Below are 144,179 nucleotides of genomic sequence, written 5' to 3'. Positions count from 1 at the left end.
ACATCGAGCCGTCTCAAGGCAGATTAACCAAAGCACATTAATGAACGCCTTGAGAATAAACGGCAGACGACGTTTAAAGCATCTGATCACATGCATCCAGTCTTCTCCACTGAACCAAGCCTCAGCAATCTGCGTGCACCGATTCATCCTCAAACTGGTAGAGAAATAAACAATAGATGCGTGTGCGGGGAAAAAGACAGCGCGCGCAATACAGCGGATAAATCAATACGGATTCTGAAGCACATGCTCAAAGGCAGTCGCGCGTGCTTTTTGATGGGGGCACTTAGACCTGGATGACAAAAGGTTCTCGCAGGGTGTGGGACTCAGTGTATGTAGTTACATAGCTTCCAAAACGTTTTGTAATTAGAAATAGAGATTTGCAAATGTAAGTACAATTGCACAAGTAAAAGCTAAATTTTTATTGAAATGTAAATGTAGAAAGCACATGGAACATGGTACAGATTAAATAATTACATACACAAATCCAGTTTTACAAAAAAAATTTGTGACAAATTTAGATTTAACATTTGCAATTTGACTTAATTTTGCATATCTCAATGTATAATTACAAAACCTTTTGGCTTCTACCTAATTCCATAGCAATCTAACTTCACATCATTGTGCCACAAACTGCTGTGGTCTGCCAGAGGCCTTGTGAAGAATACAAATATCCCTCCTACCCTCGTAACGAAGGAGAACAACATGAAAAATAAACCAAAACTCTGATTCAAAAGGAGCCGAGCCCCTTGTTCTTCTCCCCGTAGCATTTTAAAATGAAAACAGCCAGATCAAAGCCCACGTTATGCCGCCGTGCTAAAAGCAGTCGCATCTCTGTATCGGTTTCAAACGAAACGGCTGATCTGTTTTTTTCAGAGGGAGAAGGTGACGGAGTAGTGTGCCTTCCAATGACACTCCAGTAACACTGGAGCAGAGGAGGCCGCTGTCATCAGAGGCCAGCGTCTCAACAGGCTTGAGAGAACATTCAAACAAGCGGACACAAGGAATGTAACCTGAGAGCCTTTCAGGTCTCAAATCATCTTGTTTTTTTCTGGATTATCCTACATAGAACCACAAAACAAGCACACTGGATAAATACAATCCAGCAGAAGTACGTGGTGCAGCACAGTATGTAGAAATGGGTCAGTTAGGCCCCATTTTCTGGGCAAAGCAAATCGTGTCAATCTAATGACCCCCAAAACCGCTTTGAATAAGTCTAAACTCAAAATAACAGTCTTGCACACTACAGGAACAGGAGGAATACAGGCCTCCGTAACAAAGCAATGATACAGACAGGGGGCAAGGAGGGAAAACTCTGCCCACGAAACCCAGTGAGGCCTCCGTCTGCCAAAGCCCTGGCACAATTAAAAGCAAGTCAATGGACAGAAAGCTGTAACTCATACAGACGGGCAGCAGATGAAGGCCAGCACCTGGCATGCATCTATCAAAAGAGCAAGAGAGAGAGAGAGAGAGAAAGGGAGGGGGGGAAGGGAGAGGGAGGCAGGGATGCAATGACAAGACCACACCACACCGATATTTCTTCCACTGCTCACGTTCCCTGAGGTTCGTGACTGTTCACTCAGGGAATGAGAATACGGGCGGCTCACGAGGAAGATCAGCGAGCGTCCAATGGCGTTTTCCCTGCTGACGCACAGACCGCCTGAAGAGCTGGGGACGCACTGGGTGGGTAATACCTGCCGCGGCCAATCGTGATTCATAATCCTGCTACATCCCTGTGGATTATAATCTGCTCTACTCTCACCTGGTACAGAGTGAGGGAAATGGAAGCATAACACAGGAACATGTACAAACAGAAATGTGCAAGAGCTGTAAGAGCTGAAATGGCACTGGACACTTTACTGTGCACCCCAGTGGTTCCTGTGTGATATGTGAACTCCATTAGGTATAATAGCTTTTGATGACTTCTGAGAAGTAAAGGAATGAGTGATTTAATAAAATGGATCTCAGCTTCATGGAGGATCAGTACAAATGTACAGAGCAACACCAGTCATTATAACCCTGTGGCACAAATCACATTTCTCATTATTCAACATGAAATAATATTGTTATTCATATAATTATACTCTGAATATGGGCATATTAATATTAACAATGCTGAGTCTCTTAAATGTAAGTGAAGAGAGAGGATTCTTGAGGGGACAACTGATAGCAGGTACTGAAACACTGAGGAGGAAGGTCTGCCTCCATTAACCATAAACTTCAGCAGGCCTGGCCAGACCTATTCCATTTTATGAACCATACAAATGAGGCAAGCAAACAATGAACACATACTTGTGCTGAGCATGATATGCATCAGTGAGGGTCATCAAAGTCAAAAGCAGGGCTGGGGACAAATCCATTCAATTCAGTCAATTCACACAATTATCAATTCATGAATCAAAGGACTTATGAATTTCAGTTCACATTGTAAACTAATGGAATTGAAAATGGAATTAACATAACAAAACACAACGCAATGCAACATAACGTAACGTAACATAACATAACATAACATAACATAACATAACATAACATAATAACGAGAACAGGCCATTCAGTACCTAGTGCTCTGATTACCTACAGACTAGATAGTAGCTAATACTGTATCAACCCTGGCATCAAGAATAGTCCCCAAACCTACTTAAAAAATTTGCCAATGTTAGCTAATGTTCATGAGCATATTCACTTCTTGTGCGCCACTAACACTGCACTAATATTAACTTATTTTTCAGTCTGAGTAAAGGTTAGGGAAAGGATGTGCACAGCTAACTAAAATGGTTGCCAAAGGAGTAGACACAAACAGAACAAGTAAGCTGACAATAGTTCGGCTGTTATAATTAATTTAAATAAATGTAATATTTGTTTGTAACTTTACAAATCAATCCGTGAGCAATCCAAAGCGAATGTCACTCTCCATGTTGTCGCTGCTTAGTCTTCTGAAATCTGAAGTCATCACTGAACAAAACAGAACCTCCTTCATTGAGAGCATTCAGCAGTAACTGTAAGACGTTCTAGTCTTCTTCAGGCAGTCAGCTTCAGACCTGCTTCAATCCCAGCCCTCCCCCACTCTTCTGTACAGTATTTTATGGCGGGTATTTTATTGGCGGATGGTTGCTGCTCCTGTGGCGCAGGGCAGCTCGTTACGGGTTGCTCCCTCTGCTGCAGGTCATGCGTGAGCGCCGGGGGGGGGTCGTTGGATGCAGCCCATTCACTCTTCCCTCTCAGGGAGCCTTCCTGCGGGTGAGTCTGACACACTGCTTATTATAGCTGGCCATGGTAAGCCTGAACCAGCGCTCTCATTTAACCAGGAACCTGACGCTGGCGGCCAAGGGGCCTCAGGAGTGCAAACGAGGCACAAAGAAAACATGAGACCGGAGACGAGCACCGCAACCTCGCACACCCCCCCCACCCCACCCACAGCACATAAACAACTAAGACAGATGAGCGTATTGATAACTGTAAGCATTTGGAGTGCCTCCATATATTTGAATCTATTACTCAATGCAAATTTTTCAATATATGCCTATTTGTTTTCACTGTGTAAGGGACACCCTGGGGGAGCAGCTAAATGTGGTCTCGGTGTAAGCATAAAGCCCCCCCCCCCCCCCAAAAAAAAAAAAAAAAAAACCTGCTGCTCATGCACTTTCACCCACTGGTCAGAGGTTTCTGTTGCTAAGGGCCGACTCACTGGAGCGTGACCGTGCAGACAATCAGAGGAGAGGACAAAAGGGGTTTCGCACGTAACACGGCGATGGGGGGGCCGTGCGACGGGCAGACACAAAGGCAGCGCTCCCTGGGTTTCGAGGCGAACGGTTGGGCATCCGTCACATAGCGTCAGAGGCTAGCGACATCGGGCGTTCTGTGACTGGAAAAAAAGGAGACAAATTGGAGCGGCGGACAAAGCAGCCGCCTCAGTGCCCCTGGCTCCCAGAGCCGCTAAGCTGATTGCCAACGGCCTCTTTATCCGGCCGAACACTTTCCCTCCTTCCCGCCGTCCCTCCGCTCCACTCACACGTATGATAATGGGGTGGTTTGTGGGGAGGAAGGCAGGAACAGTGCTGACTGAAGCTAACAGTTTTTTGGCAACAGAGAAATAGCACTGGCTGTGTTTACGGGAACACGTTATTCTATTTGGATAATTAATAATCGCATATGCACAAATGATGCTAAATTGCTGTGTATTACATTATGACACTCCTCCCGAATACTGACAGAAAATATTATTCTTATTTGGTATTGTGTGAAACGGGTTTGAAAGCTAAAGGGGAAAATAAAAAATTAATTACATTCAAAATATATTCATTTCGGCCATTCTGTTTTTTCAACTTGTGCTCAGCATTATATGAACACACACAAGCTGCTCAGTATGTATGGTAAAGGCTCAAGGACACAGACGCTCGGCAGTGAAATTACACGTGATTCTGAACAGCACAGAAAAACCATGGAAACACAAAAGGGATGTAGGCTAGGCAACACTGTGGAGCACATAACACAAAAAGTAAAGCTGTGCACATTATTCCCCAACCTTGATATCTACTGAGTCATTTCTAAAGCTCAGGGCCAGTGCCTCGCACACGTCGACATCTACTCCGGCACTGATCCATATTACAGGATGATAGAAAAGCTTGAGGTGGAAATTATGCAAGTGGAACTGCATATCAAGTTGTCTTGCACTCAGTGAGTGAGCTGTGCGAATTTGATATCCCATCTAGATCTTGCCTAGGATGTGGTCTTTTCAATCCCCACCGAACTGGCATTCTTTCTTTGTATTGCACTTAAAAGTTTCAAATTTATAAAAGTTTCCAGTTTGAATGACATTTGTATTGCTGTAAAACTGAAGCGTCTACAACGGGCAGTAATGAGATGCATGGGTGGTGGTGACCATAAATCAGTTCAAGAACTGTCAATAAATGTACTCTGCACTATTTAGCATTTAGTTCAATTACATGAACCTGGATTTACCTGGAGGCTTTTTTTCCCCAAACTAATAAATATGCACTGTCTGGGTTTCTATGTAGCTCAGTCAATAAAGGTGTTCAAAGTCAGACCAGGTTCTGTAGCCTCAATATCTCTATTTTATTGTCCTGTGTAAGAGCTCACTTCTCTGTTTTAACAGTAAAACAATTTGTAAAGAAGCTGTTCAAATTATTTCAAATAATATCACTACACCATTTGTGAAGTCTACATCAAACCCTTTATTTTCTCCTTCCCAAAAGAAAAATATATGTCACATCAGGCACAAAGTGGTCACAGCAGCTCATGACATTATTTGGAACCTGAAAGAATTCAGCAGCTATGTTCTCCCTGCCATCAGTCCTAATCCCTGGGTCCCAATTAGATGCTGAAATGATTACTGTGCTCTGGCAAGCCACGGCAGTGCGATCGGCTTCTGGGTGCGTGATCAATAGCGATCGTGAGCCAGCGAGAGGCGCCGCCGCTCTCCATTACTCACAAATGCCCATGCCCACCAAAACGCATTGTTCTCCAGACAGACTCAAGCTAATGCACGTGACCTTTACCAACAAATGTTCCACCACAATGCTCAGTCAAATCTAATCAAAAAATTAAATACACGCAGATGAAAGCAATTCAAAAAATGTCTAACAGAGAAGTTGCCGTGGATGATCAGCCCAAGAATCGGAGGGAACGGATAAGCCATGTCCCTCAGTTCACACCCTGCTGTGCGTTATTGCTTCTGTTTCTCCCACTCTTACACTACCCTCATTAGCCTACCCACCCAGGCTCCTGCGCTGAACTGCCGCAGGGCATAAGCAATGTTTAGACCGTGGGTAATGACTGGGACCTCCCCCTGTTGGCTGGGGTCACAACTATGATCGACCTGCATGTCCTTGTCCAACCAAAATCTTTTCATATTTACAAGATTTTCCCAATTATACCCGCCTATGAGCAATGCTACAAATCATTCCCATCTATGCTTTGCAATTATTATTCCATTGTACTTCACTGCAGCTGAAGAATGTGCACTCTTGTTCATGAAACAAACACTTTTTGAAATCCAACAGACTGATAGCTGAATTCTTACGGCGTGGATGGAATGGGCCTGACCTTTCTTTAGCACTGTTCTGAGACGCGCTCTGCTGCCATTAGGAGAAAGGCAGTGTTAAAGTGCAACATGGAGCCCACGGCCTGCTCCCTCATGTGACCCCTCGCGCAGCGGCACACTCTACTGCCTCCCTGCTTATGCACAGGCATCTTTAATGGCTTTATGCGTCCATCAGAGCCACTGAAAGGAGAGAGAGGCATGTGGAATGCTACAGGGGCAGCTGTGCAGACTAATGGATTGGGAACTGGGCTTGCCTTAAGAGGCTGCAGGTCTGATGTAGCTACAGTAAATATCCAGCTCAATAACCACATTCTATGTACACAATGCAATATATACGTTGCACTGGATAAGAGTGTCTGCAACATGCCATAATATAATCTTAACTAACTTCCATGCCAGTGCAAGTCACCTGTATGTGGGCACAAAGGCTGCACATCAGAGTGTGAGGTATCATCAGTAGTGTAGTGTGTGGGATTACTCCATAGTGAAAAAAAACACATTACCACATCCACGATCACACAAAATGCAGCCGGTACGGGCCGGTAATTAACCTGTGGGCCGCTGCTAATTGTCTAAAAGTACAGGGACCCTGAATGTTGGGGCGACGGGATAACAAACGTCTGTCAGAAAACAGAGCAGGGTTGGGATTTAATCAGCGCCTCGACCCGTGACCCCGTTAAGCTGCTCCGCGGCTAGCAGGCGAGAACAAGAGGACAGTGTTAGGGTCGCTAATTGTGCGCTTGTCGAGCAGCTGCTCCGGGTTTTTTGAAGCGACGGGACAGGGCCAGAAAGAGCAGTCGCACTTGGGCCTCGATGTTCCTGCTGGAAACGGTGCCGTTAGTCACGCGTGCTGAAACAAGGCGAATAATGAGATGGGCGGGGGTGGGAGTCGGGGGGGGGGCTCTCCCTTCACATTGACCGTCCCACGCTTACAATACTGTGTTCTACCCACAGCCTCCTAGCAAGCACTAATTAAATCTGAATAAACTGGGATATACTGTAAATATGTGGACATATTCCATATTTTGGAAAAAATAATTCACAGCTATTTAAAATATATATATATATATATTGCAATACCTGAAATCAGCACTAATTTAACTGTGAATATTGTTCATATGACTGTTGTCAAATATTATTCTGATCTTAATATATCTATTTTATGTCAGTATATTGCAGTACTTTCCATCACTGCAAGGGAACACAGGCTCCCGCACCATAAATGTGTAATGGCTGCTCAAAATGCCTTCCACACGGGGAGATTTTATTGGGTTAAAAAGGAATAATAAATAAAGCTGTATTCCATTACATGCAGCAGTGTCCTCCACCCTGCCGTGTGACTTCAACCCTGATACACGATTGGCCGGTTCTGTATTTGCCCTAGCAGGTGACCCCTCCATCCATTTTATTGGTGGTCGCAACATTCTTGTGGCACTACATACAACACATTATCCTCTCTGCAGCATTGAAGATTGTAACCTGATCTTCAAGTCTCCAGTCCAAATTACAGCTTCATCATTTCATGCCATTTCCAAACATCAAAGTCCACTACACAACGCATATTCTTGTTTTTTGTCCAAGTTGATATTCCCTTTTTAATTGCTTGTTTCATTATTGTATTTTTGGTTTTGTGTTTTTCTGAGATCTCTGAGATGTAATACGTTTTAAATATGCAGCCCCATTTGTCAGGTTTCCCTTGGCAGAGATTCTTTATCAAAATGGGACTTCCTTGGTAGAATAAAAGCAAAATAAATAGAAAAATAAGGGCCGGTATCCACAAAAGACAGTGGACACTGGACAATCCTTGAATGTTCATGCATATTTTGGAGCGCAATAAGCTTATTTATTTAGGGACACTTCCGCCTGGCACAGGAATTACGGGTTTGAGGTACGGCAGGCCCTCCAAATCTGAGAGGGTTAGTGTGACTACTGGGGGGGTTAAGCGATGAGAGCGTCAAATAAGTTGATGATTAAAAAAACAAGATAACAAATTCCAGGAGAGGTTGGGGTTGATGAAAGAAGCAAGAAGACAAACGTGATGCTCTGCCAGCCGAGCGTGGCTGGAAAACAAGAGAATGAGAGAGTGAGAGACGCGTTAAGCTTGTTTGCACCCCGGCGCAGGCGTCATGTGACTGCTGATTGACACGAGCACTCAGACATGGCTGGCGACCTTATTTCAGCACTCCGCTGTTAGCGCCGATGACACAGAAGTACAGCTGTGAACGCTGTGGCCACTCAGGCAACCTGAGAGCGCCAGCATGGGTGCTCATTTGGGCCTGAATGCCGAGCCTTTACAAACAACAGAGAAAAACAAAAACAAATTAATCTCTGTTCATTTGAAAACATTATCTGATCTTGTGGCTTCTACATCGACACAGAGTTTGTTACCCGTCTCAGCGATGCCAAGCATAAATAGTAAATAATTAAATGAATAATACTTTCAGGGACTGTCGAGAGGTGCACCCTGAAAATGCACTGGTTCTGAGTGAAGAGACGCGCTATTGTACTCTTGACTGTGCCAGTGTTGACTGGGGCTGGTAGCTCCATAGCATGCTGCCTATCCTCAGCAGGAGAAGCTCAGTCTTATCGCCTCCTCTGGTTGAATGGGGACCTGCAGTCTCCCTGCGCCCGCTGCATGAACTGCACTCATCCGCAGAAATGAGAGGCAAGAAGAGATGGCGAGGGTCTAAATCACAAGCTGCTGCTGAAAATGCGACACTAATATAGCGTCATACGGTGGTGTTGCTTCCACTGCCCTCGTCCAGGAGAGATTCATCACCATGATAGAGCAACATGAACGCAGCCATTTAACGCCTCCTCCCTGCCCGGCGGCTAATTATAGAGCCGCCTTCATTAACAGGTTCCTGTGAATAGGAGTCACCACGGCAACCAACGGGCTCGCTCCGTGCAGGCCTCTTCTGAACCTGGACTATCAGCCACCTTTAAATTCCACAATCAGGAACTAATTACATGCCCTCCCCCTGCCACACTCTTTCCACAGAGACCTTAGACCTCTGCCCTTTCGCAAAAATATGCCGGCAGTCCAGAAGACGACTGTGCCGAGATGTTTTCTGTCTCTTCAGAGATGGGGAGGGGTTTCACCGCCAATCCATTTTACAATTCAGGCATTTAGCAGACACTTTCAGCCAAAGCAATTTACGGGAGGTGCATTAAACATGAATAGGAAACCACCATTAGAGCGAGAGATAAGTAAAGCTATAATCTAATCAGTGCATCATACCGATGCATAGCACCAGACCTGCAAAATAGATCTCTGCTCGTTGACTCTATTGTATTTAACAACCCTGCATTTTCGCAAAATCTAGCACCATTAAGACTTTGTGTGTGCGTGTGTGTGTGTGTGTGTCTGTGCGCGCGTGTGAACGTGTGTACAAACACATCTGTGTGTGCGTGCGTGTATGTGTGTGTATGTGTGTGCGTGCGTGTGGTGTGTGTGTGTGTGTGTGTGTGTGGTGTGGCGTGAGCGTGTGTGTGTGTGTGTGCGTGTATGTGTGTGTGTGTGTGTCTGTGTGCGTGTAGAGCAGGCATGTATTCTCAGCTCACTGTTAAAATGATTAGGTCCTTTAAAGAAAGGGTCAGGCAGAGATACCGCGTGGCATCTGAAGACTGTAGCGTCCAGCTGTCAAAGCAGATTCCTAGCTGAGAAATCTGCCCTTACAGAAATGGACTATACTCAAACTAAACGCAATACACTGAAATTACATACAGTTTGTCAAGATATTCTAAATACTTAACAATATATGGGGAAATATACAAATGCTGCTTTCACATATTTCTAGAAACTTTAAAAAATGCATCACAACAATATATATTACAGTATATTCAGTTTCTGTATGAGTGAGGTATATTTCCATTAGATTTTAAATCCCTCTGTTAAAAGACCAGCTCATGCTGGGTGAACAGTACCTTCAGCTCAATCCTTATTGACCCAGTGGAAGAAGAAGGAGAAGCAGTGGCAGATTTTGGTTTGAGCCTTAGACTCATGACATATTATATTTATTTTGGAGATGCTCTTATCCAAGCTGATAATATAACTGCATCCACCCAAGTTATATGAGTAAAAGTGTCAGACCTGGCTATCAACATTCCAAGATCAGTGCATGTACCCACTGTACAACACAACTACAGCACTAAATGTATGCTAACTATGCCAACACAGAACCCTAGTGCATACAGATAATATCCATAAAAGTCATAAAACCATATACATTGCCATAAAGAACAAATTGATTGCCTAACGTAACAGCGCCTGGGGAAGGGGATAGGAGGGGAGCCAAGATGCAGTCTGACTCAGAAGATGTGGGCCTTCAGTCTGCCACAGAAGATGGCCAGTGATTCTACTGTCCTGGCCAAACGTGAAAGTTAAATACATCTTCAGGACTCGTGTTCAGCTCATGTGATGCATACAGACAAACTGAAACCAGAGCCTTCTTGGCAGGTTTTAATACTGACACTGAGCTCCAGTGTGCCTCCTGCCACCCTCACACTGGAACCCCGAAGACAGGGTTCTTATTAAATTGTGAGAAAATATATTTCTTCTCTCTTTCGCTACTAGCGCCCTGAGCCAGTGCTGAAGACACTAACGGTCGTAGCATCCATTAAAATAAATCAGTACTCTTCTCTGTGTCTGTGGTCTCTCCAGCCAAGGGAAGTGAACCTCCAACAAGACTCCGTCAAGCGTTATTTCGGAGTACGGGGGCCGGTGGCTGAGACTCAAATGATTTGCTCCTGATGGGAAAGACTGACAGACCTATCTGTCAGCTTGTGCGACCCTCAATCTTCAAAACAAAGTGTAATGTCCGGAAGAGTGGCAATGACTGTCAACGCTAATAAGAAAGTATTGGAAACGCACGGATGGGGTGTCATATGCGGATATAATTTGCCGAAAGATTTGCTGAGTTTTCTGTGCCGAATGAAGGCAGACAGCTCTAATGCAGCCTAATGAAGAGTGAGCCAGGAGATGAACAGATTTCCAGCAAATACATTTTTCAGACAGAAACTGCCCTCTGAGTAACTTCTCTCCATTAACTGAAATTAGGCTGATTAAGAAAAACACATGAAGAGATACAATGGCAACGATAACTGCTGTTTCAAATGACCAAAACTATTGACTCTCATGGTCAGAAAAAAACAGTTAGAGGTTTTGACTGTACTTTACATTCATTTCTGTACATTCATGTAGGTTTGGCTCAGCCTCTATGAATTTCCTGCTCTTCTGTTTATTTTAATCACCTATCGTGTGTATGACATCCAGTGGTTTATCCTCTCAACCCTGTTAATCTGCACTTTACCCAAATGAGAGATCTGCACCCCCTAGCAGAGGCCTCTGTCTCTCTGGTACTCTTCCCTCTGAGGTGGTTAGGACAGGGTTGGAGGAAAACAGTTCCCCTGTGGGAGAACGACTGGGCTGTATGATAGGAGTATTAACTGAGTAATTCTCTGAGATGGATGCTCCACAATGTGTGCACACAGAGGCACACATTAACACTCACAGAAACATACACATGTAATCACACTTGTACCCACGCATGCTCATATCCACTCACTCACACGTGTACGCACACAATCTCTCTCTCTCTCTCTCTCTCCCTCTCTCTCTCTCTCACATACACACACACACACACACACACACACACATGCATACACTCAGTTCAACACCTCAAGCAGGCTGAGTCAAACCAAGGGGAGGTCTACATGTTGCATCACCAACACAGACACCAGTGCCTTTTATGCAAAGGGCAAATATCACATTGTATTTTATTTTAAATTTATTTTCAGAAGATAAAAGGAATTGATAGCATTGATATTTCACCGCATACATGTTTCTGTTTGTAGGCTTCCCACGTAAGCTTCAAAAGAGAGAAAGGGCCGATGCTCAGAGTGTACGCGTTACTCCGCGTCTAGCAACAGCACTTCATGTGGCGGCCCCGCTGGTCCTACTCCCAGAACAACCCTCACCGCACTGTTCACCAGTGCAGCCTGTAACTATCAGTGCGACAAATGAGAATTAAAGAGGGAGGTGTTGGAGCACGCTCCCTGGTAGAGCCCAGCGCCTGATGCTGTGCGTGTTTATTACGCGCTAGCACCGGGCAGCCCATTAGAGTCGGGCCTGAGATTTCAGTGCGACCAGCAGGCTCCAGTAAAAGGTGGAGAGTTATATATAATGACTGTTAGCAAACAGCCAAGGGCCTAGGCTATATTATATATACACATCACTTCTGGCGCCAGTCATTAGAACCTTTTGAAAGAAAAGAACATTGTTGATATGGATGATTCTTTCATTCAGGAACAAGCAAAGGGAATTTTGGCAGAGATTCATTAACATTAATCGTTCAAATAGAGGCTATGATCAAATAAACTAAAAATTATTAAACAAAAAAAAAAAAAAAAATCTGCGACAGGCCAAGAAAGCCATGTTGCTGTGTTCCTGGAAAACAACTCATAGTGTCTCAGTATCAGGCAGAGGCTGGATGAACTGCATCATGGGAAACACAGAAGCACCCGAATCCTCCACACTGAATCATCACACCTGTGATTTATTATTAAACGCATGATGAAATGATAAGAAACTGGCATTCTGGTAAGGCTTTCAAAGAAAATGCTCACATCCAATCCAATCCAGCTAGAGTCAGAATGAGGCTGCCTTCACCCTGCATTCAGGTAAAACATTCTGTTAATTTTGCCACTTTTTCACCAGTGCACTGAATGGAGAAGCACTGCTGTATAAGAACTGTAGATTTTGGACAACAACCCTGAATAGGTGTGGCATGTCTCCACTGGACACACTGACATCCTTACTGACTGAGAGTGTTTTTAGCCAAACACCTCCCCTCTTCCTGTCTCCAGCAGTGACTGCTCTGCATCATCAATGTGTGATCACCATCACAGTGACACACTTGTCAAACAATCTTGGATTAGTCATTTCACAGGACAACAATTACCACGCAAAAGAACATAAAAATATATGATGATGAGAACGGGCCTTTCAGCCCATAGGTTAGTCATTTACCCACAATGACATGTATTTAAAGTTCAGAAAAGAGACTGTAATGAGATCCTATTACATCCACAAATGTAGCTGTTAGTAATGTTATTCTCAAATTAAGCACTGGTGATGTTAATCTCTGAAGCCTAAAATGATGGTGTAAGCCAGTAGAGATGCTGTATAGTCATATGGGCATATTTGAGCCCAGTAGGCCATCATGAACATCACAAACACACAGCTTCTTTGTTGCTAGCAATATCTTGAGGCTTTGTTAAGCAGAAAGATGCTGGGCTTTGAGCTTAGACACTGCGTCGTACAGCATGCTTAGTAACAATCTTTGTTGAACTTCGCCTAACATCTTTGCTTCAATGGAACCTAAGGGTGAACATCACTCCCTGTGTCCTAAGGAAATCATGGCTTGTATTCATTCAGTGCATTGAACTAGGACCTGGTTTACCCTGTCCATATCCTCACATAATTCATTGTGAGCTGAAAGGCAAAAGGCAATCCTACATCAGCACACTTACTATTTATGAATATGGGTTTTAGGTTATCAACTGCTTCAGAGGAGCACTATTCAATAGGGAAGAACAACATCTGAAAACTAGGGAGAAAAGAATAGGCCGGGCTTGGCTTCATTTAAGCTGCACACACACAATTCCCTTTCTCATCTGTAAATAATGTAATTTGTGGAGGTAAAAAGGGAGTGACCGCACCCTCACTTAAAAGTGGCTTGATATGTTTTAAAAGTTCAACCTATATATAAATCATCATCAACACCATTATCAGCTAATTATTTTGCTCATTATTCGCATGGTCATATATCATAATGGAGTATCTGTCCACTGAGGACATGAATAATCCAGACTGCATTGAGGTGAGCCGAGATGAAAAGCAAGCAGATGCAAGCCTGCCTTTAGCTGGTTTAGCATATTCATTATTTGTCTGCTATTCTGCACATCAGCTAACGTCACAAAAAATCGTAACGCAGCCTTGGGGCTGCCAGTTTGTAGTTAAAGCTAACTTTAGCCTGCTGCACTGACAGTTTTCTGATGTCACCAAGACGTATTCAAACCTAGTGCACAGAACACTGCCTATTTCTGACTGCCATGCCTGCCAGCAAATTTCAGTCTAAAAGATCCATTTTGGTGATGGTGACACTTTAAAATCAGATGTTTCAAGGAAGCTGATTTATCCCAGGCTTTTAGCCCATGTAAATTTAAATGATTTCTTTGATTTAAAAAATCCTCTTATTAAAGACAAATAAAGGTCAGTTATTAATGATGACGATGACTTATGACTATTCCAGATGGAATAAAGAATGGTTTCATTTTCTATGCTCTTTGACTCAGCTGTCAAATTTCTTTACAGTGTAGATCAGATATCTCTTGATATCTCCAAAGGATCTGCACTCAGCCACCATATGAAATGTAACTTGAAAAGGCTCATAGGTTTACGTTTGTTACAAAACAAACAAAGAAATGACATTTCTTGTACTTCACTGGAAATACAGCAACAGAAAACATCACTTTGTGTCTTGTGAAAATACAGAAATTTCTTTTTAAAATCATTTATCTCTGGATTCCCGCACTGATGGAAACTCAAAGTTCACACCAACCATTTTTTTTCCCACAAACATCATTCCTGTACGTCATTTCAATTTTGATTTGAAGGTTAATTCAATGGTGCAAAGCACAAAGCAAACAATTGCCCTTCAAATCACACAACACCTGCTGCTACCCTTTCATGTAGTCCTGCTTATATGCAGTAAATCTATTACAGTGAAACTCTGATTCTGCAAATCGATCTGAAGCTATGGGCACCATGAGTGCCAGTTAATTTCACAAGAAAAATAGCAAGTGTTAAGTCAACTCTGACAGAGTACATTTTATAAAGACAGAGTACGTTTTTATCCCTTGTGGACTCACATAAACAATGATAGTTTTAAATCAACACTGACCATTTTACAGAGCACATACTGTATCTCCAGTCTCTTCTGTTGGCATCAGATTCCCTGAACACCCTTATCAATTATCTGATCTGACTGTGATCCCTTTATAATTTTATATTATATAACATTGTTCTACTCAAAATACCCAACAAACACTGCCGTATTACAAGTATCTCAGCTAAAGGCTTAAATTAAATTTACAGCTAAAAAAAAGAAAGATTTTACATCTTCAGCCAGGAATACAAACACTCAGAAAAGAATGCATGCAGTGTCCTCTTTGCTAAGACTGATTTTGGTAACTGGTGAATTTTCCGTTTTAGTAAAAGATGGGTCTCCATAAATCTAAAATAATGATCAAGATGGATTCAAAAATCAGGCTTCCTAAACGGGTCATTTATTTGTCTTTTTAGTGTTGTCAGCAAAACCATCAGGCTCAGTGGACAGACTACACTGACTCTGAGTGGCATCCCTAGATGTGGAGGAAAAGACGGTAACTACAGATACTGTGTGCCAACCACATGTTAAACTCTGTGTCCTTTAACACTAAAAATAGACCGAAACACCTCAAAATAACGCAACAGTAAAGACAGCAGTGAACTCCCCAGGTGGCAAAAAGCTATTTGAAAAATTTACTAATTGACTACATCAGTGACTATGCATCCATACCCTGAGCTGGCTACAGGAGGATGGGCGTAAGTTGATTTTGCAAAGGGAGCAGAAGGAATGTTGATGAATACATAAATGCCTCCAATATTGAACAGTCTGTCTTCAATCTATAAGAAAATTTCAGTGTTGGGAAAGCAACAGTTATGTGAGAGGAGCTCTTGTACAGGTTGGGGGGGGGTGGGGGGGGGGGAGTGACACAAAGGAACGTTCAGCCCCACCCACCTGCTGTAGTGAACCCTCTCGTCCTCATCCCCGTGGCCCCCGCTGTCCCATACATGACTGTCATCCTATAAAACACCAAGTCCGTCGACATCACCCAGCAGCGTGAGACAGCTTCTCCATCCTTTTACAGAGGAGATCAAAGTCCTCATCGCCCACAGATCAATGGCTCATGAGCTACAACACACAGACCTGACTTCCTCCCATGTGCAGTCAACCAGAAATCAGGTTTCCCCATGCAGGGGAGCAAGTTGGGGGTGGAACAGACTGCTACATGGCACATAAATACAACGATCCCACATTTTTCAGAACAACAAGAACTATGTACCTCGAATAGAGAAAACCAATGCCTATGCTGGCTGAATTAGAGGCATTTGCTAACAAACAAGTAGGAAAAAATTTATTTGGAGGCTGTTTAAATCGGATGTAATGTATGTAATATGTAATATAACGTAATATACTGCTGCCAACTAGCTGCCCACTGTCAGCCCGTCCTCAAAATGGCAGTCGGTCTGCCAGCATTTTGAGAATGAGTACTACAGCAGTCCGCTAGTGGACAGTTAAGGCAAAGTATTCAAGATGCGGATCAGCTGCTTAAATACAATCAGTTGATAAATGGTTCCAGCTGCTTTCCATTTCACTGCTGTTGTGCTGTTTAGAAAATGCTGGTGGACTGACAGCTGACACTGACAGAGGTCCGATAGGTGCTTGCTCGCTGGTGGAGGGTTCACAGAAAATTGCTGACGAGGTTGGTGACACAGCATGTGTCTCAGCCCAGTAATCCCAAACATTCCAGAACATTCCATGGACCCAGGCGCAGTTTGAACGCTGAGTCTTAACATAAGCCCACCACTGTGACTCCTGGTTGTGGAGCTACATACACACTTCACACACCGCTCTGCCATCTGTAAAACACTGCACTCTCCCCTGAGAGGGCTGAAGAACCTACTGGTGCTGAAAATGGACTGTGTCAAACAAGACACAAAACTAAACATCTAGCACTGTGAAGGAGTGGGCCCTGGAGAGGCTGCTAAAGGTCTCACCAGGACAAAGGAACTGAGCATACAAGTTACTCCAGTAGTGTATTATCACTGGTATACAAGTTACTGCAGTAGTGTATTATCACTGGCATACAAGTTACTGCAGTAGTGTATTATCACTGGCATACAAATTACTCCAGTAGTGGATTATCACTGGCTTACAAGTTACTCTAATACATACATGTTACTCAAAAGTTCTGCAGTAGCAGACATCCAAGCCCTGTATCACAAGCTGTGACTCCTGTAGTGTATTATAGTGGTAGTACACATTAGACAGTGGTTTTACAAGCTCAGAGTTGACCATGTATTAATCACTGCATACATTCTCCATGTAGGACACTGAACGAAGTACTGGTAGTGAATATCGACTGGTATACAAGTACCAAATATATCATGGCATGAAGGATGGCCCAGTAGGATTACCTGGCATAAAGTTACCAGGCAAGTGTATACTGGCATACAAGTTACTCCAGTAGTGTATTATCACTGGTATACAAGTTACTGCAGTAGTGTATTATCACTGGTATACAAGTTACTCCAGTAGTGTATTATCACTGGCATACAAGTTACTCCAGTAGTGTATTATCACTGGCATACAAGTTACTCTAATACATACATGTTACTCAAAAAAGTTCATGTCAGATGAGCAACAGAGCAGTCCCAAAGCCCTGTATGCAACAAAGCTGGGGGACAAATACACTGTAGAATGAATGATTGAGGAGTGAGGGATGGTAGTATGCAAGCATTTTAGACAGTGGTTTTACAAAAGCTCAGAGTGTGAAGGAAATCGCAGCAACATTTCTTCTTCTAACTTTGACTGAAATTAATGTGATATGATTTGATTCACTAAACAAACAAATAATGGATTTTCACATGAAGAAAAATCTTGATCAGAGACGGAAAAAAATCAGACACCCACCAGAGAGGGCTGCTTTTGCCAAAACCAGGCATATAAATAGTGCACCCTGGAAGAGGTAGCTGAACAGAAGTAAGAAGTAGAGGACCTCATCTACTGCATACCATATTGACCATATGTGTTTGTTTTTTCACATGGGGCGGGGGGGGGGGGGATTTGTCTATCACAGTGTTTTAAAATACAACTATTACTTTTTATCCTATAATGGTATCTTCAATGTGCGTTTTGGAAATTAACAGAGAGTGCATATTGAGATGGAGACAGAGAAACAGAGCTAGAGTTTTGGCATACAGGGAAGTCTACTAGTTCTTTTTAAAGTTCAGAATCGATAGATGTCAGCCCTGTTCTCTGCCTTGATCAAACTGAAATACCACATCCCGATATAAGGGCAAATGCCACCGAATGCAAGAGGGCATTGGGGAATGAAGAAGAACCCTCCTTTCAGCTTTCCTTCCTGCTGGCATCCTGACTGAAACATGCAAGCGGGTTATGCTGAGAAAATCTCAGAGCCTTGCCCGTTTGCTGTGGATACGCGCCGTTCAAGGTCGGATTGGTTACAGTCTTAGGTTCCACTGACCATCAAATCTGTCCCTGGTGGGGCTTAGTTACAGGAGAAAGTCTTAACTGTGCTCGTCACGTAGTCACAGGATTTCCAGGAGCTGGGAGGATCCCCACCCCCGATTATCACACAACCAGACGATTTTACCTGCAGCGTGAGAACAGTTCTGAGCCCTCAAAGCGTCGACTGAACTGCAGTACAAAGGGAGACATGACATGTGATTCCCAGTTATGCTCGAATGTCCCTCCAAACAATTTTCGCTGGTTAAATTGCGTGTGTCCTCTTATTAGGGAATCTGCTTTTTTTTCCCCAAAGATTTGTTTGTATGTAGGAGCTTTATACCCCATACTCTTAGGGCTCCACAGATAGACTGTATATGCATTTCATTTTTCTGCAATGACTCAAGTAATTCAACTGAATAATTTTTGTCCCAATATTGTATGGTGATAAGTGAATGGCTGGACCAGCTCAATCTATGGTGCAACCTGCTCTGGATAAAAGCAAATAAAAATGAAAAATGCTTACAATGCAGTTGAGTCTGAATAACATCTATTGGGCAACTTTACTCCTGTCGAAATAAGAATCTAGGGAACTAGCAGCAGCTGTGCCCTGATCAAGGGCACCAATAAGAGCATGCCTGATCCTCATTTGGAGAGGAGTAGGATTACAAACACAGACGGGCACAGAGGGGCAACTCTACCAAATTGACAGGTAGTGCCCAGAGTTGTGCAAGAGTAGTCAGTTCTGAAATCATGAGTAGGAATGGGGTCACACTGTTTTATAATGTTACTTTTTAATCCAGCAAAAAAAAAGAAAATGGTGAAGTGTACTGATATTGAATCAAATTAAACAGTTATGAATGCCTTGTCACAATACCTCAATATTTTTTCAATACTGCAAAAACCCAGCATTTTTTGAAAAGACCGTTTAAAATAGCAAACATCACAGGGATACTATTGATGAACAACAATAATTTGCTAAATGATAATAAAAATAATGTTCAAAATGGAAGCCCAAAGGCCTAAGGGGTGGTCAAGGCTGAGCCTCAGAAGCAAACACTCACACACAAATCTCTCGTGTGTAGGACACTGGGCCAAAGGTTTTCAGCCTATATCTGCCTGTTTGAATAAAAGGGAGGATAAGCAGTGAACAAACAATAGCACTGTAATAACAATAACCTAAATTAATATCATATTGACAATATAATGGAAATGTTACATTTCATGTTTCAATTAATGCTATTTAGAGGATTCACAGATTCTTAGTTTTATTTTTTAACCTGCCACCAAATTTAGAGAATGAGTTCATCAAGATAACTGTACCAACATACCATCTCAAGAGTTATAGAATGTAAACCCTTTTCAGATGTGCTCCTGGCTTGGTGATCATCATGTTGCCTCTAATAGATTCTAGGTCTGAAGTTTTTCAAGCTTCACAATTTAAGGTTCTGTCTTTGGATCTCAAATTGTGAATAAAACAGTGAGTACATTCTTATCCGTGGGCTGCACAAGTTTTATCATTCAATAAATCCTCAAGTGTCCATTTTACGCTTCATTAATATTTGTTGTAGATTATATGATTTTACACTAGCTACTTCCATAATTTACTTTTCTACCATTATTTTGTCTGTCTTGAGTAAGTGGTTAATTACATTTGGTAGATATATGTTCTCAGGTCATAATGGAATAGCTTCTTGAAAGTGACACCCCTGGTTAATTACCTTAGACTTTGAATCTACAGTCATAAGCAAGGCTGTGAAATAGATTCCCTTTTTCCTGCGTTTACAGAATTAAGTGGATGCAAATCGGTGAAACATGCCATGCCCAGCATTTAAGAAGAACATGGTCATCCAGGTGATCCAGGGGTTCTTCTGTCTCTCAATAGTTTTGTCTGTGGTTACCCCCATTATTCTTATGATTTTCTGTCTGGTATTCTTCTAAAATACTCTAGCAGGGTGTGAACCTTCAGATATGTAGTGGCCATTTGAAGCTGTAATGTGTCATTGTGTGCCTTTGGGATTAAGACATTTTGATGAACAGCCTACCAATTTAGCCTTATTCAGTTTTAATGTGAGAATTACTCTGTCACATAATAATTTAAATCCCACTTAATCTTCTGTAGTTTTAAAGCTATTAAGAGAAAACACTTGGGGCCAGATTTACTAAGCCTTTTGCGCCTATTTTCAGGTGCATACATGATGCATTCTGACCCAGAAACATGGGTCTTGTGTATCAAACAGGCACACCGGAAGTGCAGTGTGCATGTCATATCCTTGAGTCATCATAAGGTGCATAAGCATTTCAGGAAGAATCATGCCAATAATGGGTGGATATACTATAAGTGTATAACTATGTATTCCATTGAACCTACTAAAAATTACACAATTAACAAGGGTTGATTTTTGCATAAAATTTCTCTGCCTTTACAGAGCAGATGTAAATCAAGGCACATGCAAGACTGAGACGCAAGTATAGGCCTGAGAGAATCTTTGCGAGTAGAATCACACTATTTCAACTCCCTGCGCAAGAAATCATCAAACGGTACAGATTAAGCAGTACAGTCATGCAATAATGGTGTTTGTCATAGAAAATGTTGGCTACAGACACGGAGCAGTCACACAGCAAAGTTAAAAATCACAGAAAACTGAAAAAAGGCAGAAATGACAGTGCTTAAATGAATTCATTAAATTAAACATCAGATCCCATGCGCATCAGTGGTAAATTAATTGAAATAACATGTGCAACTGTAGTGACAGCAACAAGGGCTTGAAGTTTAAAATCAAATCAGTGGGCAGTTGCTAGCAAAAATACAAGTAATTACATTTATGATTTTTAATAATAAAAATACATTTATAATTTGTGATGGACAAGGCATACTTTTTGCCTTTGACAAGACATTGTTAGAAACAGAGCATGTTCAAATGACATTAGTAAAATAATAAAAAACAGGGTTCCTGTGTGTTTGTTTTTATTTATTTAAAGTTATATTTGATACATGTTGTAGTCTGCATAGTGGGCTTTGAGTCTTTGATGGAGCACCTGCTGTCACTGATGGAGCACAATAGCTAAAGGAGAAGGAGTGAACAGCATCAAGCCTGCTGACAGGAGCAGGCTGCATTATAGTTACCATCCAAAACTGCAGAAAAATCACAGAAAACTCTAAAACTGGGAACTGTCAAAAAATAAATAAATAATGGAACCAGTGATTACTGCGCCAAAAACACCCAGGCAAAGATATAATTAAATAATGAATTGTGAGAAATACAAGATGACATAGAATTACCTACTCAATATTCCCATTCCATCCCAGCAATAGCCAAACTCCTCTAAACTTCTTGCAACATTACAATCTTGAATCTGGATCGATTCAATCGACAATTGCCTCCACGGCTGGAATATCACAGGCTGCATTTTGTTCTGAGCTGTCCGTAGGGATACACTCTTACGATGCACCAGAAAATACGTCAATTTCCTCACATCCAAAGAAGATATCCAAGGCACCCGACAGTGCAGTCTTTGAACTGCGCCTTTTAAGCTCTGCTTCCTGGGCGAAATGCGATTAACAGGTAGTTCCACTTGCCAAATGCATAATTATCTATAGCATTAGTAAATAAGACATTTATTTCATGCAGACTGCGTAGGCTGCATTTTGGGCAGTGAGTTTTATGTACGTGCATCTGGGTTTTTTCCTCCGGGAAAGTTTGCCAGGAGTGTTGGATTTTAAGTGTTTTTCAATTCTGGCAACATTGTTTTTGGGTTGACTTAATTTCCAAAATTTCAATCACATTTTAAAACTTCACTGTAAATTAATGCCCAACTGATCATTGAAGATTTGTATAGATTTGTACATTAGCACTGTCAGACACATTCCCTTTTTATCTGCTCAGTCAGCTCTTTATACCTTCTCAAGCCTCCTGAATAAAGACCTATAGAGCAAAACATACTAATGATTACACTACAACACTGTAAAAAAACTACTTGGTTTACAATTATCATCTGAAATGGGACTGTGTGCTCCCACTTCCAACCCTAAAATATGCTCGTATCTGTCTGAAATTGGAATCTTATTTCACTGCAGACAAACTCTGAATACAATGGAAGGCTATTCTCTTCCTTTTAAAGGCAAATACAGAAGAGTCAATCTCAAAATAGAAATGTTTAATAAAAATGACTGTCAGACTGACTTTTCAACATTGCAAGTATCTTCAGAGCTTAGGATAAGGAGTTTCCTTATTGATCATGGTCCGGGTTTTGTGTACTTAATTCTTCCTGGTTTGAATAGTTGGGCTGAGACACACAGGTGTTCTGTCCTTGTTTTCCTCTCAGGACAGCTGATTTATACTCTGGGAGCATTCTGAGATGCCCCAGGCAACACCTGCTACCCGCCCACACAGCCCATATCTTCCCCCCATCCCCCAGCTACAGTAGCCTACACAGCTTCCGCAGGGCCAAGCAGCCTCAGCCATCCCTTGTACGTGATGGATACAAAGTATTTATATTTTCTGAGGAAAACCATTAATCATTTCCTACTCTCCCTGTCTACAGAAAGGGTAATAAAAGAATTCATTCTCAGCATTGTCAGACTCCACCAGTTGGCACATAAATTCGGGGCATCTGTGGCATCACCCCTGTGGTGGGGTTAGACCTCACGACCCTACTGACAGAAGGGTGTGGAATATAGGTCACAGGCAGAGATTATAGGTGGAATTGTACAGTCCAGAGGAATGGCTGCCTAGCTGCATTACTGGGGCCCCACAGACAGAGACCCACACAAGCTTGAGACTCAGGCACGTCCCTGCCTATCGCACATCAGAGAAAACTTGGCCATAGTGCTCCATGGCCCCATCCTTGGTACAGTTAAAAAGCCAAGAGGGTCAATTTGGCTGACCCAGTTCCCACAAGAGAAACCACTACAGTCTGTTACCACTTTAAAAAAAAAACTAAATATGTAAAAAAGTAAGAGTGAACATTATTTCTAACACTTCTTGACACACTTTACATCTTTATCTCACATTTTACACATTATCTTAATAATGCAGTTTCATTCAAATTACAACATACAGTTTACTGACATTTTCTCTGGATTTGTAAAATTCACCAGCACAGGACCTTTCCAGTGGTACTTTTCATGATAAGCTGGTTCTCAGAACTCTTGTGGCATATTATCATACATACCAGAACATAAAATTAACTTCAGGGAATGAACAACAAGCTCTTTTGTAGCCCTCCAACCACAGACAGTTGTCTCATTTGAAATTCTTGCCACTTTTTAAGCACAATAACATTAAAGACATTTTGAGTAAACCTGGCTATCTTACTGCGCGAATACTAAAGCATCCATAACCAACCTATATGCATTATGAAGAAAAGCATTTTACAGCCAAACATTTAATGGGATGATAATACAATAAGACTACTGGGATTGCAGAGAGCAACCCTTCAATGTCCAATAAAACACCAGTGGAGTACCAGACCTGGAAACCCTCTGTCAATAGAATACAATTGTTTATCCTTACAAATTCATCGTTACAAGGTTGCATTGTATGTTTATATGTGTACTGATCAAACTGTAATACAGCCAGCCTGAGAAAAATCATCAGCAATCAATTAACTCAAACAGAGTTTGTATGTGTCCAATAGGGGCCACATATCCTGTATTAGAGTTACAAGTGCTCTATTAATGATTCTACTTGAAACATTTTGACACTGTGTGAGTTGGCATGTATGAATACAGCCCTAATTTGAGCCTGTTGCATTGATGACGGGATTTGTAAAGGTGAAGGCGTGGGAGGAGACAGTCAGAGACAGCACCGTGGAACTGTGATTGGAGGAGACAGCAGGATGACACTGAGCCCTGGATCCTACTCTGTCTCCGTCCCTGAAATCCCTCAGAGGAGCGAGGATCTATTTTTAATGAGAATATGAAAATACTGTCTCTGTGAATGTGAGAACCATCTGTTTCCAGAAGGTTTATCACACGTCAAAAGGGGATTAAGGCGGGTCTTTAAGGTGTTGTATTACCATTCCTAACAGACTAGACTAGTGTGATTCTGAAACTTGGATAATTTAAGAACTTCAAACCTCTCAAACAGAGCGTGCCAAACTAGTGGCTGAATATATGATACCGTTTTTAAAAAATTTAGATTGTATAGTAACACAATCATAACCTGCTTGTACTTGAGAATGGATTTACTAGGTCAGGCTTATCAGAACTAAATATAACCACAAAGGCTATATTTAACACACTTAATAGTAGGTTAATAACATTTTTGCACCGAGACAAAAAAAAAAAAAAGATCCACTGTTCATCAAAGCTATTTAAATACTAAGCTATAATGACACTCTTAAATGCACCATGTTGTGATTTGAATCACATCAGCAGTTGCCAAAATATGGACAGATCTAGGTATGAACTACTATTTATTTACATGACCTTCTAATGGGTTTGCAAGTTATGCCAAATTATATTCGTCATATGCAATTACAGAAGCATTATCAGCTTAATGTAGTTTCTTACATCCACATTCCATTACATCATGTTCGATCACAAATGTGTTATTATGCATCAGATCCATATTATAAAACTTTTCTTGTTATCTGAAAACGTGTGTTTAGCTGTATTTAGACATAGTTATTTCTTAATATTAGACAACGCGTGTACTGCCAATATTTCAGGTAACGTGCTGATAAAATGCTGACAGCGGTAATTTGAAGATCATTTTATTTTGCATCAGATTACCCAAATCAAATAGAAAAATCTTATATCTAAATATTAGTCTACTATGAAAGACGATTAACATGGTTGCCAGTTATTTGCTGTACGCGCACGTTTTTAACAGTACTATATCTTTATTATAGTGTGGGGTGATTGCCTGTAGCCTATGCAATCACATATTACAAGGTATCACGCTGGATAACTGTAATGCATTCACACCGTTTGTATAGTTTAAATAGCAAAACGTCTGATCTGTAGGCAACATACGCTTTACTTCGTTCTCACAGCGAATTCTTTAAACCGTAGACACAGAAGCGTCCATGGGGCGGTGCCAATGGCGCACCGATTAAATAGTTTGCAGTTAACTGTTTTTCATTGCGTTAGTTTTCAACGTGCAAGTTAGATTACTGCCCGCGATCTCTTGACTGAAATTACACCTGCTCATCGGAAAACCGTTGTTGTTAAATGCGCGGATGCTCCACTTGTATATGGACACTGCCTTGTTTCATTATGCGCATACGAAGGTCACTGAAGGCTTTCGAAAGAACAGAATCACCAACCACGGTAAAACTTAAGTTTAACGAATAACAATTTTTTCCGTAGCAGTGGAATTAATAACGAAATATTACTAAACACATTGGTCACAGTATATCGAATTGATAGGTAAAATGGTCACAACACAGTTGCGAAATAATATTAGGCTAGTGTATCCTTTTTATGGAATAAAACAAACCGCACAAGAAGCCTTTCAAATAAACATAAAATAACACAAATGCACGTAGGCTTCTATAGCGAGCGGCCGCAATGTATCTCGGTCGCTTGCAGTGTAGCCAGTGTACATGTACTTGTTTTCCAGCAGCAACAGCACATAAAATGCAGACATTTATTAGAAATAATATCATCATGTCGTTTCTAAAGTACATTATCACATCTCAACGACATTAATCGCGAGAAAATGTTTTCAAAAGAGGATATGCTCACCCAGAACACAAAGGAATAGATGATGAGGAGGGTTTTGAGGCAGGTTATCACTGGTTTAGTCTCCATTCTCCTGGATGCCATACTATAGTAAAGCGAAGCGCAGAATTTTTACAAGAGTCGCGTTGCTGTGATTCTCCACTGGGCTTCGCTCAGCTGATCCACCGCAGTCTCTCACAGCGCAGCCGCCTTGTACCTCTATCCAATGAGCGCAGGAACTGCACTATAGCCCTCCTTCTCGGTGACGCCCTCTGCTGGAATCCCCAGCTATATAAAAACTGTTTTTCTGTCGTTCGGCGTGTGCATTTCCAAGTCAAATTTTTTAAAAACGAAAAACCATACAAACCAGTTTATAAAACATAACAATGATTCCTGTAACGTATCTGACTAGGTACACCATATTTTATTAAAGCTATTGATTAAGGAGAAACACTTCTGGGAATCTGCATGTGAATTAATTAATACTCAATAGATTAACAAGACATTTTAGCTGCAGTAAACTGCCAGTAGTAGTCTTACACAGATTTCAAAAGAAGACAAACAAACAGAATTTCATTAGCACACCTGACACATTAGTGTGGTTTTAACACTATGGATTGTTATCTTGAACAGGTGCCAGGTCTCTTGGGTCTCCTGGTATGAGCAAATGGCTCTGGAAACAGCTGAACCAGAGGGTCAGTTAAGAGGTCAAGCATGACGGTAGTTGTTCTAAGATCTAACATCCCACTGCAGAGCTCTTGTCAGAAAATCAAGGCGACACAGGGCTGCCTCCTACCCAGAATTCTTTAGTGGAAAAAGCCTCATCATAATGGAGCAGCGTAACAATGTTATTTTGAACATGCATAAAGTCAAGCACGTTATCTTGATATTGTTTAGAAAACACTGTTTTTTGATGTATGACACCCAGCGAAATTAAATCCAAATTCAATGCACACCCTTTTGAAAATTAAATATACTGACAATATATTGGAATAACATATATTGTCAAGACACTGCAACAACTCACATACATGGGGAGAAATACAAATACTTTCTGCTTTCAGATACAGTGTATGCTCTAAAAAAGCACTGCTGTGAAAACTTTCTATCATTATATATATATTTGCAATTCAGTGCAGTATGTTCAATTTATATAAGGACAATACTGTACGGGCATGAGTTTTTTAAACGAGTATGACTGACTGAGCTTTCATGAAATGCCTGACTTCTTCTTGCTTTCTGGTGTGAAAAATGCGCACGGCGTCGTTTTAAATTTTGCATGTTGGTATGCCATTAGTCTCTTCACATTTGCATTGTGAATTGTGATCGGAAAGATCGGCACACTTTGTAAAAATCCAGAAACGTGTCCAGACTGATTAAGGCTTGCATTGAATTAATTTCAATTTAGTTTGTATTGATAAATTTACCTGGCCACTGTCAGAAAAATACTTTACAAAGAAAAAATAAAAAATCACAGATAGGAAAGTCCAAGTCCAGTTCCTTAACTCCCAAAAAACCAGTGAGTTTTGAAAAAAAACATTCAAACACTTATCATTCCTTCAGACTCCCTAAAGCTATGCTGACCTGGCTTTAGTCAATGGTGAATATGGGGAGAGAACTGACCTTCAGATTCTGTCCCGCTTTTAAAGCAGAGGCACCGGGCTGTGGGCCAGGACCTGTGTCACATTCTCAAATTACTGCAAAGCCTGTGTCATACTCAACCGTCAACAGTTAGCGTACAACAGAAAGATAGCCTCAACTGCCCCTTAATTATTTTTAACTGCTCATCTGCACAGCAGCCTACTCATACTATAGCATGCTTGTGCATTGTGATGTTTGGTGTGATGGTGTGGCTATAATTAACACTGATGCATGGGATAGCTTTGTTGCGGGAATAGTAAGAACAGAGGACATTACATTTATTTGGCAGACACTTTTATCCAAAGCGCCGTTCAATAAGTGCATACTGAAGGTCATTTGAACAACTACAAAACACAGGTCCGATAATGTACAATACTCATTTTGTAACAGTTATTCATAGCTAAGAATGCATTAAGTCCTATCCACACAGTAAACATCTCCCCCCCTCACCTAACCTATGCTAAGTCAAACTAGGAGGCATGACAAGCTACAACATTAAGATAATTACATTACAAGCATTTAGCAGATGCTCTTATCCAGGGCAACTTGCACAACTTTTTTTTACATAGCATTTACATTGCATCCATTTATACAGCTAGAAATATCCTGAAGCAATACTGGTGAAGTACCTTGCACCTAACCAGGAATTAAACCTGTGACCTTTAGATTACAAGACCGGTTCCTTACCCATTATACTACACTGCCACACTAAGATGCTGATACAAAGTACAATATAAGTGCTGGATGGAGGTACATGTAACATGAATGTGGCACAGGAGGTAAATGTGTCACATGAAAGTGCTATAGGAACAAAGGATTTAAGTGATAAAAATGATCCCAGATTGGGATTGCCCTGCAGAGTGGTAATAGTAAGTTAGTCCAGGTATAGTCTGAAGAGAGGAGTCTCAATGAGTGGTTCGTAGTGGAACAGAGAGTTCATTCCACCACTGGGGAGCTAGGGTGGAGAAGCTCCATGGTGGGAACATGTCAGCTTGTGAGACTCGCTACATCATTATGCCATTCTGAAAGACCCACAAACCAGTAAATTTATTCTGTTTAAGCTGTTATTTAACAAGAATGTCTCGTGAAGTCTTTGGTAAAAGACACCCAAATTAATGACAAAATGCACTCTTCCTGGTTCTGGTTTGCTGAAATGTAACAGGGTCCTGTGTTAGAATTACTAAATGTCAGGATCACCACAATATAAGGCTACTGCAGCAGAATGATATATTATATATTACTGCATGATACAATTAGGCAATTAACATTCTATCATGCTCTGTGGCATGTATAAATATGCTGAGCAGGCCCAGTCGATTTTGGATCAAGATGGCAAGAGGAAAAGATCTAAGTGACTTTGAAAGAGGGTTCATTAATGAGGCATGGATGGCAGGAGCTTCAGTCACAAAGACGGCTCAACTGGCTAGTGTTTCAATAGGAATGGCACCAAAAGTGACATCTGCATTTAGATCTATGGGAAATAGATCAGTAAATAAGGTCGGTAATTGTGGTTGAAAACACACATTTAATGACCATGATGCTCACGCATTAGGGTAATATATAAGGAAAAACAGCAGAGCAACTCTTTCACAGGCGACTGAGAATGTCAATGCAGAGCCTGATCAGACTGTATCAGCAAGAACAGATCGTCGACAACTACATAGAGAGGCATACTAAAGTAGGGTTGCAGTGCATAAACTCCTCATTACAAAGACAAATGCACCTTTAGAGTTCAGTAGTCCAAAAGCCATAGGCACTGGTCTACAGAGATGTGGTAAAAAGTGATATGGTCAGATGAGTCATTCTTCGGCATATTTTTGACAAGTGGGCGAGTGCATGTGTGGTGTACACCAAGAGTACAGTTCAGACCTGAATGCTTGACCCCTACAGTGATGGGTCTGATGGCTCTGTAATGCTGTGGGGGACATTTTCCTGGTGCAATTTGGGTCCACTCGGGAAGGGTCACTCTAAACCAATACAATGTTATTCTGAGTGATCACCTTTATCCTATGATGAAACATTTCTATCCTGATGGGCGTGGTCTCTTCCAGCATGACAATGCCCCCATCCACAGGGCACGGATGGTCACTGAATGATTTGATGTGTATGAAAATGATGTGAATCATATGCTATGGCCTTTGCAGTCACTAGATCTCAGCCCAATTGAACAGCTATTGGAGATTTTGGACCAACGTGTTGGACAGCGCTATCCACTACCATCATCAAAACACCAAATGAGGGAATATCTTTTGGAAGAATTCTGTTATATTCCTCGAGTAGAGTACCAAAGACTTGTAGAATCTATGCCAAGGCACATAGTAGCTGTTCTGTCAGCTCGTGATGGTCCAACATCTTACTAAGACAGTTTATTTTGGTTTTTCCTTTCATTTGTCACCCTTCTGTACAGTAGGGCTGTCAAAAAATATTCTAAGTTCGAAAACTATTCGAAAATCTTTTTTTTTTAAAGTTCGAACCTAAATTTGAGCATTCGAATATTAGTTTTGGATCCCGCGTTTTTGATTCCGCGTTTTGTAATTAACATAAATATACAGGCTTTAATTTAATGCGGCGAATCATGTTCATGCACGCAAAGTTAATTTCCTGTGCTAACGTTATTGGTCAGCTAACCATTTTAGGCCAAATAATGTTCCCATGGCAGGCTGTTTTATTTCTGTTCTGAAGATTTTGATAAAATTGGATGATGAAAGAAGTTAAACAAACTAAACCGAGCAAGTAATTTATGTTGTTTTAGGCTACAGGTATTAGCTGTTTGAATAGTTTTTGTGTTAAGAAATAAACAGGGATTTCCTATAAACAATCAAAAATTGCAAATTACATCCACGAGAAAGTGCTTTATTAATTTGCGCATTAGGCTATAGAAACTGCAGGGGCCTCATTTATAAAATGAACTTGCGTGCATACGTCAAGTGAAGACGTAGCCAGCCGTTTCCACGGTCAAATCGAGTCATGTTTAAATTTTATAAATCACTACTTTGACATGATTTTCTACGTACGCGCCACACAGTTGATCTAAAATCCGTTTTATAAATGAGGCCCCAGATGTAGTAACCTAGTATGAAAGTTCACCGATGTCCTCTATTCTACTGCCCGCTTGTGGAAAATAACGCGCAGGCCAGTTTAAAGGGAGCGTCACGTGTATATTGCGCCCTTCAATAAGCAGCTTATTTTTTGTTAATTATAGGCAAATGATATTCGAATATATCCGAACGCTAACTAATTACAAAAGCTAATATTCAAACTCAATTTCATGGCACTTTTGACAGCCTTACTGTACAGTATATAGGCCTATATTATATATAGCTTTTTGAAATAATTAAAGACACAAGGCACTTTCACCTCAAGCATCCCCAATGGGTCATAGCTCATCCATAGACTTTGTGTTGAGCTCAGTTACTGCAGACAGTGAGGCCTTAACAGTGTTCAAATGTACCAAGAGCCGTTCACCACGATAACTGTCGCCTGTAGACACATCCCACTGAGCTGATGTATAAGGACAGCCTGGTTCCACACTGATTCACTCAGAACACAGAGCCCACTAGTAATGTTTCACTTGCCATCTATAGCTATGACAGGTCCAGGAACAGATGACACAGACACACAATCATGGCCAAGAACCAGCAAACAAACATTTCACACCAGACCAGACAAATATATGCATGGTTGAAACTGTTTTTAATCGTTAAAGAATTTTTGGCACTCTTCAGGCATTCTTCTCTAGGGTCGGTTCTATGCATGGACGATACAGAAGTTCGAATCGGGCACCTAATGAAGGGGAAAAGGGAACAAAATCTCCTTCGGAGGTTGTCGGTATATGTATGTTGCATTCATCAAATTATACATATGACAAATAGCCTAGATAACTGAGAATAGTTTCCCATAACCCCCACCACCCAACACACACACAGCCTCCTTCATCCCTTGATTTCTGGCAATATACCTGGAACTACAGCAACTGTGAGTGGTTATTGTCAGTAAGCCTGTTGGAGGAAAGGGAAAATAATCTGCAGAATCAAATATTTCAGAGCAATACAATGACCCATTTCATACTTTTTCATATTTACATAACAGAGCCTTTTGTGTAATAATGTGGCTTATATGCATCATATTAAATGATATATTTTTACTTTGGCAATGCCTTTAGACAAAAGGGATCTTTTGTATTTGGTAGTGCCATGGTTTAAATAGACTTAACTGCTCGATATGATTAAGTGACATGAATAAATGCATAAGTATTTGGTCATTGTTTATTTCTGTGTGGTGTTCATTTATATTCATGCAGCTCAAGGTAAGCTACACTTATAAATTTTAATGTTGGACAGTAAAACAGAGAATGGGACTTGTAACTGGGAGGTTGCATGTTTGATTCTGAGGTGGGGTACTGTTGTTGTACCCTTGAGCAAAGTACTAAACCTGAATTGCTTCAGTAGCTATTCAACTGCATAAATGGATTGTAAGTGAAACTGTGTTAGCTGTAAGCTGTGTAAATCTCTTTGGATAAGTGTCTGCTAAATGCCTTACTGTAATTTAAATTTCTTCAACCTCTTTAAGGGCACTGATTTCAGGTGTGTACCCCTTGCCAGTACAAACAAGGGAACACAATACAAAAAGCAGTACAGTACATTATCTCATACTACATACGTACTAATGAACAATCCAAACCCAGTATACAGACCTCATTGATATATTTCTGGCATAAAAACCCACAGTTTGTCAAGCTCAACCATGACTGGGGGTTATCCAGATATTTTGTTGAATGGCTGAGCAGCAACTGAGCAGGAAGCCTGTCCTTGTGGCTTAATAGCCCAGTGTTTTGAATGGAAATGTTTCATAGCTGAAAGCCAGGCAGTTATTCCACACCGGTTGATATGTCACATTTTACATTCAGCCAGGGAATAGCTTCTGAAAATTCAAAAGATATAAAAACAGACTGTAATTTATTTTGTATGCAATTTTGGCAGAATTTCACCCCAGAAAAGTACCACTTTTCACGTCATGATTCAAAATTCTAAGGTCAGTTAAGGAGGTGGCCATCGTGAAAGAATGAACACATCTCATCTCAGTCAGTTCACTTGTATTCTCAAAACAAAAAGTACAAAGGAGATGCTCCTTTGTATAGGGGATAATATCAATAAAAGAGAGTGCAGAACTGGAAATCAAGCATGCCACACAACCCGTACTGATTTATCTCCAAGCACTGAAAAGGCAGTTTTGCCTGGTTTGCAGTACTCTTAAAGAAAGCCTTATAACTTTAAGGCAACACGCAGCAGAGACATTGATGATGGCAGTATTTGACGGGCACATATCTACCATCAAGATGCGAGAAAGTATTCATGGTACACAAACAAAACACCTTATAATTTACATTCTGTACTGTTTATTTCACTAAATTCTCATCAGCTCGTGGCAGAATTATGGTACACAGTGTTACTACCACTGGAAAAAAATTGTGCACGTATCTAAAAGCCATCAAATTCTACAAGGCTTTCCAAGGAAAGACTACTTTTTACCTTGAAAATTCGCTTTTGTTGACTTCTCCCATAACTTGTTCATAGTGACAAAACATTTTATTTGAGTTTTTGAGATTTTGCCAAAATCAATTCAAAGCCTGTATTCTACCAGACAAAAGGATATTATTTTCAAAAGGGTAAGGACTTTTAATCTGATTATTTAAATGGCCTAGGCTGCAACCAAACTAGATCCCCCACTGAGCTGGCTGATATGATAACAAGCCCTACAAAACCGTCATTTTAAAGCCAAGAGTCCTGTCTAATTTGTCCTGTTGCTCAATTGGCTTGTAAGGACACCAATTGCTGATCAGATGACCAATAGTAACTTCTTGTCCCAAGAAGTTACCTCATATTGGTTTCTTTACTTCTCTACCATGTTCTCAGTGGAGAGATGTATGGCATTGAGTTCAAAATGGTGTCACAGCTGGAAAACAGTGACAGCTTGAATACGAATGCAGCCATTTTGGATTACACAAAAATGTATATGGACAACAGAATCATCAAGATGCAAGTATCAGACATAGCGGAAATGAATGCAACGTGCTGTCCTTTATGATGTTTTGTGTATGATATGGTTCGGATGTAATAAGCAATCAGGGCACAGGGAGGCTCCTTTTGTTTCACTGCCCTTTCTTGCCCTGAAAGCTGGCAAGGTAAAAAGTGTATTTGTTGGCTGGAGTGTAATGAATGCTCTGAGTGCATACTTACAGCATGTTTCTAAGATATATTCTAATTTAATACATTGTGGATTTTGGATTAATCCAAAAATCTATGGGCAGTACTGCCCATACGTCTCTTGGGGGCCAGGAAAATATTAAACAGATTCTTTCTGGGGTGGTTTTAAAAATATTATTTCAGATTTTGCATACATTTTCATGGGCACCAACAGTTTTTATGTACAATGAAGAATATTTTACATAAATACACTTCAAGTAACTGAAGCAGCATGTACAGTTACATTATGACTCCAGAGGTTGAACATATGTTTATTGTTTGATTATTCTCCAAAAAATATATTTAATATTATTTCTGGTGGTAACTATTTCTTATTGCACATGCAATCTGAGACTGCTGGACTCACACAAAGAAGTACTGACAGAATATACACTGATATTGTGTAAGAAATGGTATAAGAAAGGTAAGATGGCTTCTGAATGGTGTACATGCATAGAGGTCTGCTTCACCAGCTCCGGCTGAGTTCTGTTGTTACACATACTCAAGATAGCTAAAGGTCCCCTAATTTAGACAGAATCCCTCAAACACACCCACAGCTGTCAGAAACAGATGGTGTGAAAGGAAAAAAAAACAGGTAGGTTGTCCTGGTATGGTAGTGCTCAAACAGTACCACATGAGTTATACATTCTATACAGTACAGTCTGTATTTGGACAGTGACACAATTTAATTATTTTTGCTCTGTACTCCTGCATATTGGATTTGAAATGAAACAACGAATAAATTGCAGACTGTCATCTTTATTTTGAGAGTATTTACATCCATATTGGATGATCCAATTAGGAATTGCACCATCTTCTATACGCAACCCCCCCCCCCCCCCCCTTTTTAAGGGAACAAATGTGATTGCACAAATTAGCATAATCTTGAAAAAGTAATCATAGACACCACCAAACACTGTGTATATTCCCTGGTCATGCTCTGCCAGGCTTGTACTGCAACCATCTCCAGCTCCTGCTTGTTTCAGGGCTTTTTTGTCTTCAGCAAATAAAACGCATATTCAGTTGGATTCAGGTTGGGTAATTAATTTGGCCAGGAGTAATTTATAATAATCACGACACTTCTAGGGGTATATTATTTCATCTGAAATGTATCAATGATATGTTATATACCTACAAAAAAAAAAAAAAAAAACTAAGAAACACTGTTTCCTCTGGGATTCCTGTACCACATATTGGGAACCCCTGTGGTTAAAGAGTTCATGTCAAAAGTGATTGTTCTCTTTCAGATGGCCGTAAACTGTGTACAAGGGCAGTAAATTCAATTCACTAAATAATTATTGGTCTTACATGGTCCATGCTTCATAATTAGACCAATAACTATTAGCACGTCACACAATATTAGCTCCAGTATAAGTTTACAGTGTGATAACGGTAAGTTAGCTACGACGACACTGAGATGTGGCAAATCAGTAATTTATATCCTAAGGTTACAGATAATTCAAATGATATCAGCTGCTAAATTTGCGTATGTGGCACTGCATTTGGCTTTGTAAATTGAAAGCGCAAGAAAAAGGTCTCTTCCATCAGACCAAAAAGATTTGAAGAAATACATACAAAAATATGTTCTCTCACATAACTAAACAAAAATCGTATCCTCTTCACCGAGATGTGGAACAGTCCTCTACGCTAGTGCTTGTGCTTCTGCCAACTGTGACCTTTGGTTGCTACAAGAAAATTATGTTTACTTCCGGGTCGTCTCCGATAGCAACAAAACTGAGCCAAAGCCACCGATCTGTACAAGAACAAGACGGGGTGCATTCGAAATATGGCAGGAGAGGCGGAGGACGAAATACCTGGTAAGTGAACTCCCTAGCTTGATCGTAAGCTACTGTAGTCTAGTTAGCTAACATTACAGCAGGAGCTTAGATCATCTTTCGTCTTACGTTATACAGCTGAAAATCAGTATTGTTTGCCTGTCTGGGGAAATTTGTTCACAGGACCGTTACATGTTCATTAATCTATCTAGTGAGGTAAGTTTGCTAGCTTGCTAATTAGCTAGCTAGTCTAAGTTATTTAATAGGACCGAACTTCTGCTGTTTCGTGTTTTGTTTTGGTTCAAAAGTTTATTGTAAGCTGGTTAGCTAGCTAGCTAGTTGCTTCATCTCTCATAACGAATAAAGGAGTTGGTTTGCAATAAATCTAAAATCTCTAGACTTGTTGCTACTGAGCTAATGTAATGTCAGCCATAATATAAGGGTAGCTATAAATTGTGTTTGGACTTCCGACGTAGTTGGCTGGACTACCGAGATGACAATAATTAGTCGCCAATTAACTTATTAGCTAAATAAGCTGACAGTTGTCGTAAAAGTTCTTCTTACCGTGAAGAATTCCTGACTTGCTTACATGCAGGACAGATATGACTGCAAGCGAAATCTATTGCTGTTACCGTCAACACAAGCAAGTGCACGTTCGCAAAAACCTCTTTTAGATTGCTAGACTTGTTAAACTAGCTAGAGTTAGTAAAGCATCTAGCCATGTAGCGTGTTAACTAACATTTTTTATGGTAGATTTGTTTGTGAGTGTAATTAGCCTACCTACTAGATACCGACATACTTAATATACAGTATTGTTTTTCTAAAATTCTCTTTCAACAGAATCTGGAGCCGTCTTCACCTTTGGTAAAAGCAAGTTTGCCGATAATGTACCCAGCAAATTCTGGCTGAAAAATGACACACCCCAGCGGATCTCATGTGGGGATGAACATACAGCGTTGATAACAGGTGACAAGCAGAGCAGTGTTCTTCTAAAAATGATTGTCCTGACTGTAACTTGCAGTCTAGTATCTATCCAAATGGAGTGATCATGTGCGTTTTTGTACATCATTAGCTATTGAAATGGATTAGCATACACAGTGTACATTACGTTTGGCCGCTACAATCACATGAGTATATACCTCAATTAGCCTTTATTTAGTGGCCAAACTGGTTGTATAGCTAATCGGTTAGAACACCTTTCTAATCAGTTATAACAGTTGTTATCTTGTTGTCTTCATGTATTGTAAATTCACACACTCCTACGGATAGTTTCTGTAAAATTAAGTGGGCCATGGTCTGTTATATTGAGCTGATAATAATCATTGACGTTTGTTTTACTGTATTCACTGTTTGGAGATGATCAGTCACAGAACACAAATAAAGATGTCTTTGGAAGCACCAGTCCTTTAGTCTTTGCAAAGAACATGCAAGATTACTCAATGGTAAAACAAAGGCAACTTATTCTACATCTCTAAAACGGGTGTATGTGCCATTTTTAGAATTGTGCCTGCACAAGTTCTTGTTTCAACTTTGAATCTCCATGGGATTAATGGTTGAAGTGAGTGTCCCCTATGCAGCAGCTCATGACGTTATTTTCACATTTTCAGACGTGTTGTTTTTTTGGCCCCCACAGACAATGGCAAGCTGTATATGTTTGGCAGTAATAACTGGGGCCAGCTTGGCCTGGGAACAAAGACCACAGTGAACAAGCCCACTTGTGTGAAAGGTGAGTCATGCTGAATTTTGTTGCTCCCTTTGTCTGTGTTTTAAGATTTTTGCTAAGTGCAGCAAGTGTATTCTGTTGTTCTGCTGGCATCCACAGCTGCTGCTGATGATGGGTGTCTCTTGCAAGCAACAGAAAGTATCTTTAAATTTAGATAGATCTTATTTGTAAAAAGTGCAAAAGTCCCCTTCAAGAGACCAGGTTAATGCCACAGCCATCTGATATACATTTGCTGCTTTGTTAAAGCTGATAAACAATTGCAATTTCTCTTTTAAAGAATCAGAACTCATCCTTGCCAGCAGCCATAACACCATGTAACTTGTTCCTGCTGAATGGTGGAAGCTAAGCAGGTGTGGGCTTGGTTAGTACTAGGATAAGAAACTTAAATTGCTGCTGGAAGTGGTATTGGTGGGCATGTAGGGTGCGATCTTGCCTCTGGTCAACTAAACCCCGAAGCCGCTGTGCAGTGATGGGAATACTGTGCTGTAGGAGACTTTGTCTTTCAGATGAGATGTTCCACCGAGGTCCGTACTCACTGGGGTCATTGAAGATCCCATGACACTCATCGAAAGAGTAGGGGGTTCCCCAGTGTCCTGGCTAAATTCCCAACCTGGCTTCTCAACCTGCCTGCTAAGCATTCCCTGATTTAATTGGCTAAAAGTCGTTCTCTCCCCGTCCACCTAAACTGATGTGTGGGAAGCACCTGGTGCAAAATGGCTGCCGTGCATCACCCAGGGGGGTGCTACATACTGGTGCTAGTTGAGGCAAGTTTCCCCCTCAGTATGTAAAGCACTTTGAGTTGCCGGCTGGTGAGAAAAGCACTATATAAATGCAAGGAATTAATTAGTCTTTTTTTTTTAGACCTATTTTCATTCTCTGTGCTGTGATCAAAATGGTGATACAATCTTTTCTTAAATGCACTGTGAAAGGAACAAGGCTGTTTTGAGTAGCATTTTAGATCAAGGAATGTACGGCCAGAATGGCCCGTTTCCAAGGTAACTCTTGGGTTCATAAAATGTGTAACTGTTTGAGTGCGCTTATGGAGGCTGGAGCACGGCTGGGTGACAGTGGAGTGGGCTGTTGCTGGGAGTGTTCTTGGATAGTCCTTTCCCACAGATCTTAAGCAGTACCGTAGAGAAAACGGCACTGCGCTTCCTCATAACGTTCCTCTGTAGCAGGGGTGATCCATTTTAGAATTTTGTTCCAATTTCCGTTCTTAATTAGTCTGCCAGCCCAATGATTTATTTAAGCTGACATTTTTCATAAAGTAGATAATATAGATACAAATACATACAGTATTGAATCTGAATTTTTTGGGTTGTACGGCTGTTTAAAAAAAACAAACAAACATGCCATCATCTCCTCTCTCCCATTCTCTCACCACTGGCATGCCCATAAATGTCTTTTATTGTCGGATTTATTATCATGACAGCCAGATATGGCACAAGTCATGACCGTGTCTGAAATAGCTTGCTGTGAGTCAACTGCATAAATCATTTATTCAGTTATTCAAAATCTTAGTTACGCTGAACTCATGCATTTTGCCCCCCTGGAGCGGCATTTTATATCTGGTAGAACTTGAGCAGTAGAGTACCTGAACTGATCACACAAACCGCTTGTATTCAGTAGGAGCGACAGCCTGTGACTGGCTATGTCTGATGGACTGATGGACCCATTGACTGCAAGTGCCTGCCTGTTGTAGTCTTTAGTTAAGCAGGTACCTGGAGCATGCGCACTAGTTTGGGGCTATATCTCAGCACTCCCTACAGGCAGAGATGGCTGAGAGCTGTCTGAGAGCTCATTTTAATCTAGGTAACAGCTACAAGTAGAAATTCATTTTATGTTGAAATTCCCCTTTAAGCCAGAATATTTTCTTGGACCAAAATGACAGCAAACGCCCAATGGCAATTCTAGACTGGACTTTTGCACCTCTGATGCAGTATATTTTACATTTACATTGTTGCTTAGCATATTTTTGGAATTGAGTATTTCAGGGCTTCCCAACATTTTCCTGGTGACCCCCGAGAATGCTTTATTTTTGTTTTAGCCATTTCCCTAATTATTTAAGGTAACTGAGAGCATGCGTGTGTAGATCTGTCCCCTGATTGCTATTGTCTTTTTTTTTTTAAGCTGTTGTTTGCCACAGGCAGATGCTAGATTTCAGTGACCAGATGTTAGATTTCAATAAATCCAGATTTTCAGCAGTTATGACTCTAATGTGCTTTTTGCCTGTCAATCACCCAGTCACAGTCCCTCAGGTGTATATAATGTAGCATGTGAGTTAATAGCTCATTAGGTTCTGGAAATTGCTATACCCTCAGAGGAGAAGCCAGCATACACAGGTGTCCCCCAGGGCTGGCTTTAGGAATCTCTGAGTTATTATTATTTTTTAATGTAAATCCTTTAATCTTTGCTTTGCATTGCCTTTACACAGGATTATGAGGAAATGGCAGTACACTCAAGCCTAAAACTAGGGTCTTTTTTCTTCTCAGTAAGGAGCCCTGTATATTGGCATATGATACTGTTATGCTGACTGAATTAGGCTACGTTTTAGTTTGATGCACATCAAAAATGCAGATCTAGGAATTTCCTCCCTCCACATGTGGACTGAATGTGCTGTAACACGGCTAGATATGCACTGGAGACCCAATCAGCACCTCCGTGCTATAGGGTGTTGTTTCTTAAAGGGAAAACTAAGTGCTATTTTCTCGCCTGTTCTTGCCGCAACATGACAACCATAATATTGTGTGCCAAAGCTCTTGAAATAGGTGACCGCAGTTTTGAGGTGCATGTGAACAATGAGTAGAAAGGCTGCAGTGTCAACAAAAACAGTTGTCTTGTTTCATTTTAAAAAGATAATGTTAAAAGGGGATGTAAGAAACTGCAGTGGGCATCAGAACACTGAGCTGCAGTCATGCTACATCTGTGCTGTGACATAGCCTGTGGCTTCACGGGTTAATTTCTGCTTGGACAGTGGATTTTCGCTCCTCTGGGAGAGGGCATCTCAGGTGGTATTAACAAAAGCCATTTTCTTCAGAAAAAATACATTTCTTTTTTCAGATGCACATTCATTTTTCCATGCTCTCAACATATGTGCAAAGAATGTGTGATTACTTTTTTCTGAATTCTAGACCTGAACCTCTCAGTTTACAGTTTTCAAAATAGAAATATACCTTGGTGTCTGAGTGTCAAATCTGTTCATGAACAGTCATGAGTATTTAGCAGTTTCTTCATTCATATAGCTTTTAAAATTAAACTTGTGGAGATGCATAATCTAAAATCATGATTCTGCTCTTTATTTTTTCTGAAGCCTTGAAGTCTGAGAAGGTGAAGCTTGCTGCTTGTGGGAGAAATCACACGATAGTGTACACATGTAAGTGCACATTTTTATTTTAGGACTTTTACTGTGATTAGATGTTTATCAATCAAAATTGTGGCAACAAAAGTGGGCTGCTGGGTGGCTCAACCTGTTAAGGTAGTGTCCTAGCACACGGACGGGCCCCACGGTCTGGTTTTGAATCCGGTGCCGGCAGGCATGCAAAGCAGCGCACAGTTGGCTCTAGCGCCACCAAGCGATGGGATGGTTTCATTTCCCAGGTCAACAGCGTGTCATCACTCACCAGCCACTCCCACAAGGGCATCTGTTGAGCTGCACATGAAGTGTATTCCTCTGACTCATGTCTGTGTAAGCCCACCTGTCAGTTCGGGAGAGCACAGACAGGCACGTGCTTTGGAGGAGAGCACGGTCTGTATTCCCAGATCGATAGTAGAGGTTGCAGCCACAAGCTGATATATTTCAATTCGAAATTCCAAATTGGAGAGAAAGAGGGGAAAAGCTGAAGAAGGAAGAAATGTGAAAATTGTACGTGTGTGTGTGTGTGTGTGTGTGTGTATACTGATTGAAAATAATACTTTTTTTTAAAGAACCTTTTTAAGGATCACTTGAAAGTACCACTGGTGTCTTATACGAGAAGGGCTAGAGTATGGGACTGGCTTCTATTTCATAATGCCACTAAAACCACCAAATTTTGATCCAAGACCGTAATTAGTTGATTCGTTTATTGGTGTGTTTTAGCACCAGGCAAGAAAAACAGTCTGCACCCACTCTAGCCGTCCTCAGGTAAGATCGGACGCCCATAATTTGGAGCCTTGGGTGTGGCACTCATCGATATGGTGGTAATGCCTGCGTATCACAGCTCAGGGGAACGTGTACACAACTGGGGGCAACAGCGAGGGTCAGCTGGGCCTTGGAGACTGTGAAGAGAAGACGTCCTTCCACCGGGTGGACTTCTTCAGCAGCCATGCTCCCATCAGAATGCTGGCAGCAGGGTCCAACACCTCCGCGGCTCTCACAGGTAAGACCTGCTCACCCGCCTTTGGCTCTGCTTAGACTGGAGAAGGTAAGCACTGTCCACCCACCAGCACCACTGCTCCTTAAACCGGTGGCTTATCACTTGCCACAACGACATGATCAATGTTTTGTCCAGCGCCCGGGTCTTCGTCAGGTGATGGTCAATAATGCGTTTTAAATGAATCCAGACCAGGTTTAAATTCAAACGCTGCCTCATTGTGCTATTTTGGTGATGCTATGAATGTGCTGCAAATATGAATGCCTGAACGCGGGACATGGATGCAGAGTTTTTCCTGCACCGTGATTTCTGTCCAGTTTTGGCTATTTATATTGTGCCTCTATGGAGTTAATCAATGTAAGCTTCTTGAATTAGAGACACAAGGAACATGGGAGACCTGCTTTGGACGGTCAAATAGTGTAAGATACGTGTGTGTTAGGTGTGTGTAGGTGCATTGGTTCTTGTTATGTAAATGTTTTAACTGTCACTACAGTCAAATGGAGTACATGAGGCAACACTAAAGGAAGTGGATTTACAGGAAATGCATTTACAGTGGTTTTTAGAGGACAGTGGCTATCCATTAAAGTTTTGGCTAACATTAACCCCACAACACACTGACAACTGACTTTTAATTATGCCTTTGGCAGGGCTAGGACAATGAGCTAGGAACGGGGCTTGTTACCTCGGTTGTATTCCAGTCTAGGACACTACTGCTATACCTTGAGCAAGGTACTTAAGCTGATTTGCCTCAGTACCCGGCTGTATTAACGGATGTAAAAAATGCAAAAGCTGTTTATAAATGGAGGCAAAAAAATACACAAGCGAGCAGGGACTGGTTGACTGTGGAGTTGTTTCCCTAGCGTTCCCTAATCTGTCAGGGTTCTGTCTGAATAATGAGATCAGCGATAACGTTTGGCTAAAGAAAGCAAAATGTCATCGTCAAATGTTGTTTTTGGTCCTGCTTTAACGTACTTGGCTTATGTCACCAGCCGAGAAGAAGGGTAGCCAACCGTGCGCCACTTTTCAGTCCTTTCAACTCCCTCCGCTCTCTCCACTGACCGAAAGCCAGACCAGTGCTCACTCTTGTTTTCCCATGACTTTTATGACTCAGCTCTTGAGATGGATTGTAGGGCTTGTTTGTTCTAGTGCTGATTGGGCGTAGCTGGATATCTAGTGGAGCTGTGTGTTTAACAACAGAGTCAGCCATTTCTTCTTTGTAAAGCCTGATTTATACTTTGTCGCATGACCCCTATGACAAGCGTTGCATGACAAAAATTATGTATTTTGAGAACTTCATACTTTGTCGCACAGTGTTGATTGGGCAGCCAAGTAGAACATCAAAATTCAATGTCGTGGATATGTCTTTATTTTCAATTTACCTGAGTGACAGACCGTCGTCTTTTTTCAGTTTGCATCATTGTTTTAAACAAAAGTATATATAAAATTTATTCCTCCCCTATTTCTCAGTAATTTCACCGGGCGCCGCAATGTTTTCACGGATGTAAAAATCAGCTGTCTCGTTACCATAGACAACAGAACCCTCTCCACTGCCCTTTGCCGAAGTATAAATGCAGAACATCATTTTTGTCGCGCGACACTTGTCGAAAGGGGTCGTGCGACGAAATTTAAATCAGGCTTAACTCAACTGGCAACCGGCTGCTCGTTTCATTTCTCAGGAAAAGATTTGCGTGTTATTGGCTCAGAGGCATTGTTGGAGGCACTGTCGCCTCACACTGTCGCCCCTGGATTTGAATCCCGGCTTGGGGCCATTCTGTATGGAGTTTGCATGTTCTCCCCATGTCCGTGTGGGTTACCTCCGGGTTCTCCGGTTTCCTCCCACGGTCCAAAGACGTGCAGGTAGGCTAATTGGACACTCTAAATTTCCCCATAGGTATGAGTGTGTGAGTGAATGGTGTGTGTGCCCTGCGATAGATTGGTGGCCTTTCCAGGGTGTATTCCTGCCTCTTGCCCAATGCATGCTGGGATAAGCTCCCAGCATTCCCCTGCCACCCTGCTGAGGATGAGCGGGTATAGATAATGGATGGATGGAAAAGTAATACTTTTACTCTGTGTCTTTCAGCAAGCTCTGTTGATGTATTTTTTAAAATTTTTTTTAAATGATTTGTCTATGTTAAAATTTACACTTAGCAACTCTGAAATAGGGCACCACATGTTTTGGAAGGGAGTGTGTGCTTGGCTGTTTTCCCCTTGGTTGACAGCGGTGTCAGCAGTGAGTGCAAGCATTGGGGAAACAAGACCAGGTTAAAACCCAGTATATGGCTGGACCGAACCGGCCGACGTCACAGACATGCGCGGTGTAACTTTGTCAGTCAGTCAGTCAGTCAGTCACAGACATACACGTTTGTAGGGCTGGCTCCGCTGTTGCGGTCCAGCCAAAAATGCTGGTACAATAAAATTATTGAATTTAAATTAGTGTAAGCAAATGTAATTGTATTCGTCACTATATGTTATTGCTTATATACTGTATGTTGTTTTAAATGATTATTTTATTATTTTAAATGATAGATTTTAAATATTGTGCTGTGTTTATATATCTGTTTATTCTTCAATCTAAACATTGCCAAGAAACATTGGAGAAGCAGCAAGTGTGGATTAAAAAGCATGAAGACACACCTTTTATCCTGGCTTTTAGCTGCTTTGCTTTGTATTATATTTATCTATAATGTCCCTAAATGGTTTCTCTTTAGTATGTTTTATGGTTTTGTCTCATGTCTTGTTTTTTATCACTACCATGTTTTAGCACTGGGGTCTGATTATCTATTCACTGCTCTGTTTTTTGTGTGCTTTCTCTCTGAAAGCACTTAGGGCTGCAGTGTATTGCATGAAAGGTCTTGACAATTTGGCACCATTATTATTATTAGTAGTAGCAGTAGTAGTCGTAGTAGAAGTTGTAGTAGTAGTAGTACTATTATGAATGTAATGATGATTGATTGTTATTATTTTCTGTTGCTTTGTTCCCCAGAGGACGGGAGGCTGTACATGTGGGGCGATAACACGGAGGGTCAGATTGGCCTGGGGGCTCAGGCCCACGCCGTGACCCCTCAGGAGGTGGCTGTGGGGAGGCCCGTGTCCTGGGTGTCCTGCGGGTACTACCACTCGGCCCTGGTCACCGGTACGGCGCTCCGCCTCCCTCGGCCTCCGCCGCCCGCTCTCAGGCTCCGCCTCCCGCTCTCAGGCTCCGCCTCCCTCGGCCTCCGCCGCCCGCTCTCAGGCTCCGCCTCCCGCTCTCAGGCTCCGCCTCCCTCGGCCTCCGCCGCCCGCTCTCAGCCTCCGCCTCCCGCTCTCAGGCTCCGCCTCCCGCTGTCAGCCTCCGCCTCCCGCTCTCAGGCTCCGCCGCGCCGTGTTAGCGGACGCGCGGGGGAAATTGATGGCTGTAGCGTCCAACCCTTCCAGGGAGAATATGGATGTACTCGCGCGCTGTTTAACTGTCCCCAGTGATTCACTGACTCTAAGCAGTGCTATTGAAAGAAACTTAGCAGCCTCTGGGTTCATTCTTTCTCCTCAGCTAGCGCTATTATTTACCCTGCCTCCGCGCATCCTTATTGAATCGGCTAATGCATTACGGCGCACTACAGCAGTGCTGAGAAGGCGCCAGCCCTCGGCCTGGATCCCCGTGTGCGATGGCTTTTGTTCCAACCTTAATTGCGATTCCTGAATTATAAAGAGCTGTCAGCTGATTTTAAATAGATTAGAATTTCTAATTTCAAAAATCTAATGAGGGATTATTTACCACCTTAATTCCACATTCTGCCAGAAGATATTTATATTGTCCATATTCATTGTAGGGCTTGATCGTTTCAGTTTAGTCGGCTCAGTTCAACAGCTGAGGCTTCCATTTCCTGTAGTGTGCTGTGGCCAATGATGTCTTTAGAAAGAGGTTACCCTTTTGTATTGATTAAGTGACAGGACTGTTTGCAAGGGGACCTGGGACACGTAGGAATACCTGTGGACCCGGGCTTGAATCCCTGTGATTAAGGCCCTGTTCCCCGTTTCCTGTCGCCGCTGCAGCCGACGGGGACTTGTACACGTTCGGGGAGCGCGACAACGGGAAGCTGGGCCTGCCTCCCGAATTGCTGGACAAGCACAGGGTCCCGCAGATGGTGCCGGCGATTCCAGACGGGGTCCTGCAGGTGGCCTGTGGAGGAGGGCACACCGTGGCTCTCACAGGTACAGTAAAGGCCCCTAATAAATACCACCGGGCCCAAGAGGCACTTTTACACGCTTTTTCAGGAGGGGTTTTTTTCAGCTTGAACTCCCATCTTCTGACAGCTTTTGTGGTCTGAGATTCAGCATGGCAGATCTTGAGTCGAAGTGAAAAAAGATGGATCTGCTCGACCGACTCGCGGTTCATGGTTGCAGAGTCATTTGATTTGTTTGCTGTTGTGTTAATGGCTTTCATGTGTACATACTGGTTTTAATTGTGTCCCTACAAAGAGCTTTTAAGCTAAATTGAATTTTTTTGATAACAATGTGTGTTCTACATAGGTAGTTTACATAATGAATGGTACATAATGACATGACCAGGCCATTCTGCCATCTAGCCTTGTTGAATACCTGCAGACCATATAGTATCCAGCACAGTGTCAGCCTGGAGCCAAACACCCTGAGGGTCTCTGGCTTCAGGCTGCAGTAATAACCAGACCCTTCAGCAGGCCTGGCCTCCTAACGTGGCTCCAGTCTGAGGCTCTGCCCCTCTTGCGTTCCAGAGGACGACGTGTACACGTTTGGGCTGGGCCAGTTCGGGCAGCTGGGCCACGGCACCTTCACCTCCGAGTCCCCCCTGCCCCGAGCGGTGGAGCACTTCCGGAAGGGGCGGGTCAAGCACGCGGCGTGCGGAGAGAACCACACGGCGGTCATCACAGGCAAGCCGCCTCCCCGCGCCTCCCTGCGCCTCCCCATGCCTCCCCGCGCCGCCTCCTCCCCGCGTCGCCTCCTCCCCTCGCACGGCTCGCGCGCCCCGGAGAGAGCTGTTCGGATCGAATTCATTTCCATTATCGCTCATTCGATTAGCGCCAGCGGTCGAGAATGCAGGTGACGGGGGCGGCGGCGGGGAAGCTCTCTCGCCGCTCCGTTAGCGAGCGTTCAGCGGCGCGGAAAGCCAATCAGCGGCGTTTAGCCATGATCGAATGCAATCGTTCCGGAGCCGTTCGCCAGACGGGTTCTTATTTTCCCTCTCTCGCTCCGGCTCCAGACAAGGGCCTTCTCTACACGTTCGGGGACGGGAGGCATGGAAAACTGGGCCTGGGAGAGGAGAATTTTACCAACCAGTTTGAGCCGACGCTCTGCCCGCGCTTCCTCAGATACTGCGTGCAGACGGTGAGCGACCGCCTCTCATTCCCCACCTGCCAGCCAATCCCCCGCACTGCAGTGCTGCTTGGGACTCTTTATCATTTACTTATCTTGCATTTAAGCTGCCAGAATCATATGTAGGAGTGAAATATATAATCTCTCTTCCAGGTCAGCCCTGGCCATGAGGGCAGCTCGGTGTACAGAACATGTACAGTGTATAGTACACAATCGCAGACAGTGATGATGGTAACATTTAAGCCATATATTAGTTATGCCCCTTCTGCAATGTTTCCTGGCTTATTGATAATAAGTTTTTTGCAGTGAAGTGAAGGTCTCTGCCCAAGCAGACAGCTCTGCTCTCGGTAGCTTTTAAACATTTTGGGTGGTGTTCAGAGCAATGCACTCTGGGGTGGCTGGCAAGCTCCATTGAATTTTATGCATGCCGGGTCATGCTAAGAGACATCGGTTGCCATGCTGACTGGCGTGTGTGTGTGTGTGTGTCTGGGTGTCTGGATGTGGGTGTGGATGGGTGTGTGTGTGCGTGTGTGGATGGGTGTGTGCGTGTGTGGATGGGTGTGTGCGTGTGTGGATGGGTGTGTGTGTGTGCGTGCGTGTGTGTCTGTGTGTGTGTGCGTGCGTGTGTCTGTGCGTGTGTGGTTGGATGGTCTGGGGTGTGTGTGACGTGTCTGTCGCGTGTGTGTGTGTGGGGGATGGGTATGGGTTGTTGTGTGTGGTTGGATGGAATGAGTGTGTGTCTGTGTGTGTGTGCGTGCGTGTGTCTGTGTCTGTGCGTGTGTGTGTGAATTGGTGTGGGTGTGTGTCTGTGTCTGTGTCTGTGCGTCTGTGTGTGTGTGTGTGGATGGGTATGGGTGTGCGTGTGTGCGTGTGTGCGTGCGTGCGTGCGTGCGTGTGTGTGTGTGTGTGTGTGCGTGTGATCCAGGTAGCGTGCGGTGGCTGTCACATGCTGGTGCTGGCCACGCCCAGGCCCAAGGACACACAGGACGTGTCTCTGGAGGAGGACGATGTGATTGACGGCTACCTGGAGAAGTCCCACACGGAGCTCCTGGGGGACAGCCTCGCCTCCAGCACCCTGAACCGGAGCCTGTCCGCACGGGTGCGGCGGAGGGAGAGGGTGGGTCATCAGTCACTGAATGTGTGTGTTTGGTAAAAACAGTTTTACTGTAGTTTGATATAGGAGCGATTAGCATAGCAGCATTAGCATAAACAGCTGTTTAGGTACTTAAGTCCAAGTAACTGGGTGGGATAAAAAAAATCATGCCCTTGCCCTCTATGACTACAGTTGTGCTCTTAAACAAACATTTTCACCAGGAAGTTAAGATAACCCCAGGGTAAGGTCAGCGTGATGCAGTTGTGAAATGAAGATTAGGGGCTAATGGCTCCTTTAGCCCTGGGCTATGAATGTTCTGGAGTACTCTTACCCCAGGGCTAAACAGTGTGAAAACCCTATCTGTTGCCTGATTTGTTCTGTGTGTAATGGTGCTGGCTTTTTTGGGGATGGGGGAGGGAGGAGGGAGAGGGGGCGTTATTGAAGAAGGGCTCTGGCATTGAGAATAATTTGACAGTCGCTGTGAGAAATGTAACTCTTGGAGCTATCGGAATAAATGGACACCCCAGCTTAGTTTAACACAAGTGTCAGTTTTATGTGTGTTCCACAAGGGGTCAGCATTCTATCACCCAATAGTCGTTCCAATGGCAGGTACACTGTTCTCTGCGTTGCTAAACCACCAAGAGAAGAGCTGAAAAACCAGTGAAAACACATTTATAGAACTATGCACTTTTATGAGTAACTGAATAGTTAATTAATACAACCACATAATATAGTAAGAAATCTCAATCAGTGTTACGGTCTGTGTGCGTACTTTCTGTTTACTGCAGAATTGTTGCTTGTGTCTGTTCACTGTCTGGCTCCTGTGCTTACTAAACATGCTCTGTTGTTAGAACTTGGTTATTCTGTCAGGACTCCTGTGTAAACTGCTCTGTACTAGAATGGCTGGCCGATGATAATGAGTAATGATGATAATAGCGATGCTATAATGTCTTTCAGGAGCGATCTCCAGAGCCGTTTGGGCTGATGTACCGCACCTTGCCCCCTCTCACCTCCGCCAGCCTGAACGCCTCCCTGCCCACACGCATCCGGACCCTCCCCCCCAGACGCCTCCCCAGAGACCTGCCCGATGGAAAGATCCGGAATGGCATTCGCCCCTTAAAGGACCCTCTGTCTGCCAAGAACGGTACTGCACTTGACATCAACGGCGGAGTTAATTCTGTTCTCATTTGAGTATGACAGTGCAGGAACAATGATCTGTCATTATTTAAACAAGACAACTATGCCTCTATGTTCTCATTAGGTGGTCAGTATTTTCCGGTTCCTACCACAGATCCATGCCCGTGTGTTTGTTTCAAATTCCCAAGGGGAACCAGGGTTGGGTCGATTCTATGTCAATTCAGTGAGTTCAGGAAATGGATTTTAATGTAATGAATGGGAAATCCTCTTGATATTCCATGTTGCATTTTCAAAACTGTTGACTCAAGGAAAGTAAAAGGAATGTTGTCTCAGATTTAGCCCACCCAGTCAAAATAGTCTGTTGAATCACTGCTGTGTTATTGGTGCCTGTTGCCTGACACACATTATTCCAATTACAGGAAAGTTGCTTCACGAAAAAGCCACGGATGAGAAGCCCCCTGTTGGCGAAAACACAGACGACAGTGAGAGCTTGAAAGAGTTCGGGAACAGCACTGACCTGCTTAACATGGTGAGTGCTGTTTACTCTTTTCACCTTCCCTTGTGTCTGGTAGAGACACAGGAGTCCAAACGGAGCGGCTAATTAAACTTCTCCAAATTATTACGAGTTTAGGCGCACACAAGGTGGCTGGCATGCATGTGTGTGTCCAGAGGCTTCGCATTAGCGTGGCTGGGACTTGGCACTGAGGCCCGAAGGCTCATGCAATCTGAAAGCGATCAAAAAATGACGAATTGCAAAAATGTAAAATTAGGAAATGAACCCAGACTCCTAGCAGGCTAATTTTGCGGTTCACAAAAACAGCGTGGTGCATTTAGGCGCTACTATGTCGGCTCTGTTTCCTGTCTCTGGACTGTAAAGTGTTGCATCGTGTTGTACCATCAGAACAGCAGTTATTGTCATTGTCACTACCTCTCCCTGGTATTCCCCCCCCACACCCAGACGGTTGGAGTGCTGATCTAGGATCAGTTTTGCTTACAGTTAATTAGGCTGCTATATGGGAAAATACAGGGGAAATCTGGCCCTAGACCAGCACTCTGAGAGCCTTTGGGAGTGTGCACCCACGTTATTACAGTCAGGGCAACTGCTTATTGTCCAACATTTCCTGTTATATTGACTTGATCACTGCCCCCATCCATTCTTGTAGAGAGGAAGGCACATCACCTTGACGAGTAATTCCTGTTAATTGAAAAACAATTTGTTAGCCGCTGTCCATCCGACGAAACTGAAGTCCATATGCAATATTTGAGACGGGGGCTAATGTGACGGATGCTCTCAGTCATTAGCTCACTTTGTTTATCTCATAGTGGTCAGTTAAGTGGCCAGGATGCTCCTAATGTGCCGTGCTAAGTAGAAAAGGATTTCATTATTTAAAAACAGACTTCTGCTGAGGAAAGTGCTTTTCTTTGCCCAGGAGTGCTCTTAAATGTCAGTAACCATGGCGATAAATAATTTTGGTTGCTTTTATGTCACCACTCTTGTTTCCCTCTCATTATCTGCTGATATTAAGTGGGGTGCGTTATTTCAAAAATAGCATTTTTCGTTTTGTTCTCAGTATTTGGTGTTAGCCAGTCTTTATAGTTCTGAACTGCATTTATGAAATATTACAAATTTTTATAGAACAGTATTCATTAATTTTTATTTTTAATAATAGGTGTTGGATTTCAAATTCAGCAATTACCTATCATAATTTTGAAGCCATTTCTGTTGTGTAAAAACACACAAACAATTTTCTAGATTAAAATCATGCATAATGAAAAAATACAAAGGTTGTTCATTGCATGTAATGCGATGAATCTTATGGTAATGGAATACACTACAATATAATTTATGTAAATGTGGACTTTTCTGGCAATGTAATGGCAAACATTTATATATAGATCTTGTTAAATGCAATGGTATGGTTATTGAAACATGGCTAAAAGAAATTGATTATGACAATAAGAACTTCTAAATTGGTAAGAAAAATAGGGCAAAAGCAGAATGGCACCAAAGTTGATAACAGACATGCTGGTGCCGTAAAACCAGAGAGCACTTAAACTGACCAATCTGGCCTGGCCTCCCGTACTCTGTGTCCCGAAGGCTGCTTTTAAGAGAAGAAAAGGCTGCTTTTATTACTCATGGCCTGCAACTCTGGAACAGTCTCCCGTAGTACAGGCCCATTAGAGCCTCTTTTTAAATTGGGATGACTAAAAATTTCACTGAGGTTATTTACGTATTATTTTATTGTTTTTTTTATTTTTTATTCCTGCTTCGCTGTCCTATTGTTTTGATTGTACTTTTATAAAGGCGTTATGGGGCTTCATTACAGTTTTATTTATTTATTTTTTTCATTTCCGTCGTATCTGGTTTTTATGGTTTTTAACCCTAAAGACTATTCTTTGTCTTGTTTTCTGTAATCTAAAGATATAAAAATTATATTTTAATATCAATTTTTCCTACTTTACTGCATTTAAATGTTTAATGTATATATTACAATGATAAACTTATTCCACAGCAGTGTATATTTAAAAAATGTAATGACTGAATGCATAAATAGTTTGTATATTTGTAATGTAATAATGTTTCTTGATCTTGATTAATATTGTAGTGCATTCCATTTCAGTAACTTATTAAATTTTTCAGTGTTTCTTAGTCATTGACAGCAATTCTAAATTCTCACATTACTCCTGTTTTGGGACAGACCCATGTGATGAAGATGGACCCCAGGGACAATACCGTGACCTTCTCACCTGTTCAGAAGGATAAGGTGAGTCTGAGCACAAGAAGACCTAAAGCACAGGAAGTGCTGCTGATTCTGTTGGTGTGATTTATGCTACCAAAACCAGTCTGTTAAGGCAACCGCTCTACTCTCTTACTAGCATTGCGGACCTTAAGTCTTGGTTAAACCCACGGTGAACTGTGATTTGTGATTTTTACAGTTCTGTATTTGTTTTGAGTTAAGCTTTTCTGTGTCTTTCGAAGTACATGCACTTAAGTACACTATTGAATTTAATTTTACTGCAAAGCGCTGTTTCCGAAATCTTCAGAAATTTCATAAAGATGCATGACAGCATATGCCATACACCCTCAGCAAAGCTGGTTGAGAACATAGTAACATTATATTACATAATGATAAATACATTCCTTTCAGCCCATCTAGGCTCATCATTTACCTACATGTGTGGTGAATTGAATCATGTAAATAGATGGCAGTTTCATTGTTATGAGTAGCTCATTCCACCCAAAAGCATGCGTAGGATCCGCTCAGTGATGTATCATTCATTAACATGCATGTTTTCTGCTGTTGTTGCCAGTTATACATATAAATGTGAATGCATTCTGTCGCTTCGGATGTCAAGACATGAAAGCGAATGTTCGCATAAAAACATAATGAATGTGTTTGAGAGGATATATGAAAATCAATAAATACAAAAGTAACCATATATAGTCATTGTTGGTAACCCGTTGTATATAAGTGGAATAAACCCCTCCGGGCTGTCCCGGTTATTATAAAATAATGTAGGCTACTTCGGTGGTAGTATGGGGTTACAGAAGAAATCAGATGACAGATGGACCGACGACAACGTCGCTTTTTCATACGTCAGTGGGCTAATTTGCCTAATCTTCACGGTACTTTAGACCCCGGTGGAAACGCAGACAACCATTGGCTGAAGGAACCTTTTAGTTCCTGGTAAAGTAGTTCCTGGGACTGAAAGTTCCGGGTAATTTTGGTGGAAACGCGGCTGTTGAGTGGAATCGTGGACCTTGCTATCAAATTAGTGGCAAAAACCAGCTCCTCAAGTGTGTTTTTCTCACTTTGGATTTCCTTAGGGATTGGGTTGGGGGGATAAATACTTTCCCTATTTCCCATTTCCCAAGCTTTGTTTGGGGGAAATGATACAATTGTCAGCTTAAAAGAAAACTTTTGAAAAGAGAGGATTACAGAGTCAATTCAGAGCAGACAGAAGAGGCTTTCATCTACAGCAGGCTTTGCTTGGAGCGGCTGTGTTTTTACCGTCACCCCTCTTTCTTCATCTTCATTTCTGAGCCACTTTTCTGTGCCTTTGACTTTCATCTCTCTGTTTTTCAGCTTTGAGTTTCAGCACTTATCTGCCTCCTTGCCTGTTCGCTCATTTCTCTAGCTCTCCCAGTTTTTACCTTCTGCTTTCTGCTGGTGGGATGGAAGACTGTTAAAGTTGTGAAAAAGGTGTGGTAAAGTGGTTAAGAGGGCGCATGAGTGGGCTCCTCCAGGGAGGGGCACACATTTGGACCCCAGATGGACCCTGCCTGCCGAGCTTCTGAGGGGCTTCGGCTTTGGATTTCTGTTGTCCCGAACTCTGCTCAAACGGGGGGCCTCGATAGAGGACTCGCTGGAATGCTGGCGGGGGCAAGGAGAATATTCTCACAGTGACAAAAGAGCCATATCCTGTGAGCCCCAAAGCCAGCACCACTGAGCCCAGAGGGAGAGCCCAACACCACTGAGCCCAGAGGGAAAGCCCAACACCACTGAGCCCAGAGGGAGAGCCCAATCTGGGAGCAGCTGGTATGGTGAGGTCGAAAACAAAATTTCTGACAGAAGAGAAAAAACCGGCCTGCCAGTTGTGCAGCAGAACAGAGAGAGACTAAAAGCAAATCCACAGAAGAGAAGAGGAAAACAGAAAATGCGGGCAGTCACGTAATGCCTGAGAGTCATTCAATCAAGTGAAGAGCACAAAAGTCCATAGCTGGCCCGTTGAGATCAAGGATAAACCTGATGAGAGGAGGGCAGAAGTAAAACCACTGAGACCAAAAGTAAACCTTCGTGTGTTGAAAGCAAAGCTGTAGAGGTCAAAGGTAAAGTGGTTGTGGTCAAAATGAAAAAGGTTTTTTATTTTTTTATTTAACCTTTATTTACCCAGGGTAGGTTCGCTGAGCACGGATGCTCTTTTGCAGGAACGCCCTGCTTCACACTCATACACGTTCACACCGGGGAGCTGCCCAGTACAACCACAATCCACTGAGCAGCTCCACTGGAGGGAGAGAACATTTTTTAGCCAATTAAATCAGGGGATGATTACGTGGCAAGTTTTTGCGAGAGTTTTTGCCAGATCTGGGATTTTAGCCAGGACACCGGGTAACCGCCTACTCTTTGCGAATAGTGTCATGGGATCTTTAATGACCACAGTGAGTCAGGACCTCGGTTTAACGTCTCATCCGAAAGACGACATCTCTTATAGCACAGTGTCCCCATCACTGAACTGGGGCATTGGGGGTTATTTGACCAGAGGGCAGATTGCCCCCTGCTGGCCCACCAATGCCACTTCCAGCAGCAACTCAGTATTCCCTGGTGGTCTCCCATCCAAGTACTAACCAAGCACACACTTTCTTAACTTCAGCCAGTTGGCAGGAATAGAGTGCGTGGTGGTATGGCTGCGCCTTAAATGGAGGTTAAATGGAAACCAGGTGGTTAAAGCTAAAGCTGTTAGGATCAAAAGTGGAACACCAACTAAGGAAGTTGAAAGTAAACCCAGGGAAGTGAAAAGCATTTCTGAAAAAACAAAAGTAAGCCAACAGAAGTGAAAATGAAATCTAAACAACAAATGGAAATCACTCATGTAAAGGTCGCAAGCAAACCTGCAAAGGTGAAAATCACACCTGTAGAGGCTAAGAAACCAAAGGAAGATTAAGTTAAATGAGTGGAAGTTGGAAGACAAAGGAAAAAGCAAATCCAAGGAAGCAAAGTAAAAGCCCAGAGATATGAGAGTTCATGCAGATGGAAAGTGAAGAGCTTTGAGGTGCAAAGCACACCTAGAAGAATTTTAGTTAAATGTAAATCAGAAAGCCAAGAGAACTAATCCACCAGGCCTTAACAAGGCTGAAGTACTGTTTGTCAGCTGTAGCAAGCCACTGGATATGTCTTTTGCCCCAAAGAGCAAAACCCCCATAGGCCTTAAATTGAGGAAAAGAGCCACCAGCACCCAAGAGGCAGGGGGTGATGAGGTGGTTAAAAAGGAGATTGTGGCTGAAGAGCAGGCAAAACATAAAGATGGAGACAGAATTGAAACCAGGAGGAATACGAATGGTAGAGTTTATGAAAAGATGATGGATAAGAGGGGGGAGAAGAAGAACAAAGAAGGAAAGAAGTAGGAGAGAAAAATGGGAGTGCGTCTGAGGCAAGAGGAAAGTGGAATGAGACTGAACAGGAGGAGGAAGGAAGGGAGGAATGGTGAGAGTTTCAGAGCAGGAGGAAGAAGGGCAGCATAGCATAGAAGTGGTAGAGGGAGGAGGTGAGGAAGAGGATGCAGACAACGAGAATGCGAGGAAGCAGGGTAGAAGAGGAAGCCGGAGAGGATATAGAAGATGAGGAAGAGGCTAAATGGAAGGGAGAGGAAGAGGAGGAGGAAGAGGGTGAGGAGGCGAATGAAGAGGGTGAAGAAAAAGAGGATGAAGGAATGGGGCAAGACGATGCTGAGAAAGGGAGAAGGATAGGGTGGGAGAGAAGGAGAAGGGGAAAGGGAAGTTGGTGAAGAGGAACAAGATCAGGAAGAAGTGGGAGAGGACAATGAAAATGGGGGTGAAGAAGAAGAGGAAAAGGAAGGGATCCAGAGGAGGAAGGACACAGAGGAACAAGGATGAAAGTGAAGAAGAAGGTGAACATGTGAAGAACAGGTGTAGGGAGAAGGAGCAGAAGGTGAAGAGGAAGAAAGTGAAGAAAAAGGAATGTGTATACCGCTGCCCTGAACTGGCAGTTTGTAAAAAATGAGCCCTTTAGAGGAAGCAAGTGCTTGATGAGAACATTATCCAGTGTAGCCAGGGCTGTTGTTTTTGAATGAGGGTATTGGCTAACACTGGTGACTGGTGAGTGATGCTTGTTGTACCTGGGTCCACTGAGACGGGCAGGGAGTGATACAGTGGGGAATTGGGACTGTGGTATCTTCTAAACTTGAATGCACACTGCATCTTGTGCTATAGGGAACACAGTTTATTTTGGCATACAGCCTCCTGAACCATGGTGGCAGACTCCATGCTCAGTTACTGGCTTTCCGTGGGTTCCCTGGCTGCCCCAGTCCTTCCTCTTTGATTGTATTCCCGAGTGCTGTAAACAGACGCCTGTTTACTCCCTGTGTTTTACAGCTGTCAGCTTCACTCGCTCCCTCTGATGGGGAAAACACAGGTGAGTGGCCGGTCATAGCCCCAACGTGGACCGGTGGCTTTGCAGCTGGTAGTGTTGAAGATTTAACTCCCTGAACTATCAGTTTGCTTTGCTGAAGGTGCAAACTACTGTTCTTCTGCATAATCTTTACTACTGCTACTTGTTCTTCTTTTAATTCTTATTTTTCTTATTCTAGTTCTTCTGAGCCTCATACAGTAAGATAGAAATATGAAGTTTCACTTCTATAAACTCCTTGACCCCTATTCCATTGCTTGTATGTTGTTAAGTGATATTCTTCATACTTTTTGAGCTATGAAGGTTATAAAAATATAATAGCTCAATTATGAAAACTTTGGTGGAACTCCACAAATTCTACAAACTCCACCCCAGAATTCCTAACTGGCCATAAAATAGACTACCATTACCACTAATACAGCCACCACTACCTCTACCACTACTTTCAGTTCTGAAGCTGAAGTGCTTGCTATACCTTTGGGAAACAATAATATACTGTGCTATTGTAATTATATCACTTGGACCTTTGGTAAGGAAACTGCTTCTTCTGGGACTATATATCTAGTTTTAAGTCGTATTACCCTGCAAATTTAAAGTTGTTTTTCCTTCCTGTGTGACCTTCCGGTAGCGGTAGCCCCTTCATCATCCCATAAAGAACTTTGTTCTTGTTTGTCTTGTGTTGCAGCCAGCACCCAGAGCAAGATGCTTGTAATTCATTAGTTTATGGGGTTCCTTAAAGTGCAGATTCCTCCCGATGATGTAGGTGGGAAGGAATGTTGTTTAAATACGAAAAGTATAATCATTTGTGCTCCTGCCTACTTGTTTTTTTCTTCTTCTTTTAAATCAGTCACATATTCATGTGAATATTTGTTGGTTTAAGGCGAGCAGGTTGTCATGTTGATAGACTTCCTGTCTTTTAAACTCATGCACAGCCATTTCCATGTTTCCTTTACCTGAAGCCCCTATGGTTTATTGTACAGTCTTTGTCAGTGATGTCTTTGAGATGGTGGTTAAACAGTTGATGGGTATTTTATTTCAATCAGAAGACTAGTTATGAGTGACAGAATTGTAAAAAACATGAATTTATGAAAGTGAATCAAGCTGTATCCTTTTTCATAGATAAACTAGCATTTCATTATGTTATTGGATTTTAGTAGCTGGTCTTATCAGAGCAACTTCCACAATTTTACAATTTTCTAAGCCCAGTTACCTCACCACTACACTGCACTACCACATTGGACATACAGGAACAACAGGCATTTAGGGAAATGGGGTGCGTTTTTCTTTTAAACAGCTGTTGCATTCCTCTGCTGTCTGTGACTAATGGTTGCTGCTGCCTTAAACAGGAAATTGGGCATACAACACCTGAGGAGAGTGAGGAAAATGAAGAGGATGAGGAAGATGAAGATGAGGAAGAAGATGAGGAGGAGGAGGAGGAAGAGGAGGAGGAAGGGGAAGAGGAGAATGAAGATGAGGCAGAAACAGAGGACCCTCAGGATAAGCTGGGAGAGACAAGGACTCATCCAGTTGAGAACAGTGACCATTGTCTAGGAACTAAAACCCAGGTACAGTTCACAGTTCCACTCTTCCTGTGTTCTCCCTGGTGTACACGTTGAGAAGGTGCTGCCTTATCTTACACTGTCATACCAACTTCTGATACTAATTTTGATCTCAAAAAATGAAGATTTCTTAAGCCGGCAACACTGATATGGTGTATCTGTTAAATGTAGGGCAATAACAAGTGGTTCACCCATTGAAACCAGTAAGAGAAATATTGAGAAATATTGACTGCTCGATCACTAAAACTACATGTCAGGACATTTTATGAATATATTATAACAGTTTAAATAGTTTGCATTTAACACTCATTTTCTCAAAGTCAATTACCTAGAGAATCCTGGTTTATTTACTGTGCATAGCTGCAACCTTACTTTCTGTTTGTACATGTGTAATGTCTATATGTGAAAAATGGATGAGTACAGTACATGTAAATGGCAGTATTTTTCCCTTTCAAACATCATTAAATTGAAATATTGGATTATTACACAAGGTATTACCATGGCAGTTCCCGTTTTGATTTGTTATCTTTCTACAACCATTTCTTATCCTCAGGAATCTGAAATCATAAAAGAAGAAACTGTTGTGGATGGTGTGCAGAAAGGTGAGCTATTTCTATATTTTTGTATATTCTCACAAGTTAAATACTGAGTTAAATACTGATTTCAGTTTGTTTATTTTTGCAATTCATCAGCTAGGGGGGAAGGTCAAATATTATTCCTGGGGTCTACGTCCATCACAGGGGTTTGTCTCAAAATGAGGGCAAGATGAAAATTTAGGACTTCAGTCACTGAGAATACTACTAAGTCTCTGGATTTTATTGGGCAAATATTCAAATTATTTCCCATTTCAGGCATTATATTATGTATAGTTTTTTTAAATACTCTGCTGTGAAATGTCATCATAATTTAGAAAAGTTGTACATTCAATTTCCTTAAGTCTATCACAATTTTAGCTTATTTTTTTAAAATCTGTCGATTTCCATCTTGGACTGATATATATCTTTAAGGAAGGCTGCAGTGTGAAATCAGTGACAGATATCCTGAGCTCATAAAGAAACAGATTATAATGCTTGTATTATAAAAACATTTCAATGTGATTATTTCTGCTTAGCACGCTTGGTAAATAATATTTACATTATAATTATGGTGAACACTGTAAACCAGCTAACAGTAGGAATATCATCAGCATTTTACTGGCCCGAAATGATGACAGATAATAGTAATGTATCTTTTTTTGTAGCCTCTGAAGTTGAAGAGAATAACAGTTCAGGAACAGAAGTAAAGCCAAACTCCAATAAGAGGTCAGAGAATGGCACAAAAGAGGTGAAATCCAGAGGCCTGTTTGGGTCTGGTCGAAAGGTAGGTTTCTGAAAATTTTACAGTAGAAACTGCAGCTTAGGTTTGTTTACTACGGAAGAGGATTAGGGCCACGTGCAATTTTTTAAAGTCAGAATTCTGACTTCATTCTCAGAATTCTGACTTTAATCGCAGAATTCTGACTTTAATCGCAGAATTCTGACATTAATCTCAGAATTCTGACTTTAAAGTCAGAACTCAAAAAAAATTTACTCCTCAAAAATGGAGAAGAATCGTATTTCCCAGAATCCCATTTAAACAGCCCCTTCCAGAAATGGGATGTCCTGCAAAGTGTATACATGTGATTTAATCAAGATCAGATAAAAAAAACTTTTCAGCATTTCACAAAATATTTTTTGGAAATGCACACATTATGGGCGCTTTCAGTAATTGCAATTTTTGAATGCTTTGTTGTGAAATTTTTGTCCTTGTGTTTTCCTAAAAGTCTCCACATTTGCAGTTTATTGGAGCATATTGCCTTCTATAAAGTACAGTCAGAGACAGTGCACTGAGGTTATAACTGCCCCTTGTCCCTGTCCCTCTCTCCACCCTCCGGGGCAGATCTCTCTGTTCAAACGGCCGTCGGCGGCAGGGCAGGGCAAGCGGGGGGGCGAGGCCCCGGCCGAGGGCCAGGCCAGGAGCGAGGAGCTGCTGGGGAAGATCGGCCGCAGTGACGCTCAGCCGCTGCCTAGAGGGCAGCAGAGAGCGCCGGACTCCGGCGGCAGGCAGGGCTCGCACTCTGCCACCTGCACTCTGCTCTGACCCGGGGAGGCCCGTGTTCCACTCAACGTGCCTTGTGGGGACAGAATCAAACGGAAAGCCGCTTCGTTGGACTGTTAATGACTACAATGTTCATTTTTACAATCGTGGTGCTGTCTTAACGTTAGATCACACGCTTCTAAAATCTGCACAAAATCACATCAGTCCTTAAGCTTTTAAGCAGTTGCACATTAGTGATTTTCCTGTTATTGTTCATGACAGGGAAGACATTCTGGAAGATCATATAACCCAACCATAGTTCATTCAGTGGTGACCGGTACCCAATCTGATCCATTCCCCACAGAAAAACACACTGTTTTAATGCTTTTGTTACAGTTTTGTTATGTATTTGTGTAAACTGTAAATATGTACAATACTCAAGAGCAGTGGTCATCATATTGTGTAGGTTAGTGATTTTCAAGTGTGTACTGAATTTTTTAAATTGTGAAACTTTTCAAGGGAACTGATTTATTTATAATGGATTTGAACAATCTTGATGCACAATGGCACTTTAATAACTTTGTATTAGAGCCTTTTTCAGGGAGACATAATTTGAATTTTTGCTTTTGTTTTGTGAAGTCCAAAAGTATTTTTGATTAATCATCTCACTAACTTATTTATTCAGTTTGGATGTGTTTCAATTTGGTAACAGTAAAATACTTATACATTTGCATCATTCTTGTTTTATTTTATTCTACTATTGAACTCAACACACAGTGGGTAATATTTCAGAAAATGTGTAGAATTTTTTTGTTTCTGCATTACAAACTGCTTAGTGTATGCATTACCACTTCTTCTTTTTCTGTCAAATTTTCAAAGAATCAGTCCACCACTCACTTTACCAAAGTAATTGGAAAACATAACTCTCCAGTATTCTGGATCACTACCTATTCAATTTGTTCAATTATAAAGTAATAAATGAAAGGCACTCTATGTTTGCAATGACATCCATACTGGCCTTTTTGTTCTCTGGAGCCCCTAGTGGTAGCCCTGCGGTACAGCATGAAAGGGCATGTAGGGCAATGCGGTTTCTTGGATCATATCTAACTACAAGCCACAGAGAATGGAAAACCCTGAAGTACCTTACTGGGGGTGTGGCTCTGGCGGTCAGTGGGTACCTTTCTGGTGCATACGCCCAGTTGATGAAGGCCATTCCCTTCTAGTAAGGGGCCTCTGAGAGTATAGTGCAGGCGTTTTAGCAAGATTGTTGAGCAAGATTCAGCTGTAGAGCTGTTGGCTGCGTTTCAGAAGCTTTTGTGCTGGTCCAAAGGGGTCTGCATTCGACAATGGAGCAGTCAAGCACAACTCATTTTCAGCTAACAGTGCCTCACTGTCAAGTGAAATCTGCTCCCGGTGGAAATGAATAGAGCACTGCTGCGGAAGGAGAAATGTGCATTGGGCAAACGTTTTCACTCTGAGGACTTCTAGCCATTCCTCATGATGAAATGAAGTACAGGAAGTGTTAGTATTGCATTGATAAGAAATGTGCACAACACATGAATAATTAGTTATGTTCCGTCCTGTACTCTGTAATCCCCAGAGATCAGTCAAAAGAAACTAATCCCCATCAAAGCCTGCTTGATTTAATATTTCAGTGGTGTAGCTGAGCAGGCCTACACGCTTTATTGCTGTAATGTGTGTTTGCTGACTACTGTGCAATAGCTGTGTTGCTGTGCTGTCGTTTGTTTTCAAGGGCTATCTGTGAGATTACAGTCTAATGTTAGTTTGATTAAGAGGTGCTAAAATCCACCTCTCAAGAGGCTTCCGACTGCAGCAATAATCCTTGCACTGACTCGTTACATTGTCCAGAATCCCTGACTGTGCTGGTCTTCATTATGCCTGAGTGTCCCCCAGGGCGAGGTGTAATTGGTCAAAGCGTAACAAGGGCATTTCTGTTTCGGTGGGTTTCATCTTACCGTGTTAGAGATATCGTTAGCCTGCTGAGTTAAAGACCAAGCTTCCTGCTTTTCAAGGGCTGACGTCACTTTCCTGAGCTAACTGATTTCATTGAGCTCTGCTGCAATATTGAAGCTCAGATAGAGAGGGCTTCAGTGGAGTAGCGTCGTTATTGAAAAGACATTATTGAGGGCCTGCTTTCTGGACTGTCACTAGCCAACAAAGGGAATGGTACAGCAGGAAGGGGAACTGCGTGCACCAATAGCAGGAGTCAGGGATGGGGGAAGGGGGGGGGGGAGTAGAATGGAGGAGGACTGCGGCTGGGAGCAAACGGGGAGAGGGATGAGAAGCAACATTAAGAGTCAAGGGTCCAACAGGGAACACGGTATATAAACCACAGGGATACAAGGTACAGGTGAGGTTTAGATGGAAAGGTGAGGGAGGGGTTAAGGTACAAGGCAGTTGCGTTACTAAGGCTAGCTAGTTTCAAAGTTTTAAATAAGCGATACACTGACTACACTGAGTTTTGCTGAGGAGACATTATAACGGTTTAAATGTGAGCTTCCCCTTACAGTAAGTCTCTAAGGCTTCCATTCAGATGTCAGAAATTTGAGCATGTAGCAGCAGGGATGTAGGAAGCGTGGAAAGTGTGAAGGAGATAGCGAGTACTCGTGTAGAGAGAGGGTTAGATGCTGTAACTGTAGAGGTGGCCATAATGCGGGCTTTGGGGGTTGTTTGGGGGCCATGACCAGGGTCTCAGTTTCGGCAGGGAAATAAGCAGTGTCCCAAATGAGGGATGTTCGATTAGATGACTTAGTGCCTGTGACCCCAATTATTATTTCTGTGGATTTTCTGCGATTCAAAATGACCTTTTTCTTTTTGCATTTGTTGTGGATGGTTCTAGGGAAGCCAAGCCACTGTCAGACACTGCTGAGGTAATGCTTGAGCTGCTGCGTGGTACCTGAACGCCTCCTGAGGCTGTCTGAAATCCTACGCTACGCCAGACTGAGATACAAAGGTTCCAGAGATGGAACGTTCAGTTGGTAATGGTAGGAGGCATAAATCTTTACTTTATTCAACTTTGCAATGGAATGTGAGGTCTGATTACTAATTTAATGGCAGGCCTAGATTCTGCACATCTTAATTAAAGACAGTGCTTTGTATGCATAAGTAATTTGGCATTTTTGTACATTGAAATGTTTTTTTGTTGAGATCAGTGTTTATGGCTTATGTAACAGAAATATACTTTGTGCTGGAGTGGGTGCAGGGAACACGATTGTGGGACTCGACCACATTCTCTGACTCAGCAGCAGCATTAATGGCATTGGGAGATGAAGAGTCATCAGCTTGGCCAGATGTGCTCTTGGAAGTAACAGTGCTGAACTACGAAAAGGAATGAGTGAGACTTGTGTGGGACCCTGCTACAGAGCAGGGAAGGTGTCTGTAAAAGGAGATTGTGGGTGGAAATTTTGTGTGGAAAAGTTGAGTGGAAAAGCAGGATTGGAAGCGGGTAGTGGGACAAGTGGGAACGCAAATCGACATGAAGAAGAGGGAAACTTGCACAACATTCAAATAAGGTTGAGAACAGCGGGCAGAACATCTGGGAGAAACAGAGCTGAAGAAGTTCTGTTCCCTAGGTTGAGGCTGGGTTGAGTTTGTGGGTGGGTCTGCATTTAACGGGCAAAAATCCTGATGGACTTTCTGAAAGGTGTAGAACATCAGAGAAGGTCAAACGTGTTTGTAGACTGCCAAGGAGGAAGATGTACAAGAAATTGTCAAACATTGGTGTGGCCACATACCGACTGTGAACTTTTATTGAGCCAACTAAATATTCTGGAAGTATGCATACTCTTATACTTGAGTACATGAGAGGTAAGGGGTTCCTTTTGTGTTAACCATTATTTATTTCAGGCAAATTATGTGTACATGGAAATACATGGTAGCCAAGAGTGTATTGAATATGTAGAAACGGATGTGGGTACTTCAAGAAAAAGGAAGGCATACAAAGACTAGGGATTCAATAAGAGAATATAAATCAGCTTTTTTTAAATTTTGGAAGTACCAAACAAGAAGTGGATTAACATCCAGTTGGTGGCAGCATTGTACCTTGCGGCGTATTGAAGCCGGAGGTGGCTTCAGACAGGAGGGGGCAGCCCTCCGACACGGGGGCTGGGTGACTCTAGAGTAAATTGAGCAGTGTCCAAACCGACAAAAAATTTTGCATTGAGCGGCATTTTACAATATGCACTGAACAAAAGTATAAATGCAACGCTTTTATTTTTGCAGCCATTTTTTAATGCGTTTAAATAATACCTCAAAGATTTGTTCTGTGTGCACTGTGTGCAAGATCTTATTTCTCTCAAATTTTGCCCACGAATTTGTTTATATCACTGTTAGATAGCATTTCTCCTTTGTCAAGATAATCCATCTCCTGCACAGGTGTAGTATCAAGATGCTGATTAAAAGCCATGATCACTGCACAGGTGTTTCTTATGATGGGGTCAATAAAAGGCCACCATAAAATGTTCAGTTTTTTGTTGTTCAACACCATGTCACAGATGCCTTAAGAGTTAAGAGATCATGCAATCGGCATGCTGACTGCAGGAATGTCCTGTAGAGCTGTTGCCAGAGTAATGGATGTTCATTTCTCCACCATAAGCCGCCTCCAGCGTCGTTTCAGAGATTTTGGAACAACTTTGTACAGCTATTGAAGAGGAATGGGACAATATTCTGGCTACAATCAACAATTTGATCAATTCAATGCGAAGGGAGATGTATTACGTTGCATGAGGCTAGTGGTGGTCACACAAAATACTGATCGGTATTCATTTTATGTTCATTTTATGGTATCTTCTTTTTTGGGGAATCTGTGACTAACAAATGCATATTTGTATCCCCAATCACATGAAATCAATAGATAAGTGCTTAATGAATCGATTTCAGTTGACCGATTTATATTTGTTACCTTTGTTCTGAATAAAATATTCAAAATTGATACAGTAAGTGTTTCATTTATATTTTTGTTCAGTGTACAATTTATGAGGTATCAGGAAATAAGTTTTCACTTTCATTTGCATTTTCTTTTCTGTACAATGCAGTGTGCAAAATAATATTTGAATATCTCTAAGAAATGGCTTTTTTTGCAGACAGAATGTGCAGTTCGTAGCCAAATTAACCCTTTCACTGCAAGCAGAACGGTTAAATGGCAGTAAAGCTGTTGTGGAGGAGATAACTTTGTTCCACAGACGGGCTGCTCTTCTCACTCAGACCTAACTCAGGGCGGAAAAGCTGCAGGCAAACGGATATTCTGCAGTGCTGTGAAGACAAGGTGTCAGGCTGATGTTGGCGGTGAATTGGATTTTTCAGTCTCCTGCAGGCAAACGCAGTCTTGGTGACATTCTGTCTCTCAGCAAAACGCAGGCAAGTGCTGTGCTGTTCCCTGCCCACAGACGCACGTCAGTCTGAATGGCGATGAACTTTCTCTTTTCCATAGAAGGAGGAGTGCAAGAGGACTAAAGGAAAAAGAGCAATTAATTTGAAATCCCATCGCCTTTTATATGGTCTTGTACTAGTGTCAACTCTAAAAAGTTACAGCTACGGAGTAGAAATAATTATTGTGCAAGCGTTATATCTGCTATATGAAGTCCATTTTAAGGTATTCATTGACATGTTCTTGTAGAGCAGAGAGAGGGGGAGAAAGAACCAACCATGTCTGTCAGGCACCATGGTGTTACTGGGTTCAGAGCATTTACAGCCTGATATTTCATCTTGCTTGCATCAAAAAAACTTGTGATCTCAAGTTTAACAGACACGAAAAGCATCAGCAATTGGGTATGTACATTAGTCCCCGGTGGGAATGATTTCGCTTTTTCTGACTGACAGAGAGCGGATGACTACCTCCTTGGAACACAAGGCTCGGATAGGCAGCTATGGCACGGATGCCCTCATATCCACTGCCTGGTAATTACACCAAAGAGCTGAAAGCTAAACCCAAAGCTGACAGGACAGTTTGTCTTTTCAGCAGCTCTAATGAGGACGGACTGCTTGCAGTGAAAATGAAATTTGCATGAAATGAACAAAAATTGGGTAAAAGTGTTTCTGTAGGAAAGTCATTGCTTTGGTTTTGGCTCACTTTTGTATCAGCCCTTGCAGGCATATATCACAAACTGCATACAGATGGTACAGCCTGCATGTGTGTGCGCATGTGTCTGTGTGTGTGATTTTCAGTAAGAAATATTGGTATATAGAAAAGAGCTGGCTGACACACACTTTCCTATCAAAAAAACGCAAAGCAGTATTCTGGTTCTTATCTCATTTCTCTGTATCTTCCTTGTGCACTCCTCTCTTACAAGCGCTCTGAAGTTTTCGGAACCTGATGTAGTAAATGTGATAAGTGCATTCAGTCTGCAGCTAAAGCACTTGCTTCCATTATGTTTGTTGAGAAAACTAAGGGCCATGTTTATGAAGCATGACACAGATTACCGTCAGGCCTGCAAAAGTCTGCTTCGCCGCATGTTTTCAATTTATTTTCTATGACTGGTTATGTAAATGAAGACAGCCACAGCACGTTAGTATTGAAAATGCACGTTGTTCCGAAGAGAAAGAAACATGTAAGAGAGGAAACTGCAGCTGAAATAAATACTGTCAGCAAAGTGAAAAGCTCCTTAATTGACTTTAAAAACATTTGCAAGACATCAGGCGATGCGCCAAGGAAAAGATGGCATAAACAAGATCATTAATTATCATTGCTTCTCCTGCTGTGTTGCAGCTAATAGTGGAATTGAACCCTGAAATCCATTATTAGCTGCAGTGTAGCAGCAGAAGCAGAACGGCTGGTTATGGAAAACTACTGCCCATAGACATTCATTTTAGAATTATGCAATTTGGGTGAACTATCCCTTTAAAAGAAGTAACAATCCTTTAGTATATCTGGTCCTGTGAGATACTGCCTGGGAACAGCTTTTTTCAGCACCAACGTGTGCTTTATGGTGAATTTAGATTTTGATTTATTTAGTTTCTTCTTTGTCCAGGCTAGTGTGTGTATACTTGAATATGAACATAAGAAGTCCACATAGGCTCCTTAAAAACTGTATTTTTCAATATATGAAATTCTCATAAGGGCAGGACCAGAAATGAAAAAAATATATCACTGAATTTCCTGTGCCTCTTATTGCATGTGAACACAATTGGGAACAGGGAGCACACCCAGACCAACAGAAACCTTGCAGCATCTCTTCATTATTAAAACAGCTATGTTGCTAATGTTGTTTTGTCTCAGTTATCCTCCCTTAGAGATTACACCCTATTAATGTTCTACAGAGATACCCTGGAGGGTGTTTGCTCAGGGAAGGATATCGTACAGAGAAAATTGGAGAGATGTGGTAGAGTTCGTAGGGCAGCCAGCTCTCAACCCGTATATACAGTAAGTATGTAAGTGTGGTCTTGGGTGAGATTCCTTGCCTTGGAAACGTGCTGTGTGCTGTGTGCTGTGTGCTGTGCTCCCCAGCCCACTCCCAGCCTTTCTCTGCTTAGCACCTGTCCGAGGATCACATGCCACAGGCTGGAGGAGGCCGTAGACTAGGCGAGCAGCAGCGCTGGATGTGCTGCACAGATCTGATGGCAGAGTCAGGGAGCGAGGAGGGAGCGGCAGAAGCCCAGATGAGAGTTGATCAGTGCCTGGGCTAAGAGCTGGGTTGAGTAAGTGGAGGGGTGAATTCTGCAGGTGTTGTACAGAAAGAATCTGCATGTCCGGCACACCATGTTGATGTTCTCAGAGAGGGACTGTTTGTTGTCCTGTTCCACTCCAGTATTTAGAAAGACAAAGGGGGTAGCCCTGTGGTGCCATCTGAGGGGTGTGGAAGGCCAAGCAGGGAGAGACCCTAACTAGGAAGCGCAGCGCTTCTAGTTTTCCAGTTGAGCTTTTGACAGTATTTTGACAGTCAGCTCTACGTGTCCTGTAGACAAGCTGCATGTTCACTGAGATCAGCATATCAGAGAGGAGAGAAAATTGTACGTCATCAGCAATGATAAGGCAGGCTATGGGGGGAGATGACAGAGCCAAGAGACTTGGGCCAGATTTTCTAAGGAATTAGTAGCAACGCAAAACATTTGCTATATTGCTACTCTGTTAGGTCACAGATACGGACACAGTAATGACCAATTTACTAAGAGTCATTCACAAAACATGTGTAGGATCACATTTGATTGTAAACTGCGTGTAAGAACATTTCCAAGAACATTCATCATTTCTTTCTGCATTTGTTCATGGCTATTTCTTTATGCTAATGACATGAACAGGATTGTATTTGCTTTTTCACAGGAACATTTTTAAGAACAAAAGTAAGAAAAATTTAAGAAAGGTTTTGTGAATGAGGCCAACTGTTTATGTAATCATGTAAATTCAACGCCCTCATTTGCAATTTTGCATTAGGAGACCCATATATAGGGTCTATAAAGAAACAATACAGGATGCTTACACATCAAAATGACAAGGCTCTAAGAAATAGGTGCAGAGCAACCAGGCACAAGTCGTGAGGGAAACCACAAAAAAAGAAAACTTAAATTTACAGATAATAAGGAAATATGAGGTAATAGTCAACAAGGTAGGCTACAGCTTCACAATGCTGTATTATAGCATAGGAATACAATACCAACAGAGAGGATAAAAATTTCGGAGTAACATCACATACAAAATGAATTCATTAGGTAGACTATTCAAAAAATGAACCGTAGATGACAAAGTAAAGATAAGATGGCATGATCTTAGGCGATGCGTAAAAAGAAAAACTTCCCCACCCACACTTCCGTTGAGGACGCCTCAAGCGTTACAAGCAAAATGTCAAGAGAAGAAGTGCGGTGGTCAGAGATAATGAAAATTGCACCTTCAGCAACATGAGTGATTCCTGATGGTAACAGTAATTAGGCAGTGTCATAACAATCCTTACGCTGAGTGCACCCCTTAGCGTGTGGGAATGTTGTACAGTAGCTACTCCGTAGTGCGGGTGCAGCTGTTGGAATCTCATCCCAAACCACAGGCTCTGTAGCCACGCCCACGTCTCCCCACACAGAAAAGAGTGCCACTCCCAGGAACGTCCCGGCCACATTTTAGAATAACAAATACAAGTAAAAGAAGCATGAATTCATCTAAAATAAGCAAAGGCATAGATTGCCAGTGCACCGTAGATATGCATTAGCATGGTTATTTTATAATATTTTCAAGTAAAAAAATCCTGCATAGTCTGCCTTTAAAGGCGTATGCAGAACAATTATTTAAATTGAGAACTGTGTTTTGCTAGCTGATGACTGCAAGAAGTCATGCGTCATTTTAAATATCCACCCCATTCAGTCCAAAAGGGAAACTGACTTGACAGCCAAGGATGTGAGTACTTCCCGTCATCCCTCTTCCCCATAGTGTGTGTGAGCTATAGGCTTTGTCAGAGCAATTACCGCCTACTTTCAGGAGTTCTGAAAATTCTCCGGCAAAGAGGGGAGTCGCAATTAATGCATTCTTTAGTAAATTAGACGGAATTCTAAATTGGCCAAATTTAGATAAACGCCACCCCGATGTAGCCCATTCACTCCAGGTATACATATGCATGAACGCATGTCACTATGCATCAGCTAAGGAAAGTCGCAGAGTGACGTAATCCCCACAAAATACATCCTAATAGCGATTCCAACCCATTGTGACCATTTAGTAAAAACGACGTAGATATCCTGATCTTGTCGCAACTGCTATTGCTTTGGAAAATCAGTCACACTCCTTTAGTAAATCTGGCCCTTAGTATAGACAGAAGAGAGAGAACCCAAGGGTAACTTGCTGAGAGGTCATTTGGTATTGAAACCACACTCCCCCACGCAACCTGGAAGGGTCGCCTTTTGCGGCAGTGCAATGCACACAGGGCATATCAGCGGGATCATTACAAACAAGAACAGCACCTAATGCTGAATGCTTCGCTGGAGGTGAAAATGGACATTATCAAAGCCCGAAGAGAGTGGTGCATATCCATCAGTGTGTTCCACAGGATCAATATCAGATTTTAAGCCACATGGCTACTTGTGCCCAGGGAAAACTCTCATCTGGGCTTGGCATTTTCCCTGTTTCTCCAGCAATACAAATGGCTCCACTGTTTTGTCACTTCAAGGTGAAATTGTGTAGAGAACAACATTAGACAATGGTGGCAAACTGAGCAACAAGAAAATATTGTTTTAAAATTATATGTGAGAGAGAACTACAGAGATTAACAAGCAGATAGGAAGAAAACGACTTGCTATATGGAGAGAACTATTGTTGTTGTTGACAAAACAAGTTATTTAAAGATTCTGCGGGCAGTGATGGGAATAAATCCATAGGTCAGCTGTGAGAAATTTTAGAGCCCCTCATGTTGTGTGTTCTTAATGAAGGCTATGGTCACTTTTAAGAAAGCTAGTTCATACAGGAGGAAAATGGGGCAAGTAGAGTTGTTTTTCATTTTTTTCCCAGCCAGTTTTGGTGCATCTGCAGCGGAGTGTAATTGCCATTTCAGCTCTGAGAAGCAGTGTTCCTGGGTGACAAGAAAAAATGTCAGAACCAGAACACATTGAATACAAAACTGCGTCAACTGAAAAGAAAAAAAGAGATGCAATTATAACTCTGAATCCCAAACTGCGTCAACTGGATAAAAGAAAACAGATGCACTTATGACTCGGAATTAAGAACTCCCTCCTATCAGTTCTTTTGTGAAACAACAAAAACCAGAAAAGGAGGAAAGGGCAGAAAGGTCTAAACTTTTTTTTAAAAAAATAAAGCAGACCTCTATCACATGGGATAAATCATCCAACTACCGGCCCTCTTAATTTATTAAGCCACCCCCCTGCCCCCACCTTTGATCTCAGTTTTCACGATTCATGTAATGCACATATTGATTCTTGGTAATATGCTGACTCATCGGTTGGGAAAGCGCATTACACATGACGCATGAGAGGAAGTCAGCGCTGTGCGCTTCAGTTCTTTGCATTTCCTGAGCAATACCAAGCAGATAATCAATGGTGTGAGAGCTGTCACTTCACAGCCAAGGGCTGTGTGATTTGGGTGGAGGATGTCTGGATAAACCTGTGAGACTGCGTCATTATCCCACGTGTGTAAATACAGGTTGTGTGAGTAGGTGTGTTTCTGTGTGGGTGTTGGTTTTAATGAATTACATATTACTGTATGCGTGTTTGTGTGTAGGTGTCTCTGCGTGTTATTTCTTCGCATGCATTTGAATGGGTTTGTGTAAATACGAAATGGGGAACTTCAGACAGATTTATATATGTTGTAAAGTTTAGCTTGAAGCTGCCACTAGTAGGTGTGCTGATGAACAAAATAGGTCTGTTCAAAAAAAAAAAAAAAAATTCTAAACCAAGCTTAATAAAGAGTTTCGTCTGTAAGTTTGACTGAATTCTCCTGAATTATTACAGCATGTGTGCAGTGTGTTTTTTTTAATTTTTTTTTGTTCGTGTAAATATCAGCAGTGGAAAATCCAGGTTCAGAAAGTAAAAGACTTCCTCAGTATTTTGTTTCAATCACCTGGATTTGCTAATTTGCACACTCTTTCGCTAGAAGGTAGAACTAATAAGTGAAATCAGCTGGCTGAGTGAAGAAAGAAACACGACAGGACTTTCGCTTTCTAGCCCCTGATCTTTCCACCTCTGGTAAACATGCTACTTTTGTGTGCTCAGAGTGCCCAGAGTGTGCAGAGGAATATGCAACAGTATCCTTGTGTGCCCTGTACACTATGTGTTGTTTGTGTGCAAGGGTGTGGGTGTTTGTATAAATATGACTCCACAATAACTATTTAATAAATTATTTAATTATTATTATTTTTTTTACACAAAAAAGAATTAGAAGTTCTCCTTGATAGATCATTACTTTGTGCATTTCAAAAAATCTTAGGTATATAAATCAGAAATCTGAAATGCATAACATCACAAGACAAACACGACTTAAGAAGACAAAAACACTGATTCTCTGAAGTACAATATGTGCAGTTTATTCTGTTAAATTTTTAAATAATTTTCTTAATACCAAAAATTAATAGAAGGAAATGTACATTTATGTTAATTTTATGTTAACTGACTCCTAGTTTCAAAGGAAAGCACTTAAAAGAGCCATTAAATGCTGTGAACAGGTGAACCATTTTTTTTGGAGAGGCAGAATTGTGCACAGATATCGCCTATTAGAACATCAGAACAATTGGACAACATAATGAACCCAAAAGCACAAAGGAATAACACAAAGGCTGACAAAATGCTAATGTGACATTTAAAAGTAAAATTCATAAAACTAGGATGTCACAAAACATTAGTTCCTGTTCTAAACCACCCTATTAAATCACTTTGTCATCATATCATTTATTAGTTTCTTACAACAGCCATTGGAAGCACAAAATTGATTAAAATTTCCAGTTATCAAACTAGCAAAAGGGCAGTGCAAAAAATTAAATAAATAAAATTAAAATAAACTGAAACATTCTCATTAAATAGAAAGCAGCTGGATAGCGCAGAAAATCGCACGGTGAGATTTGATTATAGACTTTTAAAGAAAATAAATACTGAAAATGAAATTCTGAGAGGCTGGGTAGTCAAGACCATTGTCTGTTGCAAAATAGATGCCATTGTTCTTGTTTTATATACTTTTTTTACACATTTTATCACTAACCCAGCAAACAAACACCTTTTGGACCATGATTGATGCCAGCTGTTGGTCCACCAGTGTTTGTAAATTGGCACTACTGTGGTCGAGTAACAGCAAAACCATTCACCAAATCATTAACTGCTAACTTTGAATCTTGGCTGCTTCATGAGACTTACATGGAAGGGGTGGTCTCACCTGCAGGGCAAAAAGCACGTGATTAAATGATGTGATTACACACACCTGCGGAGGAGCACTGGAAGAGCGAACGCATCGGCTGTGAAGGAGCGTGCCATGCTAGAGAGCGTTTCGCGCTGTGGCACGGCACGGGACAGCGCAGTCCTCCTTTTCCTTGCTTTTGGTTATACTGTTTCCCTCCTAAGGCAAAAAATAAAACTCACACATCGGGGTTGAGGCCCAACAATGTGCCACTGCCATGCCTGAGTCGAGCTGGCCGTGGATGCCACCGTGGACTGCGCTGCTAGACGGAACGACAACTTATCGAGAGCACTGCCTGGCAAACAAATACTGACAGCCGAATCACTCTTGTCATCCCCTAGACTATTGCATGAGCCAGTATAAAACCTTACATGACATTTTTTGATTTTGGTCTTTACTTATAGCAGGATGAACCGGTCCTAACACCAGGGGACCACTGCAGCGCAGATCTGTCATACACTGGTGGGCCAACAGCTGTGTTAAGAACAGCCACCAGATGGCGCTGCACATTTTCTGTCCGAGTTCTGACTTGGTCAGCAGGCAGAAAAATTGCTGATCCTTCTGCTTGTGCTTGATGACACCTGAGACATGTATGCAATGGTGTGTCCAGCGCAGTCACAGTCACATATGCAGCCCCCAGAGCCATGTAGTGTATACAATACCCAATGAAATATTCAGCATCATTATAAAAATGCCAACGTTCCTCATTGGAGAAAGGTGTACTTAAGCTGAGTAAATGTTTCACTATCCAACACAAATACCTTACTACAAAATGGACAGAGGTCTTTAAAGCATACACAACCATGTTATTGGGAGGAGACTGCTTTTTTTCTTTTCCCTTTCAGAGTGGAACGGTTTTATTCAAAAACAAATAAAAAATGAACACATGGGTTCTCTGCCTAACAATCATAGGATTTAATGCAGAATACACACACACACACACACACACACACACACACACACAAACGTAAATTAACATTAAAGAAAATTTAAACTTAATTGGCTAATGTCAACTAACAGTTTAAACCGGTAAAGCGCGGTGTGGAGTTAAAAGGGAAACTGAAAAAAGAACAGACAATCCTTTGGCTGTGAGAATTCATTTAAACAAATTTATCCCCACCTCGGGGGTAATCCATAGTGAAAATTGCATCCACCAACGCTGGCAAAAACAAAACAACACCTTCGATTTGACATTGCTGAACAGATACTGTTATAAAGGATTGTAAATCTCTGTGAACATTGTCCTTGTTGAACGCACATCACATCTGCTGATGAGGAAATGTTATGACCATCACACATTATGACCATCACGCAAGTGGCAGCATGCGGCAATCTACTTACTGCTAATAGAACTACCTGCAGGCTAAACAAAGAAAAACTGAAATCATACAGAGTAGCAGTGCTAGGTCATGTATTGTAGATCAGTGGCATACAATATAAGGGGGACCCACGTGCATGCCAATCTCTCCATCACTTAAGGTTGTTTGTGCTTCCACGGTACTGTTGGGAAACAGACAGTTTTGTGTATTCTGCGTTTGGGAAGTTTCCGCTGGGCCCCAGGGGGGAAGGGGGTGAGCCCCCCTGTTGTATTCAATTTCAATGTGAATGGTACCTGTTTGAATAGGTAGGATGGATTTGAATTTGAATGGTCCAATCAGAAGGAAGCACAGCCTCATCACCAATCAGAGGCAGTGATCCCTTTCAACAATAGAATTCCACTGTATAAATCTAATCACCCAACAATACTATTTTGAACTTCCTTGCTGAGTTGTTCCCGTGGCCGGCTGCGTAATAAATCTTCCTGTTTTTACTACAAACTTTTGATCTGCTTCTTCCTGGGCTAACGGTCATTTTACCTGTTTTTGGGAACATCTTGATTCCCCTACAGTACCATAGTTCTCACTTAAACTTCTTTGAACACAATGTAGTTTCCTTGTTGCAAACGTTTTTGTCTTTGAACTATTCATTTTCCAAAAATTGTTTCAGTAACTGACTATCCACATTGTCAGTAATGAGGACCCCACTATTTTCACCTATGACACTCGATAATTTAAAGACTTAAAAATGTAACTTCTTCCTAAAGGAATCATTGTCATACTACAGAAAATGAAACAATTTGTGATGTGATGTGAATGTGAATATGGGGACAGTTGGGTTTCATGGCATGCGCTGCTATTTCTGACATAATGTGGATTTTTAACCATGGATGTGACTAAATAACTTCTGGGGTTGCTGTTATGGCTAAAATAAAAACCAGGGGGTCAGCATCATTGTTTTACAGTACACAGCACACAGGATCGAAGGGGCTTCTATAAGGCAGGATATTACAGCTTCCGGAAAAGACCTTCAGAGGATAGGACAGCATCAAGGCCAGGTCAAGCCTGAGTTTGGGGGCGTGGTTATAGTCACGGGTGGGGGAATTGGGGGAGGCTCACGATTCAGTGTTTCTCTCACGTGTCGCGTTTGCCCATGCTGGACCTCAGCATGAGGGTACACTCCTGAGGCACCTCGGGGTTCTCAATCATGCGTTGCCATAGCCGCTGCTCCTCCCCTTGGGAATCCATCCAATCAACATCATTCCCATAGCTTTGACCTGAGGGAAGACAGCAGAGATGCAGCACAAATGCTTAAGTCTGTATTTATGTAATGTACCTTGAATTGGTATACCAGGCGAACACCCATCCTTTCCCCCTTAACCCCAAGCCCCCCATCCTACAGATACATACAGTTATCAATCCTGAAGCCCATTAGCACCCCTTTTCCTCATCTTCCAAAGCCTCCTGCCCCCAGTAAAAAAAAAAAAAAATCATGAAATTAAACAGGCATGCCCATAGTGTTGAGCTTAGTGGGCCAAACCTGAACGTCAGCAATGATCTCAGGGAAAAATATTCAAATTCCCACATGCGAAGGCAAGTGTTTTTTTCAATCATTATACAATGCATACCATTACAGCATGGCCTTGCCCAGACGATTATGTTTATGTGAATATGGCCACAGGCAATAGAGTATGATCAGCATGTTAACATCCCCATCCCCCATGCGCCCACAAGGAGCCCTCCCCCCCCCTCCTGCTCACCGGTCCCTGCTCCGAGCCGCAACCCCCCCAGGAAGACGTTGCTGGAGAGGGGCTCCTTGTCCCAGATGGTGAGCTCCAGGCACACGTTGTTCAGGTCCTCGGGCTGCAGGCCGCAGTAGGTGAAGGTGTGATTCCACTGGGGATTCACACTCTTCTTCACCACATCTGTCTTGTGCTTTGTGGACTTGTTGTTGTCGGGGAGGAGGTACCTGGGATTGAGGCACACCACAGAATCACCATTCGGATCACAATGCCATCAGCAATAAATGCTAAAATGATAAAATAAAATCATTTGTATCTGCATGCCTGCAAAAACAACTCAGTCAATAGACATAAAATAAAGCCTTTAAACTATAGCGTAGACCAAGGTTCTTTATTTCATGTCTTCTGGGGGACAGATTCAGTTCTGCTCCCCCCCTTTTCTCCCATTTTGGACTGCCATTTTCATTTATCAGATGGTCTTACTGCTATAACCTCTACTGTAAATTCCAGACAAGACAGGTAGGCACAGTCACAGTTGAACATGCACAAACATTAGATGACAGAAAAACAAACGATTTTTTATCAAAACAGAGCTTCGTGGCAAACATTTTATCTATACTATACATATATATATATATATATATATATATATATATATTCACTATATAACCAAAAGTATCTGGACACACCTTGGCCCTGCACGTGGTTTGGGCTATACATACATACACACTGAACACACACACACACACACACACAATTGTTCTTTTTACTGTACCCTTTAACAAAAGGATCTGATGTCCCTCCAGACTTGACTGCAGTCAGATTCTTGGCTTCTTTGATGAGCAGCTCCACCATGCCTCCTTTGACCAATTTGAGGCTGGCTTTCTTATTCTTCCGGAATCCTTTCTTTGCTGGGAAATAGAGAAATGATGCAACAAAGTCACATGCTAATGTAAATAATTTTTTAACTGAAGCCTAGTGCAAATACTATATTTCCCAGCATTAGCATGGACAGTGTACAGTGTAGTACCTTGCCCTCGATTCAGAGGCAACATGAGGTTCTTCTCAGCGGGAATATACTTCAGCACCACGGTCAGTTCCCCTTTGTACTGCAGCACAGAGTCAATGCTGCTGTCCACCTGCACAGGGTAACACATTTACAAGTACTATCAACATGCGTGCACATACACACACATGCACATGTGTGCACACATGCACACGTGTGAACAAGCGCGCGCACACACACACACACACATACAAACACCTGAACAAACAGCACACACTCATACAGCACATACATGCTGAGACACACACACACGTGTGCACACAGCCATACACACATGCATGCCACATTCACTACTGTGACGTTCACCTTGTTTTCTTGGGTTTGGTAGATATCTTTAAACTTTGGTCTTTTGACCATACAAACAGAGTACAAGGTAGAGAATACCATTAAATATTCTGATTTATAAACACCAAAGTTATTTTCTTAATTTAAAATGATCAGAACAGAACAAATGCACCACTGTGTCATTTATAGACTCTTAAACAGGAAAAGTCTATGGCACACCATATGAAAACTAGGATACAACAGTAAGTCATGCTCTTGATATATTAGACCAGGCATAGATCTCTGGTGTGATGGACGCCCTGTAATGCTGCAGTGGGAATCCGCACCTTGGGCTGCAGTAAGAACCACTCTTCCGACTGTTTCTCAAACTCCCAGGAGTCGAAGGCCACCTCCACCTCCCCCAGGAAGCTGTTGTGCCCAAAGCGGTCGTTGTGCCACACGGACAGCTGGAGGGTTCGAGTCTCCAGTTGGGAGTGGCTTATCACATACTGAGGAGCAACAGAGATGTTATTAACCTGGGGAAAGAGCTCAGCCTCCATGCCCACACAACCAAAAAGCACGACTAGCATTACCAGTAGTATTAGTAGCAGATGTAGCAGACAGTGGTAGCAATGCTAGTAGTAAACACAGTGGTAGTAGTAGTAGCAGCAGTAGTGGTGCTGGTAGCAGTGGTAGTAGTAACAGTAGTAGTGGTTGTGGTGGTAGTGGTGATAGCAGTAATATATTTGATTAATTTCTTTTTTGTTTTCACTTTTTTTTGTTTTTCTCCCTCTTTGGAACGTTGAGTCTAATTCCTCATCAGCAGCCATGGCTGCATTCTCCAACACCAGCACGTGCTCCAGCCACTTCTTATCACATAGCAGCTCTCAACAGAGCCTTAACGGGATGAGCCACCCAACAGACCCTTATTCCACCACTTAACACTCAGCGCACAGCAGTCATGCTATTCACTAATAAATAATATACAAATATTTAAAAAGGATATAACAGAAACTATTAACACAGTTATTTTTATTGTGGATGAAAAACACCCTATATAAAATAAACACACAAATAATCACGTGGGTAAATACTGTACATGCAAAATATTTTAAAACCATCAGTTTGGTTCCTCTTAAAACACATCAACACAATGGAAGCTGTGTGCATTCCACAGATCTGCAGGGCCGTCTCTTCCTCCAGAGAAAGCAAGTGAGACAGTCCTGCTGCTCACGCCCACCCACAGAGTCCTCTGCTTCCCCCGCCGTCTCTGCTGTAATTATCAGCACGCCTGCTACCAGACGCCTGGCTACAGACAGGGGAAGGCCCCTGTTCAGAAAGTCGATCTGCTGAATTCTCTGTGCTGGCGCACCCGTCAGGAGACTGTCAAGAGCCGTTAAGGAAATGGAAGAGAGACCGTCTGGGTCAACCCGGCTCATTCTCTCCCGGAGCTGCACAGCGTCACAATGACAGCAGAACACAAGGCCAGGCTGCCTTCTGAATGCACCTTTAAGCAGAACTATTTTCCTCGGCTTTGCCAATAAATATTTATAGGATAAGGGAGGAAAAACGGGTAATAACCCAATGTATAATGTATGACCGAGCAGGCAGCCACACGCAGTCGTTAGGCTATGTAGAACAGGCACGCCAGAGAAGCCGGTCACTTCCTCACCACCTCCAAAACAGCAGGCAAATCAAGTCCCGTGCACGCAGACAGGTTCGGTGAATGCAGTTTAAAGCAAGGTTATTCTAAATCCTACAAAATTTCCGAACATACCCACAGAACGGGATTTGGGTTGCAAGAGCACAGTGTCTGACAAGTCTAATGAAATACTGTTTTATGGGGAATTCATTGATTTAAATGTCCTGATTTAAATGAACAGGTGCATTTGAATAGAACACAAACTGACAACCACACTTACATTTGACAGATGCTCTTATCTAGAAGAAATTACAGTTTATTCCATCTTATTACAGTCCATATAATGTACAGCTGGAAGTTTACTAAAGAAACCCTGCTGACTTCCTCAAGGACACAGCAGCAGTGCCCCACCTGGGAAATGAGCCTGCAACCCCCGAGTAGCAAACACAGCCCCCTATCCATTAGACTGCTGCCTGCAGCTCACCTTCAAGGTCTCGTTGAATACAGGATTAGTGGTGCTGGTCTTGATGCTGGTCTTCCGCTTGCTCTGGCGAGACTTGTCAGGCAGGAGATAGGCCTTCACATAGCTGGCCATGCCAAGGAAATACACACAGGGTATTGAAAATCACAGAGACGGCTCTGCGATTACAAACACCTGCGCTGAAATGAGGCCAGGACTGCGACCACAGCTATCATTTTTCAATCAGCAATCAGTGAATTCTGTCTGTTTGCTGAAGAAGGCTGATCCTTCCTTTGTCAACTCTAAAAACATACGTAAGGTTTGCGCAAGCAGCTCACTTGCCAGGAAGTCATCCGTGCTACAGTTCTATGCTCAAAGTTGGGGCTCCTCTGGAATGCATTTTGCCGTACATTAGCATCATGCACCCATTGTGCAAGAAAAAACCATTTTCATATATTGAAAAATATACTGTAATACAGTACATTAAACAATAAGTTGAATATATGGAGCCATTTTTTTTTGAAAAATGGATCTACATTTTGTCATTTATGCTTAACAGTACACTCTTTTGGTTAGGTTTAGATATATTGAAATGACAGCATAGCAGAAAATATTTTGTAGTAAATTCCTATACATTACTCAATACATTTTCCATATAAGAGAAAGTACATTGAACTTTCAAAATAGTTCTTTATTCCACAAATAAACCCATATTATTTATTTTTACAAATGGTTTGTGTTGTTAAATGCTGAAATGATTAAGAGAACAGCCTTTTACTGGCTGTTACCTTTTACAACAAATGACAAAACAAGAATGGAATTGTAATTCCATTTGGGGAAAGAGCTTGCTTTGCGTGGGGGCTATTTAGGGCCGATGGCGGTGGGCTTACGGGTCGGTACGCTGCCTCCTCTCGTCTCCGATGGCCAGGTTCCGGCACTCCTTCACCAGCACATTGAGAGCTCCAGTCCTGTAGCTGTAGGAGATGTGGAGCAGGATCTCCCCACTGACGGTGGCATGGCCGTAGTCACCCGTCTCACTGTACACACTCATCATGCTGCCCAGACTATTCTGAGGGTAGAACAGAGCAGAGGGAGATTTCACTGTGTGTGTGTGTGTATGTGTGTGTGTCTGTACACATGCATCATGCTGCTCAGACTACTCTGAGGGTAGAACAGAGGGGGATTTCACTGTGTGTGTGTGTGTATGTGTGTGTGTGTCTGTACACACTCGTCATGCTGCTCAAAATACTCTGAGGTAGAACAGAGGGGGATTTCACTGTGTGTGTGTGTGTATGTGTGTGTGTGTCTGTACACATGCATCATGCTGCTCAGACTACTCTGAGGGTAGAACAGAGCAGAGGGGGATTTCACTGTGTGTGTACCTGTGTGTGTGCATACAGTGACCTCCAAAATTATTCACAAAATGGTACAGATGAGGTAATGAGCTACATTGTATGCTTAAAAAATGGGCATTTGTATGTTATGTTTGCTACAGCCCCAGTGTAAAATGATATGAAATATATATTTTTTTAATTATATTATTTTATACCAGAGCTGTACTGATAATAACATACTTGATCTGATTAAGCAATGAATGCTTTAATCAGCAACTCATTTTAGAAATAAAAATGTCTCTCTCTTTTTAATGTAAAATGTTTATAATCTATAGTTGTTGTTATGCAGGAAAACGAAAGTAGTGCAAAATCATACACGATCAGGTCATTAACCCCTTCGCGCAAGCCCCCTAGTGGTCGGCAGGCCGGCATGCCTAAATTGCTCAACTCAGACATTTAGTGCTCCTGCAACCAAACTATGAGTTGAAAACACAAGCTCTTTGTTCTAGATATTAGGTATTCTGTGTTCTAACTAGTAGATGATTCAAGACAACTATGCCGAAGATGGAGTTTGTAAACTCCACTGTTTTCGCACCTGTCATCCATTTACCAAGCACCCCCTCCCTGCAGTCTCATCTGCAACTCCACGCCCCACCCATGACACACTGAACAATAGTGTCTATCATTCATAAAAACACTTTCACCCCTAAAAATCCGTATTCCGTCGTAGCAACAAGATAAAGCCAACAATAGCCAAAGTTATGCCAGTACAGCTGTGAAAAACGCTGCTCACTGAACAGTGAAATAAAGAGGAATTTTTCTCAACTTATACCAGATCTTTCTACTGTTAATTTCTGGGATGAAATATGGAATAAATATACAACGTTACCATTGGTTTTTCACATAGAGATGTCCCTTTTGAGACTTAGTGGTAATATATTGTCTTGGACAATCCGTTTATGAAATATGCACTCATTTGTGACACCTGGGTACCTTCCAAAATAGCTGTGCGTAATACCACACATGCTGTTTACGGTGTTGTCGCCCTTTGTAGCATAATCTGGCTTGATTGACAATTAATCTATCCAAAAGGTGACAGAATAAACTTTCTAACGATGTATAATATGTTTAATTTTACTTTTGGAATAGTGTTTTATAGCCCACCGCAATAGAAAGTTTCTTGTCATCATCGCTGCCTTATGCATTCACTCCATGGTAACAGTAAAAGACACTGCACCCGGCGAAACGTTATTGATCAGTTTCGTTATTTATTGGAAAATATGATAATTTTTGAGCATGGCTAAGGCATATGTTTGCTGATAGACCTAGCTGATTTACTGTTTTCTGGATTGGAAGTCAGAAGAGGAGAATGACAGCATTGATTCAATGTCTCTATCTACTGAACACAGATAAGATTTCATTGTCAATATGTATGTGTTACTGCTCAAAACAGGTTAGAAGCAGTCCTACAGTTAACATTGGATTCCAAGATATATTCACATTAATATTTAATGTTCAGTTCTTGTTTTTTCTAATCTGTCAATTAAAACTAATAGAAGAAAGGTCAGCACCCTCATTTTATAGTGATACATTTGCTCAAAAATAAATTCCCCCCAAAAACATGTGAAACCAAATTCCCAGTAGTTTGTGTAACCTCCCTTCACAGCATAACACTCTTTCATTCTGTTTCATGAGCTGAACATTCAGGAAGGGACCTTTGACTATTCCTCCACACAGAATGTTTCCTTCAGGGCCTTAAGTCTGTGACGGAGTGTAGCTCAGTGGGTAAGGAACTGGGCTTGTAACCGAAAGGTCGTAGGTTCGATTCCCGGGTAGGACACTGCCGTTGTACCCTTGAGCAAGGTACTTAACCGAAATTGCTTCAGTATATATCCAGCTGTATAAATGGATACGATGTAAAAAAGCTATGTAAAAGTTGTGTAAGTCGCTCTGGATAAGAGCGTCTGCTAAATGCCTGTAATGTAACGTGCTTCAATTCAAGCCACATTTTTTATTGGATTCAGGTTTCGAGACTGAAATGGCCATTGAAAAACAAAAATATTGTCATCAGTTAACTACTTATTGATTGAGGTTTGCTTAGAATAACAGTCTTTCTCAAAGATCCATGTTGGAACCTTCAGGTGAGGTAATAGGTTATTGGCTAAAATGCCTTGGTCCTTGATGGAGTTCATGACTCCACTGGCCTCATCAAGAGGCACAGCACCAGCAAATACAAGACAACCGCATAACATCAGATCCACCACGATATTTCACCATAGGCATGACACCCTCCTCCTTTACAACATTAGCAGCCTTCTTCTGATCCCAAACCCGCAGTGTAGCCACAAGCTCACAACTGATGTCATCTAAACATGACACCTTATACCTGGTTCTAACCAAAGGTCCAATCTAATACAATTTTCAGCAAACGGTCAAATGAAGGAGTGCTTTTTAAAAATTAACTTTTGCTTTTCTACTTCAGAGACAAGGGAATGTATTTTTTGGCATTACAAACAACATAAACATCAAGAACCATTATGGAAATTTCCGGCAGGTTCTGAAAGTGCAGTAGTGAAAAGCAGGGTCAGAGGTCACAAGAGGAAGCGCAGTACACAGCACTCACAGTCTCAGCATCAGAGTCGGGAACATTGAGATAACCCCACTTTCTCTCTGAGCCAGCTGGGGAGGACTGCCAGCCGAGGAGGAGGAGGAGGAGGAGGAAGAGGAAGACAAACGACAGAGGCCAGAGGAAAATAAAGGAGCATGGAGAAGAAAAAGAAAAGATAAGTATGAAAACACAGACAGATCAACTTACAGTGAGATAACAGAGGCCAATAAAGATGCGTAACCCTAAGTGCAGGGACCAAAGGGACTAAGGAAGAGGGCATGGTCCATGCTAGCCAAAAGGTTGCCATTACCATGCGTTTTCGGCAGAGGCATATTTGAGGAGGAGACTCACAATAATAATAGAGACATTTACAAAGACAAGAACATGAGTGAGTACCTCCTGCTGTTTCATGCTTGTTATGTCATTCATAGGAATGACATAACAAGCACCATGGCGCCATAGGAGAAGCACTGCCACTGTCTTTCACAGATGACAGTGCCTAACCTGCCGTCGAATGGAAACGGCACAGCGGCAACCTAAGGAACCCTGGCCAGCTTAAGCCCTCATTAGCTGACTTCATCCCCTCTCTAACTGAGGGCCGCATCCGCATTCGCTTTCATTAATCGCGTCGCCGCTGATATCGTCAATAGTCTCCTGGCACAAAATTGTGTCTTTTTTTTAACAGTCTGGATATAATACCACTTTAATAATGAAAGCAGTATCAAAAATGTTTGGAAACCTTGGTCCAATCTTAATTTAAAAACTATGAATGCAGTGATGTAATCACGCAGTCTCACAGCCTACTGTTGCCTCAGAGAGAAACTATGTATGAACAAAACCAAATTCAAACAGTGGCTTAGTCATGAATAGTGTATTTCCATTAACAGGTCTGAGGCCTTGTCCTTTGATTGAGCAGTGTAGAAACAGACAGCAAGGACCATGTGGATGACTCACAGGCCACAGACCAAATAGAGACAAACAGGATGAAGATGATGCCTCTCTGTATGAGCAAGCATCATCACCTATGTGCGGTGACAGACACATCGCTCACGTTCACTTTTTTAAGCTTACCATTGACAGGGCGCTGGTCATGCTTCTGTCCATGGCCAGGACGTGTGCGGACATAAGAGCATCAATGTCTTCATCCCTCTCAGCATCTGAGAATTCCTGAAGATCAAACCATTTGCTTTAACATGGGGGGATATGATGCACTTAGAAGGGATATGGAGTTACTGTCAAAATTCACACAAATGGATGATCCCTTACAGAAATGGAATATACCAAATATGTCGAAATAAAATATGCTGATGATGATGATGATGATGATGATTATTATTATTATTATTATTATTATATAGCACTATTTATATATATTGGCATAATGAAGATATTGAAACTAGGGCTGTCAGGGGTGACTACATTTCCTGACGTACTGATACCCGCTCTGATAGTGCTTGTTGTACAAATGCACATATATTTCCTCATTTGCTTTTCCGAAAAATGTAAACCCACAAACACCTAAACAATTTCACTTAAGAATCTTAAGAGTGTTTAGATTACCACAGGACAAAAAAACAAACAGGCTGACTCTGTATAGCCTGTGTAAGACTTGTCAACTATTTTTAAGAAGCAATATTGTGATATTTATGTCAAACAAAACAGAAAAATTGTATTAATGTTAAAAACCACAGTTATGGAAATTTAATGGTGTGGATTTTCATGACCATCTGTATGACTGTTACATGGTATATATGGGCATATGTTGTATGTTGTTGCTTTAAGATATTGCAGCATATCTTTTTGAAAATACATTGCTGATTAATATATGTATGATCATATTTTCCAAAAGGTCTACATACGTACAATATATTGTAAAGTTTATTCAGTTTCTGTAAGGTATGTACAACCATTCAGATCAATTCAGTTGTTCAGTTGTTTGTGAACAAGTGAACCAAGCATTCTATATGGCCAACTGAGTGAGACTGTAAATCCAAAAAGAACCTGGGTCCATTGAAAGAATGCTTAGAAATGAGTGTTTTTTAACTGGATTCTTTCTCGACGGTTGAAAAGGAATTTTTTTCTTTTTAGATGATTTATAAAAAACAAACAACAAATTCAAATGCAATCCCTCTGGAAAAACAAAAAAGTGCTGAATTTGGGCCAATTCCTTAGTCAGCAGATTCCTGATGTGACAGATTTGCTTTCTATTTGCAGACATTACAGACTGCCCTGTTATCAATGAAGACTGTCCTTTTAGAAGAATTAGCATGTTAACATCATTTAGGTCAGGCACATTACACTGAACATCTCCCCCACAGAGTCACATAGGTCCTCTCAATGAGTACAGACCTGGAAGAGAACAATTAAATTACTGAGCCCAGGGCACTCAGTAAGTATAATAGGGGCAAGATGTAGTTTCCCTTTAACAATCTCTCCATCGCATGGTGAACTTACAGGGTCATTCAGGTCCCCTGGAACAGACTGTGACCTCAGGCTCAGCATGTCATCGTTGACCTCAGTCTCAGTGCTCAGGTCCATCTCTGACCGACTGCGATCTGAAACACACAGAGAAATAAAATCGCCATTGTTGTCACCCAGGCAACAGACTAGAGGGATTATTGATGATCACTGTTTCCTGAACTCTGACCCAGCATTTCTTGCAAAGGATAAAGGCCAGGGAGACATAATGTAATTAACTCTCCATATGTAATGGCATTATTAAGCATTTTGACAGCTGGCTTGTTGACACTAATTGGAGTCATTGTGACTCTGTCCCCAGGGGAACAGCAAACTGCTGTGCGCTAAATCCCATAATTCCATAAACGGTGAGAGAGGAGAAAAGGGCGCGAGTCAAGAGGCAGGCCGATCAATCCTCTGTGAGACCGGTGTCCGTCCCCCCTTCTAAAAAACACACTGAATTTCCAGTCAGGCCAGCCTGCCAGCATGTGCTTAAAGCCTCACAGAGTACATGCCCAGTTTGCCCAGATGTCTCCTCAGTTTTAATGTCCTCGAATCAAAATATTGTTTAGAATTGCTTATTTTTTAAGGGCGTATCAAAGATCGTTACTGCAATGTTAGAAACACTATGGCTGCCAACTTCCATAATTTCAAACCAAGCTACCGGTCACAACCTCATCCTGGACTGTGACCTTATCCCTTTATCCCAATTGACCATGTGAGCACCACGTGTATTGAAAGGGCCAAAAAATGGACAGTGCAAATTTGGCACCGCTGAAGCCTAGGAATGGCAGTGAAAAAAATGTATTACATTTCTAAGCTCCTAAAGGGCTAACCAGTGGCTTGACATCTACACAGCATTTTGAAAACTGGGACTACAGTCCTCTACCATAAAACTGAGTGCAGGCAGTCATGATGAGGTTAGAAAATATTTGGTGAATGGTCTCCAGTGCCAATCTGCAAGAAGGTCGTTTGTGACACAGTGCAACATGATACCCGAAGACAAAGAGGCCTTGGACACAGCGATGGTGGGTGTGCTGGAGTTTGTGCCGGGGTTTCCAGCAGCCATCTTCTCAGGGACACTCTCACTGCTGCGAAAACTCGCCACGCTCTCTGCACCGTCTGGCTGGAGGAAGGGGAGGGCACATACTACATTAGACACCACCCCCTGTTGTCAGCTAAAAGCTAACAGCACCGCCATTTTCCATTTATAACCACAACAACAGCAACACAATTTTATACAACAGGAAAGGCACAGCATTCTGGGAATGGATGCAGAATCCATGATGTAGACCAGTTGGGCTTTATTTTCCTATTTTTGCATGTATTCCTGGCCTATACTGTTATGTCCTACTCATCTCTGATGAGGCACATTGGTCACTAGCACTACAGACCATGAAGTGTACAATACAACTGAGATTGCTGGGAGAATGTTAATAGCTTACAGTACTGCAATAACGTAATTATGTTGCATAACAAAAGGGCAATCACAGCCATGCGATTTGTAGAAGGGTAGGGAAAGCACGCCGGGAAGGGAAGGTACTGTGGCATACTCTTCGGCTGGCCTTGGAGCCTGCACTCAGGATGCTGGGTGTGGGGGATCTCCCAAAGGTTTCAGAGCGTAGGTTGTTGGGTATTGTGGGAGACCCAGAGGCCTCCAGAGCCATCACACTCCCCCTGTAGGTGAAAGGTCAGAGGCCATGTTGTATAGGCGCAAGTTTTTTAAATTTTATTCTTCATTTATACAGGTTCAACTGAGATAGAAATCTGTTTTTCAAAGGAGCCCTGGCCAAGAGGTTGTAGCATAAACAATCACTCACCATAAAACATAATACAGCCCAGTACAACACAACATCAGCCATAAAACAAAAACTACAGGCCACCAGCAAAATATCTGCCAAAGAATTAACATATTTGAGTTTTTTTTTTTTTTGGTTCTGGGAAAACTCAAAAAGCATTTTCTGGTGCATTGGGTTGAATGACACACCCGGCTTGTGGCCTGCTTGCCTTCCATTTGAGAAAACCTGCAACCTAAACCCATCATACCTCCTCCAATCTGCAGAGAGCTGCATGGCCCTGGGGATGTTTATAACAGGTGCTGTGAGATGCTGGAGTCTGTCTGCAGTGATTTTAATGGACATCTCTCCTTCGCCAGTGTACATCAAGAAAACCCTTCTTCTTTTTGCACTGCTTCCTCATTATTGAGAGATAATCTCAGTGCCGGAAGGTAAAGCATTCAGAATGAGATGAAGCCATTCAGAATGCACACCATACACACTGTGATCTGCTCTAATGATAGTGCTTAAAATCAGATATGCACTATCTGCCTAATGACAGGGAAGTAAGATGTGGTTATGTGATGTTGCACCATAATGACATTCCCTGAAGTGATTCTTTTTTATCATAAAATGATACGTTGTGAGCACAGAGATATTTTCAGATATAGTCTGAAACAGTATAAACCTTGTAATTCTCTCTCACCGGGGGACTCATGTGTGCATGATATGTTGGTGGTGTCTTCTTGAGTGCAGGTAGAGGTAAGGAGCACCTTATTTATTTTACCGTTGTTAAAGCAAGTAGGTCAACAGAGAACTGTGGCAACCTGGGTAATCAACGTAGTAGGGAATGTATGGGACTGTACAGCCAGCGTAGGGAATGGCCACAGTGGGTCAGTGCCTCTGTTCAACGTCTCAACCAAAGGATGGGACATTATACAGCACAATCCGTCCACTCCAGCAGCATCCCAGTTTTCTCAGCAGGTCTCCCTTTAGGGGTGACCGAGCCCGCAACTGTTCATCACGTTATGAAGCCTCACCTGTGGGAGCGAGGCGTGGACCGGCCGCTGCAGACGCTCCGCGCTTCCAGCTCAGGAGTCGAACCCGTGCTCCCGACTCCGCCCTCAGGCCCTTGGTCCAGCCCGTTCTCTCCCCTCAGAGCCGGCCCCTTCTTCTTGTCCAAACGCATCCTGCGCCACGACCACACAGCCCTAATCACTCAATCAGTCACTGAGATTTGTTTATCAAATGCGGCACAATCACACATACGCCTTAATATGTATAGTATAATGACAACACAAATAAAAGTCTTTCTTTCATTTGATATTAAAACAGTATAGAATTACACATATCTGTGAAGACATAATGGGCCTCATTCATGAAACGTGCGTACGATCACATTTGATCGTAAACTGTGTGCGTAAGAACGTTTCCAAGAACATTTCGGCATTCATCATTTTTTTCTCATCTGTATTTGTTCATGTCTGTTTCCTTATGCTAATCATATGAACAGGATTGCTCATAAGATTTACGATCAGTCCGCATTCATCGTCTCATACACCTGGTGTATGTACAAAAACAAGGTCTGCACATGCATCACAAATCCCATATTGGTTTTTCTAGGAATGTTCTAAAGAACATTTTGTGAATGGGGCCCAATGATTTCACTGACAAAAACATATTTTTGGTAACGCAATAATGCCATGAAACCTATGTCCACAGAGGTCATCCCTGTTGTCACACAGGCAGGAAGGGCTTTAGGTTGTAATGCATATCATAATGTACTGAGTGAGCATGAAATAAATTATCTGAATACCTATACAATCAGGAAAAAACATCCTTCACAGGACTACAAGGCAAGAGTACTGAGGCATGAATTCTCTGGACTGCACCCTTCTTTCTGTGCCACACATAAACTGCATCTCTTAAGAGCCTGCTTCCCTCACCGAACCCTGACGTGGTCTCACCCTTTCTTCCGCGCCCCAGCCAGCACATTTTGGAGGGCGCTCTTGCCTGGCTTGGGCTTGTCAAACTTCTCCCAAGGTCTAGGACTGGACTGTGGCTTGACATGTTCAGTGCTTCTGTCATCTGCAAAACACAAGGATGGGCAAATCTAATCAGCCCAAATCAAATAACTGAAAAGCTGACCAGACTGTGAGTTCATAATTCACTGCCGTATGCCCTAATGAGAAAAGTCAAACTATATCCTTAATACTACATAAAAAACTGAATTCTCAGAGAAGACAAATCTCATAGACACTGGCTTGAGAATAAATCAGATGTTTTCTGTACTTGTTGTACCAGTGTTTCTTCCGCTGTTTCTTCCTTGAACAGGCCCGGGGGCTGAGCCCTGGTCCAATTTAATTTGGCAACGCACACAAAATCTGCCGATGTGTTAGTGCTTCCGTTTCCACCGCACGGGGCGTTCCCCCGCCCCCATCCTCTCCTCTCTCCTAGTGCAGAGAGCTTCTCCCTGGAGACAGCTGGTTAACTATCACCTGCAGTCATTCGCTGCCTCTTCAACCCCCCCCCCAAATAATACAGCCAATAACGGCATTTCCTGCATACAAAACAGCAAATATGGCATGCTGCTTTTTGTCTGGGAAGGATGGCCGAACTTGTTTTCTTTCATAAAATTATGGATACATAGTTAAAGAGCACAATCACTGTAAAGCAGAGGAGTGTTACAGAAAAATAAGCAATACTGAGCAGGGTGTTCTGGCGGATAGCTGCAGTGGAGGGTTGGGGGTAATTAGCTGGTGAGAGCTGAAGTGTATTTAACTCGCACAATAGTGAGACTGAGAATAGATTACAGATGCACTATAGAAATGATCACACCCCTAGGGCCCTTTGGTGCTGAAAGGTACTGCTCACCCAATGGCCAGACATTGGTTGACTGTTGACTACTTAAGTACTGACTGAATACTTAAGTATTATCAGGATAATTTTAAAGTAACATATTGAATGTGCTAGTCTATATTTAGTGGTCTTGCTTCCGGCAAGCCCACTCTTGCTATCTTTCATATTTTTTAAATTTTTATTAACTGCACTTTCTGCCCAATTTTTCTAGCTCGAACTAGTCCTAGTGTTTTTGCACTACATTCAAACTTTTTACACCAAAATGACCGGCTAGTTCCAGACATTGTTGCTTGTATATAGATTTTTGAAATATTCAAAACTTTTTGAAATATTCAACTTTTTTTGTGGTCACTCCATAGAGGGTCACTCATGGACGTTTAGTAGGATGCTTTAGTAAGGCGCATGTGCAGGTGGTCACTCACTCACTCATGGACGTTTAGTAGGACACACTTCGAACGGCACAAGATTTTTAAGCACAGATTTATCGCCTAACGTTACTTTAGCTAACCGTAACCCTAACATGTTAGTGTTTCGCCCACTTTAGTTAACCTAGTTAGCGTGTACGGATGCTATCCTGCACGCATGAGTAGGAGCTACAGACACACAGCTACAACCTGCGTACGGATGCTATCCTGCACGCATGAGTAGGAGCTACGGACACACAGCTACAACCTGCGTACGGATGCTATCCTGCACGCATGAGTAGGAGCTACGGACACACAGCTACAACCTGCGTACGGATGCTATCCTGCACGCATGAGTAGGAGCTACGGACACACAGCTACAACCTGCGTACGGATGCTATCCTGCTCGCATGAGTAGGAGCTAAGGACACACAGCTACAACCACCGATACAGATGTATGGACACATGGATGCTACAACCACCGATACAGATATATGGACAAACGGAGGACAACAAATAACGTTACAGAGGTGAGGACATGCCATAGCTAAGTTTTACTCATGACCCTTTTAGGATATGACTAATCCCTGCAACATAATCGCTACTTGCTGATCCCCGGCTGTATATGTAACGCTAAGGTGCACCGTGGGTCTGGACGGTTTCGTGCTTCTTCTGAGCTATGCGCCCTCATTGAAATGCATTGAGGCTTGAGGACAGTGCCAGTTGGATTTTGAAGCAAGCCCACACAATTCCTTCAGGAATTGTAACTTTTCTAGTTTATAAATAGTCTTTCTCCATTGGTTGTGAAACCTAGAGGAAGGCTTCCCAGCAAACAAGCACGTATTGGACCACTATTGGTGTCAGCTGTTGGTCCACCAGCATTTCCCAAATCAGAACTACAGTGGTCCGCTAGTAGAAGGACCATTCATCTTGACTGCCTGACCTCAAAGCCGCAACCTCTGTATTAGAAGCCCAGTTCCCTAACCATTATACTGAACTGCTGCCCTACATTCATCATTCACTTCTTCCATTGAGCCCGAGTGTAGCTGGGATCGCTTAACCCTCACCTGGTGGGCTGGTCAGGATGATCTGCTTGACCATGTCGCTGCTGGGCACGCTTCCCTGGGAGAACCGCTTTGACCGCTCTTCCAGAAACCACTCCCCTGTGACCACCTTCAGCTCCCTGCCAGAAAAAGCACCATGTATGACAGACTCAGAAGACACCAGGACATGCTGACAGTGCACAGTATTAAATAAAAATACATAGTACATATATAAAAAAACATATGTATGAAAACTACATGCATATATATTATAAGACAAATTACCGGCAATTTGTTAAAATTGAACTTAAATGAACTAAATCAGTAATGACTTTAAGATATCTGCTGTTTGCAATCAATGTTTGAACCACAGAAACAATGTCAATACATGGAAATGATTTCTGATGATTGTTCACACAGCTATTTGAAGCCCAATGTATTGTTGATACAAATAAATTTAAAATATAGTATATTTATGTTAAACTAAAACACATACATAATGAAGATTTTGCAGTTCTTGGGCAAATATACAAATTATTTCTGCTTTCAGATACTGCAGTACAGACCTCAAAAAGTACACCACTGCAAAATATTTAGACTGTATTTTAAAGATGGTTCACATATTTACGATATGCTGCAGGCGCACCCTTTACACAGGCAACAGGCAGGACCTGAGGGGGCTCGGCCTGAGAGGGGGCTCAGCCAGAGGGGGGGCGGGGCTTACAGGATCTTGGCGCAGACGATGCACCTCCAGTGGCCGCGGGACACTGAGACGCGGCAGCGGCAGCAGACGCGCTGGCTGCACTCGTCACACGGCTCGCCGCGGTCAAATATCAGGCCCAGGGTCCTCTGGCAGTGCGGGCACTGCCGCTCTCCCGGCTCAGGGGGGCGCCGCAGACCCTTACTTCTCATGTCCAACAGCTCGTTCTTCAGCTTCCTGCAGAGGGGCCAGGGAGGCAGGAAAGAACTGTACTTAGACTGAAAAGTGTAGCACATACAGTACTTACACAGAACTACACATATATATGCATGCATGCTTACATGCACACAAGCACACACATACATACATAAATCATGTGCATGGACACACGCATGCACACACATTCATACATACTTAACACACGCATATGCATGGACATATGCACATGAATGTACATACATACAGATGTGCATGGACAGACCCAAACTCCACAAATGTACCTTATCCTTTTCTCCTCCAGTTTCCGCAGCTTCTCGTCCTTTTGAAGGACGGCCATGATCGTCTCCCTCTCGTGTTCCAGCAGAAAGGAGAGGTTGAGATCCTCTGTAGTTTTAGCCATTTCCCCACTCATTCACCTGCTCAAACTCCAGCCGTCGCAGAGAGGCAGTTCAGAGTGGGAAAGACAGGGGGCGCTGTTGTGTGCAGAGACTTGTTTAGGTGTGACTTACACCTACATGGCTCTAGATTTCTGAGGACATTACAGTGCTCTGTCGGGCTGTCTGTGTTTGACACATCTGATTATGTGGCCCACTGTTTGGGCAGGAAATACCGTACTCCGGGTTGTTTGGTCAACCAGTTTTCCACCTGTTCACAGTGAGTCTCAACATTGTCATCTGTCTCTGGAGGCCATAGGTTCTTTAGGGAATGTCTCCACTCAGTGAGTCATTCTGTACAAACACAAAAAAACTGCATAATTATCAACAATGTACTACACAATCTACCACGAAGAGGAAACTGTGCTGCTGAAAATGGTGCATCAGATTTAAATGTGTTCTCTCACCAGAAACTGAATAAAGTTAATTCATCAAATACATAAACATGCCAATGTTAAGTCATAATTTAGACTATCAATTCAAATCCAATTTTACTATCGAAAGATAATGTTCATACCTGGCCATAACAGTTAATGAAGAGAGATGGGGTATTACATGACTTTTAAATGATTTTTCTTGCACGCTTATAACAATGTATATCCTTTTAAATTATGACTTTTAAGATCACACAAAGCTAAAATCGCTTGGATCCATCCACCCAACCAATTAGATTTTCGGTGAAGAGTGTTTTGAATACTACATTGTAAATGCCAGCCACAGCCTTCCTGCTGTTTGAAAAATGAATGTTAATCAGCTCATAAGGGTATGACATTTGAATGGGCTGACATGCTCACTGTCTGCACGGAAAACAGGACCTTCTGCTGGGGTAAAAACCTCCGTTCCTGTTGGTGACTGTACATCCAAAAGTCTTTTTTTCTTGCACTGCAACACTCTTAAGTGATGAGAGAAGCACAAAAGGACCGGCGCAGTCTGTAAGGCAGCTGACTCCCTCCATCCATCCATTATCTAACCTGCTCATTCCTGGTCAGTGTCAGAGGGCTGCTGGAGCCTATCCCAGCATGCATTGGGCAAGAGGCTAGAGTACACCCTGGACAGGTTGCCAATCCATCCCAGGGCACACACGCCATTCACTCACACCTACAGCGTATGAGTAATTTAGAGTCTCCAATTAGCCGAGACTGCATGTATTTGGACTGTGAGAGGAACCCCACGAGGAGAAGTGAACATGCAATTTTCCAGCCGGGATTCAAACCCGGAGTCTTCTTGCTGTTAGGTGACAGTGTTATTCACTGAACCCCTGTGCCACCTGGCAGGAAGGAAAAAGGTGGATGAACTACCTGATGTCCTTCAGAAGATAAAGGACAAACACACGGGGATGGGGACTGCTCCACACGAAGGCCAACACCACCTTTCTTGTGTCTGGCGCAACTGCATTGATGAGTGATAATGACTTTTTTAAATGCATTTCTGTTTTGCTCATTCATATTTCAGGCCACATTCATAACCCCTCGCAGAAAACTGGTGTGAAAGCATGCGCAGAATACTGATTCTGGTCACCAATGGGCACGCTCTGCTTTAGCACTGCATTCAGTTACTAAGCACACTGTGAGAGTGTCTCTAAAAGTGTTTCTGAGCTCCACTCTGCATGTTCATTAATCTTCTGCTCCCATATTTATTATTTCATCTATTTTTTTCTCCCACTTCTTTTATTGTACAATCCCTTTGTATAGCCTAAATGAACGCTAATTAAAAGGTGCAGACAGATATTCATTTTACAGTAAATTATGCACTCAGTGCCTTTAACCATGACATTTTATTGCAATCAGCACACAGCGGGGTTGTTTTGCATAACATCAGTCTTCAGACAACATAAGTACTTGAACAAGAAGTCAATTAATTTATTTGTACTACATTCAAGAGAGTGGTTTATATCTACTTTTATATCTTTATATAAAAGTAGATATAATTTTTATGTAAAGATATAAAAGTTTTATCTTTATAACTTTATATTTACTGTATATCTACTTACTGTATGCAACAACCGAACAACAATCGCCATAGTTGGGTCTCTTGTACCGATGTTTTACAGCTGTTTCCCAGCAGGGTGAAAATAACACAACGCACAATGATAAAAGCGATAAGAACAAAGCCAGAATAACTACTGAGAAAAAATAACTGGGAAAAAATAGGCCACTGCACATGTACAGCACTGTAATGTTTTCCAGTGGCCACTGGCAAATCACAGTGTTTCCTCATTAAGTATACTCTCAGTACACGATGGTTTATAAGACCTGGCTAACTCCGGTCTTGCGATTTAACACTGTTGGGTTACTGTCTTTGGTTTTAAGACTTCAAGATGTGGACAAACCAGCTACCAACAACAGTTTCATGGCGTAACACTCATCTTGACTGTAGGCACCAATGTGTGTACACAGCTAGGAGGTTCATGTTTAATTGTGTCAATGTCCTGAGCAGTCTGGCGTGTTTTTATAGAGTGACTCATAAGAACGCGAATGAAACATGATACTCATTAAACCTTGCCGGATTTGCGGTGTGTCAGCTGGAAACGCATAGCCTACTAATTAAACGAAAGTGTATGTACCTAAGAAACACAAACTGACGTCACAAGCAAAAGCCAAACAACATTAAAAACAACTTATATGGATATTGTGCTTAGAAGTCAAACAATAACTGTGAAATTATAAAACATTAAAGATTGTGTACTATCTATTCTTTATTTCCACATTTTTGACCCATCAGCTACTCTTAAAAAATAGGTCATTTTCACATTAACTGACGAGGAAATATACAAACTTTAAAGACAGCTTCAGTTACCCAAAATTCTACTTTTCACTGGGTTCTTAAGAAGCATACAAAATAATGAACAGCCATGAATAAAAAACAACAAAGATTCCGTTAAAACAACGTCAATAAACACCGTTAGGCCTACTACGGGAAGACACAAAAAACCAAGGACCTATCACGCTAACCATTTTTTCTTACCCGACTGTTTTGCCGCTGAACTGACTGCAGCTCTGTTTCACAGATACACTTCCTGTACAGATCCCTCAAGCCATAACACACTTGTCTTCTATGACTCGCATGATGGCGTGTGACAAGACTACTGGAACACAACCCAAATGAGTGTCTGTGTCCAGCCCAGAGACCTCCCATCCGCAGTAGTTCTGTCCTGCCCACTGGTGACGGGAAATACTTAATACTCAAGGTGTGCAAACACAGGCGTAGCTCCAGAGAGCGTTTCGGTACACTCCATGTGCAGTCAACTAAAGAGCAGCAGACCAAACCAGTTCAACGGGACGGCTGGAACATCATAAAAGTCCATAGAGACTATTTGTGTCGTAGAGGCAAGCTTAGCCGCTAAAAACGCTCATCCATCTAGATCTAATGCTGGAGATATTAATACAGTCAAGGACATAACAGTTATTAATATGACTATTTGGTCTTGGTAATCAAATAATTCAACTTAAGGAAATCGAGGTGTGTTTGTGTGGGTATAAGAAACTCCAGGTCATTATTATTATTATTATTATTATTATTATTATTATTATTATTATTATTATTATTATTATTATTATACTAGCCTACGAGCCTACAATAAATATACTCTCTTTAAAACAACTAAATACATTTCAGTGGGCTGAGAACAGATGCACATCTCGAAACACGTCAGGAAGAACAATGCCTTCTTGCTACAGATTACAGAACAGCTGGAGGGTTTCCTTTTGTGGGCGGAATCCGTATCGAATCCGGCAGCAGGCCAGGCTTAATGACGAGAGGCAGATATTGACGACAGTACTTCTGTAGGATGTGAGAGTGAATGGGGGATTGACAGTCATTAACGGCAGTACAGTCTTTCAACTAAAAATTAGGAGTTAGCTGTAAATCGAGGGTGATGCAGTTGATCACCCTTAAGCAATGAAAATATATAGCTATATATTAAAAAATATGCTAGGATACATAATACATTTCATTCTATGGAGGTACACCAAATATTTTTGCAATACATTTCACTTGGCTATATTTCTTTTTTGCTAAATAATTCATTTGTCTGGTTCTATTCAGATATATCCCACAGACCAAAGCCGCAGTAACTGGCATAATGTACAATATATTTTTTATCTATTATTTAACATGTTCAAAAATAAAAAAATGACAATTTATTGTTATTAGCATTTTTAAGAAACTTTATTTCAGAATTGATCATTGCTTTTATTGATATCATTAGAATGTATACTTAAATGGTGAAAATATCATGAGAACAGCCTTGTCACAAAAAACGATAAACCAAGAATGCCATTTTATTGGATCTGCATATACAGAAAATTATATATTTTTCCTATATATAGGGCAGAATGCAATTTCCAGTGAAACTGCAGGTGACTAAATGACTAAGGCAAACAGGCATTCGTATTCTATTTATAGGATTAACATGCATTTAGTCCACTCTCTCTCTCTGAGTAGAAGTGCTCTCCAGGAAGAAGGGGAAGTAACAATCGATGAGTTTCTTCAAAGCAATTTTCAATATTTGCCATCAGTCATGCCCATGGAGGCAAAGACATGTGAAACTGAACACACCATAGGACATTTTAATGATCGTAAGCCTGAAGACAACTTGATGATGACAACAATAGGGGACCACAGAAACGGTTATTTGCACTGGGAAATATATAGTTGCATTTCAGCAGGTGTAATTTTCACATTTACTCCTACAATTCAGCCTACAAGATAAACTTGCTTAAGGAAGCTTGCCCATTATCATAGGTTAAAATGCAACTTTCTTATAATGCAGGCATCACGTTTGATTGGACATACAAATCATTTTACTTTCACTAGGATTTTCCTTTAAGCGCTCATTTTAATTGTATTAAGTGAGAAACAAATTACTGTAGCAACTCAAATCAGACAATCAATAATTTCGTTTGCAAGCACTACATCCTCAAACTCCCCCTTGCAACTACAGTGCTATAGCACTTAACATTACATTGTAGGTTCATGAAATAACTACTACTATTGGTTGTGACGCTTATAACTTTTTCTTCTTCTATTATTGCTCTTTGCCTAAACCTTGATGTATGCACTTTTGTAAGCTGCTCTGGATAAAAGACCCTGCTGAATGCTTAATTATCAATTCAATGTATCATAAGCAATATACTGGGACACAAAGTAAAAAAATTAATAAATAAAAACTTAATGCCTTTATTCAAAATTTGAAAGATTAGGCTACATTCTGAATATTTTAAGTTTACCAATTTGCATTTTTGATGTAATTATGCCTCTGAAGAACATTTATTTGAGAAGCCATGTCTGCCCTACTTCATAGCACACATGACTGAATGGTAATATATGCAAATGTGAATGTCACACAGTCATATCCTAATGAGCACCTACCTCCCACAACTCAACTCAACTCACCCCACTGATGGCAAATTAACCAACTAAGGAGTCAACGCTGGCTGCCATAGTTAAGTTCAGCTCACTGAAAATTCATGAACTGCGAGCTGAGAATTATTTCTATATTTTCTAGTTTCTTGTGTTTCCCCCAATTTCTACTGCCTTTAACATAATTATGCAATAATAATATATAATAATAAATATGTTAAATTTGTAAATTTTAATTCTGGATAGACGTTATTTTGTCTTTCAAATAATCATTTGAAAAAAAATCTAAACACTGACAAAAATGTCTATACTGCACAATTACTCTAATAAGAATACATGTAAGCACATTTTGGCTTAAATAAACTTAAATAAAGTAACATCGACAATTTTGCTGCCAAAGCTTACAATACTTAGGATTACTTGTTTAAAACAATCAGTGCAATTATGTTGTTGTAATGACATTAGAGGAACATGAGTGGCATTCCCAATTGGGAATGTGCTCATTCAGATAAAACATTATTTTCTGTGCCTGTAGAACCCATCCACTGGATGCTACTTAAACTTAAACTTTTGATAATCATACTCAACATGTTGCTGCAGTAACGTGATGTATAAAAATAAATAGGTTTAGAAATACTGATGTTGGATCTTAGACTATATAGGTATTGGGGAATCATTCTACGGGGCAACACCTAAGGACACGTGATGCAACAAAGGCTTTACAGGTGACCTAAAGACAGGTTATATGACATATGAATGTATTTCTGATTGCCAAAAATGACTACTGCGCAACAAATAATTACTGGTCGCCCAGAGGTGAAGTTTCCAAAAGCCACATGATGTGCGAAAAATATTCTGATTTGCTTTAGTTACACAAGAAAACATCAGCAACGTGGAGCAGATTATCTGATTATTCCAGTATACTGTAACCTATCATATGCAGGCAGACTTCCTCTGTATAAGTGCTGCATAAGGTTAAAATCAGTGAATGCACACAGGCCAGATCCCTTGAGGAATTAAGAGACTCCAGGTCATGAGCACAATGCCCAGTTATTAAATAAACAAAGAGAGCTGCGCCCCCCTTCCCCTTTATCAGCAGCGTGCTTGCAGAGGGCCTTAGGTGTGGCGCTGCAAAGGTGCCCTCCTTCAGTACACAGTCGGAAATCCCCACATTACTCTGCCCTTTCCTCGGCAAACACACTCCCCGCGTGCCTGTCATTTTAACCTCAGCCTTGAGATGAAGTGAGGCACTAAAAAAAAGCCTGGCCATGCAAGGAAAGCACAAGGCATGCTATATGACTCTGAAAAGATATATGTTTCCGTCCTGTCTCATTTCATTTAGTGTTCTTTCACTGGGATTTTACAGATAGCTATGCTACCAAATGAACTGATGAATGGATCATTTTCATGTTATAATACCCCTCCAGCCCCTCGCGTCCCTTTCAATCGGAATTGCAACCTGTTTTATGTACTTACCAGCCACTAAAAATACATTGGCCCACTAGCTGCCCACTAGAAGCCTGCTGTTGGTACAGCTGGAACACCTACATTACTTTACATTATATTGAATTAGCAGATCCTGTTATCCAGGAGTGTAGGAGAAACATAAGTGCATTCAGCTGACTAATATGAGCGATGCTCTAAAACAGCTCTTAAATGGCTTGATGCATATCTGGATGGAAGAACTGTATTTGTTGCCCTCATGGATTCTATACTCAAAAAGGCTGATATTAATCTTGGGTTCCACAGGGATCTATTCTAGGCCAGTGATTGTTCTCTTTATATATGATTGGGAAAATCATTAGTAAAAAATTGTTTATTTCCATTGCTATGCTGATGAAACCGTTTGCTGTGTTACATAATAATGAAATCTGAAATGATTCTTAGAAAATAATCTGAGAGATTACTCTCTAGATGTTTTAGAATCTTCTTAAATTGAACCAGAAAAAGACTGCGGTCCTTAACACTAGATCTAAGCCTCTGAGCCAGAGAATGGCAAATGAATTCTAGTGTGAACACAAACAGGAAGTGAAGAATCTAGGTGTACTGGTTGGATGCTAACTTTCACCCCTTATCTTCTTTAAAATAAGATATGTAATCACTATGGCCTCCATTTGAGAAACATTATCAAAGTAAGGACTTTCAAATAATAATTTCAAAGTTTACATCTAGGAGCATAAAATGAGAAAGCTTCCCCACCAGTTTTCAAGTTTAATTTTGGCACCTTGAGCAAATTGATATGGGAGGATTTTTTGTATGGGCTATATCTGACATAAAATGTAAAAATGTATGAAGGAGCTAGACATATGAATGCTTTAAAAACAAGTAAAATAATCTGAATTAATTCATTCTAAAAGGTGTGGCAAGAACCCACATAATATTCTCTCTAGTCCCAGTTAAAATTGCAGCACTGTTTTTACAAATTGTTATCTATCAATAGCTTTCTTTGGCAACCCAGAAAAAGGAGCATTATACAGTATAATCTTCATGCCAAACTCACTGCCATTACATGGAGAGAGAAGGAGAGTTGCTCGCCTACAGTTACTCCTTGGCTCCTTGCATTTTAAAAGTTGTGAGTGAGTTCTCTTATAGCATCTAGTTGAGAGTGATCTTGAAATAGAGAGGACTTGGAGGGAACATTAAACACCTCAGTCTTAGCCAGGTCGAGTTTATGATTTATCACAAGATGTCCTTCAAGCAAGCTGGGACACAAAGTGATAACTGAGTCTCAAATGGAGAAAAAGAGATGAAAAACTGAGAATCAATAGCACAGAAATTGCATGGGAACCCAAGGGAGGAGAAGACACACCCACGATTATATGTGAAGGGAAAAGAGTAGCCATTTCAGGAAACCCTAAAGAACCATTCAGAGACATAGGATTTAGTCCACTTAAGAGCAGTACCTCAGATCCTGAGTGTAGTCAAGGTAGAGGGGTGGAGCATGTGGTCTGTGGTGTCAAAACATAAACGTTCAGTGGGATTATCACTGAAGAGCGGGAAGATACTCTGACTAAAGTGCTTCAGTGATGAAGAGAAGGGTAGTCTTAATGGAGACATCAGCCTCTAAGCCAGATGGAAGGGGATGAGAAGGTTATTTTGTGGCAGGAAGAGTTGATTGCTGCATGTTACAGGGTTTTGGAGAGAAAGGAGAATAAGGCAAATTGACCAATAATTCTGGACAGCAGAAGGGCCCAGTCTGTTTCCTAAACAGGGCCGTCACTTGGCCCTCCTTGAAGGCACACTGCTTGTAGACATATTGAGTTGATCGTGGAAGGGATGAGTGGGACTACGCTGGGTGAGATGATCTGGAGAAGAGGTGAGTGAATGAGCCCTAGGGAACAGATGGTTGGGTGACATGATGGCAGCAGTTTAGATCAATTGACCTCTCTGGGGAGATCATTAGGAAAGCGGCGGTAGGTGAGAAGTGAAGTGTGGGTGGGCAGAATGGGATGGTTGAATGACGGAAGGGCTGTTCGATCCTGAAAGAGCTGTGGATGTTGTTCATATTCTTTCTGAGATGCTCCACAAAGTCATCGGCAGCGAGAATGGGGGGAGAAGAGGAGGAGGGTTAAGAAGTAAAGAGAAGATGCGAAACAGTTTGAACGAGTTCAATAGCGGCAGCCACTACAGCGCTCTGGTAGCAGACAGTGCACAGTCAAGATGGGGATCAGCTGTTAAGAACAAAATATCTGGCTAATGGACCTGCTGCTAGCACACTGCTGTAGTGCTGATTTGCAAAACGCTGGCAAGCTGACAGCTGGCAATAACATCGGTCTGATAGGTGCTTGTTTGCTGCGTTATGTCACCGCTATGCCAAATGTCTTATAATCACATTACTTTTCAGGAGAAAGGTAACTGAGCTCCACTGTACAATTGTACAGCCTGACCTGAATTTGCCTTGGGTGGTAGCAACCTGTAATAACCTGTGAAAAAGTATACAGGACCTACCATGACAACATTCTAGTTCTAGGATTACATGGTGCGTATGGATAACACAACATGAAAATACACATATTAAAATGTATATAGAATTTGTATTTCTGACCACAGCTTTCCTTGCTAAACCAGCATAAACTTCATGAAAGAAAAATGGAGACTAAGGAAAGCTAAAAAAGTTATTATACTGGTCACTGCTGTATAACGTGGTATGCGTATTTGAAGATGATCGAACATGATTTATACAAAATGTTTTTTCACCTTGCAGCAGTGATGGGAAACTGGCTCAATATACTACAATGTTACTGCTTTGCCAGTTCTAACGGCACCATTGGGACTGCACAGGAATTATGTTTCGTCGTATAAATGGTTGAGTGTGCACGTAAAAATTTAAGAGTAATGTGAAAATAAAATATATCTGTGCCTCGAGGGACTCACCTATGCTCAGACTGAATAACTAGCCAAGCTAGCTGAATAACGCTATGCTATGTCAATACAGGGCAACCAGTGACTCTGTATTGAAAAAACCAACATTAAAAAAGGAGGTATGGTGTGACTTCATTGGGCAGAAATCAAATTAGCTACCTAGTAAGCTGTCTTAGTTGGTTTTTGACAATGGAAATGTGATGGAAGGTTCAATGGCATGCTGAGTTGCCAAATATAAATAGTGTTAAGATTGGATTAGGAAAAGTGAAGAATCAACTGAATGCTACATTTCCATTTGACTATTAGACCTCTACCATGGCCCATTAAGAGCAGGACATTTCCATTTTGTTTGGCTCTATTAATGTCCCATACTGGAAATATCCTCCCTCGCTACAAATACAGAAACCAAGAGGCAAGAGGGTGTGTGGAGATACGGGGTAAATATTGGAACAAGGTCAGAGATGGCACCCGGGAAACAGGGATGTATAAAGTACTTACAAGAATATAATGATGCTAAGAGGAAAGACAGAACAGCTGCTAATCAGTACACAATGGAAATAATGGCACAGTAATTATATCTTGAAGTCAATTGCAACAAAACAGTATGATCAGCAGCACAATAATGTTGCATATCATAAGAATCCACAGTGAGTCAAATCCAAATGGAAATGGACAGCAGCAATAAGCGCAGGATTACACAGAGGAGGAGCCATCTGCTCGTAGGTCCAGTGTAGTTTGATAGGCATAATAATTTAAATAATAAAACAGGTTGGGCAAATCTCGCAAACTGATTGGTTAATATAGTACAATTAAGCAATAGCTCACTCCAGGTCGTGATTAATGCACAGCTTTAGGGGTGTTGTGGAATGTTGAGCTGTACAAACACAATATACTGTATCACGGCCCGGAGTGAGTTACTGCTTTTATAAAATGGTTACCAAATGTGATAATATGAATAGATATTATAGACACAATCCAATTAAAATGGTTTTATTAACAATTTCATCACAAGAATAATTAATATTTCCTGGGTGTCAGCACATAGTGCCAGGCAGTTGCTGTAAACTCTCTTTTGTTCTGCCAAGTTAGCTAGGAAGCAAGCTAGCATTAGTGAACTAACAAGAGTTTATGCCTTATTGGTGTTTATTTGTTTGTTCCCATTGATTGTGCAACCACTGAAAAACTGTCCAACATCAATGGGATCACGTTGTGTAGGTCTACTCATTTTGTCAGGTGGAGGGGGCACATTGTTTGGCATGGCGAGGATGTTGCCCCACCTCCTCCGGTCCCCGAGGTTTGTTTGCCAGTAGCTCTGGAGAGAGCTCTCGCACTTGTGCCAGCTAATGGACATTTGGACATAACCTCTCTCTTGCCTCAAGACCTGTATCAGATAGTCTCAAATGTTCTCATTTTGTGACTGATGGTGATCATTACATGTAGCGGTTTTTTATTTTGACTTGAATGACTGCTTAGCCGTAGAGTGATAATTGAACTAGAACTGTAAAAAGCAGTAAATGTCACAGCCGTGGTATACGGTTATTATACCACACCTATTATCCAATCAGATTGCAAGATTTGCCCTTTCCATTTTCTGATAACCGTATACCAATTCAACTACGCCATACAGCATGGCTCGCAACAATCTCTGACACTTTCCTGTACTATGTGCCATTTGTCTTTAGAATCAAAATTTGGCAGGCCAAATGGCTAATAAAATAGCTGCTTATCGACAGAACAACAAGAATGTCTTCATTATTCACTCTTTCTTTGGCTGAACTATCTAGCTCATTTGAACTATTTTGAAGAAGATTAATCACTGCAATTTATGCCAGGATCAAACTCTGAATGATTTTCCAAGAGGATGGAGATCAATGGTGAGGGAAGAGATGTTTTTGGCCCAAACAAACAACATCAATATGTCAGTATTGAGCTGTAGTGAGCTGTAGATTCTGCTGTAGGAACCGTAAAACATTGCTCTCCTATTGGCTCATTGCAGGGCTAGGACCTTTCATCTATACTACTACACATGCGTTTCAGATTCTGAGACTCTTCCATGAGGAGAACAGTAGTGGAAAACCACAAAAAAAGACTTGTGATAATGTACACTTTGTATTTCAGGTCTGCAGTTAAAGTAACTACTTTCCATTCCCCACTGCTTGCAGCCTGGCTGTTAATATTAATGGAAAATTATATTTCAGTTGACGCACTTTATATTAATAATATGATATGTCACATTAAATCCAAGATTACATTAATTCACATAGGCCTACTCTATTGATAGTGTAATTACATGATACAGATACAGGAGTAATTATTGGTTCCATTTCATGAGAGTACCAAGTAGAACCAGTTAACTGTGATGACTACTGTTTCATTGCTCTTTTGAACAGAGCGAGCACCCACTTATACCACTGACCTAGTGTCTTCTAAAAAGAAGAATCTGTTCTACACACAGTACATCAAGCAGAGAGAGAAAAGAGAAAGAGAGAGAGAGAGAGAGAGAGAGAGATGTAGGTCACCCTCTACTTTTCCTATGGAGTATGCCCTACTGAAAGAAAATATATAATTGAATTTGTTGAAATCAAAAAGGCTGTTCACTCCGTATACCCAGTGGTACATCCCAATGCATCATGTTCTGTGCATTTGGTTTATTTAATAAATGAGAGGAAATGCAAAAGAATTTGCCCCCTTTCTGATTTTCTCAATTATTGCATATTTATCATACTGAATGGTATCAGATTTTTATACAAAATGTAATATTAGAGAAAAGTCAACCGAGTAAACACAAAACACATACTTTTTAAATATCATTCAAAATATTCACGAAAAAAGCCATACCACCCATGTGGAAAACTTTAAAAAAAAACTTTAGCAGCAATAACTGCCACCACACATTTCCTATGATTTTACAGCAGTCTCTTTAGGAGGAATTTTACCCCATTCTTTGCAGAACTGCTTAAATGCAGGAAAACTGGTAGGTTTTTGAGCATGAGCTCGTTTTAGGTCCTGCCATATCATCCTATTTGGGATCAAGTCATAACTTTGACTAGGCCACTCCAAAACTTTTATTTTCTTTTCAGCCATTCAGATGTAGACTGCTTTCGTGTTTTGAATCACTGTCTTGCTGCTACCCCAATTAAGCTTCAACTTCAGCCAAAGTCATGCTATTCAGGTTTAACTACTGCCTCTCACTCCTCGCATTTGTTTATGCTGGAAATGAACTACCATCCTCTAAGTCATGGGTGGAGAATCCCATTCCTTGAAGGCAACATCCACATCTGTTACTTAATTATTAATCTGCCCCAATCATTAAGTCATCTAAAATTTTAATGGCATCTATTGCTAAGTATGAACAGCTGACGCCTGTTCTTGTGGGCCAAAATACAGTTTTAACTTTTGAAATTTCCACTGCCATTGGTGTATAAAGCTGTTCGGCCAGGTTAGCTGGTGAAGACAGAAGTTAGCATGGAATCCAGAAACAGATACAGCCCCCCTGGACTGAGGCTCCCCAATCCTGCCACAGGTAGCCCAACCTTACGCCCCTGCCTGCTTTGTTTAACTCCAAGTCCACAGTTATGATTTTATAATATAGTGAATTGGAGGAATGTTGGAGTCTTCTGTTAAACAAACATCTATGAAAGCATATTTGGATTCTTCAATTTACTGTGACAATAAAAAAATGTATGAACTAGACTATGTTCAATTTCAATATCTTGAAACAGCAATATTCTCATTTATATTCACAAATTATTATTATTATACAAATAAACCCCTCTGACTCCTTACTGAAACCAATCTAGTTTGAATTTTAAGATGTGTGCTGGTCCCTGAACCAAATTATCAGTTTTTTCTTATGGAGAAGGTGAATAATGTTTCTTCTACTGACAGACAATACTCAGGAAAATCACAGGAACACTAAAAATACTTAGTTTTCTAGTTAATAGTGCCTAAACTTTAAGAGCATAGTTTAAATGAGGATATTTACCCTGCAGAGAATGTAGATAAATAATAAAATTGAAGAAGCAGAACAAACAGAAAGCAAAATTCACAGTACAAATACACATAACACAGTATATTTCAGAATTATGTATTATCTTTGTGCCTTACAGTACTTCGTATTTTATTTGCTGAAAGGTTAATGTCTGAGAAGTGAAAAGTCAATTCTTGAATGTTCATGTAAACATGCTGTAAATCTTTAGTATTGAAAGTAATGTAATTACAGTGTACACTCTGATCGCTCCAAGAACACAAAACAGATTTCATCTACGCTGAGTCAGCCAATAATCGTCTGTTGACTTCCATTAGATGAGACCCTGCAATAATATACTTCAATGAGCCATATTTTATCCAGATATTTTCTTTATTACACAAGCTGGAATGTCAAACTGTAATTGTAGGCCTCTTTTTTATCCTTGCAAAAATCTCTGTCAATTCAGAGGAGCATACATTACAATTACATAGACATAGAGCTTTTAACTTTTATAAAGTACATATTGTGCCAGAGTAATAATGTTACAGTTCATTTAGCAGCTGTTACAGTTGATTCACAGCAAGAATTTTCTTGTGTACATACATCCTTTCAAATGCACACAGTCAGTTGCTGTTCCTCTCCAACTTACAATCTAACTGCTGTGCTGCATAGCTATTGCACTGGAGTTGTGGAGGGGCCTGACGAACACAAGGAGTAGTGATTGCACAGAGAGGTAGGCAATACCCTGCAGAATAACTTATCTCCATGGGTGATGCTATAACAGTCAGTCTAATCAAGGTTTAAACAAGGTTCCAAAACATAAGCTGATTTTATTTCCAAAACTAGAGGTGCGTTTTGGTTCCAGTACATTATGTTTCACTACACAGAAGAGGGAATTTAGTCGGATACACAGGCCCGGGTATAAAAGCTATATCGCATTATACTTGGACAATAAACTTACTTTTTCTCAGGTTTGCTGAGATGTGAATGCGAAACTATTCATGTGGGACTATTCATTTTCACACACGCCAAAACTGAAAGTGATAGTTCACTTTTGATATTGTTTTGGTCTTAGTGTACGTGTTTGATTAACAGTTCCAGACAGTCCTTGGACATGCTAAAAGGGTATATTAGATACTCACAGAAGTTTTTGATGACGTGCTGACTTTAAAATGGCTGGGATAATTTCCTAATCTCATATCTGGGACATAGGTATTAGGGGGTTTTACAAGCAAGAAAATACACTTTTAGAAACTCCAAAGCAACTTGCAACTTAATGGTATATTTCTAGAGACCGTTTAGAGCACATTAATCACACATGTATTCACAATTATAAGCATAAATAGCCATTTTCCTATTGTTTGATATTTGACATTTTGTACTTTTTTTCCTTGTGTGCAGTGTTCTCAGGTTGCTTGCACCATAGGAAATAGTTCCAACTGAAAATAAGATCTGAAGACTAATCGGGTAACATACAGTCCTACACACAACCATGTATACCATCTCTGTGAAAGCTGCTATGAAGTGTTCTGAAGTGTATTTTATTGCTTTAGAGCTTTCCTACTGGGTGAGGATGCAATGCTGTACCCTTGAATCTTGTCTTGAATTTCTCCAGTTAAAATCTAGCTGTCTAAATGGATGCCATGTATTAATGTGAACTGGGGCCTGCTCAGTGAATTGAAAATGGCCACGAAGAAGTTGTGCTCCACAGAGACCTGCCTGTGTGCCCTCACTCCTCTAATGACAGAAACGAGCTGTGGCAGTTGATTGCACTCTTACACCGCTGAAAGCTTCACAGATAGCAGGTATAATACCATTTAACAGCTATTGGTTTCTGCAAGTGAACAGTAATACTTACTGATGAATGTATGAAAATTTCACAAGAGCTGGCAGATGAATGGTGCTTTTGTTATAGTCACATCTCATAATCTTCTAAATGGGAATTTCTGATGCAAGGTCAGGCAGGTAGTATCAGCAGACCGTATGCCTGTTTGTCCTATGCCTATAAAATGTACTGCAGTGCCTGTCACTTACTCCTTAAAAATGAACCAATCTGTAATCAATAATTTTTCACCTATACATATATATATGTATATATATATATATATATAATTATCTTCCCTCTGACAGTGAAAACATTGCAGTGGCATGCGTTGTTTAAAAAATAATGAGTTATTTATTTGTAGCAAAACATCCAACGGCAAGGTAACTAACCCTGCTGTTAGATATTCCATGGCTGTTTGTCCCTGCACTCTCATTTAAACCAATTACACTGAATCTATCTTCCGGTGATACAGGCAGAAAATGAATGGCAGTAGAGGCACTTCAGAACGAAGCGAGTGATATCCTGCCGGGATGAGATAAAGCTCTCTCGGAAGCAAGCCAGATGAGATCTGATGATACATGAAAGCTCATTCCAAGCTAAACTATTGTCTGAGAACTGACATCACTTTCCCAAATACTGGGCCTGCAAATGTAGCTCTGCTTTTACCATACCACAGAAATGTAAATGTGGGGTGATGATTTAATGTTGAAGTTAATGTGCTTTTTGAGGGCTTGTATGCGTGTGCTCCAGCCTCTCGCCCAATGCATGCTGGGATCGGCTCCAGCACTCCCCTGACCTGGAATACTGTCAAAACTGTATTCATGTACATACAGTAAACTGAATAAGCAGATATAGATAATGGATGGATGGAATTTGTTCTACAGCAGTCTATGCTTGGTCTTGCTACATCAGTAAGATAATTTGACATTGACCCTATGCGCTAATAGTAATCCCAAAGGCCTGGCCTAATAAACAATCGTATTTCTCAAAATAACTCAAAAACAGGTTTTTTATTATTAAACAATACTGGTAGCTCTCTCCAATTCTACTAGCTGTGCTTACTGCCAATTTCCAATTTCAGTGCGTTCCAAGCAATACGAACCACAAAACCAACATGGAAAATGTTCCAAAAGTCAACCAGCTCAAGATATATTCACTGAAGCAAGCCTTTGGGGTTGTTTTAGCAGCTGTTTTGTAAACAGTCAAAATAGTGCAGAGACCACTATCTCAACCAAAATAATTTCTTCCTGCTCTTTTACAGTGCCGTATGTACTGACTAAAGGCTGTGGTCAATCTGCAGCTTGTAGCATCATTTCATCTAAATAAGAAATGCCAGCCTGAAGAGGCGGCAATTATTATACAGCGAATATCTCATCAGTTAGATTATATGACTGACAGTTTTCCCAGTGACATTACGCTCTTATAACAGAGCAAATGTCATACTATATTTGATAATATAACATTTACTCTGGTCTCGAATAGAATCAGACAGACAGAAAACAACAGACCAGAACAGACATGAAAGCACTGTAATAACCCAACCTAAATATTATTTTTACTTTCACCCCTTGACCTTCAGAGGACCATGCATGGCAAAAATGTGGTATTTCCTTGCTGTGATGCTTATATCAATACCCTTTCCCACAACAGATTCATGGTCCTGTTGCAACATGCCCGGCCAGCCTTCTCTCCAGATTTGTATGGATGCTTGCTGCCACGCTCATGAAGTGGAAGACTGAGCATTTCGGCAGGGCTGAGGAGAGACCCATTCATCACTATGATTGTGAATGTCTTCAGGGACAGGGTGCATCAAAGTGACAGAAACTGAGCAATGGGGCGGCAAAGGTGCACAGAGGAGGCCATCTTGTGTGAAGAACAGAAATGGAGGAGAGAGTTGGAGAAAGGTGTTTGCTGCACCTCGTTATGCAGCATGCTGTACATATAGATTACCAATATTCCCAGGGTCACCAGCATAATCAACGTGCTCGAAAACAATCATTCAGCCATTTTCATGTGGCCCTCAATATAATTACAGCATAATTAAATGATAATTGATGCATCTGTTTTGAAGAAAGTCAAATCAGATTAAGCTTTGTTTACTGCACTGCTCTGCACTGCAAAGGAGGGAGGAGGACAGGCTGCTAAGATGCATCCCTACAGAATACTGGTCAGTCAGATTCCATGTGAGCCTCAGGTACAAAGCTGTCTGCTGGGGAAAAGGCTTGCATTTCAGTCCTGCTTACAGCACCAAGGGCTTCAATGACCTCCGTTAGGCAGAGAAGTATTTATCTTATACAAGAACCTTTCACAAACTGAGATACACTTGCTAGTTTTATTCCTGCAGAAAGAGTGTGTCACTCTCCCATTGGAATGTTCAATACTGTACTAAGAAAAATAATGGAAGCACCTAAGCTCTATTTTTTGCAGGATGAAAAACGTCCATACACCTATTGCCAAGAAATCTATTGGAATATGCTTTCTAAGCCTTGCATAATAATAAAACAGTGATTATATATTTATTCTGTAACTTAGGCTAAGGTAACATTACTATTGGATGATTTAGAACCTTCCTTATTTTATGGCAAATATTTTTTTTACATGAGAACAGAGGCTTCTTCTTGCAGCCAGCTATGCTCCACTCCACTCCTTTTGTACCAAGCAGAGGGTATTACCAGCCCTCCCTGCCTGCACCTTTCTAGACAACAAAGAACTTGTATTTTGCAGATATGTGTATTTCTCTACCCAGAAACCATACTAGAAATATACAATATTCCAATGATTTGTTTAAGTCCAGAGTACAAACTTTTGTTGCTTTTCAATCAATTGAGCTGATGTGTTGGTGAATGCTCTAGTGAAAAATAGCTGTCGTGCATCATCCACGTGGGTGCCACACATCGGTGGCAGCTGAGGTGATCTTTTTCTCTTTCTGTAAGCAGATCTGAGGTTGTGAAAAGCACTACAGTACTGTCAACCACTCTTCTTCTTTCTTTTACTTGTCATTGTTGTTATTTTTATTCATCTGACAATCCTTCATAAAGAATAATTGATATGATCTCTGGAAGCCAAGTAAACCAACATACAGTATAAATGAATGAAAGCTACACACTAGGGATGGGTGAATGAAATTTCATGAAACCAGAAATGGCCTCAGAAAATGCGCTCAGGCACTCACTGATATGATCCAGCGCTGTGTATTTCTGTGGAGAGCATAATGTTTCAGTTGGTTCTAATAAGTTCATGATTGACAGCTCAATGCAAGCCTACCCATTATGGGGTTTGTGAAACCTCACTTTCCCATCTCTACTAAAAACCTAAATATCTAGAGGATGCCCCTGTGGAAAGCACAGTTTCTTCAGTGGGGAATGAATATTTAATTCTACTGTTTTCACAGTGAAGTCTTAGGACAGGACATAGCCTCAACAATAATGAGCCCATACTTATAAAAATGGCGTAAGATGCCTCTGTGTGAGGAACAGTCAGATTGACATTACTGGAGCTCTACAGTTTCAAAGGGGGAGTGGAGTCATGTTTTCCTGAAATGACCAATCTAAGACCAATCTGAGCTGCATTCGCCCACTCATAGGCAATGACAGTCATTTCCTAACGTTGAAGTGGCCAATTTAGTGCCTTGCATGCAACCAGGTCACAAAATTCAGCTCAGATGGTTGTTCATATTTGCACTGTCCATGTCATGCTGTGCCCATATGGCTTTTGTATCTGCAGTACTACTGAATGCAGGTGTAATGAAAAAATCTGAGACCAATGCAAAGATGAGAACCTCCCCGACCACCACACACACACACACACACACACACAAACACCAAAACACACATGTGCACACACGCACACACACACACCCACAAACACACTTGCACACACACGCACACACACACAAACACACTTGCACACACACACACACGCACACACACACAAACACACTTGCACACACACACACACACACACACAAACACACTTGCACACACACACACACACGCACACACACACACACACACATGCACACACACACTTGCACACACACACTTGCACACAGGCGCACACACACCCACAAACACACTTGCACACACACACACACACAAAAACACACATGTGCACACACGCGCACATGCACGCATGCACACACACGCGCAAACGCACAGGCTCCTAACGACACAGCTCATTCGGTGCTAGCGTGGGCTGGAGCCACACCCTTGGATTTTATTTTCACAAGGCCTCATCTGGACAGGACACACAAACTTTCAGCGCTGAGCATCAGACTGTGTGAGTGAGGCAGCTGGGCTATACATAAGCGCAGTATTCCAGAGGTAATCATAAACACACCACTGTGTCCCTCTGCTGTACAGAACACCACTGTGTCCCTTCTACTGAACATTTCTGCTCTTCTGGTCTGAAGGGCTACTAAACACCTCTATGAAAGTACAATATACCATAAATATATTCTAATAAAAAGTATTATCAGTACATTGCAGCACTTCACTATATATGGGTAAATACTGAAATGTATAACATCAAAAGGGTGCTTGGCCTCATATACTGTAGTTTTTACACTTGTACAGTAAAAACTTTCAATGGATTTCTTTTGGTATGTTGGAGTGAATCATCGTGTAAATGTAAAACATGGAATTCATGCACAAAAAATATTACTTAAGACAGATGTCAAGAATCTGTTATATATAGTTAATATGACAACACATACACAACTATAATTATTATAGCTATATTAACATTTATAAGAGAGCTTCCAAAGCTCATTCTGGGTATTTTTCTCCATTTCCTTTCCATTAGTCTCTATTGTATCTGCCCATTTGCACCTCTCATTCACTATAATGACAATATCCCAGAGAATCTGCAGTTATCAAGGAAATAGCTTTTTCCATTGTCCTCTAGAACTGCCAGTAGAGACAGAAGGAGCACAGAGGACAGTCACAGGAGCAAAGTGTCGAAAAGTCCAAAAGCACACGGTAATTCATTCTGTACTCCTCTGCTCCCTCTGTTTTTCATTCATTTTCAGAACACTGTGTTATTGATACTATTCTGACAAAATGTATGAAAAGCATAAATGGAACAGAAAATGATAAGATAATGACTGTAATTTCCTTCTGATGTGCTGAGGGCATTTTTATGACATCATTATTTTTATGAACCTCATTCTAAGCAGGTTTCACTGCATACTGTACAGAACTGCCAATAGCATGCTTGACACCGGTATTTAAAACACCATGTACATGAGAAATAAAAACATTATATAAAGATATACCACATGTTGATAAAGACTGAACCTGAGACCATGAACACTATTGCTTAACATGCTAATCATTATTATTCAAACAGCTTTGCACGGCACATAAAAAAGTGTTTGAGCCTCTTGCCTTGCAGAATCGTAAAAGTGAAAAGCTGAAACAGCTATGAAGACATGTAACATCATTTCCATTCTGACAACAAATCGTTGCTCAAGGGTTCCCTCAGGCCGAGCTCCAGCAGCTCTAATTGGAGAGAAAACTTTTTGTTGTTCTGCAGAAAGTACAAAAAGGGGATGCAGAAGGCAGTCTGCTCCCCTAATGAGATGTGAGTGCAAGAGAGGAACTCTTTAGCAAGGGAACAGACCCTCTTCTAGTGGTGTCTCTCTGACTGCTAATCTTTTTCTGTCATTGACTGATCCTTCCCCTTGTTGTGCAAGAATGGTGATCTTCTGTGCAGCACTGATGAGGTTTCTACTGGTCCGTCAGCAGCCAGTGAGAGGGAGGTGGAAAATCTCTCGCTGAATAAGAGCAGTACAATCGCAACAAGCAGAAGGGCAGCAGTGTGCAGAAATGCAGCAAACTGAAAAGAGCTCTCAAGTGCAGCAGATTGTTGGGAGTTATTTTTAAAAACCTACGCATTGGGTGGGATGTCAAATTAAATCTACCCTCACCCACACTGCACCAAACACACAGCTCATACCACTGTTTCAATTACAGAATCTCCCTGCCAGTAGATAAACTTTCAGAAGTGGAATATACTCCAATATATTTTCAATATTTGGACTTTTTTTTGGAAATATTGAAAAAAAAACATAAAAGGAATTTGTATTTGTTTCTACATACATCGTAAATTGTTGTAGTATCTTAAGAAAATATTTAATTTTAATATATTTTCAGTATATTAAAGTTCTCTAAGGTCTCAAAAAACATCACTGATTATAGGACCAGCTGATTGGTTAATACTATGGTCCACTTCCTGTTTTCCAGCACTATGTCAGAAATTGAATCAATTTTAACAATAGTCTGTAAGTGGAATTTCACCCATATGAATGGGTAATAAATTATCTGACCTTGTTAAGTCCTAATATTGAAGTGTTGATATATCTTTTTTCAGATATATCAATATCTTTCCGTGCATGTTGAATGGCAGCCTCCCAGGTGCTTTGATGTGCAAATGTCTGTACCTAAGGATTCCCTGTCAGCAAAAGTGAGCAGTGTGTAGGCACTATGAAGAATTTATCAGCATGCATGTCATTCAACATCCACTTTACCATTCAAACACCCAGCTGGTATTCTGGCATCTAAAGACTGGCCCAAGCAGTGCTACTCAACTACACCGCCTGGTTTAAATAATTATTTTACCTCCTTAGTTCAGGAAGTAAGCACACTAGTGAAATCAGGTGGTGTAGTCCATGGTTGGGGCAAATACCTGCAGATACTGAGGCCTGCAGGACCTGGTGTAGAGTAGCCCTGGTTGAAAGGATCATGTCTTAATACCCTATATCCTATAAATTAATATGAATGTCTTGAAGGAGACTTAGAACCTACCCGTTTGTATGATGTAAGCCATCAAGTCATCTATTTTCCTGTTAAACAGCTGAAAGGAATTTTATGGAATAGTTCAAAATCAGATTCTGCCAAACCCAGTACCCATCTTATGCCCTGATCCAGAATGCTGCTCTGACCACCAGATATCATCTGATGACTTTTAATGTGATCAATTTATCAGGAAGGGTTAGGTTAATCATTGACAGAGGCTCGTATTACTTCTTTAAATATGAGCTATTGGACCTGTCTTTTGGGGCTGGTATTTGTCTCCTGCTTATACAGAACCAAAAACTGTCACAGGGAATAAATGCACATTTGTATTCTAATAAGCCTCTCAAATCGTTTATGTCCATCAAATAAAAAATAAAAACATGGTTAAAAAATGGTGTCTACAACTTCTACTCTGTAGAAAAATTAAGTGTTCTTGGGAAGATGGTAAGAGCACTTCAATAATGATCTTTGGCAGGACTTCCACTGCACTGTTTGCTCTTGTTATACTGAGCACGCTCTGGGCTCTTGCTCACCTCTTTCTGTCAGATCCATTCTGACTTCCAGTGACTATCCAATTGACAAAGGAACACACCGCCCAGAAAGGCTTAATGAGCCTTCAATGTCAGCGCAACTTCACAGAAGACCATTCTGGATCCTTGAACCTGCTTGGTGTTACAAAACTGATCTTCTGAGTTTCCTAGCACAACAGGCAGTCCAAGTCACCTGATTTCCAGTCTCCCTTACACAACAAAAAACACTGTTCTTTGATTTGTCATTTTTATAATGATGGACAATGGTTCTAATAACATTTTCAGAATTTTGGCTTACCTGCACATACCAAGGATGTCAAGACATAACTTTTGAGAAATTAGAAACCATTCTTTGAAATCTGCAACATATTATCATTTGTTAATAAAATGTACTAGATAATATACAATATATATAAATATATCGCAAAATATACTACAATGTATTCACAAATACACTGTAATGCATCGAACAATACATTTAAATGTTCGGAGGGAGTTCAAATAAATTTTCCAATACATGTCATTTTACGCCCATTTTTGTTCTCGATCACATATTTGGTTGGTTAAATTCAGATATATCCCATTGTAGGCTACATATACAGTATCTCAATTTAGAATCCAGCACAGTAAAACACTGCTGAATTACAGCAGCCCTGAAATCATTTGTGCCAGTGATACACATATTGGTTAGGTTCCCCATAACTAATGGACTACAGTTTGAAACACTAAAAAACCACAAGTCACACAATGCTTTTATACTTTTTATAACTTGTCCCTCTGGGCTCAATTCTTGGGCAAAGGTTTTCTAAGCATTCTTCTTCTTTGTCAGACTTTATGGCCAAGGCTTTGCATTTCGGCACGAAAGCCATTATAGCCCTACAAAACCTCACTTTAACAAGACATTAAAGTTGGATGCATTACAACCTTCTTATCATTGCGACGTATTAATTACCTCAGGTCAAATAATCACAAAGTTCCTTATTGTAATTAACGTCCAACTATGTTTTGAAACACTTCAAACGAAATCAGAAAACCCGGTTTTAAACGAACACATGTAATTACCATGAAGTACCCAGCCTAATACCACGCGGCACATCTGCTTGACTTAGATTTGCGTTTAGATTAAATCAGTGCACCAACTTCCTGTATATGGCATTTATTAGCTTTCAACAGTCGATGCACTAAACCTTGAATGGATTCGCCCGCAACGTGGCTATCTCCACCTCAAGGTCAATTGAAGAGACCATTTCCTTCCCCTTAAGACTCTTTTCCAGAGGCAGAGCCCTCGATGAGCACTACCTGCTGCCTCTCCTCCCCCAAGTGTCGACATCGGCTACCTGTCCTTATTCTGACATTTTAATCTAACACGAAGCTTCCACTTTTTTGTTTACTTTAGACATAAAAGCTCCAGATGTTTCCTCTTGGCAGCAGGCTTTATAAATCTTAAAGTAGCCCATTTACTTTTAGTTTATAATTTATCTTTATTCAATAACGACTTGGAGCCGCAGCAACTTTTCATTCACTGTAGCCTGTCTTAAACTATTAAAAGTAACCATATGCATCATTTGAATTTGAAATAGATAAAATCGTTTGGTGCATTGCACCGGTCTACACGGCAGCATAGGTAGTGCTAAATCATCGTCAAATGGCTACAGATATATTGCCTATATTTCCTGCACTTCTCAGTTATTCAACAGCAAGACAATAATTAGCCTATATCATTATTAGGATACGGTGTATCCACGACAGAACGTTAACCGGGTTAACAGGACCTAACTAGAGTGTTATACACATGTTTCTATAAGGACAATGAATGATCTACAACTACAAAAGTAGCGGCTAAAATGAAACTGCACACTAAATTTACAGATTGCGCCCGCGTGTTTCATTCATCAATAGCGGTATGGAACAGCATGTATGCCATCTTATTTTGATTTGAAATTCCATAAAGAACACTATAATATCTGTAATAATGTCGATATCCAAAATCTTACCCGTGACGAAACTTAGGAACGCAACATCTGAAATGCATTAAACTAGTATAATAGTAGAAAACGTCCTCCTCCAGCGATGCCTGCGTTTGATTTAGTGTAGCAATCTCAGCGGTTGTATCCAGAATTTGTCACTGTAGAAGCAGAAAAGCTCTGGTTTTGCCAGCGGGGGCGTGGTTAGAGCTGCAACCATATCAAAGGGGACATCTGGATTCTCTACCAGCAGCAAGCACATCTGCAGAGAAAACTCAGCGCGGTTTCCCAACCTCTTTTAAGCGACCAGCCTAAACGTCAAACCGACCACTTAAATATGCCGAACGAAAAGAGCAGCGTTTATTCGCGCAACATACGATAGATACAACATTGCTTGCATCTCGTCTCCCACCCTCACTGCTTTAACCAACTACTAGTCTACTTCGTCCTTATTCGAAAAATCCTTTGAACACCGCCAGGTAGTAGTTTACGCCATGGGTATGGTGTAATGTGATTTGTAAAGCATAGCCTATATGATTGACCGACACTTCTCGTTCTATCTTCACAGTAAAATGTCCATTTGGGACCACGTAGCGAACACAACATTTTACTGTATTGGTTAAAACGATGCTCAGTCCCATTTAAGTTACGGTTAATTTAGAATGTAACGCAGTAATCTCAGATTTCGTGCTATAAATGGGATATTTAGAAATGTTGCGCCAATTCTACGGATGAAGAGAGGCGAATGAAAACCCAACTAATTAATATTTTAATTCATTGCTCGGTTTTCATTCGCTTAGAGTTTCCATTTCATTCGTTTATGACCAAATTGTTTTCAGGAAAAAATGTCAAAACGTTGATCTCGTTTGGATTTAGAGGAGGTTACTGTTAGTTATAACATTTTTTAAATACAGTTTTGTCATTCTAAAATTTCATCAAAAAACGTTTTCAACATACAAAGAAAGCCGACTTATTCAAGTCAATAAGTCGTTAATTATAACTCGCAAAATCTAGGCATATGCCATTAAAATATTGGTATCAAAACGAAGCCAGTTTAGCTCAAACAAATTAAACAATCTCTATTCCAAAACAATGCAACCCAATCTTTCCTAAATTATTAAATGTAACTTGGCCCTATGTTTTTTCATCTTACCATCTAAAGACAATGTGCTTTCTGTACTATTACACAAAGAGATGATTAAACGATTATTTCATTTATTTAATGAAAAAGTTATCAAGCACCCATATCACCGATGTGAAAATGTAGTTGTGCCCTTAGTTTCTTAATTGATTAAGAGATTCAGCTGATTCAACAAAACCAGGCTTGATTACAGGCAGCCCTGGTTAATCTAAACCTCTCTCGAACCTTACAATCAGAGTGAAGTAGTCAGTACAACGTTTCTACAAGCACACTATACCATGATCAAAGAAAATTCCAGAAGAGATGTAAGAGAGAAAAAGTTGTATATCCGTCTGAAAAGGGTTACAAAGCCATTTCTAAGGCTCTGGGACCCCACAAAATTACAGTGACAGCTATTATCTCCAAATGGAGAAGGATCTTCCCAGGAGTGGCTGGCCTGCCAAAATTTATCCAAGGGAGTGAAAACACATCCAAGAAGTCACGCAAAATCTCAGAACATCCAAAGAACTGCTGGCTTCTAGCATCAGCTAAAGTCAGTGGTCTTAACTCCACAATAAGACTGGGCAAAAATGGGTTTCATGGGACAGCGGTAAGGTAAGGCAGGAGTCACTGCTAACAAAGAGAAACATCAATGCTCATCTCAACTTTACAAAAAAGCACCTGGATGATCCCCAAAGCCTTCTGGAATAATATTCTATGGACAGATGAGTCAAAAGTGGTACTTTTTGGATGATATGATTCAGGTACCATTATGTCTGATGTAAAGCAAGTACAGCATTTCACAGTAAGAACATCATACCAACAGTCAAACATGACGTTGGCAGTGTGATGGTATGGAGATGCCTTGCTGCCTCAAGATCTGAACAATTTGAATTCTGGTCTGTACCTGAAAATTCTTAAGAGAATGTCCAGTCATTTGACTGTGAGCTGATGCTGAAGCGTAACTGGGTTATAAAATGTAAGTTTTGGAGTGGTCTAGTCAAAATCCTGACTTGAACCCAATAGAGATGCTGTGGTAGGACTTGAAATGAGCAGTTCATGCCATTCAAAGAAGAGTGGGCTAAAATTCCTGCACAGTGATGTAAAAGACTGACATCATATTAAGCGTTTGGTTGCAGTTATTGCTGCTAAAGGTGGTGAAACCAATTATTGTGTTTAAGGAGGCAATTACTTTGCACTTAAGCGTGTTGGATAATTTATTTCATTGAATGAAATAATTTAAAAAATGTGTTTCGTGTTTACTCAAGTTCCCTTTGTCTCATATTAGGCTACATTTTATCTAAAGATCTGAAACCATTTGTTACACCAGTGTAACATATGTTCCATAATTGAGGAAATCAGTAAATGGACAAAAACTTTTTCATGGCACTGTACAATTTTGGAAACTTTCACATCAACGTCTTATAATAATAATAATAATAATGTATTATTATTATTATTATTATTATTATTATTATTATTATTATTATTTATTTTAACGAACCCGTTTTGACATTGTTAGATGCGCCCGCCTAGTGTTCATTTGAAGTTACTACATATTTCTTATAGCGATTATGTTCTAAAGGTTTATTCGTTTTCTGGAAAGAGAACAGATGTTCTGCGAATATCTGACCACTAGGTGGCAGTAAACAAAGTACAAGGTACTATTTCTTATGATGTGAACGTCTCTTGTTTTGCGGTCTTTGACCATCAGTTGTGACAGCTAAACAGGAACGCAGCATTACAAACAAGGGAGTGTCTTGGGGAAGCTGATTTCACGTCTGCTTGTCAGATTTCTTTTGGAAACCACATTTAGTTGTCACATTTCAAATTGAAACAATGGAGGAATATCACTCTGGTGAAGAGGTAAGAGATTATTCCATTGGCAATCACTAACGAAATAGGTATTTGAGCGGAGCTTGCAAGCTACAGGATGATTCGCTTGGTAGATTTGGTACCTAAAATAGCTACTGCCACCAATGCTAGCTAGCTTATATAATGCCTTACGAATCAATTTGATATATTAACCGTTTTGTTTGTGTACATTAGACGCGTACCTTTGTAGATGGCACATCGTCCATATGCAATCAAGGTGTGTTCACGAGTTCAAATTAATCCGGTAACATATGGAAAGGTTAGTTGTCATCCTGTCACCTTCTGTTGAAGAATTACATCTGCAAGATGGGCACCACGGCGCAGCATCATTGTCTTCATCGCCAGGCAGTTGTTGATTAACTAACTTAAAGTATGTTACCTCCAGTGTAACCCTGGTTGCGTCCGGAGTCTCGTGATCTGTGATTGTAAAATAATGTGGCAAGACCACGCAGTGTAGAAAGCTACAATTGATTTGTATTCATAAATTCAAAATTAAACGATGACTAAATTCCTAGCGCAATAAAACTTAAATTATCACACCATTGTACCGGCCAGGGAATCATTTTATATTAAATAAGACCAGTTAAATCTTGACATATATGGTTCTGAATCTGGACCGTGACAGCATGAATTAAGGGTCACAGCTTTTCGTATCAATTTATAGTCATTGTATTTGACAGTTTGCAGTGGGACCTATTGAGTCTATTGTTGACGTGGTTGCATTTTCTTGTTTTCATGGCATATCACCTGTTTCCGTTTTAAACCTTTTGTCAATTTGCAGGTACTCTTCAACCCAGATGAAGCAAGTAACTATGTTAAAGAGGTAAACTGAATTGAAATGTTATAAAAATCCGTTTTGGTTTAGATTATTTAAGCAGGTGGTGTCTTTGCGTAGGCCAAAGAAAATGCTGTAAGAATAATCCTTGGTCTTTAACTGTAGTTATTCTGACTGTTCATGTTTACTCAGACAGAACTGGACAGTGATTTGTACAGTAGCCCTGCTGTCTTTCCCTCACTAAGTGCATTTCTCTGTGACTACAACACATGGATTACTGATAAGAATCAGCTACTGTTTTCTGTGCTGAGTCTCATGATCCAGAAATGCCATGGGGTTGCACTCTGTCTGAGGAAGTATTGTTTGTGTGCTCTTTTCTTTGTAGTGTATTGAAGGGATCATCGGGGGCATGGACTATAACCAGAACAAAGTGAACCAATGGACAGCGAGCATCGTGGAACACTCTCTCACCCAGTTGGTCAAACAGGGGAAGCCCTTCAAATACATTGGTATGGCTTTTTATATGGATGGACAGGCCAGTGTATCTCCATTACAAAATATTTTTCAAATAACCAGCTAGGTCTAAGTCAGGCATTTAATTTTATGGACTGATTACTAATAAAATCTGTTGAATTGAAACCTGAAATGTAGCTCTTTCATTTGGTTCTTTATACATAGACTTTTTCATGAGTTAAATATTTTCCCTTTTTTCCCTTATCTGCACTAAGTGGAGCCCCATTTTTTCCAAGATAAAATGTCTTCAGTGGTTCTGCCGGGATTAGTAATCACATAACACTCATGTCAGGATTATAATTTTTTTATGTGTTGTTTAGAGCTTGTTTTTAACTGCCAGGTTTGCTCACAGTTGGATTAGCCACTTACCCTTGCTTGTCGACTGATTTCTGTGCCCCGCAGTGAACTGTGCTGTGATGCAGAAGAGTGGAGCTGGCCTACACACAGCTAACTCCTGCTACTGGGACACAGCCACTGATGGTAAGACCTGATGCTTTTCTTTGAACTTCCAAAGTCTGCCGTATACTTTGCATGAAAATAATCTCTGTACTCCTTAGGGAAAAATGGACTGTGTGAGCCTGAAGTCTGTACAGGTGTCTAAAGCATTATGGTCCTGCACAAGCTGAAGGTGCAGATAAAAATAAAACAGTCTTTGTTTTAAAACTGGGTCATATTCATATTCATATGCCCCTTTGCAAGTAGCATTCTGTGCCTACATTATTCTGTAACCTGGACCTTCCTTTCCACAACACTGAACCAAAACTTTAAACTGACATTTTTGTTAGACTTTAGTTAGTCTAGACCCCAAAGTGCTCTCCCTCTGTAAGGTGTGTGGATACTGTACTGTATGCAAGGCTGATTTATGTGATTTATGTAAACCAGTTGTAGGCAGCTTTATGTTACAGGTCTGCTTTGGCTTGAATCTCTGCCTCACCACAGTTGGGGCCTCACCTAAACAAGAAGCATGATTCATGAGAAGAAGTGACTGACCATTGGTTTATTAGCAAAGGCCATCCCTGAAATTTGGCCAGACTTATCTCATATCAGAGTGTCATCCAGGTCACACTCATGGTACCTAAACGTTACCTATTATTTTGCCAGGCATTTGGGCTGAATACACTCTCTTTCACAGTAATTACTCAGCAGATATCATTATTAGTACTACTACTACTACTACTACTACAACTAATAATAATATAACATTATTATTATTATTATTATGATGATGATGATGTGGAATGAACATGAAACACAATGGCAGTAATGATGTTGGGTGGCAGTGGCTTGTGACACAGCATGTGTTGTCATCTGCAGGGAGCTGTACGGTGAGATGGGAGAACCGCACCATGTACTGTGTAGTCAGCGTTTTCGCCGTGGCTGTGGCCGTCTAGCCGAGGAGCACCAGAAGGGGTGCAAGACCCAGCAACAAAAATGCGGACGTACGCAAAGGTGGGGGAAACGGTCAATGCCTTTGAAGATCTAATGCTGAAATCTAACGACATGAAATGTATGTTTAAAAAAAAGTGAAAACTCGCCACCGCCATGGATTCGCAAAAAAATATTGGAACACTTGTGGAGTGCACTTCTGTCAATTTGTGCATCCGTTGATAACGACATTTTACACGTGTGCTCGACTTTCACGCAGAGGTACTGTGTGCTACAGTAATCATCGTCTGTATCGTACTGGAGTCAGTGCCGTATACACAGTGTTTGCTTTTGCCAGAGAAAATGGATTACCTGGTAAAATGTGACCAGGTAAGGACATTCTTTCAAGTAACTTTTCATGTTTTTTTTTTTTCTTGGCTCTAAAATAGTTTATACAATATACACGTTTACTGGAAAATAGCTAAAACATAAAATAACTAAACCATAGGAAGTCATTTAGCATTAAAAAAATCCTGTTTTTGGACTGAAATGAGAGAAGCAATATGTGTATTTTGTTCTTGCTGATGCTGAAGAATGTGGCTACGTAGTACAGTATGAATTTTAAACACGTTCTTTTTTTGTAATTCTATCATTTAATTCATTCCATCCATTCTTTATTGGGAGGTTGTTATTGTTTGTAAGCGCATTTCTGCCCTCATGGAAAAACATTGTGCGTGCTTTGTACACTTGGAATTGGTTCGAGAAGCCCCATCTGTTCTGTCTCGAGGTTCTTATTTGGACTTTGTCAGAATTGTTGTAGATTCAATGATCATTTGAAGGACCATCTCAGTGGAGTCTGTTCCTTTTAAAATTATTTATGGTGCTAATTTTAAGGTGCAATTTTAAAACTGTAAAATATTTTCATTGTAATTTATTGTTATTTTAAATTGAGTGGCTTGCAGTAATAAAAAAAGATTAAGCTTCATAAGAAAATGAAGGAATAGTATTGTGGTGGTGTTGTGGAAAAAGTAATAACTGAAAGACTGGTTGACATGAAACAAATGTAATCTAGGCCTAATGGTCTTCAGTTTATATTTGATAATTGCATATTTGTGGTACACATTCTTTGCACACATTGCCCCAACTGTTTACATTTATTGCTGAATGGATAGTCTAATAATAATGTTCTTTTTATTTCATGAATGATTACTAGAATTGTGTTTGTGGTTAAAAACATAACTCTCGATTCACAGTCCATGTACAGGCGGGCAGTCTTATTTTGAAAGAGTGACCCACCCTTGACTGGTTCAGCCTTCAGTATCAGATCTGTCTGACTTTCATAAAGGCAGCGTTTATGCAACTGCTGAGCTCACACACACACACACACACACACACACGGATGTCTGTTGTTTGGTATTGAAAACCTGAATGTTTCCTGCTACATGCTTGTAGAGTGTTGAAGTGTAACCTGCAGTGGTGTTGCCTCAGTGACACTTGGCCATGTGTTAGAGATGCGAGACGAGCGTGTCTGGAGCAGGGGGAGATTTGTGTGTGTGCCGTGTTGAGCTGCAGCTGCAGTTGTGGAGAATGTGCAGTGTCTCTGGGTCACATGGTTCCTGGCCGGGGGGGCTCTGCCTTGTGTTGCACCACGGAAGGCCAGAGACCAGAGCACATCCTGTACAGGGGAATGGCCCAGCGCTGTAAATAAACGTTATTAATCTTCCCAATCTCTCTTCTCTTATTTTGTTGTGTATTTTATAGAGCTTACCATAATACATGACATTTTCATTATTTGCAATTTTTTAAAATTGTGATTTAAAAAAATAATTATTAATCTAATTTGTGATTTTGTTTTGACAGTTTCTAAAACTTACTGTACTTAATGTTTTCCCCATTTATTTAGAAGAAGGGTGCTCAGTGCGTCGATTGCGATCGACTAGTTGATCGCAGAGGATATACTGGTAAATCGGGTGTCATCTATAACAATGCATCCGTTGAAATTGTAATTCTTCCCATTTTCATCCTGCTTCCCTACGGCTTCTGCCTGACAGGTAGGCCTATACTTGATTAACATGAAATGTGGCCAAATTCTGAACTTTGTTATGTGATATAGATATGATTGTGCACTCAATTTTGTGGTATGGTCACATAAATATCAATTATTATGTGGTAGCAACACAGTAACATTGCAATGTGTTTTCATTGTGCCAGAGGTGACATGATAAGTCTTGTGCATTTTAGCTAGGGAATTTCACTTTCAGTATGTGACTGATAATACCACAAATCTATAGCAGGGATTTTGACCAGATATGATACTGGTCTATTGATTTAACTTCTACGTCAATACAAGTTTATATGCAATTTCACTTAAGTTTTTTGTGATGGTAAAAATGCATTCAATGCATTTTATATGGTGCAGGGCTATCATGGTGACCGGGTAAATTTGGTCTTTCGATATCCGATGGATAGTGGTGTTTTCACTCAAAAAAAAAAAAAAGTCCACATTGGTTTCACAATATTATGAAGTAGGCTCAAAAATAAGTCATCGGATATACTAAATTAAAAACTGTTGGATTCACATAATAATGGACAGTAGTTATATAATAAACAGGCCTATGTGACGTCTTCAACTTAATGAGTTTCCCCTAGCCTACTTAGTGGTGTGTGCAACCGCTGTCCAACGATTTCTTTTTTGGAGTGCAGATGCGACATCATGAAAAGACGTGGGAGAAATTGACCGGTAGTTTGTGATGAATTCGGACGTCAATAACTCCCCGGTCTGGCTTCCGGTCTGAGGGGGACCAAACCCTGGCCAGCATGTCTGCAGGCCATATTTTGTATAAAATGTATGATGAAATGAAAAGAGTCTTTTGTGACCAGTGTGGGTAGTGAGTATGGAAATCTATTGCCTGTTAAATCTGTACCCGCTGCAAGCAGGTCATCACGGTTCCATGGCAACAGCATGTGGGGTATGGTGTACATAGGACACTCAGTAATTATTGCGGTTACATAATTTCTCAAATGTTTATCATGCATAACCGTCCTTTCGGATTGTATGAAAACTGCTTGGGTGATAACTCTCAGGCTTGCTGGTCCCCGTGAGGCTCCAGGGACTTCATTCCCAAAATGGCACACCACACCAGACATCTACAAACCGCTTACAGCAAGGCTGAATAAATGTGTATGGCTGAGATAAATTAGACAGGGACAATAGTTTATCTATTTTTCACATTCAGACATTTGAATGTGCATTGCTCTTTAGCCTGCTGTTGATTTTCATACAAATATTTTTAGACCAGTAGGTCTGACTATGGCCTGTAATAGTGTTTGTTCCTACATAATTTTCTGTGAATAGGCAAAAAATACTGCCAATGTGTGATCCATATTCTATTCGTATACACACACACACACACACAGGCAAGTTGCTCAATAAAAACAAAACAAAAGGCAACATCTTTTTTTAAATTATTTTTTTTATTATGAATTTTACATTAAGGCAAAATTTAAATGTGACAAAAAGCTGCAACTGAAGAAAACACCTAGATACTTGAAGTTGTGCAATGGTACATTCAATACCCAACAGTGAACAAATGAACTGGCAGACATGTAAGATACTTTAGGTCCTGTTAAAATACTGCTCTCACAGCAACACAGTATTGTGGGGCTCAATGCAGCTTCTTCTATGTGCTCTTTAAGGCTCAATCTTATTGTCAGTCTAATCTATTAGGGCAGATATGGCACAGGTAAACAATTTGTATCACAAGACACATTTGGAACAATACAGGCTTCAGAATAAATAAACATTGTGGCTTGTCTTTAGTCAACACAGGGGTTTTCAACAGGGGGGTTGTCAGAATTGTGGGGAAAAGGGTGTTTATGCAGTACTAGAGACAGGCTGCGATTTTAATTAACATAATTTCTTTGGCCACTTGAGGTCAGTATAATACAAATACATGACTTGGAAAACAGTCCCTCAAGAACTCAATAATTCACTAAAAACAATTAATTGTTATAAATACATACACATTTGGCATATATAAATTATGGCTCCATCCCTCAGAAATGCTTTCATACTCATTTTACTATAAGCTGACTTCAACACCATCTAAAAGGATTTTATATGTGGAGTACACTTTACAGTTTAGATTTTTGGGATATTCGAATATCATTGTAACTATTTACCTTCATTTGTTATTATAAGTTGTTTTAAACCTAGCATGACTGCACCGAAAAAGTTAAAAATAGTGCAAAAAGTTAAACGTAAAACACAAATACACATTTTAAAGAATTGCACAAATCAGAGACCCATTTACATCCAACATTCCAACTTACAAACACTCTAGCAGATATATAGCGGTCATGTGACGCTAACTAGCATAGTGTGACAAATCGGGATGCACAGAGATACAGGTAATTGACTGTGAAAAGCAGTGCATGGTGCCTTACTGAAATGGCTTTAACACTGCATTTCTCATGGTGCAGTTCATTAAGCTTCTAAATGTGGTGTGAGCATGCTGGAATGTTCTGGCATATGACACACTCGAGGGTCGCTATTTGATACAGTAATGGAACTGTCACACAGCAGCTATACTGTTATAGAATTATGAGGCACCCATCCTATCTGGTAGTCCGAGCTTTAAGAGATGCTACACTGTGAATGAGAGATAGGCGATGAGGTAAAGCTTTTTTTATATAGAATTCCTTTTGCCCATGGCAATGGAAGTTATTTTAAACATGGAAATAAAATGGTGCCATAAACAGGAATGACCAAATAAAACCCAAGAGCCCTTCAACTAAAAAATAAAACATTTTTAAGGGTAGTCCCTTTTATGATGTGCAAGTGGATCATTTACCATCATTTTAAGCATATGATTATTTGTATCTGTCGTCCAGCAAACTATTTCTATGTACATAAATACTGTAATGCTTCAGTGGAAAAGGTATGTAGAAATCTATGTAAATGTATACGGTACATAAGCCATAAGATGCAGACTGGTTTGTTTTTTGCATCGTAACACTGTAGTTGGCAAAGCAGTAAGTAGTGAGCAGAGCACACATCAAAGACAGGCAGGTTCATGTCACTCACGGTGTAAAAATGTACTCCGGCATTCAGGGGCGGGGCCAAACGTCCTGAGGAGTCTAATGCTGATGTTTCGTGAAAAAAAAAAAAAAAAACTGCAGAGCAATTTTCCAAGGTTATCTCTTTCTGAGAAGGAACAGGGATCCTTTTGGTTGTGTCCCGTTTGTCAGATGAAGTGATCAATAACTGCGTCATAAATAACGGCATGCCGCACACGTAGGAAATCGACCTACAGCCTAATTCCGATTCGCTGCTTTGGGCAGATGCTGTATGTGGCCGTGCTCATCTCCCCCCCAGCCTACCCTGCCTCCTGCTTGCAACATACGGTGACAATGTCGTCACTGCGCTTCCAGTGAATGGAGACTCACTGTAGGGCCCACTCAAGGCTCACGGGTTACTGGACAGGCTCTGGCTGAGGTTCCCGTTCATCTCTGCTGTGTCATTGGCGATGTCTTTGTCTGAGGGGGGCTGCTCTAGCGCCATCTTTTCTGCGGGCCCCTCCCCCCGGTGGACGGCGCAGAGCAGGCACAGGAGGTTGATGCACTCCCACAGGCCCAGGGAGATGCTGGAGGAGAACAGCTTCTTACAGGGGTGGCAGAACTGGTAGAAGACCAGCATGAAGAAGATGCCGATGGCATAGCCCACCAGCAGCTGCAGGACCAGCAGGGGCGAGCAGACGAAGCGGTAGAAGTCGGTCTGGAACACGTACCAGAGCAGGATGAGCGTCGCGTTCTCCACGAAGCGCAGCATGTAGTACACCGCCATGCGGTACCAGTTCTGCGACTTGTTGATCAGGTCCGGGTCGTTGAGCTTGAGCTGCACGGCCGACCAGCAGAACATGTTGACGCCGGCGTAGAGGAACGTCAGCAGGCACAGGACAATGGTGGTGCCCACCCGCGTCAGCGTCTTCTCAATGTTCTCTGGGAACGGCGACCCGCTCTGCCAGAACAGGATCCAGGGGTAGGAGAAGAAGATGAGGAAGTTGACCAGCACCACCGGCAGGACCCAGATCTGCAGAACCGAGCTGAAGAGCACCAGGACCACCACCCGCGTGGCGATCTCGAAGCTCCGCCACAGGAAGATGCAGAGGTAGGCTGTAGGCTTCACGTCCACCTCGTAGTCATCGTACTTGATCTTAATGGCCAGGATATTGCACCGCAAGGCGCCATACACAATCGACAGAAGCGATATTACCATCAGAGTACCTGTGTGTGTGGGGCGGGGGGGGGGATTAAACAAGAAACAACAGCGATTAAAGCACCAGCACAGCCCTGCTTAACTGATTAATTTCTGATTTAAGTGGTTAAACCTGATGCAAAGGTTAATCTGTTTACACGTGATAGACTTCAGGAAATATAATGATTTGCAAGTAATGTCTGCGTCCTGGAGTGCTGAGGTCTGTTTTCACCATAGAATCATAAATGAGCCTAGACCCAATAAACCCAGATGAGCTGAGTTAAATGTGTAATCAGCTGCTTTAATTGATCAATTACGCGCTGAGAAACCATGTAAACCGGCATACCGTGCAGCTCTCTGGGACCAAGGTCAACACAAACTAGGGAGTTGGCCTTCAATAGAGGCCATCTGACACATAAGACCTCCACACTGCTTTCAATGCAGCCCATGTGCCATTCTTATGACTCATCTATGTTTTCTAAGCACTTCAGACCCACGGTCAGGGTGGCGTGCACAGAGGCAGACACAGCGTTTCAGTCTCTTCCTGTGATGAGCACTGTCCCACTGATCCCAGCTCCGTTATCAGGGCTACTGCAGGCCTCCAGAGACAGCGAGGGAGGGAACGCAGTCTTGGGTCTCTGCCTTGCAGACATCAGTGAGGTGCTAGTGGATGTCTGCCGGCAGTACTTATGAAGCAGCGCTGGCTAAATTTAGAACATGAGTGGCACACCTCAGTAACTCTTTCTAGAAGGAGCCACCCATTTCTTGTATAGGGGGCATAACACATAACACATGAACACTAGTTCAAATCTAATTTAAATACAATCCACTTCTGTACTACTGGAATTTATAGAGTATATCACTAATAAACACTTTTCTACTGTCTGACAGTCATGTAAATTTGGCTGCAGTGTTTTTTTTTCCCGTTTTTTTTTTTTGGGAGGATGTTCCTGCATCGTATTCCCCACATTACAACGTCTCACTCAAGCTGGAGATCTTGTTCTTTTGGGTTTGACAGAAACACCCATTTCCTTTTTTAAACTTGTGCTGATAAGTCTCACATCCTGTGCAGTGAGGCATTATGCTGGCTGATAATGAGACTATTCAGGGCATGACTCAAACCTGCACCACTTGATGTGGAAACTGTAGTGTAACATGTAGAGTTCATTTAACTTTTACAGAGTCCCAGAGAGATCAAATGTAGTTAACCAGAGTTGATTTAACTCTGAATATTTTACTGTGTGCACCTTCTCTGGTGTTTCAAGTGGTATGCTATTGATTGAAATATAGCACAAATTACCCTTTCCAATATTGAATCCTAAATCAGCAAACAGTGGTGACAGTACAATGCTCAGTTGCAAGAGGACCAATGTGCTCTATCAGAGTAGAACGTACTCTGTCAGAGTTTATAAAGCTTTCTGCTGTGCACATTTATTTCTGATTATGTCAAAAGTGAAAGTTGTCCCAGAGTAAGGAGTATTATTGATTCTCAGTGGTGATGTATTTTTTGCAGAGGATCAGTGGCCTGGTGGATAGGGGGCGTTATAGCTGGGTGGAAATAAAACAGATTGCTTGGATACATTGGATTACAAAGGAAATTTGAACATGAGGAATTTACTGCCATTGGTGGCAGTATGGGGGGGGGGGGGGGCAGTATAGTGCAGGAGTGCTCAAATCCTCTGACATTTCACACTGATATTAAACCATAAATCCTAAATCTTGCGCACAGCACTGGCACACAGTAAAATGCTCAGTTGTTGTGTGTTGAGTATTACAGATATTATATCAGTCGAAGTGAGATCAAATGCATTCAAATATACTCTGTCAGAGTTGATTCAACACTGGGCGTTTTAGTGGGGAGGACAGGGCGAAATGGTTCAGAGGAGCGGAAACTGAGGCACCAAGGGCAGACGGGTGGAGGTGCGCACGGCGGGAGCTGGAAGGTGGAGGGGAGAGGGCCCCGTACCTCGCCCGATGGACACGCGCTGCTGCAGGATGCAGATGTACAGCTGCAGGGTGAGCTGGGGGGCGGAGCCCAGGAAGGCCTGGATGACAGAGGTGCGGGCGAAGGCCGCGCGGTGGGTGAACAGCTTCCCCTCCGCCTGGCCCACCTGCCTCTCCACCTCCTCCGACAGCCCGTCCTTCGGCATCTGCTTCTTCCGCGTGATGCTGACATAGGGCTCCTCCACCCTCCCCACACTCCCATAGATGCAAAATGCCTCCAGGCATCTGAGAGAATGACGCAAAAAACACAGAGAAGCACCCAATCAGAGAAAGTCTCACACTCCCAGACTTAATTACACTGCTGTTTACTGCTATTACTACACATTTTCAGTGAAAAATCGACTCTGATTGAGTTTTTTTCACTGCACCAGAATATATATTGTCCCTTCCTGAATTAGCTATTAAAATATTTGATTTAACATTTTCAGAGTCGATTTAACATTAGGGATTCTGCTGTTAAATAATGCAAACCCTCCCAGGCTTAATTACACACTGCTGTTGTTCTTATCATTAAAGAGCATAAGTCCTGTTCAGTTTGTTGATTTATTTATTTTATTTGATAATTAATAACACAACAGAATGACACACATCACTGAAGACATGATATACAGAAATGATTTCACTTATAAAATGAACAAGGATAACACAATAATGTCTTTAAACAGGTGTCCATTACGCTTCTCCTTGGGGTAGGCAAATAGGAATGGCCAACATTCTTGAGATTATAACGTATATCGCAATATACTGTGCAACCATGAGATAAAATACATACAAGAAAAACACACAACATTAATAAGCGCAACAAATAAGGGCTTATAAAGATATGTTTTCCTAATGTGCTTCACCCATTAACCCATGTTTAACTTTGTTTATGTTTGCTTGAGAGTGAAGATGCTTCTCTGAAGAGTGAGAGAAGATATTTAGTGCAGTAGTGTTTATATTTAACATGACAGATTGCAGAATAATTCATGAATGATACTGCAGAGGTTATTAGCCTGTTAACTTGAAGTTGATTAATGGGATGGCTAAAGCACATGAGCACGGCTCTGTTCTCAGATAAAAATGTAACCCTATGTACACTGAACAAAAATATAAATGCAACACTTTTATTTTTGCAGCCATTTTTAATGTGTTTAAATAATACCTCAAAGATTTGTTCTATGTGCACAAAAATCTTATTTCTCTCAAATTTTGCCCACAAATTTGTTTATATCACTGTTAGCTAGCATTTCTCCTTTGTCAAGATAATCCATATCCTGCACAGGTGTGGCATATCAAGATGCTGATTAAAAGCCATGATCACTGCACAGGTGTTTCTTATGATGGGGTCAATAAAAGGCCACCCTAAAATGTTGAGTTCTTTGTTGTTCAACACCGTGTCACAGATGCCTCAGGAGTTAAGAGATCATGCAATTGGCATGCTGACTGCAGGAATGTCCTGTAGAGCTGTTGCCAGAGTAATGGATGTTCATTTCTCCACCAGCGTCGTTTCAGAGATTTTGGAAGTTCGTCCAACAGGCCTCACAACCGCAGACCACGTAACCACGCCGGCCCAGGACCGCCACGTCCGACTTCTTCACCTGCGGGATTGTCTGAGGCCAGCCACACGGACAGCTGATGAAACAGTTGGTTTACACAACCGTAGAATTTCTGCACAAACTCAGAAATCGCCTCAGGGAAGCTCATCTGCGTGCTCAACGTCCTCACCGGGGTCTTGATTTGTCTGCAGTTCAGCGTCACAATCGACGGGAGTGGGCAAGAACTCTCCTTTGATGGCCACTGGCACGCTGGAGAATGGTCCTCTTTGCAGGTGAATCACGATTTCAGCTGTACAGGGCAGATGGCAGGCAGCGTGTATGGTGTCGGGTGGGTGAGCGGTTTGCTGATGTCAACGTTGTGAACAGAGTGGCCCATGGTGGTGGTGGGGTGTTGGTATGGGCAGGCATATCCTATGGGCAGAGAACTCAAGTGCATTTTATCCATGGCAATTTGAATGCACAGAGATATCATGATGAGATCCTGAGGCCCAATGCTGTGCCATTCATCCACCACCACCTCATATTTTAGCATGACAATGCATGGCTCCTTGTTGCAAGGATCTGTACACAATTGCTGGAAGCTGAAACTGTCCCAGTTCTTCCATGGCCTGCATACACACCAGACATTTCACCCATTGAGCATGTTTAGGATGCTCTGGACCGGCACATACGACAGTGTGTTCCAGTTCCCACCAATATCCAATAACTTCATATATTGAGTGGGACAATATTCCACAGGCTACAATCAACAATTTGATCAATTCAATGCGAAGGAGATGTGTTGTGTTACATGAGGCAAATGGTGGTCACACAAGATACTGATCAGTATTCTGTTAATTTAATGTTATCTTCTTTTTTGGGGAATCTGTGACTAACAAATGCATATCTGTATCCCCAATCACATGAAATCAATAGATAAGTGCTTAATGTATCTATTTCAGTTGACTGATTTACGTTTATTACCTTTGAACTCAATAAAATCTTTTAAATTGATAAGTGTTGCAGTTATATTTTTGTTCAGTGCATAAAAACACAGCTTAATATATGATAGCGCTGTGATCATATGTATGTCTATGAACACAGCTTTCTTCATACAGAAACACAGCCTCATCCTATGGACAGAGCTTATTCCCCTTATAGAAAGCTCTATCTTCATAAATAAACACAGTTCTATACTCATACAGAAACACGGCCCTATCCTCACAGTGTTTTCCTAAAATATACACACAACCCTATCCTCACATAGGAACAGAGCGTATTCCTCTGACATGAATAGAGCTTATTCCTCTTACAGAAACACTGCTCTATCCTCATTTTTTTTAAACATGGCGCTGTCCTTATATATAAACACAACCCTATCCTCATTTGTAAACACAATCCTATCGTCATAAATAAATACAACTCTATCCTTATGTGCTCCCTGCGTATTGGGACTTGGGCAACCTGCCCAATTAATTCATTATATGCAGCAGGCAGTTTGCCCACTGAGCAAAATAAAGATCTATTTGGCATTAGACCTGCCAGAGCAGGACACCATGGACTGCACATGTACACAGCATGTAGTCACAGCCCAGAAGAAAGAACTCACAGACACAGTCACAGCCCAGGAGAAGGAACTCATAAGCACAGTCACAGCCCAGGAGAAGGAACAAACAGACACAGTCACAGCCCAGGAGAAGGAACTCACAAACACAGTCACAGCCCAAGAGAGGGAACTCACAAACACAGTCACAGCCCAAGAGAGGGAACTCACAAACACAGTCACAGCCCAGGACAAGAACTCACGAACACAGTCACAGCCCAAGAGAAGGAACTCACAGACACAGTCACAGCCCAGGAGAAGGAACTCACAGACACAGTCACAGTCCAGGAGAAGGAACTCAAGACACAGTCACAGCCCAGGAGAAGAACTAACAAACATAGTCACAGCCCAGGAGAATAAACTCATGAACACAGTCACAGCCCAAGAGAGGGAACTCACAAACATAGTCACAGCCCAGGAGAAGGAACTCAAAAACACAGTCACAGCCCAGGAGAAGGAACTCAAAAACACAGTCACAGCCCAAGAGAGGGAACTCACAAACACAGTATAACTTCTGGTAAACTGTAAAATAGCTGTACGTCTGTCACTACTCACTACTGCAAATTGGTAATTGCTAGTTGCAGAGACACATTTCTCACACCTCTGCTTCATTCCTAACCAAAGCAAAATTACTGTAAGACCAATAATTACTGATGACTGTACTTACCAGTGCAATTGTTTCATTCTCTTTATTATTATTATTATTATTATTTATTTATTTATTTTTTTTTTCACTTTTTGCCTTAGTCAGTACTGAACCTGGAACTGATGGATGCACTGGGGATTTCTTGTTGTACTTAAATAAAGGAGCTGGTAAGGGAAGTGCAGTTGTACATTTGAAAATACAGTGCACCTTTACCTGTGGGTAACCTTACAGTACAGTGAACACCTTCCCAAAAACCCATTTCTTTTCCTTTGTCATTGAAGCCAGTGGAACAGGCAGAATTAAGAGGCTTTTAGCCTGATCATTATTTTCCTGACTCAAGGGGCAGTTGTAACTGAAAGCATTGCAATATTTAGGTGTATCTGCAAAAAATGTTTCATTCCAAGTGTAAAAATCCTTGTCTCTTTTGCAGAGCTTGAGGAGTTGTCAGAGGCATAGTCTCTTGGTGACTCCTGCCTCTGGTTTGGCTTTGCCAAAGGCCACCTGCATTGTTTAATCGCAGCCAACAGAAGACTGCAAAGTCACTGCCTGTGTGCTCTCTTAATCTAGGAGTGGGTGAGGGGGGCCATGGAAGTGACTTCCTAGTTTGGCCCAAGTCACACATGATTAGCTCAGGAAGGAGGAGCAAAATTGATTTAGTAGCAAGACCAAGACCCACAAGGATTTGAGAATAATTATTTTGGTCTGTGTATTAATCTCCCATAATAGCTTCAGGGCCACTGTGGCCTTCCTCGGGTGAGTGAAATTCATTACCACTCCAGGCTGGACCTGCACATTGCTATACACGGTAACACAAATCTTTTTGATAAGGGTGTATTCCCAGCAGAGACCAGAACACCGGGGATTCTTTTTTTCAATTGAAAAGAAAAGACCATGCGCTGAGAGCATAATGCGTGACGATGAGAATGACCTGACGTATGGCACCAGAGAAAAAACGAATAATTTAACATCCCTACAAAACAGCATACGTTACGTCTTGAACTTGAATCAGCGTTCGCAGCGAGGAAGACGTCAAATCTAACCAGCCCAGTGAGATGCGGCAGTGTGGGTGGGCTATACTGCATAAAACACTATTGACGGAAATAGCGGCTGACCGCTTTTACATTTCTTTCTACCTAAATGTACTTTATTGTTTTCATCAGCTCTGTGATATGCAAAAGAATATGGCCATAAATATACATTGTGGCATTATGTAAAATGCCTTAATCGTTTAAGCAGCTTAAGCAGAAAATGCACCCGACGGATCAGAAATGACAGCAGCTGCACATTAACCGAAAACCATTCGAAACTGACAACCCTGCTAACAAGAAACCAAATCTCTTAGACAATTAGACAGCATATTTTAAAAGCAACGCGGCGGGACGTATTTTAATAATAAACATATTCTCGACGAACCGGCGATGCTTTCTATCAGACCATATTTTCATTCTTCGCAGTGCTTCGCCGTATTTGCTCATTGATGTCAGCAAACTGAGCGCCTTGGAGACATCAGTAAGTAACAAGAAGACAGAGACGCAGTCAAACTTAAAGGATCTGCATTTATTCTTAGATATAGCCTACCTGACAATCGGTCCTAGCTGAAGAATGTGCAGCAGTAGTACGAGGGGTCTATCCCTGCTGAGGTCCCTATGGATAAAGGTAAGCGTGAGCTGCACCAGTACAGATGGCACGAGCGTAAAAAGGAGCGTGAGTCCCTGCCAGATCTGGTCCCCAGCAGAGCGGTACGTGGAGCTTAGGTAGAGAGCAGCCGTCGTCTCAGCAGTGAAAAGAGAGACCGACACAAATATGGAGCTGGGCAGTCGCATCCTCACACAGCCATCGGAAAGAGACCTTTTTCACTCTTACACCATACTCTCGTCCATCTCACGAGACGACTCCGAGATGGAGATGGACTCCGCCGACGAATGATTGCGGCAGCACAGCTCTTAGGCAGGCTGTTTTGAGATGATATGTTATATTACACCAATGACTCACTAGATGGCGCAGTATACACCTACGTACAGTATATCGCATCGCCTACACATTTTGGAAGCATGTTGTAAACATTGGACCTAGCCTGGCGCAGTCATTTATAAACGCTTCTTCTGTCTTTCGCAATAATATTCATATTAATAGGATACACTAGTTGCAAATTCGTGGTGAGCTAAATAAAAGCGTAATTGAGGTTCTTTGGTTGAGCACATTGAAATATAAAGAAACTGAGTATTTGTGTATTTGCCCTGTGTACGGGCTAGTCTAATTCATGTTAATTAATTAGACTAGACAAGAGATGAAAGTTAATTCATTTAAATGCTTTAGAGAGGCAGAGAGAAACCCAAGCATAGAAGGTCAGCAACTGCAGAGTTTAGTTGCATTTTGGGGTTACTAAGTCTCAAAATCAACCATAAAATGGCACATCCACACCAACAGGCTCTTTGGAAGGGTTGCTTGAAGAAAGCCCTTCCTGAGAGCAACCAACAAAGGTAAGCATCTGGACATTGTCAGCTGGACAACTATGGGTGGGACCAGGAGCTATGGTCAGATGAGACCGAAATGGAACTTTTTGGCCATGTACACCATCAGCATGTTTGGTGTCAAAAGAGGGGGCGCATTCAAGGAAAAGCACCTGATACTTACCATCAAATAGAGTGGTCCACCATTGAGGCTTTGAGGTGGTTTTGCTTTCAGTGGTCCAGGGTAAAATCAATGCCATAAAAACCTGGTTGCCTCTGCTGGGAATCTAAGACTTGGCTGTATGATTTCCCCCAAACTGGTAACCACAATAAAAGGCACCATATAAATAGTTCTGTGAAAACAAAATCACTGTTTTGGATGTCCAGACAAAATCTACTTGCCTGGACATCCTCTTAAAATCTGTGGTCGGAATTGAAGAAGGATAGTTCAAGATCCTTTGTCCTTTGACTTTAGTGTTATTTGTTTTCTACAGTCTTTTTGGGCATCTTTATGAAGAGTGTGAATAATTCTGAGCCTGACTGCAAATTTGATTACACAATGGAAAATAAGGTACAATTTAATTTGATGTGGCCAGTTTTTAGTCGTTTTTTACTCAGAAAATTACTCAGTCTATCTCAACTGATTTTACATTCGGGCATTTAGCTTATGCAGTCTGTAAAGCTTCTTCTGAATTCTGTGCCCGCTCAAGTGCTAAATGTAAATAATATTCCTTAAATAGCCAACCACGAGTGTAGGAGTGCAATATGCGGTTTCTGCAGATCGAAACACTGGTCATCGGGATATCGTTTAGGTTTAAAAAGTACTGCTGTATTATACTCGGGGCAGGCAAAATAATTTCACAGCTTTGGCGCCCAAGAATTTCACGCACAGTAACACCATTTTCGAATGCTGTCAATTTAAGGCGTTAAGGCGACTCTATTAAATGTTCTGTCGAAAGTCCCACACAATACCGTGCGAGTTGTTGTCCACACAGTTAAGTTACACAGCGACCTCCCTCTAACGGTCACTATACTTAAATACTCCGTTAAATAATGCTAGGTCTGTATTTGTATAATTGACCAGCAGAACATTTAAAACCGCTACAAGAAAGCTGCCATGTTTCCTATATAGCGCAACTGTCATCAATATAAATGTACTGTAACGTATTTAAACATAAATTAATTTCGACAACGTACGAATTAACTGTACATTAATGGATGAAGGCCGCGCGGTAACTCAAGATAATTATTGCAAACACCTATTATTGTTCACATATACGACAATGTCTCTTTATAATGTGCAATGCAAGCACCCATGTGCTGATTATTTATTCAGTCACCTCCCTTAAAAGCAGCTAATTCATACCTGGATTTCAATAAACCCCGGTGTTGCAGAAATCACTGTAATAGCTTCCTAAAATCCAGACGGTGGTGGTATATACACGGAAGTGCTTGCGGCATTAGAAGTTCGCAGTCCAGTCAAGAAACATTTAGAGAAATAGGCCTAGTAACCTATATCCTTTCGCAACATCGATTACTATTACTGGCTGGAGCACCACAAAAAACAAAACACATTTGAAATGCCTTCACCGTTATTACCTTCATTGGCATCACGATTTACAATAGATTGACTGAAGACGCTGTCGGATTACTAGGAGTAATTACCACAAGGTAAAATTTTATTAAAATCCAAGAGAAATAGGTCAGGTCGGAACGTTTTCGACTTCCCGGAACCTTCAAGATTTCAGGAAGAATTGTGGGAAGTGTGTAATTGATTGTATCTGGGTATTCTTTATTTTTTTATTGTAGATCACTTATGTCTGTTATTGTATTATAATATTTTATGATTCCACCTATGTTCAAATGCATGAATGCAATTGACATGTCACCAACTTTATGACTTCTCCAAACTGAAACAGACGAGACCAATAACTCTATCATGAAAACCAAGGAACTGCCTTTGAAACTTTGAGATGAAATTATCAGGAGGCTTAACGCTGGAGAAGGTTCTAAAAATATTGGGCTTTGAACCTTCCTATGAGAACCGTGACTGGCAACTGGATGAGAAGAGAAACTGTCAGTATGATGAAGAACCCAGACGGGGAAGAATATTTCAATACATTACAATTTAAATGTATCTGGGTCAAATGAAAGTTAAATGTTTGATTCTTAGATCTGCAAGTATGGATGCAGCATCATTAAAGCACTAGCGTTAAGTATAATAACTTCCACTACTGTTCCACAAATTTGTGTCAGTTCAGTTTCTAGTTCATTTGAGGATATACACACACAAAAAAATGTTTCATTGCTTACACCTAAAATTTTACTTGATTTTGTAACACCTACAGTACAGGCCAGAAGTATGGGGCCACCAGTGGTTTTTTAATGGATGAACATTTATTGAATAACAAACCAAAGTATGAACATTTTTCGTCAATGTCTACCTATAATAACACAAAAAGATGAGTTTTGCTTAAAAATAATCTCAGTCATGACATGACTCAAAATAGCCTTCTTTCACTTTAATTACAATTAAACTAATTACTGGAAGTCTGTCCAATCATTTTGCTATGGAGGATGGAAGGGAAGTGGAAGGGTAGTTAAATTTACTGGAATTTTATCTTTTTATCTACTTTAAGTTTTTTTAAAAACCACAGTTAGCCTAATACCAATGGCCTGTAGTGACAGTAAAATCTGCACTAAAGCTACAAGACATATGGAAAAGAAGAAGGCATTTGACTTAGATGTGCGAGACCAAGTAAACATATTGTGACAAGGTTATTGCCCAGGAGAAAATGCAGAGAAGCTTTATATTTCCAGGTGCAGTGTTCAGTACCCACTCAGAAGGGTTCAGCTGCTGTGCAGTAATGCTAACAGGATCATCCTTATTTTCTCCTGTTAACATTCCTGCCCACCAGCTGGATCCTTCTGAGTATGTACTGAACACTGCACCTGGAAATCTTCAGCTTCTTTGCAATTTCTAACTGGGAATAACCTTCTTGCCACAATGTTTATTTGGCCCTGCACATCTAAGCCTAATTCCTTCTTCTTCACCATGTTTCTTGTAACTTTCGTGCCTATTTTACTTGCACCATAGACTAAAGATATTAGGCTACCTCGAGTTTTAAAAAACTTAAGGTACTTAAGATTTCACTCAACTTAATTACCCCTCCACCTCCCTCCCACCTCTCCACCTCCCACTTTGCAAAATGAACGGACAGACTTCCAATAATTTAATTGTGATTACTTTTATTTTGAGGAAAGTTGTGTCTAAGATTACTTTTAAAAAGTAAAAGCATCCTTTTTGTGTTACTGTAGGTAGAAATAGAAAAATTTCACTTTGGTTTGTTATTCAATAAATGTGCATATATTAACTGAATTATTCTGTACCTAAAGTTCTTTTTTTTAAACTACAGCGGGCCTAATACTTTTGACCTGTACTGTTTATAAATGAACCTAAAAATTAAAATTGAGAAAACCTAAAACATATAGGTTTAAAAAGTTAAAGTAAAAATTTTAGATTTATCCAATGAAACACTTTTTCAGGTATAACCTAAAATGAAATATAACCTTGATTGGTACAAATTAAAGTTGGGAGGTCTAGGAGGTGGGGAAGGAAGGGGAACAAATTTTCGGTCTGAAAAGATGTGTGTTCAGTCTGCACCAGACTATGGCTAATGATCCTGCTGTCCTAACAACCATGGAAAGTCCTATGGAGGATGCCAGTACAGACAGGCATCTTGATTGGGAGAATCGGACATGCCAAATTTAGCTCAGAACATGTACATATGCTCATATACAACTGATTGAGGAGGTGGAAGTTGTGTTGGTATATCACATATCAAGATAAATAGCAAGGTTTAAATAATTGTTTGCATTCTTTATATTGATATGACCGTGACATTACCAGCCCAGAGGGTATACAGTATATCCTCATTAATCCTTTAATGGCTCCTAGGGCATCCGTTTTTCTAAAATCCAAAGCTCAGTTCAGAAAGATCATTTATGACAACAGGGGATGGAAAGAATCATCAAAAGATGCACACAGAGAGTAATTCCGCTATCACAAAGAAATGAGAGTGAAAGAGGAAATGACAAGAAGAGATGGAATTGATGGCAGGATTAGTGCTTACAAAATGAACACCATACAGGTGAAAGACATGCCATTTCTCTGCACATCGGGAGATCTCTTATTATCTTTGTACTCCAGGACTAACCTGGGAGGTCAAAGTAATACAAACCAGTGTGTTCAACTTTAAATAGAAAAAAATAACTGAATAAAATAAATAAAAATACCAAGTGCAATTGAACCCAGATGAAATTTTGCAAAAGGCAGGGAGTGATGAATCAAATTGAGAATAGCTGTTTTTCCAGGAACTCTCTTCAGCCACTGGTGTCTTCTAGTGCTTCTCATAATGCTTCATTCATATCAGAATAAAAACATTCCATAAGCCTAAAACGAATTTCATATCAAACAAAATGTTGCATACCCTGTACGTCGTAATATGGTATGAAACCAGTAATATAACATGAATCTTTTGAAAATTATAACATTGCTATACAAAAAAATATCTAAAAAAAAAAAAAAATTATAATAATTGCTCTGAACTGTGTTCTGTGGGATATTCATGCATAACCAAGAAAGCTCTACATCTCTGTAAAACCTGGTGAAAAACCTGTAAAATTGCTGCCATTCTTGTATGTCAAAATGATATAAATAGCTGGCTGTCCTAGAACTTTCTACAACTAAACTCACTTCTATCAAAACTAAAGTCCTGGTTGAAGGCCCTAAGCCTGACTCTAAGCCCTTAGGTGATCAAGTATTGAACAAGGAACAGGGGACCTATTTCTAAGGTTATCCAGACAGGTCACAGTCAACTTAGACACATTGATAAAATTATGCGGTTTTTTAAATCTTTCAAATCAAGACTGGATTACTCAAATACTCAGTATTCAGGTCTAAATAATTCGATTTTTCTTGACTCCAAACTGTTGAAAATTCTGCTTTTTACATTTTTAAGAGTTCCCATGCAACACCCATTACCAGTAGAGTGCTCTACAAACAAGGGAAGCAGCTCAGAAGGGAGCTCCAGAATGGTCCATCTGCAAGTTTAAGGACCACATCAACTTACAGTCACTAAACATATCTGAATAACTTCAATTATCTGATGGTTTCACTACGTAAACTTTTAGTTTTAATATAATTTTTAGATCATTTTTGAAGGGAAAGTTATTGCTCTAAAGTTTTCATATGGGAAAATGAATCATTATAATATACACATTCTGAAGTCTGTTTTCTGGATTAGGTTACAACTGAGAGCCTTCATCAATAAACACATTGTCTGCTTGTTGAGTGCATGATGACGCATATCTGGCAGTGTAGTATAATGGGTAAGGAGTTGGTCTTGTAACTGGAATGTCACAGGTTTGATTCCCAGGTAGGACACTGCCGTCGTACCCTCTAGTAAAGTACTTAACATGCATTGCTTTAGTATATACTGTATCCAGCTGTATACATGGATGCAGTGTATATGTAAAGAAAAAAAAACAAAGTTTTGCAAGTCACTCTGGATAAGAGTGTCTGCTAAATGCCTGTTATGTAATGTAATATCCTTGCTCGAGTGTAAAATAAGAAGTGCATATGTACTTTATTGCATTTTGGCTGCACTAGGGAAGCTTCCCATGCCTAGGAGAACTGACACAAATTCTGTAACTTACTTTTGAATCAATGTTTTTCAGTACTAACTTTCCCATCAGGTAAAACAGACGTTGAGCTATGATTGAAATGAAAGGCTGCCAATAACACTGAAAATTTTTCTACAGTAAAGCTGATTTCAAAAACAGCTTGATTGCATCATGTTTTCAATTATGTAAGTGAATGTGTGAATTAATGAAAGTTTATTGCCCCAAAGGATATTTTTCTATAAGAACCTGTACACAAAAATAAAACAAGACAGAAAATTA

At 41.3% G+C, this 144,179-nt stretch overlaps 5 protein-coding genes across 7 annotated transcripts in view; 2 read left to right on the top strand and 3 right to left on the bottom strand.

The window, feature by feature from the left end:
* LOC135249729 (tetraspanin-7-like) overlaps positions 1-26,280 on the bottom strand; it is a 51,107-nt gene extending 24,827 nt beyond the window's left edge. The window contains exon 1 of the mRNA XM_064325245.1: positions 26,114-26,280. Coding sequence (XP_064181315.1) covers positions 26,114-26,194 — 81 coding nt within the window. The 5' untranslated portion in view covers positions 26,195-26,280. The remainder of the gene's footprint in view (positions 1-26,113) is intronic.
* Positions 26,281-35,663: 9,383 nt separating this feature from the next.
* On the top strand, positions 35,664-61,126 carry rpgrb (retinitis pigmentosa GTPase regulator b). The gene is made up of 17 exons (XM_064327115.1): positions 35,664-35,789; positions 36,588-36,713; positions 37,381-37,473; positions 40,781-40,843; positions 41,667-41,825; positions 44,803-44,952; positions 45,849-46,007; positions 46,547-46,702; positions 47,032-47,156; positions 48,070-48,261; positions 49,195-49,381; positions 49,794-49,903; positions 52,074-52,139; positions 57,866-58,084; positions 58,632-58,680; positions 59,319-59,437; positions 59,996-61,126. Exons 1-17 carry the CDS (start codon positions 35,759-35,761, stop codon positions 60,194-60,196), a joined length of 2,205 nt encoding a protein of 734 aa, XP_064183185.1. The 5' UTR covers positions 35,664-35,758; the 3' UTR covers positions 60,197-61,126.
* Positions 61,127-74,847: 13,721 nt separating this feature from the next.
* On the bottom strand, positions 74,848-118,269 carry LOC135250611 (synaptotagmin-like protein 5). Of its 3 annotated transcripts, none has more exons than XM_064327113.1 (18): positions 118,122-118,269; positions 93,130-93,576; positions 92,654-92,866; positions 91,954-92,069; positions 89,591-89,711; positions 88,664-88,813; positions 87,402-87,525; positions 86,845-86,974; positions 85,846-85,946; positions 84,463-84,558; positions 83,407-83,472; positions 80,340-80,518; positions 79,474-79,576; positions 77,695-77,856; positions 77,048-77,156; positions 76,793-76,928; positions 76,036-76,244; positions 74,848-75,552 (listed from the first exon to the last, which is right to left on the bottom strand). In XM_064327113.1, exons 2-18 carry the CDS (start codon positions 93,258-93,260, stop codon positions 75,410-75,412), a joined length of 2,289 nt encoding a protein of 762 aa, XP_064183183.1. In that variant the 5' UTR covers positions 93,261-93,576; positions 118,122-118,269; the 3' UTR covers positions 74,848-75,409. The 3 variants fall into 3 exon arrangements, with proteins under 3 accessions (XP_064183183.1, XP_064183182.1, XP_064183184.1); XM_064327112.1 differs by lacking the exon at positions 118,122-118,269 and adding an exon at positions 96,247-96,451; XM_064327114.1 differs by lacking the exons at positions 83,407-83,472; positions 118,122-118,269 and adding an exon at positions 96,247-96,450.
* A 2,648-nt stretch (positions 118,270-120,917) lies between these two features.
* On the top strand, positions 120,918-125,466 carry dynlt3 (dynein light chain Tctex-type 3). The gene is made up of 5 exons (XM_064327111.1): positions 120,918-121,077; positions 121,868-121,909; positions 122,247-122,370; positions 122,777-122,854; positions 123,689-125,466. Exons 1-5 carry the CDS (start codon positions 121,051-121,053, stop codon positions 123,763-123,765), a joined length of 348 nt encoding a protein of 115 aa, XP_064183181.1. The 5' UTR covers positions 120,918-121,050; the 3' UTR covers positions 123,766-125,466.
* Positions 125,467-127,177: 1,711 nt separating this feature from the next.
* xk (X-linked Kx blood group (McLeod syndrome)) lies at positions 127,178-137,757 on the bottom strand. The gene is made up of 3 exons (XM_064327110.1): positions 137,344-137,757; positions 131,962-132,224; positions 127,178-130,024 (listed from the first exon to the last, which is right to left on the bottom strand). Exons 1-3 carry the CDS (start codon positions 137,586-137,588, stop codon positions 129,207-129,209), a joined length of 1,326 nt encoding a protein of 441 aa, XP_064183180.1. The 5' UTR covers positions 137,589-137,757; the 3' UTR covers positions 127,178-129,206.
* Positions 137,758-144,179: the final 6,422 nt, after the last annotated feature.

Source organism: Anguilla rostrata, chromosome 3, assembly GCF_018555375.3.
Source record: "Anguilla rostrata isolate EN2019 chromosome 3, ASM1855537v3, whole genome shotgun sequence".
In the NCBI taxonomy this organism is placed as follows: Eukaryota; Metazoa; Chordata; class Actinopteri; order Anguilliformes; family Anguillidae; genus Anguilla; species Anguilla rostrata.
Note: the sequence above shows the minus strand (reverse complement) of the source record. Positions and strands in the feature narration are given on the sequence as shown.

Coding starts and splice junctions, on each gene's coding strand:
- rpgrb (XM_064327115.1), top strand. CDS start 35,759: ATGGCAGGAGAGGCGGAGGACGAAATACCTG. Junction 46,008..46,546: donor GCACACCGTGGCTCTCACAG/GTACAGTAAAGG, acceptor CTTGCGTTCCAG/AGGACGACGTGTACACGTTT. Junction 49,904..52,073: donor GCACTGACCTGCTTAACATG/GTGAGTGCTGTT, acceptor GTTTTGGGACAG/ACCCATGTGATGAAGATGGA.
- LOC135250611 (XM_064327113.1), bottom strand. CDS start 93,260: ATGAGTGGGGAAATGGCTAAAACTACAGAGGATCTCAACCTCTCCTTT. Junction 83,473..84,462: donor TGACCAGCGCCCTGTCAATG/GTAAGCTTAAAA, acceptor CTCGGCTGGCAG/TCCTCCCCAGCTGGCTCAGA. Junction 75,553..76,035: donor GCGGCTCGGAGCAGGGACCG/GTGAGCAGGAGG, acceptor GTCTTCCCTCAG/GTCAAAGCTATGGGAATGAT.
- dynlt3 (XM_064327111.1), top strand. CDS start 121,051: ATGGAGGAATATCACTCTGGTGAAGAG. Junction 121,078..121,867: donor AATATCACTCTGGTGAAGAG/GTAAGAGATTAT, acceptor GTCAATTTGCAG/GTACTCTTCAACCCAGATGA. Junction 122,855..123,688: donor CTGGGACACAGCCACTGATG/GTAAGACCTGAT, acceptor TGTCATCTGCAG/GGAGCTGTACGGTGAGATGG.
- xk (XM_064327110.1), bottom strand. CDS start 137,588: ATGCGACTGCCCAGCTCCATATTTGTGTCGGTCTCTCTTTTCACTGCT. Junction 132,225..137,343: donor CAGCTAGGACCGATTGTCAG/GTAGGCTATATC, acceptor TCATTCTCTCAG/ATGCCTGGAGGCATTTTGCA. Junction 130,025..131,961: donor GCGCGTGTCCATCGGGCGAG/GTACGGGGCCCT, acceptor CCACACACACAG/GTACTCTGATGGTAATATCG.